Below are 139144 nucleotides of genomic sequence, written 5' to 3'. Positions count from 1 at the left end.
TAGCATTATGAAGTTCTATTTGGTGGTAACCAGCTAAACCTTATAATGAGATTTACAAAATGTAAATGGAATCTCATGATTGACTGTGGACATTTACAGTAATAGGAACCGACTGATCTTTTAGTGTAATGTAAAAATGATACATGAAATGATACATTGTCTTAAATTGTTTCCGCATATCGTGTAATTCTCACTCAACTCATCAATAAGCTTCTGTCAGTCTGAAAAATGTCTGAGTGAAGATACAATTCATTTTTGGATGAGATGCCTGTACTTGCAACATTACACATAATTACAATATAATAGAGGAATATACTGAAATGTTGTTCTTATTTATATATTCAAATGCTGTTCTTGTTCATATATAATATGAATTATTATTTGATGTGATTATTTATTTGATCTAATATACCTAATCAGAAGTTTTCATTTGTAATGAAATGTTTTATTTTTCCAAATCTGCTACTTTGGGGACTGAGACTTTATATTATTATAGTAGGTGCTGGTAAATTAATGACATTTATTAAAAGAAAGCAAATTTCAAGCAGTGGTTTTTTTTTTTTTTCGCTGAGAAGAATATCTGACGCCATCTTGTGAACACATGACGACATTACAGATATAAAATATGTACTAAATTTTTCTAGCGATGTCTGGATTTCCTTTCTTATTGTCTGAGGACAGGCTTAAGGGCAACTTCGGCGTTCTGGTTGTGTGTTGCATGTTATGAAAGTTCTGCATGTTATATTGCACATGAAGTGGCTTGTTGGTGACAATGTGTAAGTTCTGTGCATATTGATGAAATGGAATCTATGTTAGTAAGCAAAGAACCTGAACTTGGTCACTTGCATCAGTTCCGCTGATTCAACGTAGTAGATTAATCATGTGAGAGGCAGGATGTTATGACTCACGCAGAATTTTTTTTTTTTTTAAATAACACTGACCTTTCTGTTGCAGTCAGGAAGCACTTCCGCTCCCCGAAGAGGAGGAGCTTCTTCCAACAGGCCATTCAGGCTCTCAACCAGGACAACACATAGTACTAGATGCTTAGATTTCTTTGCACTTTACCCGCTATCTCAGCCTGATGTTGCACAGCATATATTGCGCAAACAACTGCAAATATCTGATCCTTATTCAAAATACAGTCATACTGTTTCTGTCATCTTTTATACAGGTAATAAAGGAAACATCTGATGTAACAAAGTAAATTCTGGTTTATTTAAATCCTATTTTTATGTCGTGGACAGTCAAAAACAGCATTTCACTGCACTATCATACTGTCTATGGTTGTGTATGTGAACCATCACATTTGAATTTGAATTTCACTGCATAGCTTAAAGAGAACACTTGGCAGTGTGAAAAGAAGTAATTGTATTCAATTTGGACAATTTTTTCCATATATGGAGAGTCTAACATACATCAACGAAAACTTCAACAAAACTGCATACAGAGAAACATTTTATATGGCTACAAGTAGGATATCGATTATACTGTGGTTATCTTACAGCCCCAAAATCACATTTTCAGACAGGACAAAATCAAATGACATATGCCTGTCACATATTGAGTTGGCGGCGGTGGATGCAAGTGCAGATTTATTCAAGTAATGTGTGAAACAAACAACAAATCATTGAAAACAAGAATCAAGAACATAAACTAGAAATACTAGGCAAAACACGCAGAGAAAGAACAAGGCTATGGCATAAATGACAAAACACGAGCACAACAACAACAACAACATAACGATAAGCCAGTAAACAGTAAACACAGATGAGAGCATGATAGGACAAGTAATGGGATCATGTGACGTGCAGTGATGTGCATATTTTACCTTAGAAGTTCATATTTACACCCCATCCAGAGTGTCATATGCCTTGTGCCCCGAGTCCCCTGGGATAGGCTCCAGGCTCCCCGCGACCCTGTGTAGGATAAGTGGTACAGAAGATGGACGGACGGACGGATGTCTGGAAGTTCATATTTATATGTTGACAGTATAAATTATGGTAGTATGAAGGATATTTATAAGCATGACATGGACATTATGTAAGGTGATTTCCTTACTGTTAATATTTTTTTACATTATTGGTAACAAACTACCCAGCCTTACAGGATATCTTCCATACACAATGTCTGAGGAAGGCTCCCAAAATCAACACAGTCTGCAATCACTCAGCACACAGACTGTTTACCAGAGCACCCTCTACAGTTTCTACCTGCAGGCTATCAGGATCCTGAATAAACTATAATCCAGTCATTACTCCTGCTTCCATTTTCATACCTCCACTCATGGCTCCACTAATTCCCATACATCTGTCAACTCACTGACAGCCCAAAGACACTCATGGACAATCTCTTCACATGTTTCTGTCACTTTGGGGCATGTTGCAATATTTCTAAGGGCACTATTAACACTTTACTACCACTATGGACTAAGTCCTTAAAAGGATAATATTTATTACACACTACACATACTACTACATCTAATTTAATTGTATTTTTTTTTTGTACTGATGCATCATCTGCTTTATATACTGTATGTCCATAGATATCATATAACAGCTATAATCATGGACTCCCATAATACACCTCAGCCTACAAACATGGCTGCCAAGGACTACAACTCCCAACCAAGCACACAGGCACATTCACATACAGCTCCAGAATGCTAATCACACACACCGGTTGCCAATTACACACCCACACACCACCCTATATATGAGACTGTTCAGCCACAAAGACTTTGCCAAGTGAACACTCAGTAGCTTTTGTCTTTCTTTATAACGAGATGTATGAATCATAGGTTTATGATTGATTCTCTGGGTCTTGATTCTGTTTCGCTCTCGACTCTGATGTACTGTCACTCCTGATCTAGTCTGTTTTGTCTGATTGCCTGACCCTTGCTTGACTACTGTGTATGATTTTGCTCGATGATTGGTTCGTTGTTATTTCATTAAAGCTGCCTTACCAGCATTTGCTTCTGTCTGATCCCCCATTAAAGGACTGCTCAGACACTACAACTGCACACAGCTACTTTTTATTTTACTACCTTTTGCACACTTGCGCTTGTTATATACGTACATATATTTGTATATATCCCCCCCTCTTTCCTCTCTTCTCCCCCTTTATCTTCTGATGTGTATAGTTTTTGTATTGCACTGCTGTAGAGTACCTGAGCCTCTCAACAAGCACTTTGTGGACATGACGAATAAACTTGAAACTACGGAAACTTATACCACTTTATACCACAACATTATGGCGTCTTGAAAATCATCTTGTCTATTTTTTGACACAACTACAACTTCTATAAATCTCCTTAATCAAAGTTTACTCCATGTATTCATGGAATAAATTACATACCAAAATACTGGCACTTTATTAGAAATATAATGGTACAATTTTTTCAAGACACAATGATACATCGAACCTTTTGGGCAAGATATGTTTAATAATTTGACATGGTATTTTTCGTTTTTTTTTTTTTTTTTAAAGTTTTGTGAAAAAGGCTGAAAAACTGTCAGTTGTTAAGGTTTAGTCTACACCTCAGAATTACTGCATGATAAGATTGTACACAATAGAATACATTTTTAGATTTTCTAAGAATTATGTATCAGAATGGGTAGAAGTAGAATTATTAGAATGGCATGCCCTGTACCTGGAAACGTCTTCTGTCATCAGCCCTGCGTGCATTTCCTGTCTGCACTGCGAATGACCACATATCACTGTCATCTTGCAGCCCCTACACAACTACAACCGCAACCAACAACAGGAAACCAGTACTTACACAGACACAAAGTTGCTCTGCATCAGAATGCTTAAAAATGTACACAGATTAACCATAATTGCAATGCAATGCAAGATGCAATATTTTATATATATATATATATATATATATTCAATTTCGTTTTCAATATATATTCAATATTATATATATATTTCAATTCAATTCCGTTTTATTCGTCTAGAACTTTTAACAATGGACATGGTCACAAAGCAGCTTTACAGAAATATATCAATTCCGGATATACATTTTAAATGTGTAAATTTATCCATAATGAGCAAGCCAGAGGTGACAGTGGCAAGGAAAAACTCCCAAATGTGGAAAAAAAAAACCTTGAGAGGAAATCGATTCAAAAGCGAACCCGTCCTCATCTGGGTGACACCAGATAGAGTGCAATTATAAATAATTCCCTTTTTATAACTGTGCTATACAGTCAAAAATGGCAAACTATTTATGCCTTAGTTGTTCGTGTTCAGGCTGAAAGTTTTCGGAAGGTGATTACATATGTATAGTAATTACGATATACGATAAATTTGAGCTTGTGGCCTTGATGATGTTTAGTATGATGACCCTTTATACATCTGAGTACCGCTGGGTACTTTCCACTTTGAAACACACCTTGTGAACAGCAGATATAGTTTCAGAGAAATTGGCAAGTGCAAACACACACACACACACACACACACACACACACACACAGGTGGGCTGGTAAAACAAATGGGGTTGCCTGTGGTAGGAAGCTTTGACGCATTTGAGCATTTTTCCTGTCCTGAGCATGTATAAATTAATACTTGGTGGCCGTAACAAGTTTCACTGATCAGTCTAGTACACGTGAAGAAATGAGAACCGCACTGTTGTGTCTGTTTGCTGTGCTGCTCACAGCCACCACTTGCAAATGTGAGAAGATTTACAATGTGTAATTTTCGTTCTGTCCTTTTTTTTCTTTCGTCCTTTCTTCTACTGTGCTGAAACTAAGTGATCCCGTGTTCTTGTCCAAACAGCAAGTAAAAATCCATGTGTCTAAATCAATACATCAAATGTAACTCTTCCTGCCTCGAGAATAAAAAAAATACTATATGCAGAATTCAGGCCTCTGCCACATTACAGGGGTTGTGTAAGTATGCTTACTGCTATGTTTAATAATTAGCACATTATGTAGAGTGAATCATTTTTTTTTATTATTTACAGTTTCTTTTTATTATTTGCGACTAATGACTTGTTTAATGTCTTTAATGTAGTTACTAATAGGCCTCACTAATAGTTAATAGCATCTGTGGGTCCAGACTTATAAACCTCACTCATAACTGCATATCTTTCCAATCAGTTTCAATGTAGTTACTGAATAACTTATAGTATTTACTAATTATTACGCTTTCAGATTAATAAGTACAAATGAGTCATGAGTTCAAAGGGTCAATCTTTACCTTCACATAAAAGAATCTCCTGTTTATATACTATTACTTCCGTGCATTTAAAGATTCAAGGCTGTGAAAGGACATACGGTCTGCGCAGACCCAAAGAAGCCATGGGTTAGGAAAGCCATGAACTTAGTGAATGCCAAAAGGAGGAATGATTCCACACCAGCAAGTCTACTTGTCTGCATGCCTACTGCTTCTGATTGCACAGTGATTACAACAGGTGCTTAATACAACACAAGCTAAACTGTTCAACAGAATCAGAAGATCTGTTATCTGTTATGTGTGATCATTGCCCAGAATGTATTGAGTGTTTAATGACTGTGGTAGCTTAGGCTGAGAGAAGTAGAGTACACTTCTGTATTCAGCAGTTGTATGTATGTAGAAAATGAATATCTTGAGCATTTTACACACAATTAAAATGTGCAGTTGTGGAGAATTCATGCTTTGCGCTGTTGAATGTTCCCCTGTGTGTGTGTGTGTGTGTGTGTGTGTGTGTGTGCGTAGATTTGGGGGAGAGAAGGGTGGCATGTGAGAGAACTATTTCACACATGGAAGGTTTAGCATAGGTGGAGGTTCTGCACTGAGTAGTACACTGGGGAGTTCCCCAGCATACACACAATACTCTCATCCTTCTAATCAAGCTCGGTCTCACCTAATGCATGTGCATAACAAAAAACAAACAATCAGATGTATGTGGTAGCAGCTTACATAAATGTGGAGTAGTTTAAAGGTTATAGGCTTTACATAAGGGTAACAGTGGCCTTTTGTTTTGAATTTGACTTTAGCTCAAAACCTTTTTGTTACAAGGCACTTGTATAGTATGCATCTGTGACAGTAGCTCAACAAAGTTTCATTTGGAGTGTGCGAATTGAGGATAAGCCAACTGGCACTACGTTAGACAAGATTGTGAAATCAAGTCGGCAGGGTAATACGTTCCTTATTTGAGGGTTACATATCAGGGCAGTACCCACACCCTTAGGAAGGTGCTCGAATGGATGAAGAATTTAAAATCGGGACTATAACATAACCTGCTGAACAATGGCTACAGAAATTGGAACCTAACAAATCACATCATATGATTTGATTGCAATTTATCAAATTATATAATCAAATTGTAATGTCTTGAGTAATGAAGGAGCCACATAAATAATTAAATAATAAAATAAGCAATAAGAGAGAGCGTGTAGATCTCCTACTCGCTTGAGAGATGTCAGGGCCAGCTGAAGAGCTACCTTTAGAGTCAGAAGCTTCTCAGAGGCTGACTCTAAGGGCTCAAATGGGGCCCCTGACAGACCTTCCAGGACCACAGAAAGGTCCCAGGAAGGTATGCATGGCCTGCAGATGGGCCTCAGCCGCCTGACACCTTGCATAAACCTCGAAGTTAGAGGATGTTCCCCACAGAGGCTCCATCAACTGGGTCGAGCTGGCATTCCTCACACAACACGACAAAAAGCCGCCACTTGAGCACATACAATTTCCTTGTGGATAGTGCTCTAGCGTTCAACATGGTCTCTACAACCTCAGTTGTGAGACCACTGTCTATGAGCTGGTGCCCCTCAGGGGCCAGACCCACAGTTTCCATAGTTCCGGCCAAGGATGATAAATCAGCCCTCCGGCTTGAGACAGTAGATACCTGCGGATGGGAATCTCCGAAGGAGTGTCATCTAGCAGAGATATTATCTCTGAGAACCATATTCGAGCTGGCCAATAAGGTGCTACTAGCAGCAGACCTAGACTGTCTTGGCGAACTCTCGCTAGAACTTGTCAGAGCAGAGCAATCAGGGGAAAAGTGTACAGATGTAACCTTGGCCACATGTGCACCATGGCGTCCAGCCCTAATCGTGTGGGAGGAGTGAGGGCGAACCACAGCGGGCAGTTTGTTGTCTCCTTGGAGGCGAACACATCCACTCCTACAAACCGGGGATACTTCAAATTCTCAGAGTACTTAGGCGTCGCCACGTGACACTGATTACTCTCAGAGGTTTCATCCTTGGACGAAACCCCCAACTTCTCAACCACCACTGAAACGGTCTCCTGTGCAATAGGCCCAATGGTATGACGTTGGCTGCTGCCGCCTTAAGCTCCAATAGTCTCCCATAGAGACTGGAGTGGATGCCAAGATCCAGCTTTATCTTATTCAATGTTGATAGGATTGACCCTACACATGCTGGTGATTGAAACGCCCTCATCATAGTAGAATACTTATGACCCCTAGAAAAATTGTCCACTGCACTGGAGAAAGCATACTTTTCTGAGGTTCAACCTGAGTCCCAAGCTCTTCATGTGGGTGAAAACAAGATCTCGATGTTGAATTACCAGTTCCCTGGATCGTGCTAGAGTTAATCAGTCATCCAGGTAGTTTAGTACATGGATGCGCTGGAGTCACAATGGAGCCAGAATAACCTCGATGCACTTTGTGAAGGTGCGAGCGGATAAAGCTAGACCTAAGGGAAGAACCCGATCTTGGTATGCGTCGCCTCCAACGTAAACCCCAGGAACTTCCTGTGCCTGGGTGAAATTTCTATGTGGAAATATGCACCTTTTAGATCTATCATCACAAACCAGTCCTCGAACTGAATCTGTGGAACGATAAGTTTGGCGTCAGCATTTTGAATCTGTATGTCCGAAGAGTAGAGTTCAGATGACGCAGATCTAAAATTGGCTGCATACTCCTCTATTTTTTGTGGACCGGGAAATCATGGCTGTAAAAAGTTGTTAATTCTATGCAAGAAGGACACAATGTGTGCTGCATAAACAGAGAATAAATAAAAGAGAGAAATGAAAGTTGCTGTGAACTTTAGTGGAGACAAGGGCATGGATAAATTAAACATGTCAATTTGCACAAATTCAGTTGTGTACTAAGGTCAGAGGAAGGTGAGCGGAAGGAATTTCTCAATGTTTGGGTGAGAAAATGTGGGTTGCTGTGTGAGTAGTTACTGTATAAAGTGAGTAGGTGGCCAGAGCGGTTATTTTCCATAGTCATATTTGAAAACCACAGCTTCACAGAAGAAGGATTGAGTGAGGCAATGGTTTCAGTGGTCAGTCCTCTTTGAAGAACTGCAGTTGTATAGTGCAACATTTGATTGCTTAGGTTTGTAAATTTTTAGCAGCAGCTGATTTCCTGGCACAGACTAAATTTGGAATAAATCTAAATTAGTCTACTCAGCAAAAATACTTTCTCTGGAGCTCCTCCTAAATGGGTATCGTTTTTTTTCTTTGTGGCTTTAATGTCCTTGATCTAGTTTAATAATAAGGACTAGCATATGTAATTCAATTAAAATGAACAAAAAGATTCAACAGCAACAGGAAATATTCCCTGAGACAGCATGAGGAAGAAACATTGAGAGGAATCATACTCAACAGGGAACCCATCATCTGTGTCACACTGGATAATGCAAATATGAATCATTACTCTTTCACAACTCTAAGATATAAAGTTACTGAGTATGTTGAAAGGAATTTCACTGTGTACATCCGGGTCTTTAAAAAAAATATATTAGAGTTTTTAGCTCTAATCTATAGAATTCAGTTCAAGTTATCCACTGAAGAATGGAGGAGACTTGGGCATAAACTGTTTTCGATCTTTAGGCTATCCGACTGAAACTATCGACGGTAATCTCACAGCAATCTTCAGGCTATCCATGTGGGACCATTCTAAGCAACAGACCACTCCTTCTATGGAGGGCAGAAGGAGTAATAGCATATATCATATAATTATACCACTTTTATATGGTTAAATATAGAGATGTGGGCAATATTGTTTTTTAATCCTACTCCACCGGAATCAGTTTTCACCTGTTGCTAAATGCATGCAATATTTTCTAATTCACATAATATTTCAAAAACATAAACAGATAAGTAATTTAAACCTCAACCACCCTGACCATGATAAAGCTATTGCTGAAGATGAATTAATTAATGGATGAATGGATGAATGAATGACTTTTCATTTACCTTTTTCATATCGACCTGACTGCCCTATAGTCATTAGTAAAAGCTCCCCGCTCCCATAAACTTTTTGAAGCCTGGGGGCTTCCAATACTGTTGCACTCAAGATTCTCATTAAGTGTTCCATATTTAATTGTATTTAAGTGTAATGGTTTTAAAATAGCATAACATGATACACAGAATTATTATTTTGCACTTTGTTGCATTGATTTTTTTTTCTTCTTTCATTTTCTTCTTTAACAGTGTAGCCTATTGTTGGAACGGTCAATTGGAGTCTGTCTATGGCTGTTGATTGTTGAAGTGGTATATTCTTTGCTTTTTATCAACATTTGACTGCACTAATAAAACAGCCTAAAAAGCAATGTCTTGAATCATACTTTGGCTTTAACTTTGCCATAGTTGATACAGGACATCACAATGTTTTAGGCTATGACTAGTTGACTACTTTGATTAATTAGTAAAAAAATAATAGTCAGTCATGCAACCCCTACTACACAAATGTTCCTTAATGAGTTTATATAAAGCCATTCATTGTGTGAATGTCTTCGACAGAGTCATGAGAATTCTTATACCTCACACAGCTGACATTACATATCGATCTACTATTCAGTCGGGCTTAGAGTTCCAACACGATAACCACATTAATAGGACTACTAGATAAGGAAGACTGCATGAATAAGGTAAGCTTAATGCTAATTTGCACTGCCCTGACATTGCTTGGCCTAGCAGGAGTCTGAATCTTCTGTCTGGCAATCCTCTTTGTCATATTTTTACAACACAATGACTCACTTAATTAAACTTGCACTACCATCTGATGTACACAGGTGGCAGGGTGGTGCAGTGGTTAGTGTTGCTATTTCAAAGCTCCAGGGTTCCTGGTTTGATCCTGAGCTTGATTTGAGTTTATTTCTATGCAGGCTTCCACATGTTCTCCCTGTGTCGGCATACTTCCGATTGCTCCCACTTCCTAAAATCAAAGTGAATTGTTTTAAATTGGTTACTCTAAAATTCCTCAATAAACTTATTGCATCGGAATAGCGCTCGTGATCATTTCCACACCTGTAACACCAGCTTTGCCCTCAAAACTATTCCAATGATCAATAAAACCCACATTGTTTTCAGAGCACCACTTACACATCTGGATAACTTTACTTGCCATATGTTTTGGGGTCCCAGAGCATGCATATATATATATTAAAGAGCAATGACAGTTTTTTTCTTCTTCACATTTTCACCACTTACAGTAAATTAAAACCCACAAGCAGCACAACATAAAGACATCAACAGCAACTTATTGAATTTCAAGGTTTTTGAACTCATATGACCAATTTGTGTTCTTTTAACCCTGGTAATTTTGCCGTTAGATATGAACTGAACTCATAACCCTATCTTTTGCTACAGAAAGGTGCATGCATTTCAGAAAAGCCAGAACATTCATACAGTTGTGCTCATAAATTTACATACCCCTTGCAGAATCTGCAAAATGTTAATAATGAAAAAAAAAAATAAGAGAGATAATAAAAATAGAATTTTGAATTCACATAACAGATGTTTACATATAGTCCAAAAGACACAATGATAACTGAATTTCCACAAATGAACCAGTTCAAAAGTTTACATACGCTTAATTCTTAATACTGTGTGTTGTTACCTGGATGATCAATGACTGTTTTTATGTTTTGTGATAGTTGTTCATGAGTCCTTCTTGAACATCAGTGAATGTTTGCACCTTTTGTAATACAGTAGTTGTATATGAGTCCCTCAATTGTCCTAAGCATGAAAGGATGGATCTCAACATTATATAACCACTGTTGGATAGGGGTCAAATATGCAAAAATAAATAAATAAATAAATAAATAAATAAATAAATAAATGCTGGAAAACCAAAGAATGTGCAGGACCTGGAGTCACTTGTTTGTCCTGTTCTTGTTTGTCAGTGTTCTTCAGAAAAATCCTCCAGGTCCAGCACATCAGAAAATTTTCATTGATAACAGTTGTATGATAATTACTTTTTGAACATAAGATTGAATGTGATTGGATCATACAATTGGGTACGTGGCTGAAAACAGCCACGTACCCAATTATAAAAGAGGCCGCAGACTTATGCAACCAGGTTATTGTGACTTCTTTATTTTTCATATTTTTCCACTTAATTTTTATACGTTGTAATTTCAGATGGTGAAATTACAGGGGATTTTTACATCACAAAAACCTGCAATTTTAACAGGCATGTGTAGACTTTTAAATCGATTATTGAATAGAACTAGAAACAGCACTGAGTTGATAAAGCCTGGATAAGTGTGAGCTTTAAAGACGGATCTGTTCTGAATATAAGGGCTAAATTAAATATAATAGTTCTGTAGTAATTCCTGTAGTTTTTCCTCAGATGTACAATTTTCTACATATTAGATTATTCTAGAATGGTTCTGGACCTTTTCAGTAGTCATATTCTACAGGTCTCAGTACTATGTGTATTATGATTGGTCAGTAAATATTTGCCCCCATACTAATAGCTACTGTGATAAACTGTGATGAATTACTATTATGATTAATTACAATAGTTACAATACTATTGTGATTAATTACGGCCCACATACTAATAGCTGCTGTGATTAACTGCAAATATAAATGAAAGTTTTATTGTGACACCCAGCAGCGCTGTGTGTGGTGTTTTCCATTAACAGTACATGTTTCAGATCTACTGTTTCCGTTTCTTTCTCTCTTCTGCTCTTACGCAATACACATATACACGCCCCTGTGCTTTCTCCGACCGAATTGTGGGTTGGGGGCCGAGTGTGAAGGGGGAAATGGAAATGAAAGTGCACTATAAGGTGTGAAATGTGTAGTGTTAACCATAATTTCTCCAGTTAGCACTGCTCGTGTGTAACAATGAACTTTTTCTATGCACTCCTCTTCTGTATGGTGTCCTGCCTCTGTGGAAGTGAAGGTGAGTCAGGACTGCGGTATGAATCTCACTTGAATAGCCACTCTTTTTTTAGCCACTCTTTTTATAGCCACTGTGTCATTCGAAGAGTCACACACAAAAGACTGAGTATGAGAGTCATTTAATTTGCTGTAAAAGCTTCTGTTTCTAAAGTAATATTTCAAATGTCTGTTTTCTGTAGCAGCGATCTGGTCCAGATCTTGTTGCTTGAAAAAATATACAGCAAAATATCCACCTGTGAAAAATATTGTGGATTGTAAAGTCCAGAATGCAGGGGTTTGCCCCTTTGATGCAATCATGTGAGTATTTAAGCGCATTTAATTAGATTTCCTTTTCACCATTTACCATTTACTCAATTTCCACTTGTAACTGCCTGTACTAGAAACAAACTGTCAGTCAAGAACTTGTCATAAATGAGTTTTATACACAAGGCCTGCACACATGACTGTTTTTGCTGTATTTAAGGAGTCATACAGATTGGCCATTTGTTTATATTTTTTATTATTTAATTCTTCAGTATCAGGACGCGCAAAGGCCGGAAACTCTGTTATGATCCAAAGGAGGAATGGGTTGTTAAAAATGTGATGAACGGAACCAACGCTTGTGATGTGAACATAACAAAGAAGAACTCCAGAAAGGGCAAAAAGGCAGGCAGGGGAAGGAAAAGGGGAAAGAAAGTTTAAACTAGATTATTGTTAAAATATAATTAACTGTAATGCAAAATGTTTTGATGAGTGCTGGCACTCAGTTATTTAAATACATATATTGTACGTAATAGGTTGTTCGGCTTCAATAAAACCTCACAATAAAAAAACAAGGAACAAAATTAGTTATAAATATACTTTTTGTAATCTTTTATTAGTCTGTAAATCTGTGAAATGCTATGTTTTTTTAAAAAATTGTCTATATTACAAACAGAACATACTCAGTATGTGCAATATATATATATATATATATATATATATATATATATATATATATATATATATATATATAATGTAATGAAGCCAGTTGAATTTACCTATGTCTAATAAATGCTCTTAGATCCTTAATGAAAGTTGTCTTTTTCCTTGATTAAATACATCTTCATATTGAGCACACGCTGGGCTTGGTCTACGCTGTAGGGGATTTCTACCATTTGCATTATTTACAGTTTGCATTTATCAATTTTTTTTTTTTAGGATTACATTTGAGATATATTAAAATATATGTATTTGTCTTGATACAGAACAGCCTCAGCAAGAAAAAAAAACCCAAAAAAACAACAACATTGGTAACACTTTCTATGAAGCCCATGCTTATAGTGAATTATAACCCCATTTATAAGCATGTATTACTGTGCTATAAACACATTTATAATGACACATAAAGACCTATACTTATATAGGTATATACATTATAATAACAGTTATAGCTACATTTATATCATTGTTATCATTACTTATAAGGGATACGCTTGCTTTTTCAGTGCCCATGCTCATAATGCATTATACACCAATTTATAAGTATTAATCAGTCAGTCTTATACATTCATGTATTCATAAAAAGGCGGCCTGCAGTATTATAATGTTGTTATATTATAGTTATAATGACTTATTGGTAATGCAGATTTATTTCTAGGTCCAATAAGTGAATTATTTTATATTGTTGTTGATAGTCATGTTGTGCTGCCTTATAAATACTTATTGTGTTATAATACAATTGCTAACCTTTATAAATGCATAATGGACGACGTTAAGTAAAGTGAAAGAAGAAGATGCGCTTATTACACAAATAGAACATGTCCACATGGCACAAACCACCAACAAAATACACACACACACACACACACAAAAATATATATCCAAATAGCACAAATTGGAAAAGCATGAAAGTCTTAGCTACAAAGTGTGAAATTTCACAAATAAAAAGTTTGAAACTTACTCATCTCATTTAGCCTTTACTGAAATCAGCACCATAGCCCTGTTAGCACTGTCACATATCTAATATAGGCATGCAGAAGGTGCTGTTTCCACCTCCTATGACGTATGATTTTAGGAGACAAAGTGCAAAATGAGTATATGCATAACATGAACTAAAGTGCAAAAAACACGAATAGAAAATTAAGCGTCAGAGTCTAGTGTGCATCACTGAGCTTGGCTGTCCTTGACATTATCCCAACTCAGTGAAACAAAGATGGTCCACTATAGTACACAGGAACACATCACAAGACCTGCATTTGTAAATAGTCTTGCTGTACATCTTCGTTTGAAGGAAGTACACGGTGTTTTTTCCCAGCTGAGGCTTATGGCTTCATAACTCCCAAATTCCACAATTCTAGACCTTGTGGCTACCATTCTTTCAACAATGGCCGGGTTCTAGTGAGGCTGGTAGTATACCCTGCATGTCAATAAGAGCTGTTTCCTGATGGGCTTCACATAAAAGAGCCAATCATAGCAAGTGGTGCCTTTTAGCCGGTCATTCTGCTCATCATCTTTGACTTTGCTCTTGTACAGGATCCAGAATATTGCCTCAACTCTGTAGAATGCCAGGACAGAGGTTGGGAATGCAAAATTATGTAGCGTATTCTTTCTCTACAAATCTCAAACTCTTGATGGCTTTATTAGGCCACAGTAAATGACTAGGCCCAGGAATTTGCATACCTTCATTACTGCCATGCTACATGTTGAAAAATTACTTCTATGCTGCATGTGGAAAAATATAGTTTCATTCTATCTGCAAAAAAAAAAAAAAAAGACATTTCCACACTACAAGCAAAAATTTTAAATAGAAAACAACATAATTTATGTACTTTTCAAGGACCGAGTCCACTCCATGCTGGAATGCTCCTCGGCTCAATCCACGCTGTCTCGAATCTTATAACAGACCTGCGGTGATAAAATAATTCATTTGTTTATACTGATTGAAAATGTCCAATAAGTTGATTTCGCCAGTGTACTGGTAAATTGTTTATTGATAAATGTTACTACTGAACAATAATGAATTTTAATAAAATAATGAAAAAACATTAATGCAAAAGATCATATTAATGAACTGAAATGAGCTACTCCTGAGGTCATTGACACCATGAATGAGTATGGGGAGAAGCTCTCCTCATTTACTGCTGCAATCTGCAATGCCATCAAAGAGACAATCTCCCAGATAAAAACTGATGGAGAACTTTTGCCATTAGCAGCACCATCTAAGACACAGAGTGTCAGCCACTTGTTCTTAATGCACTTGTTCATCTCAGGCCTTTCCTGATGTCAGGAATGTTTGTCAATATTTATTTGACTAGACAGTTTGACTTGTTAAAAGCTCTAGCTCCTTAGCCAGATGTATGGAAATGTATATTCCAATTTGACATTATACTTCAAAAAGTAATGTTACAATGATTCGATGATATGTAACATTTAAAAAAAACCAAACTTTGTAACTGTTTGCATTAATATGATTTCTGTTTTTTCATTAAATAAACAGAATTTTTTGTTGTGAGCACACACTATGTTTTTCATAGCGTTATTTTTTCAATAGATAGATAGATAGATAGATAATTAAAATAGAAATAAAAAAGTTTTAGAATTGAGAAAATTCTATTACAAATAAAAAGGAAATGTGCAACATCCTGAAGATTCAATATTCAAGATGTTGCACAATTGCACAATTTGTAGGACACTATTTAAATTTAAGCTATGTTAACTCCATTCACCGTGAATCTCATTCCTTAGATTAAAGCAAATGTTCAGATTACATGCCAGTGGATTTGATCTAATAACGATCATGTGGAGTCGGCGTCAGCTCGAGTGCACACTATTATTAAAGCAAAAAATTGGACATACCAACTACTAAGAAATTCTGAGATTCAGGTGATTCAAACCTGCTTAGGGAGTGCAGGTGGAACCTGTCTTATTTAAACCTTTCACATCTAGTGTCTGGTGTTCCCGTTGCTATTGAGATGTGTGGTGTCATCATGCCAAGATATAAGAGTTCCGTAAGGCCTTCAGAAAAAAAAAGGTTGTAGATGATTATGAGCTTGGCAATGGATTTAAAAAGATCCCCAATTATTTCAAAAGATGTCAGTCCACTTTAAGGAAAATAATCTACAACTGGCGCAGACTTCAAATGACTGCCAATTTGGCCAGGACTGGCTATCTCAGCTGAATCAGCACAAGAGCAGACCATCTGATGCAAAAAGTCTCCAAGAACCCCAAAATTTCACAAATTTGACCTGAATGCGAGGCATTACAGCAAAAAGCCTTTGCAAGATTATAGTAAGTATAGATCACTATCTATGGCGGAGAGAATATCACGTACTTTAGAGAAGTTACGAAGGTGATGATACTCTGTTTTACAAACAGTGCTAATATGGTTTTTTTTGTTTTTTTGTTTTTTTAAACTGAGATCACAGTCAAACATGATCGCTAAGTTCTTGATGCAATCATTAGCCTTGAGAGACAAGGAGTCTAGATATAGTTAACTTTCTCTGTGCGTCATTTCCGATAAGAAGTATCTCTCTTATCTTTATTTAGCTGCAGAAAGTTCTGTGACATTCACAAGTTTATGCTGTCTATGCAATTCACAATGGTGCTAATCAACTTGGGGGCATTGGGTGCAAATGAGAGATATCATCTGTTTCATGTCTGATGGAAGGAGATGTTATACTGATTAACTGTTCCAGCTAATGCATTTGTGTAATGCTCACAAAAGACTCTTAATTTCCTCTCTATCTTTTTTTTTTAAAAAAAGAAAAATCTCTTTTCTGTTCTGTCCCTTCCTGAGAATTCAGAAAGTGTGTTATGCCTTGCTCCCGTTTCATCACGGGGAGGATGGACACACTTTCTGTGTTAAGTGTCTAGGGCCGGAGCACGCCAGGGCAGCGCTTGAGAGGCCTGACTGTGCACATTGTGAACGCCTTACGATTAGGCAGCTCTGCTTGTGACTCTTGGATTTCAGAGCCTCGTGGATCTGGGCTGGCCGCTGCCAAGGCAGCCAGCTGGCTCAAGTCCTGTGGATCTCGTCTGGATCTGAAAGAGCGCCGGAGAAGAGTGCTGCTCTATCTATTGCTCTGTCTTCTGGATCCGGCTCTACACTGGATTTTGGAGCTCGCATCGCAACTCCTCCTTCCGCTATGGAAAAGCCAAGAAAAACCCAAAAACACACACACACACACACACAAATTCCTCTCCGACTACGAGGAGCTAGAAGGGTGTGCTAAAAACTGAGAGCAGCATATAAAGAGCTGTTTGAAGTGAATACTAAGGCTGGATGAGCTTTTTTCTCCCCAGTGAAAGTAAATCCCTCACACTGCAGAAACTCCCCTGTCTTCCAGAAGTGCATGACAAAATATCAGGCTTCTGTGGGAAAACCATGTGTTACGAAACAGAGGGAGAGACAGGAAGGGACGCTGGGCGCCGCCCCCGGTGGCTCTGGAACGCTGGGCGCCAGCTCTGGAATGCTGGGCGCCGCCCCCGGCAGCACTGGAACCCTGGGCGCCGCCCCCGGCGGGACTGGAGAGCTGGGCGGCATCTTTGGCCGGGCAGGGCGGGCTGGGCGGCGTCCCCGGCGGGACTGGAGGGCTGGGCGGCGTCCCCAGGGGGACTGGAGGGCTGGGCGGCCTCTTCGGCCGGGCAGGGCAGCGGGACGGCCTCCTCGGCCGGGCAGGGCAGCGGGACGGCCTCCTCCGCGTGCATGAGCTCCACAGTCGAGACCTCCCCGTAGGCCTCAAGCTGTAGCTCTGAGGTCGCCATGTTGACCTCAGGCAGGAGCCCCACAGCTGAGGCCTCCCAGTAGGCCTCATGCTGTCGCTCTGCTGTCACCCTTGCCCCCCCCAAAAAAAGTTCTGGGCTAGCCTTCCGCTCCAGACTAGGCAGCGTGACTGGAGCTCCCTCAGGGCAGCAAGGTGGAGTGTTGTTCCGCTCCAAGAGACGGGGGCGAAGCGCTTCCTCCACGCCACGGAGCAACCGGTCTACTTCTTCCATCCGCTGCTTAAACCGCAGCTCCTCCTGCTGCCTCCATAGCGCAGCTTGGTGTGCCTCCTGCTGCTTGCGCTGCCAGGCGTAGTACTCCTCCCTTGTCGGGAAGTTCCAAAAATAAAGAAATTTTCGGACTCCGGGCTCTCCTGCTACTTCCATTGTGGGTGCGATATTCTGTTACGAAACAGAGGGAGAGACAGGAAGTAAGTGCAGGAGCACTGTCTTTATTAATAAATCAATGACACATACAAACAAACACGGGAACGCGGTCTATCCAGAGTTAATGAGAAAACATGGGACTAGAGTCGAGGCAGAAAACAGGACATGAAAACAAAGACCGCTTAGCATGCTAAACATAGATGCTACACCGTTCAGACTGATCCTTCTCACACAGGTATTCTAACTACAAATAATATCGCGCAATGTGCGCATAGACCTGAGGGGTTTAAATACCCAACATAATCTAAACCAAATACACCTGGGTTAAATCAAGCACAACCTCAAAACAGAAACTAGAACTCAGGCAGAAAGCGAATGAAAAGAAAACAGTCATGTGACCAGTCCGGAGCCGTGCCACAGCGCCCTCTGCTGGCTGTGGTGTAACACCATGCATAAGCCGTATTTATAACCCAGCGAAGTTGGATTATTCAGCCATCATGGGGAATGAACAGCATGGCTATTTAGCTATGCTGAAGGTGGAGGAGGCGCTTGCGAGCTACGTCTCTCCATCAACGGCAGGTAATTTAGGGGGGCCGGCTTTGCCATCCAAGCCATGTATGGCCACTGTGGCGTTGGTGGGCAAGGCCTATGCAGTAGTGGGTCTTGCCTGTGGGTCCCTATAGACAATGACAGTGTTGTAGGCCTACCAAGCAGACCTGCTGAGTGAGCGCGACATACAGCGGCATTCAGCCAGTTCTTCCCCTGTTGTGTCGAGTTCACTGGGCCAGCGCAAGTGCGAGAGAGGCACAGACGGCAAGTACAGCAGCCTACCACCCCCCGCAGACAGCCAGGTGAACCGGGCAGCCACAGCCTGATCTGAGAATGGTCATAAAGGCCAAGCAGACAAAGAAGGAGTGGTCCTGAGGGACCGTGGAGGGATGTATCAGGGGACATGAGGTTGTTAGGGCAGGTTGCCCCCAGTATTACTGTAGGACCTCACCTACCCAAGGCTGTCCCAAGTTTTCAGTGTTCTCTGGTCAGCGAGCTGTCACAGGGCAACGAAAATCTGATGCTTTCCCTCCAAGAGAATGTGGAAAAGTTTACATCACTAAAAGACCATCTGACAGCATGGAAACTACTGCCAAATGTGTCTCCATGGGTTCTGTTTACCATAGAAAAGGGTTACCGGGTCCAGTTCAGAGCTCGACCACCCCCAGTTCATAAATGTGCTCACCACAGTAATCAGCACAGATTAGAGCCCAATGTTAGTGAAGGAAGTAAGATCTCTGTTGGACAAAGGGGCCATAGATCATGTACCCTGTTCCCTGAAGGTGGGAGGTTTTTACAGCTGTTATTTCCTGGTCTGCAAAAAAGAGGAGTATGCGGTCAGTTTTAGATCTGCGTCATCTGAACTGTACTCTTCGGACATACAGGTTCAAGATGCTGACGCCCAAACTTTTCGTTCCACAGATTCAGTTTGAGAACTGGTTTTTGATGATAGATCAAAAAGGTGCATATTTCCTCATAGAAATATTGGCCAGTCACAGGAAGTTCTTGAGGTCGAGTGTCTTGCTCGGATATTTTTGATCAGGCCATACCATCAGTATGACTGAGTGGGTATTCTCGTTCCCACAGCGTTCAGCTAACACAACGTGGAGTTCCCTTTGAAAGGGAATGTCTGGGTTATGCATGTAACCCTGTTCCATGAGAAGGGAATGAGATGTTGCGTAGCTTTGTCATACTGGGACATGCCTGTGAATTGCGTCTTCATTTCAGATAATAGAGGCTGACGGTGCGGTTCACAGAAGTCGTTTATATATCACGCGATGTGCTTAGTTGCCATGTCACCTGATCACGGCAGCCTATAAATAAGCATGATGTTACACAAGCTTCAGATACCGGTCACGAGCGAGGGTGCTTCCCACAGCGTTCAGTTAACGCAACGTCTCGTTCCCTTCTCAGGGAACAGGGTTACATGTGTAACCCAGACGATTTTGTAACAGATCTCATTTCGTTATTAAGTTGTTTTTATAGATAGCTTGGCGAACCATAAGCTCTGTGTGCTTCCATTGCCCTTCTGCTCTTCTGCAGTCTCTTTTTAGCTTCACAATGGAGGTATTCTCCAAGGGGCAGCTTTAATTATCCCAGAGACAGTTTTCCTTTTTAAGGGGGCAGCAGAGTTAATACATTTGGTCAGCGTGACACTAAAGCTCTCCACTAGAATGTTTAAGGAAAGGAGTAAAAGAGGGGGAGTTTGCAAGTTCCCTAGGTCCTGTGGGTGCAAAATGAGCCCAAATCACCTTGGAGTATAGTTTTCATGGCGCCTTTATAGTACAGCTTCATAACACACATCATAACAATAAACACAAGTGATGAATTATTATAAAATATTATTAAGGTATGAGTATATAAGACTATAAACAAAACAAACAAAAATACTAACACTATTTATACATTATATTTACATACAAAATGTGGGATGCAGAAGCTGGAGGAACACTGCTGGGTTGATGTGAGCATCGCAGAATGGTGTGAAGTGCTGCTGGGCTGGGGAGTGGTGGTGGCTGAGGGTCAGGGATTACAAACACGCTGAATGTGGGATCAGGTTGTGGAGCAAGCATGATGAAAGTGCTGGGCCCAATGGGATTAACATGGGCTGGCTCCATGATGCCTGGAGGTCAAGGAAGCAGCTGTTTCTGGGGTACCCGCTTTAGTCTGGCCCTCTCAGATAGGTCTGGGGGAACGTGGATGTGATGCACCTCTTAAATCTTGCTTGACATTGACAGGTGCTTGCTTCAAGTTATTGTTGTTAAAGGTGGTTCTACATGTTACTGAATTATAGGGTGTACTTATTTTTCCCCAGCTGAATTTTGGTTTACTTTTTGGGGAAAATGACTACATATTGAAATCTGTTGTTTTTTGTACTTGTTGTCACCTTAGGTTATTTGTTTGTTTATAAAAGCTGGTGAGGACCATGTAATTGTTATTTAGGCCCTGATAAATAAAAATATAGAATTGAAGGCGGGTGTACTTACTTCCCAAGACTGTATACATAGTGTAGTTCATTCTGAGAATGAATTAGGAAACTCAGAAGTAAAACCTTGTTGTTTCTTTGCTTGTTAATTAGGAGTTGTTAAAGAAGGTTTAGTCTGGGTATTAGAATTTATATACTTTATTATAGTCTAGATATAAAATATATACACACCTGCAGGAAACAATATACCCGCAATAATGTTTCTGGAACTTTCCAGCGATCATATTCTACAGTCCACAGAACTGTGGGTATGATTGGTCAGTAAATATTTCCCCCATTACTAATGGCTATTGTGGTCAATAATGGTAAATGACACTTAAGTCATATTTTCCTTTCAGCTGCATGTAAGAGTGTCACAATGTGTCAGACTTCTTGTGTTGTTACACGACAGTTGTATACACGCCCCTGTGCTTTCTCCGACCAAATTGTGGCTTGGGGGCTGAGTGTGTAGGGGGAGATGGAAATGAAAGTGAGTTATAAGGTGTGTAATCTTTAGTGTTAGCCAGAACCTCTCCAGTCAGCATTCAACTTCACAATGAACCTGCTCTATCCACTCTTCTTCTGCATGGTGTTCTGCCTCTGTGCCAGAGAAAGTAAGTCAGCACTGTTGCTGTATCTCACTTCATCTCAGCAGATACTATCTTAATATTTTACTGTATGTGAAATATATTAATTCAGAGACCTGCTACACCATTGCTGTTTTGCTAACAGAAAAGATTCCGTTTGTGAAGTAACATTTAAAATATGTGTTTCCTGTAGCAGTGAGTTGGCCCAGCTTTTGCTGCTTGAAAAAAACTCAACATAAAGGACTGCCTGTGAAAAATGTTGCCGATTGTAAAGTCCAGCGTTCAGGACTTTGCCCCTTTGATGCAATCATGTGAGTATTCAAATACACTATATGAGAGTTTCTTTACACTATTCATGTACATGTACATGTACACACTTTACAATCTTTACGGCCTTTACTCTGAAAAAAACTGTCCGTCGGGATTTGATCAATTTTTGATCGTTGGGTTGTATACACCAGGGCTGCACATTTTTCTTAAATTTTACATGTTAAAGGAATCATTTAAATTGATCATTTGTTTGTGTTTTTCTTGTTGAATTCTTGTGTTACAGGATCAAGACCCATAAAGGACGGAAACTCTGTTATGATCTAAAGGCAGAGTGGGTTATTAAAAATGTTGTGATGAACGGAAAAGACTCTTGTGAGGTGACCATTCCACAGAACAACCCCTATACCACTCATAAGGCTTATACTAATGGTTCTTCAGTTAAGACTACTATAACATTGGACTAAACTAGTAGGTCTGGTTGGCCTAGACTTAGTTGGATAATATAGACTGTTTGTAATCTAGTACAACTTATTTCTTTATGTGTTATTATGTCTTTTTTGTGTATACTGTAAATAATATGTAGTCCTCAGAATTTGCAAAGTATGTCATGTACCAATGTCACTTAAACGAACCTATGTCTAATACATGACCTTTAAAAAAATACCACAACATCTGTAATGAAGGTTGTAATATTTTTATGATGAAATACAAATTATTTTGAATACATTTAGCAATTTTGTTAGGAACACATAACTAACACTTGAATGTGACTCCATATAGATAGTATACACAGTATATCCATTAATGTAATACTATCTATAGATTGCAAATGCTATATATAGTACATTAGTCACAATTTTACTCTGTAATTATTATTTAGAAGTACTGAATTCAATAATAATAATTTAAATATTTAATATCAGTATGTAGAATCTCAGTTAAGAGACTTGTTACTATTTCAAGACTTACTTGTTACTTTCTACTTCATATATTGCACACACTTTTGATTGTGTAATCATGATGACTTTTTAACTGTTCTGCACATCATACTTTACATTCTGCTATTCGGGAACAACGGAGTTTAATTTTGAGGATTAATAAAATGTATCTTATTATTTAATTATTTTGTGTATATTAAAAATAATTCAATATTCATTATAATAATGCATTGCCACTCGTTATTCTGCACTCCACACAGTTGTGTAAACCAGTCACCTTCTACGCAACCCCCCCCCTCAATTAAAAAGCCAGCGCTCAACTACACCCCACGTCCATATACATGTTTTAACTATACTATACTAAAGGTTAGAAAAAGTCCTTCATCAGCTATGCAAAAGGGATGTAATCAATTACGAATACATTATTTGTATTGAAAATATAATGTGTCCTAATACACTATAAATACAGATATACACTCACTGAGCACTTTATTAGGATTACTACATTTTCACTGATCAGTCCGGTATAGGTGAAGAGATGAGAAGCGCACTGTGGTGTCTGTTTGCTGTGCTGCTCATAGCCAACAGATGGTATCAGATAAACTCAGAGTACCTGGTTTATTTTGCTCATTGTTTCCTTATACATGTGACTCACTCTCTCACCCTCTCTCTCTCTCTCTCTCTCTCTGTGTGTGCTCTGTGTGAGTGTGTGAGACCTATTGCCTTAGTGTGCAGGTTTGAAACTTCATGGTACAGTGGCGGAGTTCCCAAGTCTACCCACAATACACTTGTTTTGCTAATCAAATTATGTCTCACCTGATACACATTAATAACAAAACAATCCCTAATCAGATCTGCTTCAAATGAACAAGAGTAGTTTAAAGGTTAAGAACCTTTAGGGTTTCCTTATGAATACAATCTTGGACATACTACATCCACCATGTTCGCATTGACATGTGACCTTCAATGTCATCATAAACACAAAAATCTTAAAGGGATCACCAGAATAAAGCAACCATACTAATGGCAACATGCATATCAGGAAAGTTAACTGAATTAGCAATTTAATGTGGGCAGTGTTAACAGGCTGAGGTAAATTCGTTGCCATTAGCTTGGCCAGCTAAGGCATGATAAAGAACACAAAAAGGTTTTAAATGCTGTGACAACTGTTTTCTTGTTTAAACCTTCAAGAAGTAAAAAAAAAAAAATTCTGGTCTTGTCAAACAAGTCCTGTTTAACCAAGGTTTGATTCTTAAAAAGAGCCGACGCACTGTTTTCCCCAATTCCTCCAAAATCTCACCGGAAGCAGTACACCATCAGGGTATTTATCGCCTACTCTTTCTCGCCTGCTGACAATTCAGACATACTACCCCTCTGGCATACTGCTTCTCGCCTACTGTATAGTAGGGCAGTACGCGATTTCAGACGCAGCCTTTGACTAAACTACAACCTTAATTTGGTTTCTTTTGAGCCATTCAGAGATGGACTTGAGCCATTCAGAGGTGCATTGGATTGTTAACCCAACTGTACTTGAGCGTCAGATGATGGACTGATGACAAACATTATTTTCAGGATTTTCTGGTAGAGAGTAGAATTGAGAGGATCTGTCAATTATGGGATTTTGCCATGCCCTGAATTAGAAAATTCAGAAGTAAAACCTTGTTATTTCTTTGCTTGTTAATTAGGAGTTGTTAAATATATAGATTTATACACACACACACACATACACACACACACACACACACATGCAGGAGACAATATACCCACAATAATGTTTCTGGAACTTTCCAGCGATCATATTCTACAGTCCACAGAACTGTGGGTATGATTGGTCAGTAAATATTTCCCCCATTACTAATGGCTATTGTGGTCAATAATGGTAAATGACACCTAAGTCATATTTTCCTTTCAGCTGCATGTAAGAGTGTCACAATGTGTCAGATTTCTTGTGCTCTTTACACGACAGTTGTATACACGCCCCTGTGCTTTCTCCGACCAAATTGTGGCTTGGGGGCTGAGCGTGTAGGGGAAGATGAAAGTGAGCTATAAGGTGTGTAATCTTTAGTGTTAGCCAGAACCTCTCCAGTCAGCATTCAACTTCACAATGAACCTGCTCTATCCTCTCTTCTTCTGCATGGTGTTCTGCCTCTGTGCCAGAGAAAGTAAGTCAGAACTGTTGTTGTATCTCACTTCATCTCAGCAGATACTATCTTAATATTTTACTGTATGTGAAATATATAAAGGCCAAGTATGAGACCCGCTACACCGTTGCTGTTTTGCTAACAGAAAAGATTCCATTTGTGAAGTAACATTTAAAATATGTGTTTCCTGTAGCAGTGAGTTGGCCCGGCTTTTGCTGCTTGAAAAAAACTCAACATAAAGGACTGCCTGTGAAAAATGTTGCCGATTGTAAAGTCCAGCGTTCAGGACTTTGCCTCTTTGATGCAATCATGTGAGTATTCAAATACACTATATGAGAGTTTCTTTACACTATTCATGTACATGTACACACTTTACAATCTTTACGGCCTTTACTGTGAAAAAAACTGTCCGTCGGGATTTTATCAATTTTTGATCGTTGGGTTGTATACACCAGGGCTGCACATTTTTAGACTGTTGCTGCTTCTTAAATTTTGCATGTTAAAGGAATCATTTAAATTGATCATTTGTTAGTGTTTTTCTTGTTGATTTCTTGTGTTACAGTATCCAGACCCATAAAGGCCGGAAACTCTGTTATGATCTAAAGGCAGAGTGGGTTATTAAAAATGTTGTGATGAAGGGAAAAGACTCTTGTGAGGTGACCATTCCACAGAACAACCCCTATACCACTCATAAGGCTTATACTAATGGTTGTTCAGCTAAAGACTACTATAACATTGGACTAAACTAGTAGGTCTGGTTGGCCTAGACTTAGTTGGATAAAATAGACTGTTTGTAATCTAGTACAACTTATTTCTTTATGTGTTATTATGTCTTTTTTTGTGTATACTGTAAATAATATGTAGTCCTCAGAATTTGCAAAGTATGTCATGTTCCAATGTCACTTAAACGAACCTATGTCTAATACATGACCTTTAAAAAAATACCACAACATCTGTAATGAAGGTTGTAATATTTTTATGATGAAATACAAATTGTTTTGTTTACATTTAGCAATTTTGTTAGGAACACATAACTAACACTTGAATGTGACTCCATATAGATAGTATACACAGTATATCCATTAATGTAATACTATCTATAGATTGCAAATGCTATATATGGCTCATTAGTCACAATTTTACTCTGTAATTATTATTTAGAAGTACTGAATTCAATAATAATAATTTAAATATTTAATATCAGTATATAGTATCTCAATTAAGAGACTTGCTTGTTACTTTCTACTTCATACACTGCACACACTTTTGATTGTGTAATCATGAGGACTTTTTAACTGTTCTGCACATCATACTTTACATTCTGCTATTCGGGAACAACGGAGTTTAATTTTGAGGATTAATAAAATGTATCTTATTATTTAATTATTTTGTGTATATTAAAAATAATTTAATATTCATTATAATAATGCATTGCCACTCGTTATTCTGCACTCCGCACAGGTGTGTAAACCACTCACCTTCTACGCAACCCCCCCCCCCCCTCAATTAAAAAGCCAACGCTCAACTACACCCCACGTCCATATACATGTTTTAACTATACTATACTAAAGGTTAGAAAAAGTCCTTCATCCCTTCATCAGCTATGCAAAAGGGATGTAATCAATTATGAATACATTATTTGTATTGAAAATATAATGTGTCCTAATACACTATAAATACAGATATACACTCACTGAGCACTTTATTAGGATTACTACATTTTCACTGATCAGTCCGGTATAGGTGAAGAGATGAGAAGCGCACTGTGGTGTCTGTTTGCTGTGCTGCTCATAGCCAACAGATGGTATCAGATAAACTCAGAGTACCTGGTTTATTTTGCTCATTGTTTCCTTATACATGTCACTCACTCACTCACTCACACACACTCACTCACTCACACACACTCACTCTCTCTCTCTCTCTCTGTCTCTCTCTCTCTCAGTATGTGTCTGTGTGTGCTCTGTGTGAGTGTGTGAGACCTATTGCCTTAGTGTGCATAGTGTGCAGGTTTGAAACTTCATGGTACAGTGGCGGAGTTCCCCAGTCTGCCCACAATGCAGTTGTTTTGCTAATCAAATTATGTCTCATCTGATACATATTAATAACAAAACAATCCCTAATCAAATCTGCTTCAAATGAACAAGAGTAGTTTAAAGGTTAAGAACCTTTAGGGTTTCCTTAAGGGTTAATTATGACGTGTGGAATATTCCTGTTTTAGCCGCATTATCAACATGTATTACAGACATGTAAACACCTTAATCACACTATTAACGTCGTGCGGGAGTGTTAATAGTGCATTTTGCGACAGGACACGATCACACATGGCAGTTCTCAACCGTTTTACAACAAACAAGAGAGTACGGCTGTGTCCCAAACCGAGTACTTACCTACTATATGGTAGGTTAAATACATGCATCTCAGCTACTATATAGACTGTAAGTACGTGGTTTGGGACGCAGCCCACGGCTTCAAGCAGTCGTCTGTTTGCACGTACAGCACGACAAATAATTAACTGCACTTGAAGCGTTCGTAAAAATGAAAAATAAAAACACCCAAAACTGTATACGGTACCATAACGAAGACGAACTGTATGTCGATACGTGAAATTCTGGAGGGAACGTCGGACGGCGTGGTGTGGGGACGTAATGACGTGTGCCGTTAATCACTCTATGTTCTATAACATGTAAAACGGGAACATGAAAGGAATATTCTAAAAGCGACTCATGTAAACACCTTAATCAGAATATTGTCTTACTCAGAATAAGGTCAATAATTAGACCACTGCTGTCCATGTAAACGTAGTCAGTGACTTTGTTTTTAACTTGATTTTACCTTGAAAGTCACCCATGCACTGAAAACAGGGACGATTTCTATACTGTGATCAGAAGATGTTATATTTTCTGTACCCAAATTTAAATAAGCCAAATGCCACTGTGTTAGCCTTTCACAAGACCATGAATCAAGCTGGCAGGCTAATACAGTAAGTATTACTTACTGAACACCACAGCTTGGTTGGCCTTGGTTGTCCTCTTTCTAATGGTAGAATCATGAACGCTGACTTTTTCTGAGGTGAGCAAAGCCTGCAGTTCCTTAGATGTACATCATGGGCTCTTTTGTGACTTCCTGGATAAATTGTCAATGGTAGGCTGGCCAGTTCTGGGAACATTCACCACTGTTCCAATATTTGTCCAATTGGAGATAATGGCTCTCACTGTGGTTCACGGAGAGCTACTGAGCCTTAGAAATACACTATATGGCCAAAAGTATATGGACACTTGATCATCATACCCATATGTAGGTCTTCCCAAAATGCTGTCACAAAGTAGGATGCACATAATTGTCTAGAACGTATGGTCTAGCATTAAAGCACAAGGCGAGGTCCATAAAGACATGGTTTGCAAAGTTTGTGTGGAAGAACTCGATTGGCCTGACCTCAACCCCACTGAAAACCATAGGGATGGACCGTAAAAGACTTAAGTGATAAAATACATTCTCTACATTATTTTTTCTGTTTTCACACATGAAAAATCCAATTCCTAAATCCTTCATTCTCTACCCTCCTTTTTAATATTAAGCGTTTATAACCAATGTTCTTAGGCAAACAAGAATTCACATCGTATAGTTCAGTTAGTGTTTTGATTATTAACACAATAAATTGAACAAAGAATAAAATATTTATTTCAAAATGAACAAAAACATTCAACCGACGGTGGTGACAAATAACTGACGGAGTTGACAAAGAATCAACTGAGGTTATAACACATTAAATACTAAAAATATTTTTTTTTTCAATAACTGATTGACAAGACAACCATTTAAGAGAACTAAGTAATTTCATTATAATTGGGTTCCAGAATCCTTCCAGTGTTTTTCTCTCTGTAGCAGTGCATCTCATTCTGGGTCTCTGGTGGCTCACTGGACAAACAGAAGAAGGTTGAGTTGGGTTCAGTGTAATAGTAAGCATTACTATGTGACATCTTGTAGTAGCAACAGAAATCTTCTCAATTATATAGGAATCCAAGGAATCTGTAGACTTTTGTTGACTTTTTGAAAATGACCTCTGCAAGTACTGCACAGAAATACAGGTAGTACACTTCAGAGCATCACATCAGCAGGAAACACTGCACACGGTTTGTGCTTTATGTGCATGCAACCCCTCACCCGATGTCCTTCTGCACAGTCTCACCTTCAAGAAAAAAAGGACCCACCGGCAATCTGGCAGGTCTTGCCACCAGTGCACATCCGGTCTCCACTATCCATTTTTACAGCGATGGCCCTTGCACTCAGTACGAACAACAAGGTAATTTTTTCTTGTTTTGAACTGCTCAGGCGAGGATTCACTGTCGTGAAACTTTTTGATTCGAGCCACGGGAAGGGTGCCCAGTATGGTGCGGGAGGGGCCCTGGAGAGGAGGGCCGACAGTCTAGTCAGCCAAAGAAGAGACATTCCTGATGCTGAAGAGTTGTTTGCTGTGTTGCAAGAGACAGGCACAAAAATCAAGTTGTTTTTTGTCAGCGAGGAAGCAGTTAATAAAGCAGTTTCAGAGGTGCCCAATGATGTGCCACCAGTTCCGTCCATTATGAGGATCCATCAGGGAGTGTCCCTAGCCCATGGAGAACTGATACACAGGGACGTCAGCTGCTTGTGCACAACACAAAATCTGAACTGTGGGTGCTTTAATGCAAAGCATTTCAAGTTCAGCAATCGACAGACAGCTCCCATGGCTCCCACGATGAGAAAAGTTCAGTGGCAAAGTCTTGAAGTTGTTGGAAAATGGTGTGTGCTGAAGTACGATGGTGATCTGTACCCTGGTGTCATCACAGATACAAGTGAAACATGAGGTCCGTTGTATGCAAAAGATTGGGATCAACAGGTTTTTCTGGCCAGCCCACAAAGATATACTTTGGTACTTGTTTGAGGACATTGTGTGCATCATCCCACCCCAAAGGCCAATCGCAGGTCGTCACATGGAAATTGAGAGAGAAGTCTAGGCCAAACTAGAGAAGGCTTTTTAGAAAGGGTCAGGCAAGTTCGTTTTCATGTATTGAGTGCAATTCTAGCTAAAACACTGTTGGATGTAGTTTCTGCAACTGAACATTTTTTTGTTTTGTAGATGGAGATGGCGAGAACCCAGGAGCCAGAAGCACCCACCATGACATGCTGACGGGGAAGGAGATACAACCGCCGCACTCTCTATTTCTGTTCTCTCGGCCTTCTCCTTCTTTCTCTATTCATCTTCTTCACTGTGATGAACTACACAGCACATTCCTTCAGAAAGCTCTCTCTCACACACACAAGCTACGCACACTCACGGACACACACTCACGGACACACACACTCCGGATACACATTCCTGTTACTCAGTGTTCATTCCTGTTATTAAATTGTTTTTCTCTAAAAAATAAAGTTAAATCCCTTGCTTTTCTCAATTGTGTTATGTCCATCATTTATCCAATAGCTTAATTAATTACCTGATATAAAAAATGATAAAGTTGAGGTTTGGGTCTCCTTTAAAATGAAAAAATGGCTTTGCATTTAAAAACAGAATACACGTTGTGGGTATATATAGTGATTTTGTAGTAACAAATATCAATTAGATAAACATACAATCAACCATTTCTTTAAAATAAACACTTTTGTGAGAAGAAAACAAATAAATAAATTAGTTGACATTTTATTAGGTCCAGTGTTGAAAAAATATAAAAAATTAAGTTACATTTTTAAGAGTTACACCAGGCAAATGTCACTGGTTCGGTGGAATGGCTCTTAAACCAAATGAACACCCATGCGGAAAATACACTGTATGTATAGTCAGATTTTGTGTGTGTGTGTGTGTGTGCGTGTGTGTGTGTGTGTGTCACATGGAGAGCTCAATAGTGACTATCAATACCCCAGTCAGATAATCAGTACTGTACATGCGATAAACCTTTCCTTAAATGTGTCTGCAAAAATGGCCACTAGGAGATGCTAGTTGGCCATAAAAAGCAGCAACCCCCATCCTTCTGTGATACCAGTTTATGTATATTTAGAAATGTGGCAAATTAGTCATGAAGCAATCAATTAAACTACGAATGGTCAAATTGTACAAGTTGAAGAAGGCTAACTTGCCACAGAGTAATCTACAACAGCAGCATTAGTACCATAATACCACCATAAGCAACACCTCCCATTTTATCACTTTGATGGGTAAAAGCACTACAAAATAAAATATAGATAAATATTTTGCACACACAATATATTTTAGCTGTTTATAGTTACACTTAATGCTGCAGAACATCTGTGAGGTTATAATTTATGCGGTGGAACGTCTCTTATAACAGCTAATGTTGTTCCCTCATCAGCCCTTCTTTTATCTCTCTCACGAATTTAAGAAGGCAAAAACCACAATATACCATGTGGTTGAGAAACCAGAAAGAACAAAGTCCTCTGTTATGAAGACTATCCTGTGGTGGAAAACATCTGGGTTATGTGTGTAACCCTGTTCACTGAGAAGGGAAAGAGACGTTGCGTGAGCTTCACGCTGTGGGAAGTGCCCTCGTGTGTGACCAGTATCTGAAGACACTTGTATCCCCCTCACCATAAAAAGCAATGTATTAAGGTAAGGCAACATATTAGAATATGGCCTTATGTCCCACAAGCGATGAAGAGGATAAGTAAGTAACATATTAGAGTAATTACAGCTGGAACCCGACTGACATACATCATAACTTTTGGATTATCAGCACTGATTGTGTCCTTATGTTCTCCATCACTGTCCCCAGTCCCTGTCTTAAGCATTGGTCCAGCTGTGTGTCGGAGATTTGTGCAGAGTTAGCTTAGAGGATTTTAGTGTTTAAAAGTGAAGGGGTTAACTGGGATCACTGAGGCCATGTGTAATAAAAGAGCAGAGGGTCTATCTGTGTGTCTGAGATTAGGCTGCAGTCTATAGGATTGGGATTTGATTTTTGATTGCATTTGGAAACAAGAGGTGTCAATAATGTCTGCTATAGCTAAAGCACTTTCTCTCTTCTCCCATGAGGTGTAGAGAGAGTGGAAAGGGTCAGAACAAATTGTGTTAAAGAATAGTGTTAATCCTCGTGCGTGTGGCCAAACAGACACTGGTGAACCCCTGGAGAGACCGTTACAATGTCCACATTATAAACGGCAAGGATGTCAATAAAACAAGCCTCAGTCTTCACTGTGTGTTTTCTTATATTGAGGGTGCCCTAGAGTCCTAGAGTAACACAATATCATATTTACAAGGATTCTGCATATTTACTCAGTTAAGTAAATGCTTCACAGGGAATTGCTTTATTGCCAAAACAGTATCCCACTGTGTTTGTTTGCCAATACCCAGAGCACATGCATGATATCTGATCACTAGATATTGATTCAATTAGTCAGTACAGCTGCTTGATAATGAGTTTTCAAATATTTCGAAAGAATAGGAACAGAAATGCCACAGAGTGATCTGCTTTGTTCCATTTCCACACTTCAGGGCAGAGAAATCAGTGACGTTTTTCTTTTTTATTATTATTCCTGTGGTAGCACCATAAACATAGACACTGTCCCTGGGATTCTGTGTCCCGATGAACATGTCTGTCTGATTTTTTGAGATATGTATGATGTGGAGAACAGGATTTAAAAAAAAAATTTTTTTTTACAGTTGTTCATGCATCCTTCATGTTGGATGTGAAGCTAACTTTACATGTCTGAGCACATAAATGAGAGGAGGTTGATTTAAAATATGTAAAATTGTGAAAAAAAAGGGTTATTTTTTTGTGTTTGCCCTGTTTCACAGCTTAATATCATACATCAATATCATGTTAATATCATATTTAATATTATTTAATGTTTTTTTTTCTATCCAATGGCTGTTCAGTATTTCAGAAAATTACTGATATGAAACCATTCCACTTCTACTTCTCTGAGGAAGAATCACATATTAAGGGAGAAATGAAATTCAAAAGTGGATAATTATTATTCAGAATAATGGTTTACGTAGCCTATATAAACAATAAGAATACAAATAAATCTCTGTGGAAAATGATTTTAAAAAATTATTTTTTTTCCCACTAGTTTAACCCCCCCCCCCCCCCCCACGCCCCATATATGACATATTCTTATTTTTGCATAGAAATGACCTTGAGGAGAAAATGAGCCCCTTTAATAAATGTATGTCTACGCTGAACTTGGACTGAACTTGGCTAACCTTCTAACCAACCATGTCTAGCACCAAGCGTCTTTGGGCAGATCAGAATGGGGCCATCTGTGTGGGGTTACATGTAGGCTGTGCCATTCTCCAGAGCCATGGTGCTGCAGGACCTCACTACTGACCCTTGGGATCAGTGAGGAAAAGGAGAGCTTGGCCTATCTGCCACAGAGCTGAGGCCTCAGGCCCCTCCCCTCCAGCCCTCCAGGAGCCCGGCATTGTGTGCCAAGCTCTTCCCACACTCCTGTTCACCTCTGGTGGGTAGGGCTTGGGATCCTGTCAATCCAGCAAAAGTGTGGCCTCTGACAGCTTGCGTTCTGCCACAAAGCACTTTGTTGTGGTTTTGTGCTGCTCCTTAAAGGCGTCTAACAGAAAATCTAACAGAAAATAGGAAGGGGGGGGGGGGGCGGACTGTTCTTACATGTCTGCTTACTTTGTGAATCTAAGTCATAAGGACACTGTGAACATGCACTAAGCTTCTGTTCTAGCTTGGTTATTAGCAAGGACATGGGGTTTGTTGCCATGCCTTTATAAATAAATACACTGAAGTATGTACAATATGTATGCTTGGTAGTGGGTGAACACAGTAACTCGCAAAGACTTTTTAAATGAAAGTTTAATGCAATTTAAATTAAAAGGTTGGCAGGAAGGATATAGGACGTATGTTTGCCTCTTTTCCAAAACAAATGGTACACCTCACTCCCCCAGGTCACTGCACAGTATGAGCAACAATACAGAGCAACAGCATGAAGATTTCATGTGTAGGGCATGTAATTTTTGTATCTTTCAGCTGTGATTTTTCATATAATTAATGCTAGAATTTTAATTCTTCACATGTAGAGCTTGTGAATTCATTCATCACAAGTGCTTTTTTAAAATTTAATTTCCACATATTAATTTGCTTTCTTACATAATTTTTTTTTCCACATGTGAGGCATGTTGTTTCGTTTTTCAAAATGAAAGAGCATGAGGTTGACTTGTTTAGACCCACACAATTTACAGTGGGGGAAATAAGTGTTGAAAGCATCAATATTTGTTTCAGTAAATATATTTCCTGATATTAGGAGGCTATTCACATAAAATTTTAGCATTGACTCATTAACTTTGGCATTAACTCAAGAAATCCACACATTTAAAGAAAGGCAAACATTAAAGTCCATAAATGAAGTTGTGTGTAGTAAAGAGGAATGACACGGGAAAAAAGTATCGAACACACTAACTGAAATTTATTTAATACTTCGTGGAGAAGCCTTTGTTTGTCATGAAAGCTTCAAGATGCTTCCTGTATGAAGAAATTAGTCGGTCACAGTAATCAAGTGTGATTTTGACCCATTCTTCTAAACATATTGGCTTTAAATCTTGTTCAATTGGATTAAAGTCAGGTGATTGACTGGGCCGTTCTAACAGCTTGATTTTTTTTCTCTGAAGCCAATTGAGAGTTTCCTTTGCTGCATGCTTTGGATCGTTGTCCTGCTGGAAGGTCCACCCACGTCTCATCATCATCATCATCCTGGTGGATGGCAGCAGATTCTTCTCAAGAATCTCCCAGTAAAGGGCTCCATTCATCGTTCCTTCAGTTATATAAAGTCTGCAAGTACCATGTGATGATAAACAGCCCCACACCATGATGCTTCACCTCCAAACTTCACTGTTGGTGTAGTGTTTTTAGGGTGATGTGCAGTGCCTTTTCTTCTCCAAACATGGCGTGTAGTATGACAGACAAAAAGTTCAATTTTGCTCTCGTCTGACCAGACTACACTCTCCCAGTATTTCATAGGCTTGTCCAAATGAGTTGTAGCAAACTTTAAACAAGCTTCGACATGCCTTTTCTTTAGTAATGGAGTCTTGCGGGATGAGCGTGCATAGAGGCCATGGCAGTGCAATGCATTGCCTATTGTTTTCTCTGTGACGATGGCACCTGTTGCCTCCAAGTGTTTCTGGAGCTCTTTCTAAGTGGTCCTTGGCTCTTGGGGTACTATTATGACTATTCTTCTGACTCCCTGGTCAGAAACCTTGCGAGGAGCTCCTGTGCGTGTGGCCGGTTGATGGAGTGATGTTGCTTCCACTTGTGGATAACGGCCCCAGTGGTGCTTACTGAAAGATTCAGACATTTTGAAATACGTCTGTATCCGATTCTATCAATATGTTTTGCAACAATAAGGTTGTGAAGGTCTTGGGAGAGCTCTTTGCTTTTACCCATCATGAGATGTTTCTTGTGTGACACCTTGGAAATAAAAAGCCTTTTTGTAGACCATCAATTTACTAACCCAGCTGATATTAATTTGCACAGGTAGGAGGTATAACTACTTACGGATTTCAGCTGGTTCCTTGCCTTACCTTGCCTTGGAGAACTGCTTTTTCTTGCGTGTTCTTCCTGTGTCATTCCACTTTATTGCACATAACTTTAATGTTGTGAATTCTTTATATTTGCGGATTTCTTGAGTTAATAATCATGTCTGAAAATTTCATGTGAATAGCCTCATTGGAAATATACTTACTGAAAAAAAATGTCGATGCGTTCAATACTTATTTCCCCAACTGTATTTCAAAAAACACAATGTTGTTGAAAAATCATCGTTCTAAAACAGATGCAGCCAAAGAAACAGAATCAAAATTTCCTATACTTTATCACAAAAACTGGTTTAAAATAATCGCATTATGGGAACCTATTCAGCTGTATTTCATAGATTTAATGGAGGCCTTGGAGAGTGCTTTCTCCCTTCTTTCACCATGGCTACAGATCTGTGATGGGCAGATATGATCATCAGAGCAGGACCTAGCCCTAGGAACTTGTCCACTTGTCTTATTATGCTCAAACAATGAGCACTCAGCAGCAGGGAGGGTTTTGGTCAAAAGTTGCCATGTATTTGTCAGCCTTGTTGAAACTGTCAAAGCCTAGCTGTAGGGGCAATGGAACAACCTGTTTTTTTTTTTTTATCAGGGCAAAATATAGATGCTTTGTTGTCACGGTGCTAATTAATAAAGTGAGATAATGGCAGCGATAGGTTCCCAAAGAATGTATTAGACAGGTGATGTGTGTTAAGCATACGGTAATGATGCTCAGTGGCGCATACATTTGAATATGGGTTAAAGAGGTCATTTAATATGTGGAAGGTGGTTGAGACATGAGGGCAGAAAAAAGAGGAGGACATTGCCTCTAATGTAGATTTAATGAGACCATAACACACACATACACACACACACACACACACACACACACACAGAAGAAAGCAATGCCTGTTTCTTTGTTTAAGCCAAGAGCATGCTCCTTACTGTCGTCACACATATACTCTCTCCTTCTGTCCTGTCTGTCATTTAGAGAGAAAGACAGAGATCCTGAGAGAGGGCAATTCACCGAGGAAGTAAACAAGGGAAAGGGAGAAAGACTGCATAGTGTGCAGGGTGTCCTGAGCTATCATAAATACAATGCTCAAATACCATATACCCCTGGGCAATGTATTTCACCAGGGCATCATGCAAACAAAATCATATATCTGCTTACAGCCTTTATGAGTAGCTCACTGAGCAGGCAGATTCAGGAAAAGGATCCTCATCTTGTGCCTTTGTATATCTCTTGTCAACTTCTTCTAAAGAACGTTTCTAATTTTGTCGATTTTATTATAGCAATAAAACAAATATATAAAACAGTTGCAGTGGGAGCTACTGAATCCTGTTACATATTGCATTATACTGATCAAAATTAAACTTACTTAATCCTCAATTTCATAACTGGGTTCATTTGCTGTTAATTTTGTGGCATTTACTGAACAATTCATAGTAGCTACTGAAGAAGGAATTCTGAATAATGAGCTGAGACTTTAAGGGGTTAATCCTGTCAAATATATGTATTAATTTAGGTAATATAGCAAAATAACTAATGAGTCAACTAAGCTACACCTTTTACATTACAACGTGATATTCAAATAGAAAACATTTTATTAGTTGATTGCTCTTCCCCTCGGGATTTACCATTTCTTACACTCTAAAAAAACAAAAAAAAACAACACTGCATTTGGGCTTCAACTGAGAAATTGCATTACAGAATCCCAAACTGAGTAATTTCGGAAATGTGACCTCCACTCTCTTAATGAATGAAATGACATTGTAGCCTCACCAGGAAAATCTAGCCAACTTGCGAATATATGCCTTTAGCAGCTCACCACCATTTATTATTTTTTAAAAATTTTTTTTTTTTGCACAACCTAATTAAGTCAACTCACATTACAGAGATAGTGGAAAGCACTGCAACCTACTGTAAGTCCTGTAAAATATATATATATATATATATATATATATATATATATATATATATATATACATACACACACACACATCTATATATAATATACACACACAGTACTCTGCAGTAGTCTTAGGCAAACTTTATTATAGATTTTTATTTTATGACACCCAGAAAGACTGCTCAACTGACTGGTGTTTCGATAGGAATGGTGAACTGTGGCTCAGTACCTTACTAAAATACTCTTGTTTTTTTCCCTTTTAATGTCATCCATCTGTATCTTGCACGGTCACTCCAGGGTTTACTATCGCTCCATTAATCTTTATTAATAAATTATAATGAAAGTGAATTAATAAATGAATAATTAATACATGTTAAGTATAAATGTGACCACAGATCAGTGTGATTTTTTTTTTGTGTAAGTGGAAAGCACAAGCTGTAAATGGTTGGCTCCTCTTGGATAGCTTATTCTAATTATATATTGGTGCTTGGTTCAAAATTTAAAATAGACTCTGCATCTGAAATGCCACTCTTCCCTATATTTCCTAAAAATGACAAAGTGCATTATGGGTTGTCTTAATCTTTAAATTGTTTGCAGGAAACATTTACTTGATGTGAGCTTATGGTGTCCATGTTTATGCATCATTCCAAGATTAAAGTAAAGTGTAATGTTATTAATCATCTCCATGCCTGGGGGTGACATGATGGCAAAATGGGTTGCCAGATCACAGGTTTCGTCTGGGTTCACCGGTTTCCTCCCTTTTCACAAAAACACAGCGCTAGGTGGATTGGCTATGTTAAATTACCCCTAGGTATGAATGGGTGTGTGAATGGTGCCATGTGATGGACTGGAGTCTCATTCAGGGTGTATGCCTGCCTCACACCCAGCGTTTCTGGAATCTACCAAGAACTTGACCAGGAACATTTTCAATCTCCATGTTTAGGTTCCTCTGGAGTCAATGGTCTTCAACTGATTTCTCTGTCATGCATTTTAAAATCCTGTGAGTTAAGTGTTTGGTGGCCATGAAATAGATTTCAAGATGTGAGCTTAATATATTAGCTAGTGGCCCCGAGAAGCTTAATGGCTTAAATATATTATCTTGTGGCCTGAATATACAGTCCTCTCCTAAAATATTGGGATGGCAAGACCTGGGTTTCACTTGTGACGACTGCATTTGTTGTTAAAAAGGATAAACCAACATGAAGACAAGAGAACTGATCATGGGAGAAAAAAGAAGCCATTCTGAAGCTGAGATAAGAGGGAAAAATCACAAGCCATTGCACAAGCACTGGGCATAGCCAGTTCAACAATTTGGAATTTCATGGAATGTCATGAAAAGGAAACAAAACATTGTGGTACTAACAACCAGACACTGAACAGGTTGGCCATGAAAAAGAACAGCAGTTGATGACAGAAACATTGTGAGAGCTGTAAAGAAATCCCCAAAACAGTCAGCGATATCAACAACCTCTACATGGCAGGGATGAACGTATCACAATCCACAAATATCCTCATTCAGCAATGAACAACAACAACAAAAAAAAACACTACCGACACAACAAAGGACTTCAACAGGGGAAAAATGTGGTTTTAGACTGGCCAAGTCAATCACCAGACCTTAACCCATTCGAGCATGCATTTCACCTCCTGAACAGAAGACTGAATGGAGAAATCCCCCGAAACAAATAACAACTGAAAGAAGCTGTAGTACAAGCTTGAAAAAGCATCCCAAAAGAAGAATGTAACAGTTTGGTGGCCAGTGGTTCACTGGATTGATGCAGTTATTGCAAACTAGGGATTATGCAACCAAATATTTAATGTAATTTACTTTGACTATCTGTTTCAATACTTTTGCTCACATAAGAATTGAGTGGTCTGCCACCAAAGGTGCAATATTTAAGCAATTTCACAAATCTACATGTAAATATCAGGAAATTAAAGCCGAATGACTTCAGTGCACCCCAAAGACAATATAACTGGGCTTGCCGTCCCAATACTTTTGGAAGGCATTGTATGGGGACTCTCTTATGAGAAGAAACAGTACAGGGAGGCAACAAAGAACAACTTTAGGCAGCCAGGTGCGATTTTATACGTTATGTGTGTGTGATTATCCAAGTCGATGATGAACGTATAATAATGAATTCTCCTTTTCAGCGTTTAACACAAGACCCGCCCACTTCGATCTGATTGACAGGGTACGCTCCTGACGGATCCTCCTTCCAGCACGCGCTCTCTCGCTGCTTCATACGGACCAAGTTTGCGCACCGGGGATGCGCGAGCAGCCTGAACATGGCTCTCCACCGGATTTACTCATCTCTTTTTCTTTTTCTTTTTCACACTTTACTAGACTGTCAAGCACTGAGGAACTATCCGGATAATGAAGGCAAGCTTTACAACAGTTCTATTATATTCCCACGTTTTTTATTACGTTTGTGTGCACGCGAGTTTGGTGGCTGATAATGGGTATTGCAGTTCACTTTGAAAGGCTTTCTACCTTAGAAACCTAGTGAAGGAATAAACCTGTACTAATGCTAGTCATCTCTGCCATAGCGGTTACAGAAGAATGAATAATATTATTTTACTGGTTTAAAGTGACAATTATATGTCCTCTACAGTATTATGAGATTCTGTGGCTGAATACATTCCTTAGACTACTTGTTTCCCAGCTGGGTTTATATCCATATGAACAGACTAATCTATATATAAAAAGTCATGGAATAAAAGAATTAGGACCTCGTGAAATTGAGCTTGTGTGTGAGACTTAAATGTATGATTGTAGCCTCTACAATTAAGAAACACACTTCTGAGATGTGACTGCTGAAGTGCTCCTTCAGATTATTTAAGTTTCCATTTGGCTTTACATACACACACACACACACACACACACACACACACACACGTATACACACACACACACACACACACACACACACACACACACACACACACACACATATATATATATATATATATATATATATATATATATATATATATATATATATATATATATATATATATATATATGCATTTTGCATATATATTGCCTGCTTTAACTGATAGATTATGGTTTATAGGTTTATAGATAGTTAAATAGAGATTAAATAGGACTTTGTTTTCCTTTATAACCACAGCGCAGTGAGGCATGGGCAGCCGTCATTTTTCCCAATCAGGACAGGACTCTATGGTATGACAACTATACAACTTAATATCACGGGTTTCGGTACATCACAGTATCTGCGTGCAAAGACAGTATAGAAAAGGTCGATGACATGTAGGCTAATACTACAGTGCAAGTATTATTTGTTTAGGGAGAGTAAGCAAATGTTAGCCTTTAGTTGCTTATCAGTGTATTTTTTATTTTTTTTTAATAATAATAAATTGATTAACATGTAATAGTAGATATTGTTTTCTGTAAGGACAGAAATTATTTATTTAGCAGCTAATGAAGGAATCTTGCAAGTCGGTACTTTGTATCATTTCAATAAATTTTCCATCAGAGTCTTCAGGACAGAGGATTTTCTGCCTTCGGGTTTCTGTGTGTACCCTGTACGTTGCAAGCTGCATTTATGAACTTCAAAAGAAAGAGAAAAGATGAGATTGGTGAGAGAATGACTGTAAAACACTGTTATAATTTAAGTGATTACAGGACCTAACCTGTCTTGTGGACATTCTGCAACATTTGTAATCTTTGGCAAATTGCTGTAGTACGAGAAGAATAAAACACTTTTAAGACAAGCTGTTAGTGGAAAATAGTCATCTTTTAATGTTTTGTGTCTTTTACATCTGGTATATCTGGTATATTACCACACACTTATTTGTAAAGTATAATAATAATAATAATAATAATAATAAATATCTAAATAGCCCTATATGAACGTTTAAGAATTAAGGATGTAAAGGGAGCTTTAACATGAGATTTCTTTCACTATACTGTAAATGTTTAATAAGCTCTTTAGCTCTGTTTTATCCGTATATTTATGTCAGTGCATAGTGTTGATTCAGTTGGATTCATTAGAAAATCAGCCTGGAGTTGTGCAGCTTGCAGTCCTTGTAATAAACAGCAGGTGGTACCCCGGACGCCTGGTGTTTGTCTTTGCGTGTGCATGTGAGCCATACACCTTGGCTTCTGGGGTACTTTTCTGTGTTAATGTTGTTTTGTCTGATTGATTACTGTTGTAAATTTAGACAGATGTTTCATTTTAGCTTCCTTAAGGTGCAGCATCAAGCGCTGATGAATCTTGAACATGTAAACATGTAAATGTAAATGTAAATATTATATATATAATTCTGGGTGTTTATGTGCTGTATAATAATGTCAGAACTTTTCACATCACCTACTGACTAATGGGTGGATTTGAATGCATTGAACTAGCCCCTGTATAGTATTAATATAATTGTATAGCATTAACCTTTTGAACCAGCTCCAGCATGTTCAATATAGCATCCATAATCTAATTCATAATCTAAACTAATTTATATTGCATATTTTAATGTTGGATCCAGAATCTAACAGTCTTCTGAAATATATATTTTAAAGCGATATATTTGGGCACTGTTTGTTTATAAAATGTTATGTAACATTATAATAAATGCGATTCAGCACATATATCACAGCAAGCATGGTCAGCAAGCAGTAGCCCAATTTCATCATATACCGGTCAAACATCTACAAAGAAATTTGGTGAAACTGGACAAGTACAGGCAGTACATGCAGTGGAAGATCTCAAAAACTGTCTGCATCTTAAAGGTCATTTCCTCATGGGACAGAAATAGAGCCAGTCAAGGCTTGCTTAACGTCTGGCAGAGTCATCCAGCACCAAATTCAGTGCTTCAGGAACAAGAAGAGGAAATTTGACAAGAAATGAAAATATAGAGCACAATGCAGGTAGGGAACTATTATGTTTGTATGAAGACAGCAAAATATATTGTAATACACTAAAGACCATACAACAGTGTGCAACAGCCAAAGACTTATGGAAGGATGAGGCCAAATCTGGGCTGGTGAGAATACCATTAGAAAATCACAGGAGGTTTTTCTATTAATGTACATTTTAGGCAAATAAACAGTTGCTATAAAGATATATTGCTTTAGCATCATTTCCAAAGCCCCAAATCTTCTTTACAGTACTGTATATATCTGTATGAGAAGAAGATCTGGACAACAACAAAAGATTTATTTTTAATTGGCTTTTATCTTGGTGGAATGCCAGTGCATCCTTTACCTATGCTACATTATACATTGAAGGGAATCAGATATAGGTAGGCTGTTTAAATGACTCAATTTGTGCATGGAGACATTGCCCCTGCATCTTCATGAGGCCTTTAGGTTCCTCATCTTTGGCTGCTCACTCTCATTAGCTCTCTTTTTGTAAGCGTTCCTACTGTGTTTGGAGAGGCCTTCTTCGCTTCATTGTTCTCACTACTTGGCATTGTGGCAGAGAAATTAGCATGAGAAAAAGTCTCCTTTTATGCTCTTTTTAGAGACCATGGTGAAGGAAGGCCCTGGTCTCATTCTTTCTCTCTTGCTCTCGCTCTGCTATTATTTTCTGATCTGAGATCTTGAGAAGCGTGAACCAGTTGCTTTTGTTCAACGGTGGTAATGAAGTCACTTAATTGGCTCAATCTGTGGTCTTAGTTCTACCACTTGGTCTTTCATAGACAATCATCTTCTCAGCTAAGTAGAATGGGAAAATAAGGTTTGGTCATGGACTTACATGTATTTATTTTGATGAAACTTCTTAGGGTGTAACTGTAAACAAAATTAAAATTCAATACGGTACTGCTGAATATGAACTTCCTATTCTCTGCTGTGATTTCTTTAGCATGGATTGAATCAACATGGAAAGGCTTCTGGAATGTAGTTTGCTATGCATGCGCATGCAATCGTGTGTGTGTGTGTGTGTGTGTCTAGTTTTAGAGATGATGTTGGACATGTTTGGGGTATTCAAGCTAAACACTACACACATATTCGGTTGATACGTCGGGTTGTAATACTTCAGGCCACAACTCATTCCCTGGTGAGCATAGTAACATACCACAGTCCCTCCAGGATTTTGGGATCGCAGAGATGAATGCAATTCATCAAGCAAACTCCACAGTATTTGGAGGAGCTTGCAGTTTTTTCAAAATTACCACAGATATTGGTGAAGACGCATCATGTGACATCACCATGACGCATCGCACATGAGTACAGCTAAGAAAGGTCTCATTTACCAACAAACATCAGTGTGAAAGACAGTGCAAAACAATTTTGTATAATTGCAGTTTTGCCAATTCAGGTAGTTTTCTGCAAAACGAAAAACTCCACGAAATCCTGTACGGACTGATACCAGGAAGCCAAAGATTTGGGGAAGTTTTCCAGTTTCATCTTGCAGCTGATTGAAGCCATTATCTCAGGCTAACACGCTAGTATGTTAGCATATTAGCACATGAAAAACAGCCTGCTCTTCTCCTTATGACATCTATTAACTGGGGTGGGTGAAGGCTAAACACATGCTTCCCCCGAGACATGTAAAGCCAGCCAACTGCACCAAGAGCCTTATGTCGAATGATATGATACACAGTATTGCTACACCGCTAAAATCTCCCCTCCATAAGAAACAGGTGCCTTAAGCAGTTTATACTGTATCTGTACTCTTGAAACAGGCTCAAGTTTGCTTACTTAATATAATATGTGGAGAGGGCTTGTATTGATTCAGATGCAAGCGCTTCAGCTCTCCAAGCTGATTTTATCAAACGAAACCATCCTCCACAGAAGAATGAGTTCTCATGGCCTCTGCTTCCTCTTACCGCTCTAAAATCCAAACTTTAATCCTTATCTCTGTCAGACCTATCCGAATTATTTAATTAACAAATAAATAACCCTTTTCAGCAAAACAAGTTTATGCAATAGAAAAAAACGATAGTTGATTACACCACATTAAAGACACATTCTTCTCCTTCCTTTTCCTAGTGATGGACTGAATATCATTCATTCTTATGGATAGTCAAACATTAAACATATGAACGGAATCAGAGCTTTCTCTCTGGTTCACTCTGGTTGATCAGAGTCCACTGTCTACTTGTGCATTTTGTGGCCTAATGTTGCCTCGTTCTGCTTGCTGTCATCAGGTGTTTCTGTGATATTGATTTGGATTTGGTTATGGCAAATCATAAAACTTCCCTTCGGTGAAGCCTTTGGCTGACTGGCTAAACACGTTGAACTTTTGCCACATTGCCACCATCATACACTGTATGAGTTTGACCAAGCATTCCACTGAAATTAAAATAATGCAGTGCACCGAAGTGGACACGTACCGTAAAGAATTGGATTAGCTGGAACAAACTGAATTGAAGGTATTCAGTTATGAGTGAGCTTTTATCTACTCAGGGTTGGGGAACCTGGGTAGGCTTTAGTCACAGGGCTCAGATCTCTTGGAGGATTCATGTTTGGTTTGTTGATTTTTCACTGGAACAGGGAAGGAAATGGAATTCCTGTGTCTGTTAGTTTACACAATAATCCTAACGCTCTGAAAACTGTAAAGCACACTCCACTAATCTCTCCATGTGTCTCCACCCTGCCATGTCCTTCACCCATTACGATATATTTGAACTCTTCTGATATACACTTAGTTGTCAGTTATTTAGCTACACTCATTTTATCAGTCCCATCAATGATTCAAGTAGTGCTTAGCAATTTTCATAATTAATTCAGTTCATCTGAATAAATGTTTTAACGTGATTTTCAAACCATTCTAATCAAGATTGCACATTTACTACATTCGTTTTTTTTTCATTTACAGACTAAAAAAAAAGAAGGAAAAACACCACAGTCTTTATAACTTGATAAACACATCCTGTAGCCTGTGATCCTCCCAAATACGCTGTGCATGTAGACAAAAATAAACAGGCAGCACTATTTTACCATTTTTTCCACCATTGCAGAAATTAAACAGTCAAAATGGGCTTTTTACGATTTTGTCTTGCTTTTCAAAGAAAAAATCAATTACAAAAACTACAATTTCAAAATATTTATTTAACACTGAACATTTTTTTTTTAAAATTCCAGCAGGCATAGGCTACGATAGGCTACAACAAGGCACAATGTAACTTTAAATAAATAAATGAGTAAAATAAAAATATTTTGATGTGCTCATCTTTGATCCCCCCTTGAATAGCCGATGTTAGGCCTATAACTGATTGCTGAAAGAATGGAACACTCTGTAGCCTACAACAAAAAAGTGCATTAAAAAGTGCATTGACAAGAGTGCAGAAAATGGTTCTATTGGGTTCTATAGGGCTGATTATACTGGGGATATATACCACTCGCGTCCCTGTACACCTCGCCGAGTATTAGAGTGGATATAGAATAGTTAGATACGTTGTTAATGTTATGTTCCTTGATAGATTTAGTTAGTTTAAACTATAGATTAGTTCATTTAGTCCCCACTGGTTTCTCCGCTCCCAATCCATAGTACTAGTTCATGTTTCTTGTTTTGTGTTGTGACCCTGTTTTCTGTGACCGCGACTTTGACTCCTGCTTTGCCCCGTTTATGCCCGTTTGCCGCTCGCCCGACCCTTTGCCTGTCTTGACTAAGTTTTTCGGATTACGATTCGGATTTGTCCGCCTGCCCTTAAATAAATACGTCTTTACCTGCTTCCGTACTCTACTCCCTTACGTCTCGCGACGTCACAGAATACTCCGGAACAGAAACAAAACAAACGCACGTGTCCACAGTAAACAATGTCACGGTTGTCAACATCCGAAGAGCGTGCGCCCGCTGTGCACGTAGCTCGTGCACGCGCGCGCCCCCTCATCTCTCCGAGCGCGCTGCCGGAAGTGGAGGTCGTGAAATTCGCGCGTCTCACTCTGGTTGCTAGGCTATTTGGTCGCGTCATCAAACACGTCATTGTTCGATCGAATTTATTCGGCCTTTTCTCTCATTATAATTATTATACTAATAATTTCGGTTGCCTAACATTCGGTGCATCCCTAGTTTGTAGTAAAGAAATAAAGGTGGAATTATCACTACGAAGATATGAACAACTATAATGCTGCATTCAAGTTATTACGTAAGAGGGAATTCAGTGGTTAGAATTATGTCATTTGCAACCTCGGTATGTCTGACGGATGACGTGAGAAAAAAATAAAATGGATGTCTCCATGTTCATCTTCAATTCACAAGAAATTAGCCAGCTAACTGTGATAAGTGATGAATATTTTCCTCCTTAAACAGCAAACTGTATAGTCAATGTTTTAGATTTAACAAGTGAATATATCTGTATGGTGATTGGTCTAAAGCTAATACTTTTATATCCAGTATAACTGAAAGTGCTACTTTGTTTGCTTCTGGTGCTGTGAGCAGCCGTGTTGATTTGACGCCACTCTGTATCTGTAAACAGGAAGGAACTCGGAGTTGAGAAGACTACCCCAAATTGACGAGTAGGAATTTCAAGTTGAGGTGGTGTGGTTTTTTTTTTTTTTGTCTTTTACTGGTTGGAGTTTGGTAATTACAAAAGTTGCAACCCTGAGTCAAACTCAGCATTACCTGAAACAATTTCTAGTGCTGTTCCTTTAACAAGAAGAAGGAAATTGTTGATGCGGTGGCATTTCATATCACAAAGACATGGTGCCCATCTATAGCAAATACTGCAAACAATTTAAAACAATTTACTTAATTATCTTTTATTTAAAATAACAGTTGTTTGCACTTGTTGCTATAGATGGTGCTGTTACTATTTTTGCACATTTAATCTACATTTTCCAAAGTCCAAAAAGTGTTTTAAATAAATTGTTATTTTCCATATATTTAAAAAAAACAAACAAAAACAAGCATGCTATTTTGTTTTATTTTATTCTTTTCTTTTCTTTTTTTTGCAATATAGCCCAGCGCTAGATACAGGTGCACTTTTTAAGTATACAATTACTGAATGTACTGGCGGTGTCTTTGTAGTGAGACGTTACAGGCTGTTGCCCCAGTATGTATTTATCCACAGTGTCTTTGGGGTTTTAAGCACTGTGTAATCTGGACACTCAAAGTACCTTGTTAGTCCACCTAATTAGACGTGATTAAAATGGATCTAGGGGTACGAGACCTTTCAGTTTCTAGTAGGTTTATCCACTTCATCCACTCCAATCTTCTAGCTTTATTAGAATGTGCATTGTCTGGTTACTGGCTGCCTTGCTAATGCTAATAAGGACAGCAGAGCTGACTGTAGAATGTTTATGAACTGAAGTATGTCTGTTATTGTCTGTACTCGTGATCTTTTGAACTTTTTTGTGCTGTGAAATTTATTTAAGCAGTTGAATTTTAAAGATGTCAACATGTAAATGATCCTGTCAAGCTTTGAAAACTGTTGGTTTCCTATCTCGCATCACCCCAAGAAATAACGTTCTTAGTTTGGTTTACTGTGTGCAAGATTATGATGTTCTCTGCACTTCCCTAATATCTTTTGCATAGCCGCAAAGTTTAGAATGAAGCCGGAAGACGATGATGTCACTCTGCCGGCGTGTGGCCTCATTTTCGGTTGTGTGACTGTGCATTGTGCTGCTTTGCAACATTTACTTGTCTGAGATTTCTCCTGGGACTCTAGATCTATTCAGCTTTCTAGGGCAGGAATAAACCTTAGTGAGTCACACACATACAGGGGCAGGTGTGGGGCAAGATGTGTGTTCTTCTAATGAGACATCCCAAGAGTGTGCTGTCTCCTCCTGTGTGTGACTACAGGTCACCATTACACGGTACATCTAACAGCTTGATCATTACAAGCTGCTTTCTGGAGTCTGTCAGTGTTCTGTGACACACATTATACACACTATTAATTTGTGAAGCGATCCTCGACTCACTTGTTTAAGTGCTTCCTGTTTAACGGTATTTTGGGCATTGAAGGAGTAACAGATAACTTGTTCTTCCTGTGTGGCCCTGAGTTTACATTATGTTAAGTTGGTTCTTGTTCGTAGCAGGCATGTTCCTTCTATCTAATTTTAGTATTTCAATACCCATAAGCATTATTAAGTGAATATTTGTTTAACCACTAGTAGTGGGAAAAACAGCGTCAGCGAAGTGTTATTAAGTTGTATATTTTCAAGGCAATTAAACTTCTGTTGGCGTCAGTGCATTTGTTTGTGTCACAGACATATGGAAAAATAATAATTCCATCTCAAGTGGGCCAGTACAGGTTGCTCAACCATTTTTAATTTTCATATTTTTTTTTAGTCATTACCTCTGTGTACTAGCATTGCAAAACCATCAGTTTTATTTGTATTTATTTATTTTTTTTTAAAATTAATTTTACTTGGATTAAGTACGACGTCCATCTTTGTGTCAATGCACACAACACATTTTGGTTTTCCAGCATCCAAACTTACCTGACTGTAATCTTCTAGTAGTTTTGAATACCATGGTTAGCTTGTTCAGGTGTATTTGATTAGGGTTTGAGTTTAACTCTTCGGGACAGTGGACCTCAAGGACCATGTTTGAAGAACCCTGATCGGTCATCTTGGTACAGGTGTACAGCTGGTATGTGTGAATAGATTTTATCCAAATATGGAATTACAGTGTTCAATTAGGTGTTTTACAAATGTCATAAAAAACGCTGTGGTGTTGTTTCTCCTGTGATAAAAGTAGTAAGTGACTTCTGGGCTGTAGTCATTGTATCGTAGTCACACCGCTTGTATCACAGGAGAAACAACACCATTGCTCTGTTCATTTGTAAAACATCCAACTGAACACTGGGAATGTATTGTCGGTAACACTTTACATTAATGTGTCCTAAACTGATCTTTGTTTAATTGAGGTTTGTTTAACTGCACTGACTAATGTTTTCTCAATTCATGAAAAAAAATAAATCCATACAAATTAGCACAAATTAATGTACATAATGTTTTTTGAACTTGGAACTTGCTATTCAGCCTCAGTTCTGAATTTTGCCAATTAACAATCGTCAAAATGCTAATTAAGGTATGGGTTCATGTTGGTCATTGTGGGCTTAATTTTACTCACTGATTTCACACAGTTACCCAGTGTGAACATTAGTTTATGGGGGTATCGATTGTCCCAATGCACACTTCTAATCTACTTTCATATTTTCTTGTGAACTTCATGTGGACGTAGGGCATAATGAATGCCCGGATTTTGATTTTATTATTTGAATGCTGTTGCCTCAAATGGTTAACCGAGTATTTGCATGGCCCTAGTTTGTAGGACTTGCACATTTTAAATGAAGCTTGTCATCCGTCACGTTATGTAGGATAATAAGTACTTCCTGTGTTTGGAGCATTCATTTTGCACTATGTTGGATTTGAAAAGTACATGATCTGAGTGAACATCTGCTTACTGTTTATCTCCTACCATGGGGACCTTGGTGGTCTTTCTTAAAGATAAAGTACTGGTGACTACCATATCAGCATATGTCCATACGTCCATATCTTTGGAGCAGGAGCTCTCAGCATCTACAGCTTAACTCTGTAATCTCTATTGTGATAGACCACTGCAGGTAATGACTTCCTGTCAGCAAACAATGTGGCTTATTAGTTCTCAGCCTTCTGCACCTTTCCAGAAGATAAACAAAACCACAAAATACTGCGGTACTCACATTTAAATTTGACAGTGTGAGTGACCTGCATTTGCCAAAGCTAAAATAAGCATAATTTAGGAATGGTAACTTTTTTTTTTAGATCAAACATTTTTTTTTGTTTTTTTTTTATCTTTCCTTAGTTCACTGAAACATGGAACGTTTAATTTCTCGTCTGAGTCTCTTTTCTTTTCTTTTCTCTTCTTTTACTTCATGCTAGGCCTATTTTAAAAGACGACAAGCTCAGTTGACAGGTTCCTGTTGGAGGCTTTCTTTAGTCCCACAGTGAGCTATCATCTCCCTGTGGACTGCACCATTCACACCTGACAGCTCACATCCTCTTACTCCAGTTTATATCAGATTCCTGCCTGGGCATATCCTGTTGTCATATACACGTACATATACATATGTGTAATGAGTCACACTCAAAATTAGACTATTCCTTAGACTTAAAATACGAATATATGTATATATAGTATATATACTGTGCCCTCCACTAATATTAGCACCCTTGGTAAATTTGAGCAAAAAAAAGAGCAATTTTTTTGTGAAAATCAAGGTCCTGCCATGGCCATCCCAGTCCAAAATTTTCACTTTGATATCAGATAGGCCTACACATTATACACATTAATTTGGGAAGTGGTCCTGCTCCTTTCTCTTCCGCTCCTCACTTGATTAAGTGCTTCCTGTTTAAAGGTAGTCTGGGCATTGAAGGAGACAAGTAGCAGATAACTTGTTCCTCCTATGGCCCTGTGTTTACATTATGATATATACACAATGTTAAATTTGTTCTGGTTTGTAGTAGTGATGTGCCTGCTGCCTAATTTTAGTATTTCAATATCCATAAGCTTTATTAAACGAATATCTGTTTAACTACTAGTAGAGGGGAAAACAGCTTCAGTGGAACGTTAAGTTGTATTTTCCCACTGCAATGAAACTTCTGTTTGCGTCAGTGTCAGGGCATTTGTTTATGTTACAGGCATATGGAAATATAATGATCAGAAATAGGCTATAGGCACAGTAAAAAGCTTTACTGAATGCCAGTTCAATCCCTGGCAACCAACGACTCAGGTGTTGGTTAAAACTGCTGGTGAAAGTTCAAACTGCTATAAAGCATAGAATTTAAATACACCGGAGCAATGAATTAAAGACAGAAATAAATGCTCCATGTAAAAGCAATGCTCAGTGTGAAATGACCAGTATCACACAGCAGCTGCACACGCAGCATCAAATTTGGTGTGTAATATTGCCATTCTTAATACCTAAACGACACTGGTGAAAAATAAATAAATCAGAATTGGAACCCCATACAAAAAAAAACACTGTTACACCTAGCTGAATGTATTCATTGTATGTAATATCAAATTAGCATGCGCAGTTTAAGCCGAAATGTGATGTCAGATTAGTGTTGGTCTGTTTAATTGAAGCGTCAAATGAGACGGAATGAAACCTTTTATCATTCTGTAGTATTGAAAAAGTATTGAAATTTTAATACCTTGTGTAACTCTATCCTATAGCTGTAAAAACAATTCTTGGAGAGCTTGGAGATCCACTCCCACTCCTTTCTCTCTGCCTCCGTTTGTCGGTCTCTCTTTCTGTCTGTCTGCCTGTCTCTCTCTTTCTCGCCCCCTCTTGTATGTGTGTCCCTCCCAGTTTTCATCTCTATGCTGTTTTGCAGTAATCAGAGAATTTGCTTTCAGTACAGTTTCAAGCATTCTTCTCTTGACCCATGTAGAGCTCCTTATTATTTGTGAGCATTATATTTCATATCTCTGGAGAAAGTATTCTTTTGCTTTTATGAGACTATAATTTTATTATATTGCAGGCAGAGTAATGGCACATCACCACAAGTTAAACATCCTGCCACTATATTATTATTATTTAAAAAAAAAAAATGTTTCATTACAATAAAGATACCTTGAAGTGAAATTGCTTATACTTTTAATAAGCTCTATTAGCCTGTCTGATAATACTGTGTGTTTAATCGTGTCCTCTCGGTAATACACTGGTAGCCCTTGCATGCTTTTTTTCTTCTCGCTGAATCTGCCTCTTTACTCAGCATGAAACCCATAATTATACATAACCTGATATAAATGCATAAAGCGTTGTATAAATAATTTTAATTATGTGTGTCATCCAAGCTTACGCACACACTTTTAATTTTAAGCTAAAATTAAAATTAAGCTAACTTTTTTTAATTTAACACCGTAAGGTATGCAACAGGAGAACGAGAAGCTGAAGCTAACGCGCAGCATGAAAGAGGAGGAACGTTTGACGTTTGAATGTGATTAAAAATGAATGGATCTGCAGGCCCGGGCTGTAATTGGTTTGGAATATAGCTCAAAATGGGAAGTTCAGGGCTTAGGCTACAGAGGTCTTTTTTACTTGAGGTCTTTTTTCACCTACTTAATTAAACATTAAGGTCTCATATATATATATATATATATATATATATATATATATATATATATATATATATATATATATATATATACACACACACACACACACACACACACATCAAATCTGAAGTATTGAAAAAAAGCTATATTACAATCTCTCTCTCTCTCTCTCTCTCTCTCTCTCTCTCTCTCTCTCTCTCTATCTCTCTCTCCCCCCAATATAGTTACCCTTCTGGACTCCATGTCAGCTCCAGGGGATCTGGGCTGGGAGGCCTACCCATCAGAAGGGGTAAGTAAATTTCAAGGTTTCCATACTTATGTGGCTTTACTCAAAAGGTTTATGCTTTGTATTTGTGTAGTTTGGTATATAATGAATTGAAGTATACTGTCTGGAAGCCATACTTTATTTGCTTTTGGTTTACTGATCCTCTGCCAGAGAAAGGCAATGTGGAACATTCACAGGGAGTCTCCTTCATCTCAAAATCATTCATTTTTGCACAAACATTATTATTATTATTTTTTTTTTCAGAAGAATCACTTACCCCAGACAAAAGCTTAGTTGTCAGTTCAGTTTGTGTTCTTTAGTAACCCTTTGACCTCACAACCAGGTGGCTCTGCTATTATTCTGCTGGGTTTGAGGACAGAATTTCACTCATCTGTGACCCTGGCCTCTTGGGCAGATAGTTTTAGTTATTACAGAAATGAAATTTCACACAGAGCTCCTTAATAAATAAAGGTAATCCTTCCCTGACTCACATCTGTCACTGTTCTAAATCAATAAGAAGAAGTCAGGTTGCAAATGTTGAGTGAGTGGTGGCTCCCTCTTGATGAGAAGAGAAAAAGCTTCCTACTGTTCATGCACGTTGTTCTTGTTGATTACAGACTTTTAATATGGAATGCAGTAGCATTTAATGAAGTCTCTCGTTTAATGCACTCATCATTCATCTGTCAAAAGTCTCTTCACTCAGCACAAAACTCAAACTGCCAAAAAATCTCAGAGGGCACTAGAAGTACACCCAACTAAAGACAAGCTTTTATTAAAAACCTCTCAGCAGAGGTACAGAATTTCACTTGGTATGAAAGATGTTTCCTCCAGCATTAGCAGAACAAGGACACACATCTCGTTGAGGTGAAACACGACATACGCCCTAACCAAATGGTGCACATTTCACTTAGCCGTCTTTGTTTGTGCGAGATCCGCGATAATCACTGAACTGCCTCTATTTAGTTTCCCGATTATGAATTTCCGGGTTACACAGTTACACTTTTTGACCATGTAGTACACAGTTGTAGAAGTAAATTATTTATAATTGCACTATATCTGGTGTTACCCAGACGAGGATAGGTTCCCTTTTGAGTCTGGTTTCTTTCAAGGTTCCTTATATCATCTCAGGGAGTTTTTCTTCGCCAACATTGTGTCTGGTTTGCTCATTGTGGATAAATGTATACATTTAGCACTTATATCCTGAATTGATATCTTTCTGTAAAGCTGCTTTGTGACAATGTCCATTGTTAAAAGTGCCATACAAATAAAACTGAATTGAATTGAATTGAATTGAATGTGGTCTCTGACCATACATGTGAGTAGGAAGGCTTAATGACAAAGGTATTTACCAACTACAGCCTCATCTTGTTTATTTGTTGCGTGCTTCCTAACTAAATGAGTGCACGACAGTTTTAATATAGTTTTCTTTAATAATGCAATCCAAATGTTACGTTTCTTTTAACACCACCACACAATGGCTGAATATGCACTACTATTCCCAGCAGTTTGCAGTACAATTCTCAACCCCACGTTATGACATACTGTATATTTTAACAACTGCCATATATTTATTATGAACACACTACATCATAGAATCATTTAGAGATTTGGATTGAGATGGGGATCCTGCAAGGCTGAACAAAACATTTGGGTTTTACTTTCATGTTGGCATGAGTGGGGGTCTGATACGAAGCTTGCGGGACATAGCAAGGCACACTGCATAGCATATGCAAGCCCATTGGAAATGGTAAATTGGTCACGTGAATGTTTACCATGTTCGGCTGCAGCCTTTTGGTCTTGTAGTTAAGATGAGAGTGAAAGCTACGGCTTGTGGACTTTTTAGGCTGCTAATTGTAAGTGAGTGAGTGAGTTACAAGTTAGGTCTATGTTTTGCTTTGAGATTTTTAAAAAAAAATTCTCTATTTCTCATGTTGTCTGTGTATTTCCATATGCAGTGGGAGGAGATCAGCGTGATGGATGAGCGTAACATCCCCATGCGCACGTACCAGGTGTGCAACGTGATGGAGGCCAACCAGAACAACTGGCTGCGCACAGCACTGATCCCACGTGCTGGTGCCCGCCGTGTTTATGTTGAACTCAAATTCACACTGCGTGACTGCAACAGCCTTCCTGGTGTGCCCGGAACCTGCAAGGAGACATTCAATGTCTACTACCATGAATCGGATGGTGCTGTACCACCCCCACCACTACGGCACGCTCGTGAGAGCCAGTATGTCAAAATTGATACGATCGCAGCAGATGAGAGCTTCACCCAGAGCGATGTTGGGGAGCGTGTCATGAAGCTCAACACAGAGGTGCGCCACATTGGCGGACTCAGCAAGCGAGGCCTCTACTTAGCATTCCAGGACCTGGGTGCCTGTATCGCCCTCGTATCGGTTCGTGTGTTCTATAAGCGATGCCCGCTGGCCGTGACGAACTTGGCACTTTTCTCTGACACGGTGACGGGTGGAGACCAGGCACTGGTGGAGGTGCGAGGGTCCTGCGTGAAGGACGCTGAGGAGCTGGAGGCACCACGCATGTTCTGCAGCGCAGACGGAGGCTGGCTTGTGCCTATCGGACGCTGTGTGTGCAGGCCTGGGCTTGAGGAGACCGATGGGCAATGTCAACGTGAGTGTTAACAAGCTTAGGTTTTACAGCAACGATCAGAGGGATTATAATGGGAGCTCAGTCATACTATGTGTTATAGGATTGAGAGCTTTGAGAAGGCAGTGAGTGTGATGTGAAGTGAGTTATATTTTGTGGTTTACTGTGTGTTGAAGTAAACACAATCAAGAAACCTTCTGTATGTAAGGGAGCTACCCAGCTGAATACATGGAGCTCATAGGTGCGGGTCATGCTCCATGCATTTCTAGCATGCTTTGAAATAAACACACTCTAGAATGCATTCTTTCCGTCTTATTATAGAGCAAATGCTGCTGAGAAAGTTAATTAAGTTTTGGATTCTCTCGTTTGGGTCTTACAGAAGAAATGAGTGCTTGATTTTAGGGGTGTAGAAATAAATAAGCATGTTTTTCTAGGTTTCTCATTTCTAATGCAGACTGTCCAACCGCACTGAGAAACAGGTTTTGTATTTGCTCACCGGGGTTTGTCAGTGGAAATGAAGTGTATGCGCTAGGAAAACTGAACAGGCTTTGTATTATTTCACTGATCATATTGTTTCAGTACATAAAGAATACAGGCCTGCAACAACAACTGTCAACATCTGATTACATTCGCCTCTGTGTCTCAGGGCACGAGGGCGCTTCCATAGCGTTACGCTAAACGCAACATCTCATTCCCTTCTCATGAATAAATTCAAAATTCAGATTTTGAAAGTGCTTTATCATTCAGTATAAAGGTTTCTCCAGGTTTCCTTTAACATCACTCTTCTCTTGCCCAGTGGCCCATAGTTATGTTCTACCTCTCAAAGCTAATCTCCTTCCCCAATCCTACAACCCCAACGCGGTGTAAAATGTAAATAAAAACAGAACGCAATGATTTGCAAATCTCATAAACCCATACGTTATTAACGACTGAACATAGAAAACATATCAAATGTTTAAACCGAGGAAATGGACCATTTTAATGAAAAAAGAAGGTAATTTTGAATTTGATGGCCACAACATGTCACAAATAAGTTGGGACGGGGGCAACAAAAGGCTGGAAAAGTAAGTGTTACTAACAAGAAACAGCTGGAGGTTAATCCCGTGATTTGTAGCTTATGAATTGAGCTTTAGTGAGGTTCTTTATATGTAAATTTGAAAACTCAGGAGCAGCTACTAGGATACAAACATTTGTAACAGAATTTTCATAAATACAACATATCAGGAGTTTCATGGATATCACATTTTCTGTGCAAATACTCATGAGAACAATATGGAGATAAATTTGTTTATATTCAGGTTGATAATTGAGGCCCACTGTGTGTGGTGGGATGGAATGATGACGTTCGTGAATGACGTTTTGCTGAGCTTGAGATAGAGATGCGTTAGGGTATGACAAACTTGCTCACCTTTTATCTGTATAATTCTACTTCTTGCAGAACGCCTGCTGAGTTGTCGTAGTAGAAGAGAGGGGGTGTTTTTCTTGCGAAGCTATCTTGTTAAACATTATGAATTAATAATTAGATATTTCTGGCTGTTGGGTGCTTTGTTTAATTTGTCTGATGAATAGTTTTGGGTGGAAAAAGCAACGTTTATACACAGTGACTAATGAGATGTATATCACTGGCATTACAGTGTAACTGTTGGTGTTGGTGAGTACTATATTACATTTTAGTGTTCATCATCCAAAGGACTAGAATCTGACCTGATTCTGCTGTCGTGAAGAACCACAACAATCTTCAATTAATAGTTCTAAAAGATAAATTATTATCGTTCAGCTCCGTTATCCTCTGAATGCATATGCGCATGCACTCCAGCTCCCTTTAATCAAAAATCAGCTACCTAATAACTTCATCTCGGCAAAGAGTAACGTGTAATCTTTGTTTGACGTCGCAGTTCCCATCATGAAAGACAAAGATGAGCTTTCAGACAAAAACAAAAAAGTCAGAAAAAATATGACACACATGGCTGTGCACGGGTGGTAGCCTTTAGGGAAAGGTAGACAGCTCATGCAGCATCTTCTGCCTTGTCATGTGTATGGTAATGGATTTAAGCACAGCTCTTTGTGCTCCTCTGTCTCTTTCATCCAGTGAGGCACTAATGGATTCATTAAAGGGAAATGCTTGCCTGACACCAAAGCTGTTCTGTAATTACACTCTTATTGTTGCATTTCCTGCCCATGCCTGTCTGATTTTTCACCTCATGTTTGCCGCTTGGTGTCCCCACGTGAGATAGAATGTGCTGTGTGCCTGTCACTTTCAGACCTCTGTTCTGAGAAGCCTGGCACTTTTTAAATATTCATAGCCCTTTCTTGGACTGCTGAATCAAGGGCGGATGTATAGGTGGGTGGAAGGAAAATAGAGAAGGATGATAGAGATTTTAGCAACAAAGAGAGTGTTAGAAATGGATCCTGAACGTGTATATATATATATATAAACCTGAGGGAAAGAGAGAAGGTGTTGTAATTCATTATCACCTAATTTGTTAGCATGTCAAAGGTCTTTGTTTCATTTATGTGAGAGCTCCTGCTGGATTTGTTATTGGCTGTTAAAGATAACAACAGGACAGGTCTGATAAGACTAACTAAAGAGCTGCCTGTCTTTGTATAAAATGCTTTACCATCTGTCTCCCGGCGCAAATAATGTAAAAACGGAGACAGGCCCAGGGGGAACCAGCCCAAAAAAAGCCGACAGAACTTGTGGTCTAGTCTAGTTTTTCCAACAAATTGAGAGATAGATGGAACTGTCACAGCGATAACAGTTGCATTTCTGCATCATTGTTATCGCACACAAGAGCACTGTTGTTAAAGCCCAGCATGGAGGAAGTGCTTGGATTAAATGCTGCTTTGTCTGATCGACCGTTTGAAAAAAAGCTTACGTTGTCTGTTATGAAACGTTACTGCTGAAAGAGCTAAAAAGGATTTCAACTGATTGTAGATGGAAATCCGAGAAAATGAAGATAGACAGTAAAAACCTCGATTAGAAAATGAATGCATGCCTTTTGTTATGGTGTATTTTTGTTACGAATGCTTTCTTTTTACTGGTACAGTGTTGGAGAAAATATACATCGGTGTGTGATGAGAGATGAAACAGCACAAGCAGATTTTGATGGAACAAGCATAACACCATCGATCAGGAATGGTAGATCTGTTGTTTTTACTTGTTTTGTTTTTTTACTGCATGCTTTTATTAGGCATTTGTCTGTGTGTATAATGGAAGTAACTGAACATAAATACATGAATTGATTTCAATATAATATATATTTAATGACTTCTACACAGATAAAAAAAAATACAGATTAGAATATGAGGTGCACTATTATTATTATTTATTTATTTATTTATTTATTTATTTATTTTTTTAAAGAAAGCTTACCAGAAAGGATCACAGTCTAATCTTCACTAGGTTCTCAGGGGACGCAACAAATGAATCAGATGAGCAGGATTTTTATTATTTATTTATTTATTTATTTTTAATGCAGGCATGAGTAAGTGGTCAGAACAAACTGAAACCGCAATTGTTAACATGCATTTACATTTATCCTTTGTTTCTGTTTTGGGGGAAAAAGGACCAACATTTCGATCCATTATGTGTATGTATTATTATTTGTGTTATTATTAGTGTTTTGCATATGAGTAGCATGAAGTCAACCAAAAAAGAAAGGTAAATGATTAATTGCGATTATGAGTATGGCGATGAATTAGCATAAACACGTTGTTCAGAGTAAAAAGGTTGTGGAAAGGTTGCATCTGTTGATCCTAATGGAGAAAAAGCACTGTTAAAGCCACACATCCATGCATCTAAACAATGAGGTTTACACCACAAGCTCTCACACAGCCTCACACTGGAAGAGTTACTCATTCTGTAAGAGATACTAATCCGCAAGAGTGTGTTTGGCCTGACCAGCTGAAGAAACAATTGCTTGTGCCACCATCAGTGCAGGAAGGGGAGTGTTGCTATGACAAACGAGACCGAAATACATGATGCCATGGCTCTTGTGCTCATTTTCCTCTGTGCTTTCACTGTGGGTTGTGGAAATTTTAGGTACTGCTGGTTTTCGCCTTCGTTGTACTCGGAACTCCTATGTAGTCACCCAAGAATAACATTCTTAGGAGCATCAGTGGAATTGTGTAAGCAGTTGAATTCAGGCCACGCGTAGCCCCGATGTTCTTGCTGTAACTTTTACAGTAATGTACTGACAATTGCACAGAATAAATGCACTGGGATATGTTTAATTTTATACTGTGTAACATATTACAGTTCTTTACTGTAAATTTGACATATTTAACATTTTCATATTTAACAGTAACTCTTCTGAAGTCTAAAGAAAAATTGACATAGTACTCTGTTTAAGATATGATTTTCCATTTGAGAAACCATTTGAGAAACCACGGAGCCGTGGTCATGTTGTAAAATATACAGAACCAAAAATATGTAAGGGTTAAATACCCATCTGCCTCCTGTATCTTGTCGTTCTATTTGCCACTCTCTTCTTTCCTGCCTTTTGTTGTTCTGAGGCTCAAATTTTTTTTTTTTTAAATAATATTCTTCCTCTCTCTATATCTGTCCCTGTTTGTCTCCTTGTCTCTGCTATGTCTGAGTGAAGTTGTACCATTCTGCAGGGATGCACTGTTTCATACACCTGACTGTTTGGTGCTACATTGCTCAGGTAGAACAGTAAAATAAAACCATACTTTTACCTCATACCATTCTCTCTCTCTCTCTCTCTCTCTCTCTCTCTCCAAAAAAGCCCATATAATGCAAAACATGGGTTCTTAAAGTCCCAATGAAATGGCTTGAGAGTTGTGATTTGACTCCATATGTTGATGTAGGAAATCAGAGAGTCAGACTGTTGACTTGTTGAAGAGCTTGGCAGATTTACACAACAGCAAATCATTTTCGAGATCACCTAGGCTGACACTAAACAGACTTCGCAGAAGCTTTGCAAGCTATCTGTGAGCTAGGTATGTAAAATTTTTGACCACTGCCTTCACCCACACCTACTGATAGGGTGATATCTCAGATGATGAGAAGTGTGTTTTCGAAGCGTGCCTTCAAAATAATGAAATTGAAATGTTTCTGGCCTTGGAGAACTGCTTTTTCTTAGCGTGTGAAATACTTTTTTTCCCAGTGGCCTTCCACTTTATTGCACATAACTTAATTTATGGACTTTAATGTTGTGAATTCTTTATATTTGCGGATTTCTTGACTTAATACTGATGTCTGGTGAAAATTTATATATACACACAAACAGATGCATCTTAAAAAAAATAATATTGTGGAAAAGTTGGTTTACTTCTGTAATTTAATTAAAAAAAACAGACCTTTTATATATTCTACATTCGTTACACATAAAGTGAAATATTTCAAGCCTTTTTTAAATTTTAATCTCGATGATTACGGCTTACAGCTCATGGAGATCAAAACTCCAGTATCTCAAAATATTAGAATAAAGAATTTATAATACAGGAATGTCGACCTGAGAAGAGCTCCAATCAGCTAATTAACTCAAAACACCTGCCAAGGTTTCCTGAGCCTATAATCTCTCAGTCTGGTTCAGTACACACAACCACAATCACGGGGACGATGAAAGTAAATTTTGCATTTCGTTTGGAGATCAAGGTCCCAGAGTCTGCAGGGGGCACTTGACTGACGATACAGAGAAAATGTGAATAAAATGGTAATGCAAATGGATTTGTCCTATAATTGTGGGAGTTTGAATTTCTCCATTGCTGGTGCTCTTGTTGAAATGTGCTTAAAATTTGTGAAACGCTTGGATGGAAACATCCTCATAACAGCTCACTCACACAACTTACTCAGCTGAAGCTTAACGCAGAGCTGCAGCAGCTGAACTGAGCTCTAATGTGACTAATTCTCTCAGTGAGGAGGTCCCGGATGGGTTTCTTTCACTGAAAATGGGTCATGCTATTATCAACACTGCGGCACTGGACTAAACTCTTTTACACACTTTTGCACCGTGAACTCTAAACAAAATGCTAGGCTTGGAGTTGCACTCTTTAGGGTACAGCAAGATATTAGACTTGTTAGCAACATGGGCATTAAGAAAGGTAGAAAGAAAAAGGTTTATTTATGGGAGTATGTAACGCTTGTTTCTCTCCTAGTTTGTTTTTTTTTTACTTTCAAAAATTGTGCGACTGTATATGACATAATGGAAAAGAGAGAGAGAACGAATGAGAGGAAGAGGTGTTTGTGTGCCAGTATGTGTGGTCAGTGTGTGTTTGCTCATATGTCTCCACTCTTATACGATCGGATGTATGGGTCACTGGGGGTTAACCCATCTGGTATGCATCAGCGTTGCACACACTAGGGCTGTTGTATTGGGTAGTGAGGCTTCAGTAATCACCTTTAGACCAATCGAATTTTGGTTGCACGTGTGCAATCTTCAGCATGCAGTGGTACCATGCTGGGCCTAGCATGACTCCACAGAGGCTGCTGAGAAAAACACCACAGGCTCGAAACTACTAGTTGATCTTATTTATATACAACCCCAATTCCAAAAAGACTCTGCCTCTCTAAGACACTCTTTTTATACCAATCATGTTACTAATTAGGTTGCCAGTTAAACTAATTAGTTGTAAAATGTTCCTCCAGCTGTTTCTTTTTAGTAACACTTACTTTTCCATCCTTTTGTTGCCCCTGTCCCAACTTTTTTGAGATGTGTTACGACCATCAAATTCAAAATTACCTTATTTTTTTTCTTAAAATGGTACATTTCCTCAGTCTAAACATTTGATATGCTTATTGTAAATAACATATGGGTTTAGGAGATTTGCAAATCATTGCATTCTGTTTTTTTTTTCCCCACATTTTGCTCAGCATCCCAACCTTTTTGGAATTGGGTTTGTATGTGGTCATTAGGATTATGTCTTTCTTTTTGGAATTTAAGACATATTAAATTAAATTACAGTTGTGAAAGTAGCTGCTCAGAATATTTTTCACTGATCAGTTAATTTATTCTAATTTTAACATAAAACAAACAAACAAACAAACAAAAAACTATAGAACATAGGACACATTGGAAGTAAGGAATAAAATATGATGGATTGTGCTATTATAAGAAAATAATCAGTGTGTTATTTGACGTGATGCAGCCCAACTTGTGTTTTAGTGGTTTATTCCTCTCACACCACAGAAATTTGTCACCGATTACAAATTTTAATTGATGGTTATAGTTGCATTTACTGCTTCAATCATGAGACAAGTCAATCAAAGTTCATTTCTATTATCACTTACATTATAGCAGCAATAATTTCATTCGATTATTTTATATAGCATTATAACAGTTGTGACAATGTTATAAAGGTTGACATTGTCACAAAGCAGCTTTACTGAAAGCTGGGTGTAGATTTAATCCCTAAGAACCAAGCCAGAAGTAACAGCAAGGAAAATCTCTCTGAAATGACATGAGAAAGAAACCTTGAGAGGAACCAGACTCAAAAGAAAATCCATCCTGTTCTGGGCGAAACCGGACAGTCCGATTATAAGTCATTACTCCTCCACAGCTGTACACTACAAATTTTAACAGTACTGTGTTGAAAGGATCCTCAGTATGAGCATCAGGGTCGTTTATCATTACAGAAGTTTTTCCTTTCAAAGCTTCAGTACCCTATTAAAGTTATTCACCGAAGAATGTTCCCTCACCAGTCTTTCTTTTCTCTCTCTCTCTCTTGAAGTTAATAAGGAATGAAAATATGGAAAAATCACGGCTTGTCATGTTACTGAGAAACAATCCATCCATCCATTTTTTATACCGCTTATCCTTCAAGGTCATGGAGAACTTGGAGCCTATCCCAGGAGGCATGGGGCACCAGGCGGGGTGCACCCTGGACAGGCTGCCAATCCATCACAATCACATACACACCCATTCATACACTACAGACATGCCTAGCATGCATGTCTTTAGACTGACTGGGGAGGAAACCGGAGTACTCAGAGGAAATCCCTGCAGCACAGGGAGAACATGCAAACTCCACACACACAGGGCAGCAGCGGGAATCTAACCCCCGACCCTGGTGGTGTGAGGTGAACACACTAACCACTAAGCCAGTCTCTACTGGAGAAAGCTTACTGACCATTACAAAGTTACACATTTAACACCTTTTAAAGTAACACATTTTAAATATGTAATTATTAGCCTTAGATACATATTCTGAATTAGCTGTTAACTATCAAAATGCATCGTATTAGAGAAAGAACACGAATATAAAACTATGACTTGAATTACAGCTAACACTAATATAGTGCTGAAGTTTAAACTTTAGTGATGAAGCCTTCATTTGAATGCTCTTACACTAAGCTCACAACCCAGTGCATGATGTTGATCTGACAGATGCATTATGAGTGTGTGAATGTGCATCCTCAGCAGCATCACACCACTTTCTAAAAACTGCCCTCACGCTGCCAGTCTAATGCCTAAATTCATCCTCTGATATCCGGTGCACTGAGAATTCATCTTTTGAAATGTCATATATACGAAGAGAATAATATCATCCACATCGATTTTCCAGTGAATATGAGTGATTCCTTGCCGATACCTGTTGAAAATTTTCATAGTCTTCAAAGTGTTTGTTGAGCTCTCGGTAAACGGCTCGAGGTTTTACTGTAATGTGTTATGGATCTCCTCAGTCTTTTAACATTGAGCTGCTCTCCGTGCCAATTTGTACGCTGCTGTGAAGACTGTGAAGGCTGCTTTCAGTTACGCAGCTTTTTGATTGGTTACAGCAAGGGATTCAAAAGCCTAAGACATCTGCAGTGTGCATTTATGTCTTTGTGTTTCATTTACCCTTGACAGTTGTCATTTTCGGAATGGGTTTTACAGATGGAAATAAATAAATAAATAATAAAATAAATGTACGTGTTGTTTCTATCATGCTAGAGTAAGAGGCAGATGGAAGCTATTTAAATGTATGCCCTGTTCATGCATTTTTTGCGTGTATTTTTGGCAGCTTGTTTTGGTTTGTTTAATGCAATCATGAAGTTAATTCTCAGGCTAACCATTTACCACATGTTGTCAGTCCATTGGTGGTGGGTTAATTGTTGTTGGGATCAATAACGATTCAGTTTTCCACACTAATAATAAGCAGCATGTAATTACATGCCAGCAGATGGCAAAAGGCCAGTTTACACTTTAAACATATTGTTCATTTAAGAGACCATTCATGTTTTTAGTTTTCACATTTCATTTTCTCTTTTGCACTGAACGGGATTAAACAGTAATGAATACTGAGGAGAATAGAGCAAATGTTTGGAACCTCCGTTGTTTTGGACACCTCTTAATATGTTTTATTATTTGGAATGAAGAGATTGTTTTCTAAACAAATACAAATACACTCAACGGGGGAATTCATTACGCTTACTTAATTTAATTGAAGAAAGATTTTACGCACAATTTAATTTAGGTCATTCAAAATAAATCAGTTTAGTTGGGTTAGGTCAAATTAATTTACTCTAGTATGTTTAATTAACTTTATTACATTTGTCAAACTAAATTTTCTTATTTTGGTCAAACTCATTTTTTTTTTTTTTTATTAATTTACTAAGGTAACATAATTAGGTGCAATATTTTTGATGTCAGGAGCCATAATATAGTTTAGCATAATGCTCAGACTCTGTGCTATAGCTGTCTGTCCTAGTAAACTAGGAAACAGAAACATTTTAAATTCTGCACTCTGTTTGGCTTATTGTGCAGCCCATCTGTGATAAAAAACAACAACAACAACAACAAAACAGCTATTTTTCTTAGCTCTTAATACGCATTTGCTCAAGGGAGTATGCATATGTCTGTGAAAAAGATGACACGTGCTGCCTTTGCCACGTGAGCTATCATGCTGTCCTTTTTGCTTTTTTATTTTCAGGTCTCACTCAATAATTTATTCTCTAGGCTTCTGGATGAGCACAAGCCTTGGGGCTGCTCACTTAAAGGAACGAATATTAGCTCAGTTCAGAGAGCAACATAGTAAAGCCAGATTTCTTAACAAATTTCTTCTGTGAGATTTTCGTAATCTATTTGTATTTCATACAAAGAAATTACAAAAAAAATGACCACCAATCTCACCAGATTCTCTAGCATTAATCATGACTTTTCGAATCAGCTGGTTTGTGTGGGGGGCGCACGGTGGCTTAGTGGTTAGCACGTTCGCCTCACACCGCCAGAGTTGTGGGTTCGGTTCCCACGGCTCTGTGTGTGCGGAGTTTGCATGTTCTCAGACGTGCTGTGGAGGTTTCCTCCCCAAAGACATGCATGGTAGGCTGATTGGCATGTCCAAAGTGTCTGTAGTGTATGAATGGGTGTGTGAGTGTGTATGTGATTTTGCCCTGCAATGGACTGGCACCCTGTCCAGGGTGTACCCCGCCTTGTGCCCGATGCTCCCTGGGATAGGCTCCAGGTTCCCCATGACCCTGAAAAGGAGTAAGCGGTAGAAGATGGATGGTTTGTGTGGATTTGTGGGAATTTGTATTTGTGAGACTATGTTGGAATGAGTTTATGAATGTGTGTGTATGTGTATGGTGCTTGCAATGGACTGGCATCCCATGTAGGGTGTATTGATGCCTCTCATCCAGCCTCCACCATGACCCTGACCAGGATAAAGTGCTAACTGTAGATGAATGAATGAGACCGTGTTGAAGCAGTAGACGGTGGGTGGGTAGGGTGACGGCATGAGCTCTGTAGGCTTTTTGTACACTGGACTTTAGAAAGACCATACTTGGAAATTTTATTTAAATGGATAAGGAGATTTTCAGAATGAGAGCTGGGTTCCTACTGTAAGTGATGCAACAGAAAAGCATTTATCCTATTATCTGGAGATCATGAGTTCGAAACCTGACAATGCCTCAGCTGTCTGCGGCCTGATGTCAAGGGAACAAAATCATTGTGTTCTGTCAGTGTGAGGGATCTTTCTCTCTCTCTCTCTCTCTCTCTCTCTCTCCTTGCCAATAACAGTGACACTAGCCAAGTATGGCTGTGATAGTTATATAGATAGTATAGATAGTTATTTCCTCTCGATGTTGTATGCTGCCTTGTGATGCAGCCGTTCAAAAAGATGTGTTTGGCTGGCTTCACATGTCTTGGAGGAAGCATGTGTTAGCCTTCACCTTCCCTGGTTGGTAGCTGTTTTATGATAGGGAGGAGCTGACTGCTGGGTGGGAATTGGCAGGTGAAGAAAAACAAAAGGAAAAAAAAAAAAAAGATTCACATATACGTCTGTAGAATTATAAAATATAAACGTATGTATATTTCTCACTGTCAAAAAAGTCACATAGCTGCTCAGACAGAGTTGTATGAGTAGAGTTCAAGCTTTTGCTACTTTTCATATACTCTGATAAAATCTACTTAATAAACCCTTGCATGTGCCACCACTGCAGATCTGAGACCAGTGACTCCAACACATCTCTCAGTCAGTAGCAATAACATTTCAAGTCTCGATTATAGACCCTATTTGAAGGAACCAAATAACCAAAACGGGCTGCCTGTTAGGCTTGTATAATATTGATTTTTCCCTCTTAGTGATTTGCCATTAACAAAAATCAAATTTACCAATTTAACCATCTAGAACTGATAGCATAAAAAGACAGTGTTTCCACCATTTCAGGTTTAAAGAGAGTACAAGAGGGTGTAATAATATTATCAGCAGTGTAAGTCAGGAACGGTTTGCTGGAAGAGCAATTGCTAAAACTCAGTTAGGTGGTTTTTAAGTGATTCTGCAGTAATACACAGTCGTCTAATGTCCACAAGGCCAACATTTTCACAGTTGACCTACTGCTGAATGTGTTTGGACATGTTTGAGTACTGACCAGCAGAGGAGGAAAAAAACAAACAAGCAAAAAAACATATTTAAGCACTTTCTAGTTATTATCATCATCATCAACATTATTTGTAAAGTGTTTAATGTTGTAAGCCTGTTTAATCATTTTAGGTAAAAAAAAAAAAAAAAAAAAAAAGGTATGTATTGTCCTTTTTTGTGGGAATGGGCAGGGCTTCCAGGGGTTGTCAGTTAATGTGGGAGAATTTAAATCACCTACGAGGCTGAAAGTCATTCCAGATTAATTTGCCAGTTGTCTTATCTCCCATTTTATTGGGTAGAAAAAGCACTTTGGGCATATTTGGGAGGTAGCATTTACAGTCAGGTAATATAATATAATCAGAGTAAACGTCATTGGACATCATGGCAGTGTAAGATAGTGTTCAGGTGATTATATGTTTATAGTGTAGAAGCCTACTCCCTGTACCCCATCATCCAGTCTTCAATGGTATGTTACACATTAAAGTATGGTATTTAGATGCTATTATTATAACGTATTGCAATTGGTTAGACATGCAGGCCTAAGATGAGTGCTTATTCGTTTTATTCCCGAGTTTAACTTATTATTTACTTGGTTTTTTTTCAGGAGCCTTAGCTTAGTTAAAGCTATTAAAAGAGCAGAAGTGACCTCCATATACAGTATGACAAAGCAGCCAAATGCCATTGTTAATTTTATGTGGACAGGAGACTTTTCAGTTGACCTTTATCAATGCAGCCTTTTGTGTGAGTGTCTGTGTATGTATGTGGGGAGGAACTCAAGTGTTTTGTGCATGTTCTGTGATCGTGAGATGCTGTTGTTGACCTTTGGCGAATTGGTAGACGTTGTATTTATGCTGCTTCCTGCTCCAAGCATATTTTGGCTAAGGTCAAAGTACACAACTGTAACAGCAATGGAATATTGCATCACATGAAGCCGTTCCTAAATTGTGAAAGCTTGGATGAAGTGTCAGGAAAAAAAAAAAAAACCCAGAAGATTAGAAATAGATGATTCACAACAGAAGGGACAGAGGTGTCTAGGCTGTCTCGTTCAGCATGTGGTGGTGTTTTAGGTGGACATCTTGTCACAAGAAGCAAAGCTGGGGAGATTGGCGCTGTCAGTGAAGGTATGATGGATGGTGAGAGGGAAATGGACTTTGGAAGGAAAGATCACTCTAGGGAGCCATGGAGCAGATTGAGGCTCAGCAGAGAAATCCCACCAAGAGTAGAGGTTTAAACTCTCCAGCTCTGTAGTTGTCTTTAGGTGGCCTCTGTAATTGGACAGACTTTCTCAAAGTGCTCTGTGTGTGTGTGTGTTTGTGTGTTTATGTGTAGATCCACAGTGGGAGAGAATTAGGTTTCAAAATCCATGGGGTATAGGGTGGATTTGACCAAGAGTTTACCAAAATTTGGGGTCCCTACAAACTGCTTTGTAGTTAACAGGTAGGATAGTGACCTTGGTAGGAGTGGGATTAGAGGAGGTAGTGAGTATGTTTCATTGGTAAAAGAAAATAAAAAAAAAACCCTAATCTGTCAGTAGACAGAAGTAATTGTATCCTTGAGCAGAAATCTCCTCAGAGGTTTGTACGTTCATGTGTGTTTAGGTTTGTGTGTATTGTGAATGACCTTCTAGCATTGCTCACTATGGGCTTTCTGGGGAAAAGAAAAGAAAAACCTGGCCCTGTTGCCTCGCAGCCAGGTCCCTCCATGTACACTGTTTATGTTTATTCTCAAAATTGAATACCCGGTTGCTTAATGGTGAGAGAAAAAATTACTACAAAATGTAATTCCTCCTCTATTTGAACTGTTATGAGGCTGTTGCTGTTTTACTAGGAATTCCCTAAAGAGTGTGTCACTATCTTTGCGTTTCATGTGATGTCACACTGTATAATTGTGTTATTGTGTCTGTGATCCATTGAGAATGTTTATTTTCTTTTACTGTACTGATACACGACACAAAATACAATACATCTTTGGCAAGCAGCAGTGCAGTGGATTCTCCTTTCCATGCTGTCATGTTTACATTTATCTAAAAAAAAAAAAAAAAACCCTTACAATTGTGACAGGATACAGCTAAGCAGTTTAGAGTTAAGGATCTTCATCAGGCACCCAACAATGGTAGCTTAGTGCTGCTGGGACCTTATGACCTTCTGATCAGTAGCCCAATGAGCCCTTAACCACTGAGGTACCACTGTTAGCCCAGTAGATGCATTATGGGTACTACTGGGACGTTTATCTTATCAGCAAATATTACTAACATTGGAAATATTGACATACCCTACCTCTGATGACAAAGTTTTTTTCTCCTCCTTATAAATCTCTCTGGGATCCTTTACCCACCCGAATGTGATGAGCTGGCTTCTGTGCCCTTAAATGCTTTTCAGTACTCTCCCGATTAGGGAGAGGGCTTATGTGTGAGATAAATATATAGCAGAAAAATACAATTTTGGTAAGTTTAATTCTGTCAGTTTAATTGGAATTAGCAATTCAGGGAAAATCACAGTTTATTCGATCAGCTTAGTTGAAATACCATTTATTATCTTAACGCAAGTCATTCTAGTAACATTTGCATTGTGCAGTGAAGTCAAAAATGTGCTCCCAGATATGGCGACTGCAAGAGAAAAACCCTAGGATTTATATCAGGAAGAGGGTGCATTTTGGAATTATGTTGTCATGGTGACACATTCTTTCAGGAATAAGAGAAGAGCCTGTGTCCCATAAACACATCCCTTTCCACCTTGACCCTTCTCTCCATTTTGAATTAGCCTGTGATGTAAAAAATCAAGCATGTGAATGACTAAAAGCATCACTGCCACCCACGCCCTCTCATATCACCAAAGTTTAGAGGGAAAAATATATATTTCTCACCTAAGAAGAATGCTGCTTTTTCATCAGTGCAATAAAAGAGCACAACAGAACATTATATCAAAGATCTAGAGACCCTCTTAATCCTCTCTTAAATTCTGCAGAAGTAGTTTTTTCCCCCCATTGTAACAAATAATGTCTACAAGCAGATGTGCTGTGAAAGCTTAGATTGTTTTCTAGTGTGCGTGTTTCTCTGCCTATGACGGAAGGATCCTCTGCTGGCTAGCTGTCAAGATGGCAGGTTGATGTCTACTGAACAGCTTCATTTATTATGGACGAGAGGCTGAAGATTGAATGACAATTAAAGTAGCCTTTCACACCAGCCTTTCAGTCTTTCCAATGGAACAGACATTACCCACCCCTGCCCCTCCGCTGTCTATCTTCGTTCCCCACAGTCATAAACTGTCTCTTAGTCTTTCCATCCCCAAGTCAATCTTGCACTTTTCCTAGGCCCTAGAATTTATAGTCAGAATATATTGATTACCTTGTCCGAAGACACAGAATTCACATGCATCTAAATATTTAATAAGTAGTTCAGCTTGAACCAGCTGAAATTGGTTACTTTAATTGGTCTCATTGATTTGATAGAAGCTCTTGGAGGATATGATTGGTATCATTGTGTTGACTAAAGCTACACACTGTGAGCCCATACTTTAAGTGAGGAGAGGACAGGAATTTAAAGAGGACTGCAGTTGGCAAGGCAGGTGCCCATCATTGATTGTGCCAGGGTTGCACAAGTAGTCATATTTGAACTTATTTGCATTTTAGATTGAGATGGCATTTCTGTATTGATTGAGGTTCGAGGTCAGTATATTTTAGTAGAGCTAATACAGTGCCCTCCGCTGTATTAGCACCCTTGGTAAATATGGAAATACAAAAATACTCATGGTTATCAAACAATTGCAAACACACCACAGGTTTATATGTTTAAAAATATATCTTTGTTAAATATAGGTGTGCAACAATTGTTGGCAAAAAAATATATTTGAAGTATATTCCCATTGAAATGTAATTTTTTTTTTAGTACACCTGGGTGGCTAGAAACAGGAAATTGTTCAACCAGGACTCCCTGTTTCACAGGGGTATAAAGATGAGGTAACACAGGCCAAATTCTCTTAGTCATTTGGAATTTGAGGATGGTTCAAGTGGATAAAAAATCTCCAAGGATCACAGCTGGTATAATATGAGGAATAACCATGTGTGTGTGTGTGTGTGTGTGTGTTGAATGAGGGAAGAAGTGAGTAGCACCAGCTTTTAAAATAAACGAAAAGATTTAGTAGGTGACTCAGTAGTTGGTGATATACATTACTTTGAATGGTGGAAAAACTCAGTCGGTGAGTATTGGCTTGGAGAATTATGAGCTGTGTAATTTCACACACCAAGTTGTGGTGGTGTGTTGACATTATAAAAGCACAGTGTAGCAGGAGCAACAAGATTTCCAGACCCTGTGATGATTTTTATGCCAAATTAGCTCAGTTTTGGACGGCTGGAGGTGGAAAAAGCAAGTCCATAGGTGACGTATTTTGGGCTAGTTTAGAAATGGTCAGCGGATGCCAAGACGTTGTTTTAAAACAAATAGTCAGAATTAAATGTACACAAACATAGCCTATGGCAAACAAAGGGAAAGTGCAGAGAATGTATGTATGCCGTAACATTTCTGTTGTGGTGAGAACTATACAGATATTACAGTGATTCAGGTCAGAATGCTGTTTTGTGTCGATAGGTTAGCTAATTCGTCACACAAAAAAATATATATGCACCGTTAAAATGAAAAAGTATTGTAGAACTTTCAATCAATCGTTTCGGTCACCATAACAAAATTAAAATCATTACAACATTTAATATTTTCGTCATTAGAGTTATTTTATCATGTATAATTTTCACGGCTAAAAACAGCGGGGTTAGCTGGACTGTTAATCATCCGGGGCTGAGCCCGGATTCTTCTCCATGCATTTTTTCCAGCTCTGCTAGTAGTCTAAGTTTTGTTTTATGGATGCTGAGGTAACTTAGCTGCCAATGTATGACATGATAAGAAAAAATTGGATTTATCATAAAACTTGCCTCGGGTCTTGTCAGTGTTTATAGGACTACCAGACTGATAAAATATAAAGCATTTCTAACTAGGCTAGTTTGGTGTCACTAGCCATGGGGAGGCACAAATAGGCTATGGATTTAGCTGCTACAGTGCCATGCGAAGTACATTATCTTCCCTTTTCCTCTGCTCATATCATGTTTACGTAAACTAGAGCTCATATGAACATTTACACACATTGTTTTCCTGCTTGGCAGAAGAGGATGTTACTGTGTCAGTATTTACCTGTAAACCCTGTCTGATTGGTCCCGCCCCCGTCCACTGAAGATATAAATTTACAACGCCGCTGTCTTCTTTTACTGACGTTCAGATGCGTAGTGACAAACCGGTCCAAGTGGAGAATTATTCGGATCTAAAGAAAAAAATCTTCAGGGCTGCCACCCCTAATGCCCAGGCAAGGTTACGCCCCTGCCTAAAAATAATATTATCAAGTAATATTATGATAGGCAAACGTCTGGTAAATTCAGCATATTCAGGATGACTCACGGCTCATATTCAGGATCCGGATCAATCGATACGTTACTCTCAATAGGCTACTATCATGTTCATAATAATCAAAATCAATATTTTGTTTGCTGACAGCTTCATCATCGGATCCACCTTCAAACAGCACTAATATTTTATTAGAAACTCGTTCTGCATTAAAAACGCTGAGCCGTGTCAAGTTTTGTAATGTTCCTTTTATGTCTGGGGTATTTATGATTGACACATTACATCATCATCGTTCACCAAAACATTCCCACCTTGAAGAATAAAAGTGAATTGCAATTATTAAGCCATGAGAGATTCAATATCGTTACGCAGGAAAATGTACACTATTATATACCTCGGGTCCGTAGTGACCCTATAACCTTTATACAATAAATTAATTACAAAACAGATATTATTCAACAGTTTTATATTTTATTCTTGTTATAATGTTGATAATAAATAGATCGAGGAACGCTAAGAAGATGGAGGACTGATGTGAGAAAATAAACGAGGGGGAGGGTACTGGATGACGTCCAGGGTCGATTTTTCCTTTAAGCAGAGGATAAGGTGATGAATTGGCAGGCTGCATCTATACATGAATTGTTCGCGTATCTTTCGACTTGACCGATCCCTGATAAAGCCCCAACTACCTGACCCGACAATACAATTATTTCATGAAATAACTGCCCTAAATAATTACTGTTTATTATCTTCTTTCTTTTTTTTTTTTGTAAGAGTGAAACAACTTATTGTACTCGTTAATTTCAGCCGTTATTTATGCAGGTATAAGAAAAATGAGAATAAAGACAGATTGGGATTTTTTTATAACCTCAAATAATGCATGCGGTCTTATCAGAGCTCTAGCAGCCCCCTTTCCATTTCCTAGCTCATGCAGGATGTGTAGTGGCCTTCACCACAACTGTCTTATCCCCTGAGAGTCATCTCTTTTCACACAAGAAGATTTATAGGCAATCTTTTCAAACACACAGGAAGATGTCAGGACATCTGCATAAATTTGGACGCTTCACAGTTCCCACACATGCATGTGGAGTGATAAGTTGCTGATGTCGCGTAGGGGGTTGTGATACACATGCACATGCAGTGATAAGTTGCTGATCTGTTGTTGGGGTATTGTGGTAGTTACAATGTTGGGGTATTGGTTGGTAGAATATTGAAAATGCACTTGAGTGAGTAGTGCACACTTGGCATAACATATTTCAGTCTTTTTACATGGTACTGATTTTTAGCAATGCCAGTAATATGTAGTGTAATAACCAGTGTGTAGGAACAAATAAACCTAAAAATAACTCTTTTGCGTTTGTTTAATAAGCTTTGCCAGTGAGGATGAGAATCTCGGAGTTGAATCAGCAATATCATTACAACTAATTGGCATGTCATTATACCGAATTTGGTGCTGATGCTATTATTGCTAGCGCAGATGTGAGGACTGATGTGCATTTCAAGAAGTTAATCAAGTCCTGTTGATTTGAGAATTCATGTGAGAAGTGGCGTCCTGTGGAGACATGACCCGAGTGAGCTCGGTTGTACAAGTATGCCTCTCCTTCACTGTCCGGAGAATCTGTCAGAGGCATTGCGCTGTGTCTGATGAGGTGTGACATGTTTGCAAAAATAAAGAGATTGCTTTTAGTGCTCTGGCAATGTGGGAGTCTGGTATACTGTCCCTGAGGGGCACTCTAATGTGCGCACACACACACACACACACACACACACACACACAATCTTACTAAACACTCTGAAACACATAAGGGCTGACCGGTGAGGACACACTTAACCCAAGAAGCTTTTACATAAACACGGGTGCTCACTTGGTACAAGCTGAATGTTGGCTGTGCCTCGCTGCAAAAGGAGATGTACCGTTTCTGTACTGATATGCGATTTAAGATTGGATAGCTTTTTGTTCTGTCCACTGGACGCAGATCTGTTTGCAACACTTTGTTATGAATTGTGCTTTGGATTGTGTACGCACCAAACATTTCTCCTGGATCACCCCTTCTGCTCTTCCTTCTGACTCGCAGCCTGTAGGCCTGGCTTTTACAAAGCCTCAGCCCTGGATGCCTACTGCATGAAGTGTCCACCACATAGCTACTCTCATCAGGACAAGGCTTCAGAGTGTGTTTGTGAAAGGGGCTACTATAGAGCCGAAACTGACCCTCGCTCCATGGCCTGCACAAGTAAGCTCATTTAAATACGTATTATTTTAGGCGCCATGAATTTCCTAAAAGAACCATTTCTTTAGAGTCCTTTAAACGTCAAAGATCAATAATGTGTCATCGTTATCTTATTTATTAACGTATTGTTGACACAAAATCTCCACGGTAATGTAATGGTCCAGTCATTTTAAGGTACTTTTATTTTACATATGAAGACCAAAATGACAGCGCTGTGTTTGTAATACGAAAATGATGTCTAAAAATATTTTTGAATTCATTGTATCAGTGTTTATCAACTTTTAGCAGTCAGGAATTGTTTCAGAAAAAAAGCATACCGTGTTAAAATCTAGAGTATATTTTGACAGGACTTTTGTTACATTTTATTAAATGGTGAATAATATGTGATGTAGTATAATAATAATAATAAATAAATAATAATAATAATAATAAGAAGAAGAAGAAGAAGAAGAAGAAGAAGAAATAATAATAATAATAATAATAATAGTAGTAGTAGTAATAATAATAATAATAATAATAATAATAATAATAATAATAATAAGGAGAAGAAGAAGAAGAAGAAGAAATAATAATAATAGTAATAATCATAATAATAACAACAACAACAACAATAATAATAATAATAACAACAATAATAATAATACATCTCAAACTCATTGGGGTTAGAAACATTTTAACATTTAACATTTTATAATTTTTAGCATTGTTATAGTGTATGTGTGTGTGTGTGTGTGTGTGTGTGTGTGTGTGGGGGGGGGTGTGTTTTACAGGGCCCCCGTCAGCACCAGGCAATCCCATCTCCACTGTGAACGAGACAGCGGTGACTTTGGAGTGGAGCCCGCCACGGGACACTGGAGGCAGAGGGGATATAACCTACAGTGTCCATTGCAGGAAGTGCTCAGGCTCTGTGGGGGAGATGGTTGAGAAGTGCATGCCCTGCAGTGCTCACTTCAGCCCACGCCAGTTTGGCTTGGCTCACCCCAGAGTTCAGGTCAGCGAGCTCCAGCCTCGAACCAACTACACGTTTAGCATCGAGGCAGTGAATGGAGTCTCAGATCTCAGCCCAAGCCCTCGACACCTAGTGAATGTCAACATCACCACCAGCCAGACAGGTCAGCTACACACACACACACACACACACACATACTGTATGTGTGTATATACATTTTGCTGACATGGTTTGGGCTTGTTCTCTTAGAGAGAAGTGACACAGCAAATCAATGCAAAGTTACTCTGATTGCTCACTTTGATCATATAATGAAACATCTCTATATTGATGGGAGTGGTCTCTTTCACCATGACTCCACCCCATAGCCTTTGCAGTCAGCAGAACTCAACCTGAAAATCTAGGAAAGATTTTAGACCAGTGTGTTAGACAGTGCTGTCCACCACCATCATCATCAAGATCAGAATGTTTTTGTGTTATTATATTAGACACATCATATTTCTTAATACCCTTGACTTAGATGAAGATCAGATCACATTTTATGACAAATTTATGAAAAAAAAAACATGAAATTCCAAAAGGTTCACATACTTTTTCTTGCCACTGTATTGATGGAATATCTTTTAGAAAAATGGTGCTTGTAACCTCCAGTAAAGTTCAAGGAAAAGTGCATCATGCTAAAAAAAAAAAAAAAAAAAAAAAAAAAGGCGCATTAATGCTATTCTGGTAGCATTTTACACTGACCTAAGACACTGTATATTGAGGTTTCCTTTAATTAATTCCTTGATATTATATATATATATATTATACAACATGCAGGTCGTACACACATTTCAAATAGTTTTATATACATAGTTACATTGTAGCAATTACATTCAAGCTTAGTGGTAAGTCCAATTGCCTCACACTTCCAGGGTTCGATTCCCACCGGTGCCCTACGTGTCGGAGTTTGCATGTTCTCCCCGTGCTTCAGAGATTTCCTCCGAGTACTCTGGTTTTCTCCACCAGTCTATGACATGTGTTGTAGGCTAATTGGCGTCTCTAAATTGTCTGTGATGTGTGATTGTGCCCTGCGATGGGTTGGCACCCTACTACTACTTAGTTGTTTGGTTTTTTTTACTAAGTGTTACTAAGTAGTGAACAGAATATGAGGATTAATGGAAGAAATATTTCTCTGCTGTGTCATGGAGATGAGTAAAAAAAGTGTGTGTGTGTGTGTTTTAGTGTGGGAGAGTAAGTATATTGCAGTTATTTCTAGTGATGTGAGACAGGCTTTTTCACACCCTGTGGATGAACATAAAAAGTTCATGCAGCCTGTGGATTAGCTAGTTCATGGCTAATCCTCCTATTCTGCCCTCTCTTCAGAGCTCATTGCTGCTCTGTTTGAAAGGGCCAGTTTACTGTGTATAGCTCTCACATGACCTTAGACACCATGCCCACAGGCATGTTGGGATGTGTTATTTGGCCCCTTTGGCGTCATAGAAAAACACACAGAGTGAAAGATTGAGGGTGAGTGGGAGAGAAAGAAAATGTCAAAAATAGAGTGAGATCAAGAGGGGAAAATTAATAGAGAGATATGAAGGGATGGATGCGATAAGAGCGACCATGAGGGAGGGTGAAAAAAAAAAAGAGGATAAAATGGAAAGTCAAAGAGAGAGAACAGAGAATGAGCCGTGATGAGGGCTCTGAGAGCACACCCAACCTGGACACTCAAATCAAGCATCTCACGCTAATAAGAGCCGACAATGGTGTTACCATAGCAATGAGGCGGGGATGCAGGGAGGAATAAGTGATGGCAGGCAGCATGGCCACTATGTACCGTTAAAATATTTACATGACAGCGCCACGAGAAGAGAGTGTGTATGCGCTGAGCAGTGAACTGTATTTGTTTTCAGTATGTGTCATTTTACAGTAATCAAAATAAGTGGGAAATGAAAATACCTGAAAAAGGCACAAAAAAGTTCAAGGGAATACGGGTATATATGGGGATATTAAAGAGATTCTGCAAAAGCGTAAGGTCTAATAAGCCACCGAGATTTAGAAAGTTAGCACATTATCTCCTAAATTGATTTAGCATGTACTGTATGTGGTATTCTCTCACAGTCTACTGTAAATGTGAACTCTGGTCATATTATTGGAACTGTTATTTTCAGTTGAGAAATTGTTTATCTGGTATTGATGGTATTAATGTCAGTAATGTATTCGTTCTGAAATGGACCTTTTGTGTGTGACAGTGTGTGTAATTTCATGTCTTGTGTCAGTGTACACGTCACTGTGATGTACAGACTGAAATAGACCACATGTGTTATGAAGAAAGTAGGGAGGAATACGTGTGAAATCTCAGACCTCCTGAGGGGGTTTAAGCATTTACAATCAAATATAATCCTGATATGAAATGACATGTGAAAAGGGGCTCCAAGTCCTGAAATAGTCATGGGACATGATGTCCTGCAGCGATTGGACATTATGATTTTGAAGAGGTTCATCTTCATCTGGTCATCTCCATTAAGAGGGCTAAAGCATTGTCAAGGTCTATTCTTTCTTCCTTCCCCCTTCCTGTTTCTTCCTCTCTCTGTTTCTTCTGTTGTTCATTGTCTTGGTCCAAAACAGACAGTCTTTGTTTGTTCCAGTCCTCACATTCTGACACTTTCATTAGCACTTCCCCCTTGTCTTGCGGTCTGTCTTGCGGTCTGTCTTTCCTCCTCACTTCCTGGATCTCTCTTTCTCTTACTTATTCTTTTCTCTCACTCTGCCTTCTCCCACTGCTTTTTCTTTAAACTCTCACTGTCTATCTCACGGTTCTTGCGTTCTGCTTCTTTCGTCCTCTCTTTCTGCTTGTCTCCGTGGGCACATAAATTGTTACGATATCCTGAGGGCCGTCGACATGCCCTGGTGTTGTACATTCTGTTTGGAGCATGAATGTTCTCGCAACATTACTTACTACACACACTGCATAATTTATTACCTTTCAAACCTCGCTCTATCCTGCCCTCTCTCCCTCCCACAGCCCTTCATATTCTTAAATTAGAAGCACATTTAATCCTCTTCCTTTATGATGTAGAGCAATCTGGATCTATCTTACTTCGCCTTCCTCTCAATGTTATGTTCCCCTCTGTGTCTCTGTCAGTGAGTGTGATTGTTAAGGAGAGGAGGAGCAGGGACAGCATCACCCTGGCCTGGCAGGGTCCAGAAAATTCCGATGGTGCCATAGTGGAGTACGAAGTCACCTATTATGAGAAGGTTAGTCACTACTCTAAACTCGGCTAACTGCCCAAATGTTCACACTTACCTTTCTGGCTGTGTCTAAATCAACTCTGATTGGACATATGGTAACTGTTGAGCCATTGCATTTCATCAAACCCTGGGGAGCCACTGGGATGTCAGCACTCGTAGAGTCACTGTCTCTAATTAACATTCCTGAACGCTGAATGCACGGTGTGTGACCCTGAACACTTCTTGTCACATATTTGGTGACACTGTTGCATTCGGTGATTTGCAAATGTGGAAATGAAGGATGTTAATGATTCTGGTCGGATGGAAGCTGGTACTTAAATTAGTTTGGTTTATTATATGACAATATTGCATTTAAAATACTACATGTTTGCCTCATATCTGTTGAGTGGTATTTGAATCAAAACTGAACAGGTAACTCTAGGAAATGTCTTAATATAAGGATAACTATTAAAAAACAGTTTTACAAACATGCTTTCTGATTGGAAAGAACATGAGCTCAGAGACTGTGATATAATATAATATTTATAAAATAATTATAATATAATATAATACAGTATGTACTTATCGCTGTTAAATGTGGGATCTGAAAGATCAGTCATTCTTAATGTTCCCCAGTTGCTGTTAGTGGCAGTATTTTTGATAAGGTGCATGCTGAATACTGCTGTGTATCATAAAACATGCCATCACATGTGCTTCATTCTTCCTGGAATTCTGCACAAGTGGCTGAAGAAGACAAGAAGGTATCCCTTCACTCTAAGTAGGTGCTAGGGAGATGTACGCTGATTATTATGATTTATGCAGATGAACATGGGCTATATGGCTTTGAGAAAAAGATCACAGATGAGCAGGTTTGGCAGCGGTGTGTGCCAGCTTTGTTTGATGTTGGGCACATGGTCCACCTGGCTTGAGCCAAGGCTTATGAAACTCACCCATTTATCACTGTTTTGGCTTGATAGCCTCAGAGAGTTACCGCAGAGAGTCTTGTGTCTGAAAAAGATGCCACATGCCTCTGGTCAGAGCTCATGAAAGAAGATGAATGAATGTCAGTCCATAAAATATTAATGCAGACATGGGCTGCAGTTAAACCTCAGGCAAAGAAAGCAGGGCAATTAAACAGCTGTCCAGATGCCTTTCATGGGATCAATTGTGTCTAATTATTTGTTTCAATGAGTGCTAGCTATGGCAAACATAAAAAGTTCATTGCTTTGTGTGTTTTTTTTTTCTTGCATCAATTCAATTAAATTTTATTTGTATTAACACTTTTAACAATGGAAATTGTCACAAAGTAGTTTTACAGAATTGTAAATTCTGGATGTTTTATATATATATATATATATATATATATATATATATATATATATATAAATATATAAATTTATCCCTAATGAGCAAGCCAGAGGTGACCGTGGCAAGGAAAAAACTCCCTGAGATTTCTAGTGCAGAGAAACGCACTATTACCATCCTTCAGTGTGCTTGATAGAATAGATAGAATAGACTAATTTCAGCTGGAGCTGTCTGGTAATTGTTAGTTATTTGAATCCAGTTTAAACATCTGTACTTTATCCAATGGATGTATGGTAACCTGGGGAAAACCCTTTACATGTTCAAGCATTACTGTGATATTTTAAAGGATCCGTAAATTCCCATTAAAAATGGGAAGTGAGTTATAACTTTGATTATCAGCATCTTCTACGTCAATCTCTGTCTCATCAGCCGAGACACGAACCTCATTTTTGTGATATACGCTATATGGCCGAATGTATGTGGACACCTGACCGTAATACCCATATGAGAGTCTTTCCCAAACTGTTGCCACAAAGTTGTCAACTATTATCTAGAATGTCTTTGTATGCTTTAACGTTTCGTTTTATTGGAACGAAGATGCCTTTTCCAAGCCTGTTTCAGCATGAGAATTCCGCTGTGAACAAAGAGACTTCCATAAAGATGTGGTTTAACAAGGTTTGTGTGGAAGACCTCGAGTGGCCTGCACAGAACTGTGTATTGAGTTCCCCTATGAGAAAACATTATTTAGTGGTACTTTGACAAAACGTTTGTATGAGAACTTGATGGGTTGAAAATGAACATGGTCTGAAATCAGTTCAAAACACAACTCAAGTCATGACGCATGGGCAGTATACAATGTTTGGATTGTATTTGAGATGTATATGAATTTATCTTGTGTGTCAAGTCATTATGTCACCATCCTGCTTTTGGGTCACATCTAAGCTGTCCCAAAAAAGAATCAATTCACTGATTCCACACAGTGAAAATTAAGAGTCCGCCTCAAAGATTTGTAGTTGATAATATGGTTCGCCTTAATATGATTTTACCTTTATTTTGAAATGGTCTCATCTGTATTGAACAATTCAGGGCTTGAAATGCAGGTGAAATAATGTGTGGAACCAGTAAAAAAAAATGTACCGAATACCATCACCGTATTTTAGTGTAGGTGTCTCATTTGGTTGATTATGTGTACTTACGTACACTTACTGCATGTATAATGTTCTTATGTTGCGACAGATTATCTGATAAATGTCGATAATGGATAGGCCTTCAGATTTTGTGATTGAATGTTTTAAATGAAGAAAAAACTATTGAATGTATAATGAATGACTAGTTATCTTTCTGTTTGACCCATTTAGAATCAGCGAGACCAGAACTACACAGTGCTAAAGACCAAATCCAACATAATGACAGTGGAGGGCCTGAAGCTAGGTACAACTTATGTGTTTAGGGTCCGTGCTCACACTGACAGAGGCTACGGCAACTATGGAGGAGAGATTGAGCTGGAGACAAGGCATGAAGGTGGGTGTTAGCCTTAAAATCTACACAAGGTTTTATTTATCTATTCCTTTTTAATTTGGTATGTTACCATTTCATATTGTCTCTCATTTCAGTAGATGTTAAGAAATTCAATGTCTTCCTTGTTGTCTGTGTTTTCACTCCATCTTCTCAGTCTGGTACTTCTGTTTTTTTGAAGTTCTTCTGCTGTGTTATGTCTCACAGCATGCAGAGCTGGGGCAAAGACATCATTAAAAACCACTGAGAGAGCTAACAATGATTGATAGACCACAGCATTTCGCATCATTTCTCAAAAGATTTCCAGTCACCCCAGCTCCTTGTGGAACAAGGCATAGTTCACTCTTGACCTGTTTTTCTTTTTTTTTTTTTTTCCCTTCAGTAAAAACGACACAATGCTTGACACAGTTAATCTCAGACAATTGTAAAATATTTATGAACTGATGATATCTTGTCACCAAACTCTCTAGAGGAACACGCACGCTGCAGTTTTTTTTTTTTCTTTCATTTTTCTGAAGTGTTTGAAGTTTTCTTGTGTATTTTTTTTTTCATCCACCTTGACATGCGTGATAAAGGTTCTGAGTAGGCAGGTCCCGTGCTGTAACTGAACACTAGCAACAATAGCTGCTTTTTAACCCACATACACCATATGTTGTTTTCTGTCATACCCATTATACCCATTATGGGAAGACAATTACATGTTAAGACAAATAGTCATAATCTTGTTACACCTTGTTTGAAAGAGGTTTACTTTCATAAATGCTAACTACATTATTTACTTTGTCACTGGCTGACATGTATTTATTTATTTATTTATTTTTTTAATCCAAGGCAATATATAGTTCAGACCAGATACAATCTAAGCACAGAGCTGAAGAGTTGATGATTAAGGCTTTATGTAAGTGGTTTTCTGTGAAATCTGTAGCTCATAACCTTAACCACATACCACTACTTTATACAAATATGGAGTAATCGAGGAGATTACATTCTAAAACCATGCTCAATGAGTTGCACTTTGGCAGATATGAGACGCTGAATAGGTAATGCAAATTTGTATAATGACAATTGGTTAGGACAGAATTTTGTGCTCATTCTATTGTTTCGATTACTTAAAATAATAATAATAATAAAAAAAAACCCTTTTAATTTAGCATGCCCCGCCACACTTTCTTTCTCCCAAGAGCAAGCTAATTGTGTTAGACCTCCATAATTCCTGAAGGATTTCCTTTTCCTTCTCTGTCAACCTGTTTTGGAGGACGTGTTATGCCTTGTGAAGTGCACCGAGCTATTTCCCGTGTTGCCTCATGGAGCACGTCATGCTGATTGAACTGGAGAACTCTTTTTACATTTAATATATGCGTATGTAATCTGAGGATCACAGTTGAGGCACAGTTGAAGTACTGCATGGTGATTATGCCGTAGAACCATCCCTGCAGAAAATCAAAACCTCTTACATGGATGTTTCAAAGCCTAATAAAAAGTATAGTGTATATAACTATGAGTCATTAATTAAAAAAACAGGTTTATGCGTTGGGTGATGACAGTCACTGAGAGCACTACGTTAGGGCCTTGTATCTTTTAAGTTGTTTATGATTTCAAAACCATTCCTATGCAAACTGACTGACAGACCATAGTAAGTATAGTAACCGTTTTAGTGTACCAAAGTGCTTGTGTTTAAAGCTGGTGGTCTAGGTGTTATTAAAAAAAAACAACAACAACAACACAACTGACACATCTATCTAAGTAGGTAATTTCCACAATCTTAATTAAAGAGCCTGAAAAATTGGCTTAATCAGCTGCCCGGCTGAACTCTGAATATGAATAACGTTCCCAGCGTAAATGTTTAGGATTTAAGTCACCAATATATGGCTCATAAAATGTTAAAGGGTTCAGTGTTATATATTCAATATTATATTATAAAAGTCACAGAATGAAAATCAGCCCTGAAACGTAAGCATGGGTGTAACGTGATGGTATGATCGCCACTATTTAACATATTGGGTGTGTTTTTAACTGGCGGTTATTTTTTTCTGACAGACATGTTGGCAGTGGGAGATCCAAACCAGAAGACTATCTTGGCTGTGTCCATTGCTGCTGGTGTAGTACTCCTCATCCTTCTTGTGGCCTGCTTTGTGGTCAGTGGCAGGTAAGAGACTCTGGACGTTCAGTTGTGTTTGTGTGAAGATTCTTGTTATATTAAGTGAGATAGGTCTGGTCTTTCGATTTGGAGTTACGTATATGTAGATTCAAAAATTCCACAATGGGGGGGGGGGGGGGAAGCTTATGAAGCTTAGCTTTTCTCGCAGAGTTTACAAAAGAGACGAAAGCCTTTTTGTTTAGTTTGTTTAGTGCCTACTGTCTTAGAAAAATATATTTTAATGCTACCAAAACGAGTAGACGGCAGAAATACCAAGTGTGGAGAAGTTACAGCAAGCAAGGATTTTACAGAATATAACAGGTCTGAGAGAAAAAGAAAGTGCTCTACTGAAAATCGGAAAGGTCCATGATTGCAGATAGCAACCCATGGGTAGGAAAGCAGGCACTTGAGAAGCCAAATGAAAGAACAAGAGAGTGTTTCTACATAGCGGTGGTCATTAAATGAAAATAAATGTAAATAATCAAAAGAGAGGAAACAAGGGGAAGCAGACAGAGCGAAAGAAATGGACACGAAGAAGGGAAACACACAGGAAGATACGCTTTCGATATATCTTCAACTGATCAAAGAGCAGGACCTCATACCTTTATTCTTTCCCTATCAAAGGATGTCTTACCAGATTCAAATCTGTGAGTTTCTGTTTTGATTTCATGATCTGGCTTTCTAACACGCTCTTGAAGTACAGTCGCCATCTTTATCTCATCACGTGTATGCAAAAAAGGGCCCTATAGGATCACTTAATACTATGTGTCGTAATTGAGAAACTGTGTGTACGTGTGCGCAGATGTTTGTGGAAAGGCCCGTATGGAAGCAATAAACAAAGGGTTTGATTTCTGTTCTCTTGGAGCAGAAAGTTGCACTTTTGAATGGTGATATTAATGCTGCGTGACAGGCTTTAGAGTAAAGCACAGGCCACTGTACTGGAATTGAAGGCAAAGCCAAACACTTTAACTGCATTCGTTGCTTTGACACCGAATTATACGGTAAGGTCTGGATTTAGCTGGATACTTGATATAGGTCTTTTAGCTTTTTTCCAAATTCTTTCGGAGAGGCGAGCAGCCATCATTTACAGAGATTCAGCGCTGTCACTTTCAGGTCATCATTTCCAAAATTATTGATGATTACAGGGAAGGCTTTGATTTTAGAGAGCATTCTGTAAACAGTATATCAGGTTTCAGAATAATTCATTCCACACACCCCTCTATATGCTTTCCTTGCATACATTTTTATAGGGTGGATTTACAAGTAGTAGTTAGTCACCCATCTGTTGTAGATCAAGGTTTAATGACTTGTGAAATTCACATAACGCATATACACCCATGAAATCGTATTAAATTATAACTTAAATAAATAATTTAAGCACATTTAAGACTTTCATGATCCGTTTCCGTTATGTAAGGAATGAAACGCAACGTGCCATTCTGTCGTAGGAAAATAATCAGTGACGTGGTGAAGAGAAGTGGAATTACGTTCAACAACACGTCTCATTCTGTTTACAATTTCTGACTTATTAATGAACAACCTCATACTTTTAACTATTTATAATCACGTTTAATGTTTTAGAATGTCCACAAGAAACAGTATTTTCTGTTTTGCCTTATTATATATCCGTTAATAAAATACAGCGTGTCATGTTACCAAGGAAGAAGAAAAATCTTTTGTGGTGGAAAACATACTGATTGTTACGTACTGTAATGCTGACAATGGAGACTCCTTCCATAAAAGTTAAATAAACACACGCTTAGAGTAAACTTCACCATATCAACAATTATATGTCCTTCGTTGTTAAATAACGTCTCGCTTACATTTGTTTTTGAGACTTAAATAATACGGATGATCGTCCACCATACAAACCCCTGTGAACGAGCTATTACTGTAGAAATTATAGCATATTATAATGAGCACATATACACTACCAGTCAAAAGTTTGAACACACTAGAATAAAATATATATTTTTCACAGACTTAAAGAGTTTTTGATAAAGTCTGGTTGAAATTGTTATGTAAATAGTGAAGCTAACGCCCATAATTTTTTTTCCCCCCAAAGAAGTGTACTTCATTTCGAATAGCCAACAAGATTGAGAACTTATTCTAAAATAGCAGAAAATAATAAAAAAATAAATAAAAACAACCCTTATTTGATCAAGTATGTCCAAACTGCCTGGTGGTGTAGTGTGGGACAGAAACTCATGCCTTTTTGAGGCTTTTTACACTGGACAGTTGTCTACAATAATGCACTAGTGTGAGACAAGTGATGTACAAACATTGCTGTACAGTTTCAACGGGCTTTTCTCTGTTGTGTTTTGCTTCCTTTTGGGAAAGCAGTTAGAAAATGGTAGTCATGCGCCCCTGATTGGAGATGTATTTGATTATCCCACTGAGAATGTACATGTTGTTGAGAAAACATCTGTACAAATCAACGTTCAAGTCAATTTGGTCAGCTTTCCAAAACGGTGAAGTGCAGTGTAGTCAGTCAGCAGTGCATAGTCTGGATGCAGCTCCAGCAATGCAGGCAGGACCAAGTACTTCACAAATTTTCTTTGAACACCCCTGATATACGCAATACTGTGTAATCGGGCTTTGTTGAGTTGTTCAGATGTGTTGTGTTAGAGTATGATCCAACTGCACATGCTTTATTGGAAGCAAGCACGCGATGTAATATCATAAATGCTGAGCCAGAAGATGCAATAACAGTAAATGACATCAGTGAGTTCTAGGAATTGAGGGACAGTCTGACTCCTGTGGGCAGGTCTTGTACACTATGCAGTCACATCATATGCACATCATACACACAAAATGACATAAAGGCCTGTGAAATACTCAGAGGAAATAAACATAATGAAAAACAGACTGATATAATAGCTATTGCAGCTTATATTTCGTTGGTGAAACTTCATCCAGCTTTCCTTTAAATTTCATTCTCAGGTTCTTTCTCTCATTTTCTCTCTCTCTCTCTCTCACACGCAAAAAAATAAAAATGAACAGTTCTGGCATGACTAGAATCGAGTGGAATTCCACTCGTCATTTCACGATTTCCCGTAGATCAGTCCATGCCCCCACACACCTCAGCGCCCACATTTCTTAAGTAGTCTACTTATTTTAATTTCCACAGCCTGAAAATTCACTGTAGTGTTTTTGTACACATCTTTGCTGGATTCACGATTTGTGTGTAAAGGTTTTGAGCCAAAGACAACTTTCGTTCCGAGCAAAAAGCTGACAGAAATCAATTCCCTGTTGCTCAGACGTGATAAAAATACTTAAAACACAGTTTCTCCCAGGTGTCTGCATGGATATTGCTTTTGAAATGTTTTATTTAATATTTAGACCACAGTGTCGTTGAATTCTCAAGTCTGATTGGTTACTGTATAATAACTCACACAGGCTGCAAGGCAAATGACTGGTTTATATTATTATGCTTGTTCAGTGTTATTGTCGCAATATTAGTATCTTACACCGTGACTTGTGTGGCAGATGCTAAACTAAGTCTAATAAAAGTGTTTTTATAAATTTGTTTAACAAAGAAAAAAAATTCAGTCTTTGATATGGGGAAGTTTTCTTTTCTCTAACGTTTATGGAAGGAGTCTCCGTTTTCAGTGCTTCATAACAATCTATAAGTTTTCTGCCACTGGAGAATGTTCAGTGTTCTTTCTGTTTCCTTGATACGATGACAAGTTATGTTTATTATGGTCCCTGATTTTTTTTGTTTTTAAGCGATTGAACGAATTAGGTGATTACGGACACTAACTCACATTTCATAGCATTAAATGTAATGATAGATGGTTAGAAGTATGACATGTCATTTAATAATAAAATAAATATTGTAGTTGTTGGCAAACTGCTGTGGTATAAAATTGATTTTATTATTTTTTTTTTACACAAGCACCAAGTCAAAGGCAGTGAGGGGGTGTTTCGTGCATTTTTATAGTGGCGTGCCGCTTGTGTTAAAAATGGCGAGAAGCATGAACCCGTGCTTATTGCACCCATAACTGGTTTTAAAATTGAAATGTATGTTACCGTGTTTATGATTCTGCGACGAAACAAAACAATAAAGAGCAACATATCTTCAATCTCAGCCTCCATGTCTGCTGTGTTGCTATAACCATGGTCACAGTTCTTGCAATGCATTTAATAGGAAGTTATTCGACCATGCTGTCAGTTTTATTACAGTGTCGTTCTTGATAATGATGATTCCATAACTCTTTTTACACAGTGCTGTGAAAAAGTATCTGCGTTCTTCTGTTTTTGTGTATAGCTTGTACTAAATTGTTTCAGAAATTAAAGCAAAATCTAAAATAAAACAAAGGCAACCTGAGTAAACACAAAATACAGTTTTTAAATGGTAATGTCATTTATTGAAGCAAAAAAAGAGTGATCCAGTGACCGGGCCTGTGTGAAAATGTATTTGCCCCCGTAGTTACTAATTTTCCAAATCTGTGAAACTACGTTCATAATGGGGTTCAGCTGGACTAGACGCAACCAGGCCTGATTACTGCAAACCCTGTTCAATCACATCAACACTGAAATAGAACTTTTTCAACAGCACGACGTTGGTTAAAAGGTCTTACGGAGTAACACACTATGCCAAAATGTAAAGAAATTCCAGAAATGATGAGGAAGAAGGTGATTGAAATACATCAGTCTGGGGTTACAGAGTTATTTCAAAGGCTCTGGGACTCCAAAGGACCACAGAGAGACCCGTTATTTCCAAATGGAAAAACTAAGCACAGTAGTGAACCTTCCCAGAAGTGGTCAACCTTCCAAAATTCCTCAAAGAGCACAACAACTACTCATCCAGCATCAAAGGACCTACAGGCCTCTTGTGCATCAATAAAAGTCACTGTTCATGACTCCACTATCAGAGAGACACTGGGCGAAAATGGCATCCATGGAAGAGTGGCAAGGTGAAAACCACTATTAACCCAGAAGAACATTAAGGCTCATCTGAATTTTGACGAAACACACTTTGATGATCCTCAAACCTTTTGGGAGAATGCTCTGTGAATTGATGAGTCAAAAGTCAAACTGTTTGGAAGATAGCGGTCCTGTTACATCTGGCATAAACCAAACAAAGAATTCTACAAAAAGAACATCAGAACTACGTTCAAGCATGGTGGTGGAGGTGTGATGGTGTGGGGATGCTTTGCTGCTTTAGGGCCTGGGTAACTTGCAATAATTGAGGGAAACATCAGGTCTGCTCTCTACCAGAAAATCCTAAAGGAGAATGTCCGGTCTTCGGTCCGTGAATTGAAACTGAAGCGCAACTGGATTATGCAGCAAGACAATGATCCAAAGCATAGGTGTAAGTTTTAGTCCTAGAAATAAGTGAAAGACTGATCTCCAGTCATCAGAAGAATTTGTTTGCAGTTATTGCTACTAAAGGTGGCACAAACAGATTTTTAAGTTTAAGGTAGCAATTATTTTTTCACATCGGTGATAGGTGTTTTATTATTATTATTATTATTATTATTATTATTATTTAAATAAATAAAAACTGTATTGTGTGTTTACTCAGGTTGCCTTTGTCTTATGTTGATCTAAAACTATTTAGTCATTTAGAAATCAGGATGGGGGAAATACTTTGTCCACGGCACTTTGTAACTCATTTGAGCTATAATTGATTTATAATCGGCTTATGACTTTCAATAACCCGTGTCATTGATCAGAAAACAAAACGGTTCAGATAAAACCAGTATGACCTATACAATAATCATTGTTGTTATAAATTTGCCATTTTATGCAGCTAAATTTATTGTTGACAATGATGCATATTCTGTATTTTAACACTGTCCTTCATAAAAATCAGGAAAAGTCCACAGGCAAGAATGGCTGGATTTAGACATACAGAGAGAACCGGGTTTATGCTGGACACAGAGAAAGCTAGATTGGTGCTGGACACATGCCTAGGGATCAGCATGGGTTTGTGTCCTAAACCCACAGTCCTTTCTGCCTCATTAGCTCTGTGAAATACATCCCACATACAGTGTTCATCACCTCTGAATTCCCTCTACTTAATTCTCATTCTCTGAGTCTGCTGGTGATTGTCTACCACATTCCAAACTGTGCCATTAATTTGCTAAAGCGATTTTTATCCAACACGAATGAACGTCAGCTCGTACGTTTCAGACATCAGTTCGATTTCTGTCCATTGTCTTTGTTGATACTTCTTGCTGTTGATTCACTGTGTTTTAATTCGACCCTCCTGGTGATATTTTGGGAATTGTATTAGGTCTTCTCATAGTCTGTTCCTGCACCATTTAGACTCTGTTATTTAGACTCTGGCTTTTGTTCACGCTCAAGCCCTTCCCAATCAAGTGAAAAAGTATAGGCTTGAATTCCTGCTCCCCCCTTTCCGAGTACGTTTCTCACTCTCCCATTCTTTGTTAGTACTACACTCACTCATGACACACAGGAAGAATAACTTTGTCAGCACATCCACACCTCTGCATCTGCGCCAACTGTCACCTGCAGATAAAGGCTTTCATGCAGACAGAGACACACACAGGCAGAGACAAAACAAATTCGAACAAGAGAAAGAAACTGGGTCAAAAACCATTGAGCAAACCTTTTTGGTGTGATGCCTTTAGAGAAAAGGGGACGTGTTAATTGCACTCAGACATCCATTGTCTATTTTTCCTCGAAAATATGTCATAAATGGATGGCTGTTATTCAAATTGCCACCTTCCTCCCCCATTAGTGTGATCTGTGAGAAGAAGCCATGCATATTTACAACTCTGAGCAGAACCTTCCACAGTGATGGGGGAAGTGTTTAATCAGTGTGCGAGATTGGGGTATAGCAGCTGCAGGGGAGGTTTTCCTGTGGCACCTCAGGGGTGTGAAGGAAAGATGGAAGTGCTTTGGGTTGGTAGGAGGGTCGATTTATGCTCCCTGATTACCACATGCTTCAATCAAACACCGCCCCCAACCCCCTCCATGCACTTATATCCACACGTGCCACTGACCGTACCCTCAAAGCCAAAAGCCATGTAAAAGCATGTTCATCCATTAGCTGTGTACATGACGTGTGCGCGTGTGTGTGTGTGTGTGTGATGAGCACAGATGCACGGTAGGACACAGCCACGGATGGTTCGGGTTGCTTGCTGGACAGGTGGGGTCTCTCTGGGGACCCCCTCCCTTCATTAAAAGCAATGAAGGGGAACCTAAACATACATGTATCCCTAAACCCCCATTTGTGCTGAAACGGGCCCCAAAGCCCCAGCTGTGCAGCAAGATCCAACAGGGCAGATTAGAGGGAGTGATGGATGGAAGATCTTTCCATCCCAGCAGTCTCTTATTATGTAATTGACCCCAGAGCTCTACCGCCCTGCCTGGGGCTCTTATGTGAAACTTGGACTGTTGCACAGATGCTTACTGATCAGCTGTCATCAATGTTTTGTTTTTTTACTGCTTAGCAGTGGATGTGGTACAGAATCAATCATTTTTTTGTTTTAGAGGAGTGAAAGATATTATAAAATGTCAAATATACTTTGCAATATGGCAAGCAATATAAATTGATCACCCATAAAGTGAGGTGACAAGAAAATGCTCTGACATGAAAACAGAGGAGAAAAAAAAACATCTACACGGTACCCAGGTGATCACGGACACCAAGCATGTTACACATGGAAACTGCTACATTAAAATGATTTTTGGTGTTTCGGCCAAAGTGTTGGAAGTGTTGCACTGCGTTAAAAGAAGAAATATAAAAGTGTAGTAATCCATGACAATTATATGATTTGACGTCAGTCAAGTCGAGGTTTATATTGACGAGTCTTTTTCCATCAGTGTTAGTGAACAATAAAGTTAAACACTAAGCACACATAACCTATATTATTATAGGTTGTAGGTTAATTATTCACACTAATGTTTTTTTTTCTTTACTAATTTACCCATTATACTAATTTTATAACCTCACAAACATACAAAGTTGCTGCCCTCAGATTACTAAAAGCAGATTACCGCATAATAAACGAACATCCTATCTGCTACATGTTCTTATACAGTTTTAACTAGACGTTCTGACATCAGTAACATCACTGGCTGTTTAAACAGTTGGCCAATGCTGTGCATATGAGTCAAAATTTTGGGGGAAAAAAAAACAAAAAACAATATAACGAAATGTAATTTGTAGCAACAAGACGTTTAGTGTGTTAGATTTAACGTATGTTCCTTTATTATCACGTTTAACAAAATAGGCAATTGGTGTATGGTAAGAAAAAAGGACCATCCCCCACACACACACTCTCAAGCAATGCATATCCCTTTCTGAATGTGATAACCGTTCTCTAATATTTTGCCCATTCTTTACTTAACTAGAAATACTGATCATTTTGGTGCCATTGTGACAAAGGTTAGCATGGTAACTATATCAGCTCATTACCTTAAGCCAGATTTTAACTTAAACTAACCTATAAGCGATTATTATTTATTACTATAAATAGCATATTATATTCATAACGCATATTTTATTCATTAACTACTGTGAATCAGTCAGTAACTACAGTGAAACTAATGAGAATAATTTAATGGGATCCTGGTGGTTTGAGGAGATAAAACTGGCCATAAAATATTCCTTTCATTGTCTTTTCACAGTTTTACCAGATGTTACAGATCATAATTGAAGTGTAAGCCTGGGGGCAAGATCTTTAACTGCAGTGTGTAAAGAAAACACAAAATCTGTATCTATTCAAAACAACTTCTCTGTGTCCTGTGAAGGAAAACTGAAAACCAGCAGCCACAATCTGCCTTGCTAAAGTCTTCTCATTTTGTGATCAGCTGCGTACGGTTCAGTGGTGCGCCCTCTCAATGCATAAATATTTAGCAGTAAATTTCCAGACTACGTTATGCTAGTATTGAGCTGCGCTCCTGTGGGAGTAGCTTTAGAGCGCTTCCTTTCTCCAGCTGGTTCCTAACAGAAGGCCGAAGCTCAGTGCTGAAGTTCATCTGCTGTTGCCCAGATGGGCCTCCTTTCCTCAAGATGACCAGTCACTGACCGTCTCCATTTTACTATGTAATTATTATGCTCTGTCAGGCTCTATAATCCAGCTTCAGGGCTGAGCTCTATTAAATATATGCCATGAAAAGAAAGAAAGCAAGCGAGAGTCCTGAAAAGGATTAAAGGAATAATTAACAAGTTATCAGTTTTAAGCCCTACACGCTTCAGCCTCTGTGATTTTCACATATTCATCAAGGAGGGTATTATTTAATTCATGACCTTTTGTTCGCCTCTGATGAATGATAATGTCTGGCATGTCCAGCTTTCAGTGTATTTTTAGTTGTAATAAGAATTAGGATCAGACATCTATTAAGTTGCCAGACTCTTTAAACAGCAGATCTGTGGCTGACTGATCCTTATTGAAGCTCACATCATTTTATAACATTGCATTATGTATACCTCTCTACTGTCTAATAGGTTGTCCTAGGCATAGAAATATTTTATCGTTGTTTTTATGGATGAGTGTAATATGTTTTGTTTTGCTAGGCACTGTGGCTACATCAAAGCGAAGCAAGACCCCGAGGAAGAGAAAATGCAGTTCCAGCACAGCCGCGGTGAGAAACAGTTTGATCCCGGTAATACAGGATCCAAAACAATGTCTCTGCTGTAGGCAAGAAGCTAAAATGCTTTTAATCAGCAGTGATTACGTTTATATCTTTTAACTTTTTACAGTCCCTTACAGCATAAGATTCAAAATCCCAGAGAGCACTTATCTGAGTTGCCTGTTGCTAGTTAAAACAGACACTCTTTGGCTCTGCTGTTTAGCAAGTCATGCATTTGTCAGTAAGTGAAGGCTCTGTGTACTGAGGCTCCCTCTGTTGTGTCTGCTGATAAATTATTCCACTGATCACTCCAGTCGCCTAATGTGTGTTTTCCCTAATGACACTTTTCCTGCCTGCCAAAGACAATGCTTAATGAGGTTGCAAATGTGGCATGTCGTCCTTTTAGAGAAATGGATGGTTTACTAATGACTGAAGTAAAATGACTACAAAAACATGGTCATTAGCCTGACGTTGTGCCTTTCCTCATGATTTTCAGTCCCACTACCCGGAAGCAGAACGTACATTCATCCTCACACGTATGAGGACCCGAATCAGGCAATACGGGATTTCGCCAAGGAGATTGACGTCTCCAACATTCGCATAGAACGAGTGATCGGAGCTGGTAAAGTTAAGCCATTGAATGTACACAGCTACAAAGGCTAAGAAGAAAGTATGCAAAATCAAGCCATATGCCCATGTGTTCTAATCCAGGTGAGTTTGGAGAGGTGTGCAGTGGACGTTTGCGTCTGCCCAGTAAAAGGGAGATCCACGTGGCCATCAAGAGTCTGAAAGCAGGCTACACGGAGCAACAGAGGCGGGATTTCCTCAGTGAGGCAAGCATCATGGGCCAGTTTGACCACCCCAACATCATCAGACTGGAAGGGGTTGTTACCCGATGTGAGTTGCAGTCCCACGTTCCACATAAACAAATACACATACACAGTAGGGATGTAAATGTATCTGAATATGAATACATTATTTGAAATGAGAAAAAAATAATATGCTCTTAACATGTACAAATTACATGCACACATGTTTTTGGATAGCTTGCCAGAAAGGTTCACAGGGCATCTGGTTAAAACTAGAGTTGTACATCTGGATTGGGATCCTTGGGTACACAAGTAAAAAGCACAAGCAGGAGGTTTTTACTTTCATGTGGGAGCAAGTGAATGGTCAGGTATGACGCTCGCATGGCAAAAAAGATGCATGCAGTGGATTCACAACATTACCATACTAAGTAGTCAGGGTCGCAATGGTTTAAATTAGGCTACTAGTTTGTTTAGATTTTGGGAAATATATTTGGGAACCAACTAAATTCATTAGAAAAATGTTGTGGGCAGGTACAAATGTTAAAAAAAAATAAAAAATTATGCAAACAGGATTAAAAAAAACCTCCCTTGTTGAGTATATGGACATCTCTAGTTAAGGAACAGTCAAAGAATGCTCAGAGAATTCATAGCATTTCACTGAGATTTCACATTCCTGGCATTTCTGCAGCTGGCTTTTCCCAGTGTTTCCAATGATAAGGTTCATAACATAATTAAAAAGATCTGCTGGACCCAAATTTGGATACAGATATTTGGAGCCTAAACAGATATTGATAAAGTCAACCCATATACAGCATATCATGTTTTCATATATAATGTTTTCATGCGGGCGCACGGTGGTTTATTCGCACGTTCGCCTCACACCGCCAGGGTCGGGGGTTCGATTCCCGCCGCTGCCCTGTGTGTGCAGAGTTTCCATGTTCTCCCCGTGCTGCGGGGGTTTCCTCCGGGTGCTCCGGTTTCCTCCCCCAGTCCAAAGACATGCATGGTAGGTCGATTGGCGTGTCTAAAGTGTCCGTAGTGTATGAATAGGTATGTGAATGTGTATGTGAGTGTGCCCTGTGTGCCTTGAGCCTATCCCTGGGATGGACTCCAGGTTCCCCATGACCCTGAAGGGTGAGCGATATAGAAGATGGATGGATGGATGGACCAGACTGGTTGAATATTCATTTTCTGGTGATCCAATCAGTGTTTTTCCTCTCTCTAACAAAAATGCCAAGGGATGCCATGCTTTCCTCCTCTATTATGCAGTGCTATATTTACTCCTCCCACAAATATGTGGGGTGTGGGTTAGAAAGAAGAAGTAGAATGGGAAAAAAAAGTACTTATAGTATATGAATCAGAAACATTTCATTGGGCAAGGACACAATATGTACAGGGAATTTGATCCTGCTCCATGTGTGTGTTGATGGGGTGAGATAGGATAGATAGGATCTTGTGCTGAGTGTCACAGTAATTTCACAGGTCTGATGGTGCCTAGCAGAGGCAGATGACAGAACAAGACCCAAGTACACTGTGTTGCAGAGCCAGCTGCCAATCTAGCGCCTCTCTTTGCTAGAAGAGCGTAATCACTTGTATGACAGAGATAATTTGGGATGCATTAAAGTAGAAAGAGAAGTTGGAAAGAAGACAACTTGAGTTTGTTCATACTTGCTGACAGAAGGAGAAAGCACAAGCATAATTATGTTGGAATATGAAATGTGGCTGTCACATTACACAGAGCTTAAAGAGCTGGTGTATCATTATCGCATGCGACAGAAAAATAGACCATGATTGAGCTCATTGTAATGCAAATAGAGCAGCCGTTAAAGAATGGGACTAGACTACACCGCCGTCCTCCAGCCTGTCTTAACAAAAACACTGAGCAGTCATGGTCTCCATGATAAACCCATTGTGCATTTCACTGCAAGATTAGTAGGTTATTTTCAATCTGATAACGTGCATAGGCTGTCTACTTCTGCTGAGTTTGGAGCTAAAACAATTTCTTGTTGGGTTCTGGGTTAGCGATTGGTCAGTGGAAAAGGGAAAGAGAGAGGAGCATCATAATGGGATTATTTTTGACCTGGAGCTTTACTTTTGACTGTTTTTATATTCCAATAAGAGAGGGTAGGGATTCCCTTTTGAAAATCCATTGTAGTCTGGCATAAGGGCTAGTCTATGCCCAGAAAAGTGGCCCAAATGCATGTTTCGTTGAAAAACTATATAACATAATACTATAATAATAAAAAATATATAATGCTATGTAAACTTTGTGACAAGAATTATGATGGAAACACTGATTTAATTTTTTTTTTAATTGAATGATTACGAGTTCCATCTCTCTCTGATAATGTGGTTTGGGGTGAAAATCTCAAGGCACATCATGACTGAATCTGATTTTGATTCAGCGTGTCAAGGTGTGATTATAAAATGATTTTATGCATCCTAGTCCATCTTAGCATTTTAATTCTTCAACATTGATTATGTTTTTCATTCGCAGTATGACCAATTTCTCTTTTTCAGCAAGCTAAATGGATTATTTTTAAATTAAGACAGTGGCAATGTGCCATCTGACAACTACCAGATTACAATGTCGTCATCATCACTACAAATAATACCATATAATAAACTATATACATATAATAAAGGTCCCCCTTGAGCTGCCAGAACAGCTCTGACCCATCAAGGCCTAGACTTCAGAAGATCTCTGAAGGTGTGCTGTGGTATCTGTAACCAAGATGTTAACAGCAGATCCTTTAAGTCCTGTAAATTGCGAGGTGGGGCCTCCATGGATTGCACTTGTTTATCCAGCACATCCTACAGATTCTTAATGAGATTGAGATCTGGGAATTTGTAGGCCAAGTTGAACTCTTTTGTCATGTTCCTGATGGCCTCTTCAAGCTGGATAACGCGCACTGCCACACTGCAAAAATTGCCATTAGGGAATACCATTGCCGTGAACGGGTGTACTTGGTCTGCAACAATGTTTAGGTAGGTGGTACGTGTCAAAATAACATCCACATGAACGCCAGGACCCAAGTTTTCCGAGGAGATCATTGCCCAGAGCATCACACCGCCTCTGTCGGATTGCTTTTTTTTTAATACGAGCACTATTGTTGTGATTTGGCAGAAAGCAGGGGTGCCACATCAGTGGCTATATGAATTAAAGGCAAGCAGCAGGTAATGATACCTGCAGCTATCACCGGTGGCAGCACACTTAAACAGCTACATTTAAACAGTGACTGTGGTGGTGTCTAGAGGCAAAATTCCGAAAATTGTGTCACTGTCCAAATACTTATGGACCTGACGGTACATACATGCATACATACAAACTTATCTTTGGTTTATTATAAGAGCTATGATGTTCATGCTGACATTTCTAAGTATAATATCTGTAATATGACACGATTTATCTAGACTTTCTAGATCTATTAAAATCCAGGCACATGCACTATCCACTTCACTTCTTTTCTAAATGCTCTGATTGAAAATAATAGTCTGTTTCAGGTTCTGTGTATTTAGACAGATCTACGATGATGCGTAGTCACCGGTTATTGCACTGTTTTAATCACACTCCTTTTAGCATTGGGCGAGACAGTATAATTATACATCATAGCTAAGAGCACGGAGTGCTTCATTGTCCAATATCAATATACACCGTTACCCACGGCCATGGATGAGTAGCTCATAACTAATTGTGCCATAATGAACTGATCACAGGGCCTCCCGCCACTTCTTAAGAAACTGTAAAATAGAAAAATGCTATTAGCTTCTTCTAAACATGTGTTAGTGTGGATGCTGCGATGGTTGTCATTCCCAGGCAAGGTTGTGACCAGTGCTATGTAAGTACTGTATGTAGATGATGTGGGCTTATGAATATTGGCCTTGCTTACTGTTGAGCGATTTGTTAGGCCCAATTTGTTTTGAGGACTCCTTGACTCTGCCATGTTTGTCACGTAATTTACTTTTTGATAAGCGTGACAATCCCAGCTGTGCTTTACTAACAGTAACAGCTTGGAGATGCAAGCCAAACCCATTCGGATGATAGCCACACACACACACACACACACACACACACACATACAGACAAAAGCAACAGGACTGGAGAATACAATTGAATAGATAGATAGAATGGAGTTGTGTCATCTTACAGTAAAGGGGGACAGTAAGCAATTCAGTTAAGGCTGCTTCACCTTTGACCTCAGAATTCAGCCTACAGAACTGTGCTTCATTTTCACAATAATTGCTATTTGAGTCACCTTTGAGGACGACTTTGCAATTTTCTTTCAACCTTCTCAGAGTTGGAATTTCTGAGATCTGTGAATGAGGTGAGTCAGAATGCAATAATGGGTACCATCAGGATGTGTTATGATGGCAAGGAGGCGTGTCTGAGGGTGTGGAGGGCACGTGCAGGGAGAGTTTTCCCCTCATTCTCATCAGCCCTTGTTGATAATCAGGGCAGATTTGCCCTTTGGTCGGTCCTGTTCGAGCCCTACAGAACAGGTGGGGGCTCGGTCTGGAGCTGTTTTGATTTGCACTGTTATTGCACTTGAATCAAGGGAGGATTTTTAATCATTTTGTGACACACAGGTGTGAACGTCTCTTTCCCTCCCGGCCTCATTTAGCCCCATATGTGCTGGCAACTGCCCGTGCAGAGCGAAGTGCACACTTTCCCATTAGCAAATTTTTGCACCCCTTCTCGCTTCCCTTGGCCAATTCATCACCACATCCCCCAAAGAGCCTCCCTCCTTCTCTCCCCCCATTCCCCCACTACCCCATCTTGCATCCCTCCATAGGAACTCATTACCGTTCATGGTATTTCTGGACAAAAATATTCTCAGAGGACGGCTCACTCTAATTATCTGCCTGACTGTTATTGAGAGCTTTGATTAGGGGCTGTCACTATGAGTAACAGGCAGCAGGTAGAAGGGAGAAGAAGAGAGGCTGTAGTCCATGGGGGTGTGCTACCAGAATTCATTCGTTTCTGTCAGTAATTAATTCAATATGGAACATAAAGCCTTTTTGGCCACTTAGCAATGTCTTTTTGAGTCCGAGTCTTTTTTCTGTGTAGAAATAAATATAAAATACTCTCTCTCTTTCTCACACATATTCACACACACACACTCTCTCATCACTGCCTGCCTCTTCTTCTTCCAAATCTACAGGTAAACCTGTGATGATAATAACAGAGTACATGGAAAATGGATCATTGGACTCATTTCTGAAGGTGAGTATTTCTTGTTCACGTTTGCAATGGAAACAGCCGATAAGGAAATTCAGCTAATGAGGTAATAACACAAAAACAGCTCATCATCCACAGACAATTGTGCTTAGCGACTAATCTTATGTATTCTGTATAGCCCCCAGTCTCTCTGCTTGTGACAGTTTACAATTCAGTCGTGATGTGAGTAATGTGAAATGCTGAGGGAAATTTAGTCGTCACTGAAGTAAAAATTTCTTTTAAATGTCAGAAGCATTTCTGAGTAAAAGCTATACTCGGAACATATTAAATATTTCTCATTCATTTCATAATACATAGAATCGGTCAGTTACAGCGCCCTCCACTAATACTGGCACCCTTGGTAAATATGAGCAAAGAAGGCTGTGAAAAACTGTCTTTATTGTTTAACCTTTTGATCTTTTGTTCAAAAAATTCACACAAACACTCTGCTCTCATGGATATCAAACAATTGCAAACATAACACAGGTTTAACAAAAAAAAAAAATATCTTTGTTAAATATAGGTGTGCAACAATTATTGGCACCGCTATGAGTTCATATTTACCAAGGGTGCCAATATTAGTGGAGGGCACTGTACAGTAACTAATACAGTATATATGGTGCAGTATTCTGAAAACACACATAAGGGTCATGTGGGATCCCAGTTCCAATTCATGCCTTTGAGCTAGTGTGTCATCGCCATTTCCAATTTGAATTTATTTCCACAAACACTGCACCAAAGACATTTTACAGAAATTGAAATTTATAGCAAGAAAAAAACTCAGATGGCACAGTGAAGAACCAGACACAAAAGGAATGCAACCTATTTTGGGTGACTCTGGAGGGTGAGATTTTGATAATTACAGTTTAACAGTCCGACTGTTAGCTGTAGGAATACCGATAATGAGAGGTTTGATGTGAGGCAAAAATGGGTTTGGTGCACGGCAACATTGTAGAATAATTACAACAGGTTTTGAGAAGCGGAAATCTGTATGGTATCCAGATGTTTACTGCATCCGCATGGTGATTCATAAGTATAAATATCTCCAATGAGAGTATACGATACGTAAAAGGGTGTATACTGAGATCACAGTAGAAGCAGGTATTCTGACAGGCCCAGCTATGACAACAAAACTAAAAGACAGCGGCAGTAGGTATCATCTCTGGGTTATACTCATGTTTACAGGAAATATATTCATATAACCGAGTCATATGTAGACATTTATACCACTTATGAAGACGTATAAACATTTGTAATTATCTATAAAGGATTTATATGGTTTATAATGTGTTGTAAAGTTTATACATAAGCCATACATAAGCTATTGCTATGCTTTTTTTTTTTTCTGTATTGTGGTGTGTATAGAAACATGATGGCCAGTTTGCAGTGATTCAGCTTTTGGGCATGATGCGTGGCATTGCTGCGGGGATGCAGTATCTCTCTGAAATGAACTATGTGCACCGAGACCTTGCAGCAAGAAACATTTTGGTAAATAGAAATCTGGTGTGTAAAGTGTCTGACTTTGGACTGTCCCGCGTGCTGGAGGACGACCCAGATGCAGTGTATACTACCAGGGTGAGGAACAAGTTGAATTACAATTCTGCTCTCTCTTTTTATCTAATATAGGGTTTTTTTTTTCTGTCTTTCACCTGTCCTTGTCATAATCATGATCCAGGAACATCACAGCAACGGGCTTATTTTAGAATTCTAATTATCCTTTAATGCTGCTCTCCCCTCCCCAGCATAAATGAAATGAAACAAAGATGAAACAAAATTGAAAGGCGTACTTGATCTAGTTGTATAATGAAAAGTAGGTCAGTAGTGTGTGTTTGATGAAAAACCTTAGGCAGTGGAGGTGGTGGATAGCTAAGCATTCACTCAGAAGGACAGAAGAACACAGTATACTCTGTAGATTCACTACAGTCTCACACACAGAGAGAGAGAGAGAGAGAGAGAGAGAGAGAGAGAGAGAATAGTCTTTTTGACTTGACGTGATGTTTTATTAAGTTGCATCACTAATCTGTCCATCAAATCAACATTCATCCTTAAAGGCTTTTGGCAACAGCCACTACTGACCTATTTCTCCTCCACAACTGCATCTAGTTAGCTTTTCACAGGTGTTTTATATTGGTTTATTTTAACCCAAGATATTATTTTGGTGCAGGGCGAAATAATAATTAATAATTATAATTCAGAAATACTGCATATATATTTTTGGTAGTAATGTAACTGTGTATAATTTTCCCAATGTGCACATCCAGAGTAATCACCATACTAACCAAAGTGCACGTGACAGTTTGCCACTGGAATACGCATTCAGATGTTCATTAGTAGTAATGAGCAATCATAGAATATATTTTTACCCATGCCTCATGAGGAGCAATAGATTTGGGCTCTCTTAGACTCCATCATCAATCAGCCTGGTTGGATCAACAAACTAAGCCTGAGTGAGAACGAAAGGGGGTGAAAGAATTCTCAAGAATTGAGAAAGTGATGAAAGAGACTACAGGTGCATCTCCAAAAATTTGAATATTGTGGAAGAGTTCTTTTTTTCTGTAATTTAATAAAAAATAAAAAAAAATAAAAAAAAAAAAATAGTGGAACTTTCATATATTCTAGATTCATTACACATTAAGGGAAATATTTCAAGCGTTTTTTTTTTTAATCTTGATGATTATGGCTCACAGCTCATGGAAATCAAAAATCCAGTATCTCAAAATATTTGAATAAAGCATTTATAATTAGAGAATTGCATGAATGAGCAGGTGTCCAGGTGTTCATGATAAAGTTGTAGGTGAATATATTGTTTAAGGTGACTATTGAGACACACCATGAGTTAGTATATATTCTAAGGAAACCTTAGTTTCTGATATTTCTTTCAACTTTTTATGGTTTTGGTTGGCTCATTGTTGATTTTTTTTTTTTTTGTCACAGGGGGGAAAGATTCCTATCCGGTGGACTGCTCCAGAGGCCATAGCCTACAGGAAGTTCACTTCAGCTAGTGATGTGTGGAGTTACGGTATCACCATGTGGGAAGTCATATCCTATGGGGAGCGGCCATACTGGGAGATGTCTAATCAGGATGTGAGTATAATCAGAATACACATACATACAGTGCAGTTCAAGTGACATGTAGAATAGAAACAATGAGGTCTGTAGCATGAACATTTACTGTAGCAGAACATTCTAAGAGATCCTACACCCTGTCAGACAATATGAGCTGCTACCCCCACCTTTTCTCGGTCTCTTTCTCAAGGTTTATTACTCTCACTTACAGTAACATACTGTATACACTCAGTCTAGTTACTGCATAGCCAGCTCTCTCCCAGTGATCTTTCTGTGTCCTGTCATATAAACATCAAGAGGCTCTGCCGTCAGCCTGCAGAATTTCTCTGCCGAAGCACTTTAATTCCCCTGACAACAGTTCTTCTAAAGACTAAGAACTGACTCTTGCAAACTAAACCAATTAAATGCATCTGGTCTAAGAACATTTCCAGGTTTCTGTTTATAGGCTGCTTTATAGCAGAAATGAAATCCATCGTGCCTAACTCGTGGCAGAGTTTTTACATAATAAACCTTTTTATTTCCTTATTTCCACCTTGAAAAGCTCTAACAAGAAGTTGGGACCGACCAAGATTAGGAAATTATACAGCACAACTAACTTGCAACTTTATAGTCAGGACTTGAGACTGCCTCCACGCCTGTTAAAAGCGACACTTTCAGAAGAATTTTGGAAATCTTGTTCACAGCATGATATGAAACCCATCTGTTCCTTTCCTTTCCCATGGAAACGGTATCCATGCTGTATATCTGTGTATCTGAATCACTGCGATCTGTATGCAGTGTTGAGCTAATTGCTAGCTTTGCACATAACTGGTTTATTTTTTGTCTAATTGTTGTGACATTATACACAAAAGTTAAATGTCAGCATGATTTTTATTTTTTTTGTAATTATGCTCAAACCAGTCTCAGAGACAAAATTCCAGAAAAAGAAAGAAAAAGAAAAACTGACTACGATATTTATTTACAGTAGTTCATATGTTTAAAGACATTTCTTTGACCTTAGATGTTTCTGTTGCTCCTCTTCAGGTGATAAAGGCCATAGATGAGGGCTACAGGCTGCCAGCACCGATGGACTGCCCTGTGGTGTTGCACCAGCTCATGCTTGGCTGCTGGGAGAAGAACCGCAGCGATAGGCCTAAGTTTGGACAGATTGTCATCAATCTGGACCAGTTGATCCGCAACCCCAGCAGCCTGAAACAGCTGGCCAACAGCACGGTCTGGTGAGAAACTGCTAATAAGCATAATTCTAGATCAGGTTTTGTGCAGAGTAATATTTTGAAACCCTTATATTTAGTAGTGAATTCCCCAATGGCCCAGACCTTCTCATTAAATTGTATCATTTAATTGTGTGTTAAAACGTTTAAACTTTTGAAAATGTGGGATGTTTGAATGTTTGCTCAAAGTTGTGTCTATTTACATACAGTGATGACCATGGGTTTGCAAAGAACCCAGATCTAAAATAAAGACTCAAGTAAAATGTGTTGGTTTAAACTGTTGGTTCAAACTGTAGTCATGGATCTGGATGGCTAATAATCATAATTATCTATTAAATTTACCTGTAAAGGTTATGTAGATAAGAAGCCAGTTTAACAAACATGGCTGTAAAAGTAGTATGCCTAAACATGGTTAATCTGACTAAAAAGAACTATTTAAGTGTGCTTTCCTTATGTAGTGGCTGTTATGCTTTCATAAGTTGGGTTTGTTGACGCCAACAAATGTGCATTACTGTGCATTTGAGACATCTGAAACAATTTAGGACTTTTATGATGCAAAGTTGATAAATGAGGGTCCAGTTTCCTTTTCCCTTCCATCCATCAAGCTTATGTTTAAAGTATATAGAGAATGGATGTTAGCATAGAACAGCATTTTTTTTTCTTTCTGTTAAAAACATTAAAATGCAGAGGATGTGCAGATATGATGTTATGCTTGTGTAGATAGGAACCAGGTGGATGACCGATCAAAATTTTCTTAGAGACTCGAGAATGGAATCAGATGAAGGCCGGGTTTGTTTAGTTGGGCACTAACCAGCATCAAAGCGAAACATGACTGCTTTTACTCACACAGGCACAAGGCACAGGCCACTCTTCATATTTGGACAGAGCAGAGTCTGAAATCCTCTTGATGTGATTGTGTGCATGTGTGTGGGTGTGTGTTACAGGGATTACATTGTAATCATGCATCCTAGCAGATCTGGAAAGGCACATGTTAACTGTCCAAGTTCTGGCTACTGATTAGCACTGACAAGGCCCTTCCAAGGCTTCTGTGAGAGCTACCTATGACACATACACACAGAGACACACACACACACACACACACTCTCTGCAGGGAGCTTTCTCCAGACACCCTTTTTTCTCCAGTTCACGTCTTTGTTGCTTTCTGCTTTGAAACTGGACACGTGACTACATCACTTGCATAGGCTCACTGGTCCAATGCTGGAAGCAGCATCTCAATAATAATTGAATATGGAAAAGTAAATTAATCCTTTTTTTTTATTTAACCCAATAAAAATGTGACACTAAGTCAACACTAAGTTTAATTATTGTACTTGTTTCAGATTAATTAACTTTATTGACTCTTTTACATGCACTGTTGCAAAAGCAATTAATAAGTCATTTCAACTTAAGTAACTTAGGCAACTATTAAAAAAAAATAAATAAAAAAAACACATGGATTTCCAAGATAAAAAAAAAAGAAGACTTTTTGCATTTCTATTTAGACAAAGAATTAATGCTATACATCAATAGAATAGGCTCCCACAAAGTTTATTTGCATTTTAGTTATATTTCAGTTTAAAGCAGCCAATCAAATTCATTGATGTAGAAAACTATAAAGAATTTGCTGAATTATGCTGATTCGTCATCTGATGTGACCTACTTTTTGGAGTGATACATCGTCACATGCTTACTAGGGCAAATAATCAGTGACGCATTATCTGTACTACACTTACATATAATTTCTCAGTACTTTTTCCAAAACCCTGCAACCAAGGTTTTTATCATGGACATGCAAATGTCAGTACTCACCATCCAGAAACAATCAATTTACAAATAACATAAATTGAACAAACAGTAAAACAGGATAATGCAAAAACAATAGATACACAGTAACCACTATATACAGCTTTGGGTGGTTATTGTTAAGTTATGGCTACACCTGCCAGTTGTCTGCCCTAAACGCTATCCTGTGATGAAATCTTATTTTGCCCTTACTCCAAGTATTTACAGAGCAGTTTCCAAAAACAAACAAACAAACAAACAAAAAATACCCTTATATATACTGTGCCTTATCATTTTGAGATCGCGTGAGAAATAAATTACTTTATTCCCCCCCATGTCCTCAGGGAGGACCCAGTAACTCCAGAGCTTGGATTTAGTATAGTGGCTGACTGGCTGGACTCCATTAAGATGAGTCAATACAACGAGCATTTCTCCAATGCTGGCTACATCACTCTTGAATCAGACCTCTATGTCAGTGTCAGGTTAGTGTCACAGTTATGATACTGCAAAACAGGAAAAGCCTGGACAGCTTTCCCAAAACTACACTGTGAAACATTTCAGGTGGTTAAACTTAGAAACAAAAGTTCACCTACTGCCTTAAAAATGTGAGTAAACTCACCTTGAAGATAACCTCTGGGTTATGCTTGTAACCCTGTTCCCTGAGAAGGAAACAGATTTACTGAAAGAAATGTTGACATGTCCAATACTTATTTCCCCCACTATGTGTGTATATATATATATATATATATATATATATATATATATATATATATATATATATATATATATATATATACACATATATACACACACACACACAGACTGCTTTTCAACTGCTTATATTCCCAGCAAACTTCTTAAAATGTGTAAATATTTGTATTAACATAGAACCATTCAACAACTGAGACATAAACTAAACAAGTTTCACAGACATTTGATGAACAGAAATGGAATAATGAGTCCCTGAACAAAGGGGGATGGGGGTCAGTATCTGGTGAGGCCACCAGCTGCTTTAAATACCACAGTGCATCTCATCCTCATGGACTGCACCAGATTTGTCAGTTCTAGCTGTGAGATGTTCCTCCACTCTTCCACCAAGGCATGTGCAAGTTCTCGATCACGTCTGGGGCGGGCACATGGCTACATGTAATTTTCCACTGCGAGGACGATCAGCTGTCCTTCCTGTCTCGCTGTAGCACTGTCTTAGGCGTCTTACATTACGGACATTGCAGTTTATTGCTCTGGCCACGTCTGCAGTCCTCATGCAGCAGGTCTTTGGCATGTTCACGCAGGTGAGCAGGAACCCTAGACATCTTTCTTCTGGTGTTTTTCAGAGTCAGTAGAAAGGTCTCTTTAGTGTCCTAAGTTATTGTAACTGTGACCTTAATTGCCTACCCCCTGTAAACTGTTGGAGTCTTAAGGCCTGTTCCACAGGTGCATGTGCAATAATTGTTTATGGTTCATTGAACGAGCATGAAAAACATTGCTTAAACCCTTTCCAATAAAGATCTGTAAAGCTTATTTGCATTGGTTTCTTATATCGGTATCAGCCGATAAAGGCTATTTTCCCATCATCAAAAGAGGGCAGGAAAACACATCAATTTCGTGCTGTTTGTAAAGATGTCGCTTGTGTGGAATGATAACAAAACTGCCGTTTGTAAGCTCTGTACCCCTAAAATTTTACACCATTAGTAAATTTTACGACGCAGATGTTTCAGCGTCGAGTCGATCCCCGCACCCGCCCCACTCCCACCCCCTCGCACGCACACCCTTGCGCTGGATTAAAGCGCCAGTACACCATTGAAAAGATTTAAATGAAGATGGATTGTCAAAAAAGTATATATGTTGCGCAGAAAAATATATTTGTAGAGTAGTGTGTTTCATATCCAGTTAATGTTAATATGTTAAAAAAAAGTTGATATTATATATGTCCAGTTTGATGTTCAATGATGAAGTAGAAATGCTTTTGTTTGTGCTGAGTGAATGTGAGACTAACAGGAGGGTTTTTTTTTAGAATTCAGTCAATGTTAATATGAATTAATAACATTCAATAAGTTAAGAAATCTTACTTCTTTAATCTTCAGAATTGAGTTCATGTGTTAATGTTAATGTGAGTGATGTGTTCTCTGCTGATGAGACCAGTTACGGTGAAACAACTTGCTGAAATGGAGAGAATAACGTTTTTAATTGCATTTCTTTCAGACTTCTTTTAAATGAATCATTATTAATTTATAATAAGGCGTAGAAGGCAGAACCATCGGTACTGGTTATCGGTATCGGCCGATATCACTTTGGATGCACATTCACTGTTGCTGACACTGTAGAGATGTAAGACAAAATTTATGTTCGACAAAGTTGATGCTAAACCAACAATTTTGCCAACACAACAAAACTCACGGAATTAATCAGTGATTATTTCAGCACTGACTAAGAATAAATAGTGATCAGCTGTGTCAAGAGAAACGGTTACTCAAATGCCTTTATTGACATTTATGTCAGGTGATAAGACAGGAGACACAGATGCGAATGATGCTTACGATCAAGTTGATTACCTGTTTTCAAACTGCTTCTTTGTAATTTCACTCTTCCTGTGCATTATTAGTGAACTTGGGAAGATTGGAGTTGTGTTGGCTGGCCATCAGAAGAAAATCCTCTCAAGCATTCAGTGCCTGCATGTACAACAGCATCAACATCAGCAGCAGGGAACCCACGTGCAGGTATAAAATCTAGACTCCGGTTAAGCCGAACCTCCTCACTCCTAGCTCCATCCTCAGACCGGTGTGTCTTCCTGTCCATCATTCCAGCCAGCCAATCCCCGATCAGCACTGAGATCAACAACGCACATCTGCCTGCCTTTTCTGATTTGTGGCTAGGGTCAGGGGCACACATCCAGGCATCTGGGCAGTGTTAAAGACAGAGCCTCATCACAGTCTGGAAGTGAGAAAATTGCTCTGTGATTTAAAGGAAGCACTGGGGAACCTCATTTTATACCTTTACTCTGAACAAGAGCTTCAGTATGAAGAAGAGAGGACCACATGTTGTAAAAAAACAACAACAACAACAACAACAACAACAACAACAACTTGTTTTGTAATAATATGGAGGTCTGTTGACTTGATGCTTTTAGTGTTGATGTAGGTGGTGTATGTGTACAACAGGTGGATGGATTTCTGCTATATGGCCACAGGTGAACTTATTTATGGTAGGGTAATAGTATTTTCCAGCAGGTGACAGATACCTTGAAGCACTCACCACACACACACAGACTGGGAATGGATGCATTGTCACACCATATGCCATCCAGACTGTTGTCATGAGAGTGGAGTGCAGAGTGCTCCTATTCAATTAACCTGTCAGAGGCAAAGGACAATGGAGAGATAAGAACCAACTGGATACTTCAAAACCATAAGGATTTGACCAGGAAATGTGTCACCTGTCTTCAATTATTTTCTTTTTTTTTTCTTGATGAACTGATATTAAGAGACATTTCTTTCACTGACACTGAGTTGGATGTGTCTTGCTGTTTCATGTGATATGAACATCGTAGTGCTGTATGTTCCCCTACTCACTCTTAGGAGTATCATCATGCAGTACTTTAGCCGCTGAAGCACAGAAATATTTGTTGAAAAAAAAAAAAATTTTCAGTCCCTGTGTCATGTTTCTCAAAATGCCATGTACATAATACCTTATACTTATTAATGATAGACTTCAGAATAGACCTGTTCCAAAAAAGGGGTCTGGTATCACATTTAAATTACAGTTCTGTTAAGGTGAAAGAATGGGAAAAGGTTACGATGTACAGTTGTTTGATGTGCGTTTGTACAGCCATGATGTTGTGTCTCACGGATTTTGTCGGTTGTACACTCAGACAAGGAGATGCCTCGTTTCAATGATTTGATGCTAGCTTTGGACAGAACAGGATTGTACAGTGAATGTAATGGATGTGTTAGCTTTATTGCAGGTCTGAAAAGCTAAACAGTTTCTCAGGTTTTTGTTTTCTCTCATGTACATTTTTTCAAGAAGATAGTGGAGCTGAATAACTGGAAGAAAACCTGAAACATCATCTTCACACCCTCCAGAATTATTGCCATTCTTCAAAATGATTGGAACCCATCAAAAAATGATTATATAAACATTACACACGTTAATTCAAATTTTCCATCACCATGGGGGGTTAAAAAAAAAAACAAAGAACCTTTCAGCACAAAAGAGACAGCATTGTTTACCTATACAAATTAGGTTTTAAAAAAAAAATACATAAGCAATTAAATATGATTAAGCATAATTAGGTCCATAACAAAAAGATAACAAACGGTGTGGAAACATTGCAAGAAGCCTTTCCTGAGAGCATCTCACAAAAAGAAGCACAAAGCATCATTAAACCACAACTGACATTATATATTGTGATTTGATGAGACCACAATCAAACTGTTGGTCATACACCACCAGAATTTTTGGCGACATATGAAAAGCACCTGATACCCATTGGGTTATTGATGCTGTTTGCGACCGGTGGTACAGGGGGTCATGAAGATCAACGTCATTTGGATTCTGTTAAATGCCAGAATATTTTAGAACAAAACATGTTTGCCTCTGGCAGGATGTTCAGACTTCGCTATAGATAGAGTTTACACCAAGATGATCAAATCAAAAGAGAAATGATTCAAGAGACATGAAATCAGTCTTTATCAACAACCATCTCGGTTTCTGAATTTGTCCCCTACAAATAATCTGCAGCCTGAATCAAAGAAGGACGTCCATAAACACAAAGTTTAGAATCTAAAGGAGCTTGAAAAGTTCATGTAGGAGTCTCCAACCTTGTTAGACTACTGGAAGAGACTTGTTGTTATTCTCCCCTGATCAGGCATCATAAGGTATTACTTGTAAGGATTTTTTGTTTTTTACTTATTTTCATGAAGGGTACCAATAGTTCTGGAAGGCACTGTACATTTGAATTTTTCTTTTTGCATTCCTTCTTAATGGTCCTTTTACATCATCATAAATGAATCTATGGTTCATTTTTTGCTTTGAGTAATATGAAGAATAAAACTGTATTGTAACTGCAGTTACATGTACCACAAAGATTTGGCAGTACATTAAAACATTTGTTTGAGAAGAACTGGCTGCAAATTAAAGTCCTGGTTACCTGGTTCCTCTATGATACTTTGGAAAAGTATTTGTTTAGCGCAAGAATAATGAGAACTAAAAGGCAGAAATTTCTGTTTATTTATTTATTTCCTTAAGAAAGGCCAACAGAATTCCTGTTTGTTTATTGTGTTTGCATATACGGAATAAAGAGTTTCCATCCAAGTACCTGGCACGTCTGTGCCATCACATGTTAATATAATGTGAGCTTTCTTTAATTGCCAAATTACTGGCGCTTATACCACAGAGCTGTTGGGTTCTTGATTCTGATTGGCTCACAGACGTTCTGAGGTGTGAAATTATTTTTCAGTAAATGCACAAGTAAAGTAGTTCCAGTGAGGTCTCGACCACGTTACAGTCCCATATCACTTTGCCAAGTTAACTGAAATAATGGAAAAGATAGCCTACTGCCTACTACAGCACACACACGTAACAACAAACAAAATGACAGGAAATTCAGATTTTTCAGAAATAAGTCATGAGTAATTGGCGACGGGTCATTTCATTATTAGAAAAACAGTGCGCACCTGAGGTGGTAATGTGGACACAAGGCAAAGCAGAGTCTTGAGCCATTGATACGCAGTTATTAGAGAGAGAGAGAGAGAGAGAGAGAGAGAGAGATAATTAGATGGAGAGAGAGAGAAGAAAGACAGAGTGTGCGAGAGTACGTGTGACTGCAATAATGAGACAGAAAAGCCGGCGAACGAGTATCAATATTTGTTTATTTATTTGTTGTATTTTCTGCAGTAATAAATATTGACAGGCCTGCTTGTTTACAGGGTTTTTCAATTTTTTCATTTTTTTATTTGTTTGTTCTATTTTTATATTATCAGCATGAAACAAAAATCTCTCTCTCTCTCTCTCTCTCTCTGTCAATGGCTCAATGGCTATCAATGGTTCAAGCCTCCGTTACTAGCTCTAAAATGACGTTTTGGAATTAGCAACAGAGGATTGAGATGGAATGCATAATAAATTAGTTTTAAGGACAAAAACCTGACAAATGTCTTGAAATAAAACATCTGAACAATGTCTTGAGGTGTGGTAACTGTGGTATAAGCAGAATAATTGACTCCGGTACATTGAATCATTAGAAAGTAATGCACACCCGAGGTATAACGGTATTGCCACCTTTAGGGTGTGCATTATTTTCTAATAATTCAATGGCTCATCAGCAATTATTCCTTACATAAGTGCCTATTCAGATTCAAACAAACAAAAAAAAAGAATAATTCAATTGGGAGCTGCAAAAAAGTATTTCAAATCAATAATCCTCTGTCTTTGCAAAACACTGCAGGTTAAATTGTGCAGACTGCTGCAAACCCCAATGATCGAAACAGCTCCTTCAGTAATCTAATGTGAGAGCAGGGAGCTATTGCCAAAATGCAAGCACACACACCTGACATGAAATTCCAACAGTGAATAAAATTAAATCATAATGTTACTCTTTTAATATTTTTTTTGTTTTCCTAACACATAATTAGCTGCTCTTTTATTCATTTTCAGTTCTAAGTTGGAAATATTGTGCACAGTACAGTGTTCTCACAGCTAATTACTGGCTTCTCCCTATTGTGCCTGTGTATTTCTCTAATTTAGTACATTTGTTTGTAGAACTTGAGTCTGATGAGAGAAAATTGTTTACCTACAAGAAGAGCAAACATCCTTTTTTGAGCTGCCACATTTTGCTGCCAACTGCCAATTCCCCCACAGATCATTTATTAATTTTTACTCAGTCCACGTAATTGCAGTGTACATTTAGCTGTTACAGTCTTGTTGTTGAATGTTGTTCAACATACCACCAGTTCAGTCTTCTATGTTTTCAGGATTGTAAAATGGATTTTTGTGTTTATTTCTCGCACTACATCACTGATCGTTGAATTAATAGTTTATACCAGCTTGGAATATTTTATTTCTGGGTTCCATTTCATTGATTTTTGTACACTACAGTTGTACACTACCATTGCAAATCAGGTTTACTGTCAAAATGTACAGACTTTCAGCTGTTTGCAGTGAACAAATCAAACAAAAGCAATCGAAATAGTTTTACACAAAGAATGTGTCAAGTGGTTTCCCCAAATTCAACTGAAAATGCAACTTGACTTCTCCAGTTTCAAAATTATTCAAACCCTTCATGGCAAGCATCTTTAGTAGTTAGTAGAGCAACCCTTTTTCTGATATGACCTGCTGCAGACGGGATGCATAGCCAGACACCAGCTTCCCCAATGTTGAGGAAATACCAATCTGTCCCCCCCAATATACAGTACAAAATATTTTCTATATGTCCCCCTTTAATGAACCCTGCCAACGGATCTGTCTTCCATCCATCCATCCGTCTTCAACCGCTTACTCCTTTTCAGGGTCGCAGGGAGCCTGGAGCCTGTCCCAGGGAGCATCGGGCACAAGGTGGGGTACACCCTGGACAGGGTGCCAGTGCATCACAGGGCACACAATCACACCCATTCATACACTACGGACACTTTAGACACGCCAATCAGCCTACCATGCATGTCTTTGGACTGGGGGAGGAACATGCAGCACGGGGAGAACATGCAAACTCCGCACACACAGGGCCACAGTGGGAATCGAACCCCCGACCCTGGCAGTGTGAGGCGAACGTGCTCACCACTAAGCCACCGTGCACCCCATGGATCTGACTTTTCTATTCTATTCTATCTATTCTATTTATTTATGTCTATTCCTTTTTAATATATTTCTGTTTGTTAAGGAAAATAGGTGTGTTCCCCCCGTCCAATTGTACACTTGGTTGCGCCCATACTCAACGCGAGTTCGTTGATATATTTCAGCAGCTCAGTCTGTAAGAAATGGAGACAGCAGCCAAGTGTAGAAAAGTGCAGCAGAACATACAAGCAGAACATTTTTCAGACAGTAAGTAATTAGATACCTAAATAGTAGGTTACCTTAGCTTAGTATAGAAGCATCATACCATGGCTTGGTTTGTTCTGAAGAACGTCAGTTAACTGTTGATATTTGCACACCCACGAAGTAGGCTAGGCTAACGTCAGGTCCAGTTTTTCACCATTAACGTTACATTCACTTGCGTATCCGTTGTGAACCCTCACGTTGTGACAGACTGTTATAAATGCGAGTGAAAGTGAGGAAAGTTGCACAGCATTTCGTTCCTTTACACTATATTTGGGCTCAGGACAACTAAGTGATTTTACAAATATGAGGATCAGCACAATGCTGAGGTGTGCTAGCTTGGCAACGAGAGATATGGAACTAACGTCTGAGTTGTGGCCATTTTGTAGTTCTCCATTCAGAACCAGTTATGGCAGTTTGTCTTTAGAATTAAGAAAAGAAAACTCCAGTACCCTTTACATAGCTAACGTTTCAGGTTAGCACTATATATTGTTGTACACTCTGTACACCTATTACATAGCAAGCTAAACAGCATGATGACATTAACATCATAAATGACACCAGTTACACAAACAGAATATTCAGTTTATCAAATTATAATGATCATCTGAGTCAGTCATTGCTCTTCTGGGAAAATAACGGTACCTGGTCACGATGCAGGCAGCACAGCATTGCTTGGAAGCCTCCGTGGGGAAATTGTATTTACAACATGTATAGTGTTTAATTTAGCTTCATAGGTAGCCGTCCTTTGAGTTTGTTTAAAAGTCGTGATTGCGTGTTTCAATGTTAGCGTGTGTGGTTTGCCTGCACACACATTAGCTCGCGTCTACTTGGTGTGGTGGGTTTCATGGTGTGTTATGGAGCAGAGAATACATCCGCCCACAGGATGTCCACAGCACCCCACAATTTCCCCATGCTGTGGGAGCTTCTATCACTCAGAAATGATGTGAATTCAAACGGTAACTATAATCCTAAAACTACGTTCTAAGGGGTGGGACCCCCCCAATGTCCATACCAGGGTGGGACCCCCCAATGTCCATACCATGGTTATGCCCTTGCTTAAAAGGAACAGTTCCATTAATGTTGCTAACAGTGGACTATGTTTACTATGCAAATGATATGCTGATTCATGCTTAATAGCTTTTCTTCCTTGATGTTAGCATGTTTGGTTGAGCTGTTTCTTTATTCTCCTGTTGAATTGTTGAACATCATGTCCAATTAATATGTTGATAGTTTTAATTTGGTATTCATGTTTAAGAGTCAGCCATTTTATTGAAGTTCTGTTTCTTAAACAGATAGCAGTGCACATTTGAAGACATTTCACATTTTTAAGTTGAAAAAAAAAAAGAAGATCGCTTGATAGAATTGAGACTTTGGCGGTGACACATGTGCACCTGCTTATATAGAGACACACATCCAAACAGACAGTGCTATTCCCTCCATTCTCTTGTTCCTCTTCCAGGAGTTGCTTGTGAGACCCATATGAAATGTCATGCAAACCCTGCCAAGGTCTTTACTATTCTTATCATGCTCTGGTGAGATGAAGGGCCACCATCTGGAGTTAGGGCAAAAAGGCCCAGAGTAAAGCTCCAAGCAGCTGTTCATCAGTCAGCATGAAAGTAGACCTCCATCACCATTAGCCATTTTAACCACAGAGATGGGCATTTCTGTTAATTAAACCGTGACTGTTTTTGTGAGTTGTGCATTTTCAGGCATTTTTTTCAGTGGTCCAGGTTACAGGTCTGTGCAGGACTGTTTTTAGAATCCCACTCTTGCACACTTCTGCCCTGCTGCTATCTGACCAATAGCATGGGCATAGTGGTGGTCATCATAACAGTTGTCTTAAGTGAAAGCCACTTTATATCTGTATCTTCTATGGGTTCATATACAATCATGTGCAATATGTGCATACAATATCTGCATATTTCCATAGCAGTGACTGCACTTCTGAAGTCAGTATGACCAGTTGGCTGGGATTCTGCATCTCTGGGGGCAAACTCCTTTGTCTAATGGTAGTCAGCAGCAAAACTAAATTATAACCTGCTTTAGTTGACTTGCACTTTGGAGGTTTGGTCAGTCCTTGCCCTAACTTGAACATGCCTTTCGGTACACTGCCATATGGCACATGTTGTATCCTCCATACCTCTTTTAAGTTTCTGTTGCTGTGACAAAAACTAACTTCATCAAAAATAGCATTACTATCATCAATGATGTGCTCTCCCATATGCTTAGTTTTCCATCCAGAACCTGTGCAACAAAGATCTGATCAGGTCTGTCTGCATGTTCATCAAAAAAAAAGAGAGAGAAGCCTACAATGGGTATTACCCCATTGCAAATCAGGGTGTCAGCTCTTTTAAGTTTGGGTTGTGCAAAGTACCGATTTGCCCATAGTGCATTGCAATGCCCTGACTGCAATGCCACTAGCAAGGCCACCAGTCGAACTACTCGTGGCATCACTTTCAGATTGATGTTTTCCACATATGTCATTGCAGTCATTACGAATGCTCTTATGTCAGGTCAAAGATTCCCTGCACTTTCAAATGTGAATAAAAGCCCTGTCAAATATCTAATCAACTCGTTGAGATGATATGCTACAAAATCGGGCCGGCATTCCATTGACATACTATATACACTCTCTTTCAACTTGGGCCATTCTTAGAGAATGAAACGCAGCCGGATATATGAAAGTATATCAGCATCTGTCCCTATAGGAAAGGCAGCTCTACTGAGCTACACCAAGCTTTGCACTTCACTGCACCGCACTGTTGCACTGCCTCCAGCAGCTTTTGCATTTCACTCATGCCAGCTTCCAGCTCCTCTCCTCTAAATGCACTTGTTCTCTCAACTCCACAAGGCTCAGCATCCAAACTGTCTGTCAGCTGCTCTTTATCTTTGATTGTGCTACAGATAAGCTTGTTTCAACCACAGAGCTAGCACCACCACATAAATAATTCACAAGTTAAAATTATGAACAAGTCAAAAGTTAGTTTGCCCTAATCCAAGGTGCACATCAACAAACTCACTGACGGTGCAAACTTTATTTTATACAATCTTTTATGAGAATTTTTCGAGCACTTCTTAGCACTTTTAATTTACTTCTTCCCCTCTTAGTTAAGACAAGAATGGGGCAGTAGAACGATTAGATTATAGGCTACCCACCTGAAGTCACGTTCACAAGGTGATGACGTTTACTACTAAGTATAAATACTAGTAGGAAATGAGCACAGGGGGAAATTCCACTAGTTTCCTCTCTGTCCAGAATTTAGGGAAGAAGAAATCATATTTTCAACGAAAGATCAACAGAATATAGTATTTACATGATCTACATAAAAAAAAACCGTACCCAAACTAGGAAGATAGGTGAAAATGTTGATAAAGTCTAAATGTTTTCATTGTTTTTAAAATAAAGATCTCTTCTGTGTCTCAATCTTTATCTGAAGGGGACGATGCACCCCCAAACCCAAGCAAAGTAAAGAAAAGCTGCACATTGCAAAACAATTTTAAAAATATATACATTATAGTTATAAAATAAAATAAAATAAAATAAAATCACTATCATGTGGTTTCTGTTCCTCTTTGCAAAGATTTAGCAATGCTTTTTGTTCCATTGAGTCCAAGCCTTGTTTGTTGAGGAAAATATTTTCTGGTTGTTGCTCATGTCTTGATTAGGCATTGTACTAATACTCCTGTATAACCTCTTTGACTCCCACTTCCACGTGTTAGATGACCTTTCCAACAATTGTACTTTCTCTGGATTTTCATGAATGTGTCAGAGCAGGCGCTTTCTTTTTGATATTGACAAGCAAATGGTAATAAATGGCTTATATCCATCAAATTACCAGTAGCATTATACAGATACAGATGCTGTGATGGACCTGGCACCCCAGGGGTGTATTTCCACATTACATACATAGGCTCCCAAGATAGGCTCCAGATACACCACAGTGCTGACCAGGATAAGATGATGAGTGAAAGTGAATGAGAATGGATGAATGAAACAATGAACCTGCATGAAAATCGAGTGCCTAAATCTATAGCCAGGCAATTCCGCATTCATTCATACCTCGGGACATTCAGTGGCACGTGACCCAGCGAGGTTTCAAGATCATAGTGCTGTGAATCACACGCAGTGTTTAAATAACAGGGAAGCCCTAATGAAGTCACGTGATTGAGTAACAAAACTTCTTGCAGAATTCCAGTTACAGTAACCTACATGTGCTAAACGTGCTTCAGTTTAAGCTTCAGTTATGCCATCGATTGAAGCTTGTATGACAGTCTGCATTATAGAGGAGAGAGAGAGAGAGAGAGAGAGAGAGAGAGAGAGAGAGAGAGAGAGAGAGAGTGTGTGTGTGTGTGTGTGTGTGTAAAAGAATTCAAGCATGATGCAAGTTAATCACATGATTTATGAGTTTAGAGGAAAGACTGTCTGTCAAAACTCAAAGACAAATCGGATGGAGAAAAGCGATTAATAACGTGTCTTGTTCTATCTAGAGAATGCAGAGAGTGTGTTATTTTTCCTCATGGCTGACCCATAAAAAACGTTCTCCTGCTGATTATTATCTAATTATCCAAACATCTGGCTCCTGCTGACTTTCAATTGAACTAAAATAAATGTGTTTTTTTTGTTGTTTTTTTCTTTTTCATGAGATGCCAAACAATTATGGCATCTACAAATAGTGATGAAATATCGCTGTTCAGTTTATCCACCTGTATCTTGTTGTTTTAAATAAAATAGCATGACTAATGAAACCAAACGCACACCAGCAGGAGATTTTAAATGTGGAGCATTGTGAAAATAGGCTGAGAATGTTCATTAGCTGGTGCACTCATCTCCCTCTGAATGCAGCATAATTGTTTAAACCTTCCTCTGTCAGCAGCCATCAATTCCCAGAGTCCAACACAAACCGTGTCTGTTTTGTTCCAGCTCTGAGGCCAAGCCAGGTCTCGGAAACCAATGATTGCTGCAATTTGGTGATTAAGATTTAATTGGAAATATAGTTGACACATCTGTTTGGGAGAACACCTTCCTGGAAACATATATGGTGAACATTTACAAATGCTTAAGGACTGTATTTGGAGAGATTTGAGACGTCGCTGTAATGAGTCGTTGTAATTCTCCACATATCAGTAAGAAAAGTATTGAGAGAGCAACACTGAGGGTCTGAGTTATTTTCACACAAAGCATACACATTCTTCTATCTGCATACCCTTGGCTATTGCCTTTAGTCTAGTGTTTGGTAGATTAAAGCCCTATTCACACTGGGTGCCTAGTGTCGCATGTAGTATCACCTCAGACGTCACAACAATACCTGATTTAGTTCCATTTAAATAAATACTTTCAGTTCACTCTGGACATGTTTGCATCACATCACTGGTCTAATTTCAGCTCAACACAGAAACACACGATACTTCGCCCCAAGCAAAGACACACGAGTGGTTTAAATACTAAATGTATTCAAGGGTGAAACAAACAGCTGAGACGTACTAGAAGACAACCAATTACATAACAGGGGTGGAGACAGGACAGAACCAAAATAAAACACACATCTTTTTTTCTCCCCAGTGAAAATAAATCTCCCTCACACTGCAGAAAACTCCCCTTTTTCCAGAAGTGCATGACAAAATAACACGCTTCTGGGGAAAAACATATATAAGCTGTATTTATAACCCCATGATGTTAGATTATTTGACCATGAACGGCTAGGTTATCATCAAACCCATGTAAGGCCACCGCGGCATTGGTGGGCAATATCCTCTAGATTCGAGGTTTATGCATGGTGTCAGGTGGCTGAGGCTCATCTGCAGGCCAGGTAGTATGTCCAGATTGTATTCATGCTTACCACTTATACTGATCAGTACGTACTGTATCAATTGACGAACAGTAGGTACTTCATCGAATGCCGTAAACACTGTCACAGTATGTGATTTTGAACACAGCCCTGCTTTGTGTTTCCCTAATTAATCACCCAATTTAAGTTCTGTGTTTCTCTGTAGTTCTCCTTGGTTGTGAAACATTTTTTTTTATTGTACATATTGTAGGTTGTATTGTTGCTGTTGTGTTGTATTTGCACTGTGAGTAATCTCTGTTTTCATATTGGGTTTTCTTTGCTCTGCTTTGCCTTGCCTTATTCTAGTCCTTTGTTATTCCAGTTCTTGGATCTTTTCCTGGATTTTATTTGGTTTTTTTTTTAGTTGTTTATCATTAAATAAACAATATCAGTGTACACACAGATAAAATATATAATAAAATATGTCAATCATGGTTTTTTTTCATATGGATATGGCTTTATATGGATTGGACCTCTGACAAATCACCACTACTACAAATGGTTTAAAACGAATGATCTAAGTGACAAAATGAAGTGCCCTCACTCAATTAACCTCAGAGAAACTGAGAGAGAAGAAAATTATGTCTTACTCACTGTTAATGATATTTTATCCACACAATTCAACTTACTTAACCCGTGACCTTGAGCTGAATTAGATACAGCTAAGAAGTGAAATTTATTGATCGCAATTTATTGATCTGACAGACAGCAGAGCTGCTCGTAGGGTGTATGCAGAGAGCCAGTATGGGGGAAAAAAAATGGGAAATATGAAATGTAATCCTGAATCATTGCTTGAATATTTTACATTAGCCTCTTTAAGTGATTTCATGAAAGCTGAAATCTCAGAAGGAGATTAAAGTTCCCCTAATGTGTGAAGAGACCAGTGGATGGTGGAAAATGGATTTGACTTTGAGTGCAGATTCCTCATGGGTGGTTGTAAAAGGCTGTGGAGGATGAAGACCCTCTTGCCTCTGAAGCTGAATGTTCTTGTATTCATGCTTTGACAAAATCAATTTTGAGCCAGGGAGAAATTTTCATCAACAGGAAGGATTGAAATTAGAGCAGGTGTGCTTCTTAAGAACCAGGCCCGACACACTGAAACCACCGATCCATCTTCCTTTAGTGTGTATCTACCATGCTTGTATGAGGGAGGAAGCAGCAACTATTAAGAATCAATCTCCATTCCATCTACTGTCACTCTGTCTCAACCTGCCCTAACCCCCACCCAAGAAGCTTTGCTCCAGCACATTGATCGACTGCTGGTAAATACAACAATAATTCACTGTCAAAGGCTAAGATTAACATTTGTGCCTTGTTCATTGGAGAATATATTATTCTGCCTAAGTAAAAAAAGAAGAGGCAGCAACAAATGTCCACTTGTGATGCGTGGCATATGTAGAAGTTCAGCCTTTTCTTTCTCTCTTTTACAGCTATTTAAAATTTTCTGTCTCCAAATTTTAATCCTTTTTTGTCCTTGCGTTTTTGTTTTTTTTGTTGTTGTTGTTGTTGGTTTGTTTTTGTTTTTTTAAATAAAGACAACCATAAAGAATATTCCTGCCACTGATCTAAGCATCATGTCTGATTAACTGGGCAATAAAACATAGCAAAATAAAAATATAGTTACTTCCTGGGGAGTAAGTGTGCTCATTCTAGCTTTGATTTAAATCATAAAAGCTCATTTCCACATCCTCTTGACGTTCTGCATTTCTACGCACAAAGCCTCACTGAACTCAGCCAAACAATGATAAACCTCCCGTCATCTTGCTGAAAATATTTGTATAATATCGGTGATTGAGGAGACAAGGAAGTCTGGGAAGGAATAAAATGCATGGGGCTAGTGTTTTTATGCCTCTACATGACAGATTAATGAAATACAGCAGGGTCAATACCACTCAGGAGCTGCTTTCACATTATGGAGAAATTAACAGATCAAGTCAGCACTTACGGGTTGCAGTTCAAATCCCATACTCTTAGACTTTGGTGCTTTGTTTTCTTCATTATTTCACCCCATGTGGCCCTACCCTGGGGATTTCTGGCATGGCATTGAGTTTCATTAACCTTATTAAATTCAACAGGCTAATGAAAATAATGTCAAAGGCTTACCACACTAGATGAATGCCTGGGATGCCATGTTCTTCATGTTTGATAAGGAATATGGTGGGGGAAGCTTAGGGTTGTCCTGAGGGCTGGGATATATAAAAAGGGATAGATGATGATGGTGCAGGTGGCATGTTGCTATAGCAGGTAACATTGCTACCTTCAAGCTATAGGGCATGCATTTCTGTCTGTGTGGAGTTTCACATGTTCTCCCTGTGTCTGCATGGGTTTCATCCAGGTTTCCCCAAATTCCTCCCAAAACATACCAGTAGTGCTGAGGACCATGGATGGGAGGCCAAGCAGAAGGCGGATGTGTTTGCCTCCGCGGAGACAACACACTGCCCACTGTGGTTCACCCTCACTCCTTCCAGACCACTGGGGCTGGACGCCATAGGACATACACATATTTCTGAGTTTTGAGTCTGTACAGTGTAAGATATGCAGAAATCAGAATTTTGAAAATAAAAATAAATGCGAAAAAAAAAAAAGTTGCTAAAAATCAGAAATGTGAAAATGGTAAATATCACAAATATTCTTGGCTGGGGTGTCAATGCTACATCTAACTATAGACCAAAACATAAATATGGCTGCAAAGTATGCTCATGTGCTGTTTGGTGAGAAACAAAAAAAATTCTTGATTTAAGTAATGAAAATACCATGGCCTGGATAAAGTGGTAACTGAAGATCGATGAATGAATGAATGAATGAATGAATGAATATTAAACATCAAACATCAGTGGCATCTATTCTTTCAGTTCTCAGGTCAAAACAGCTATGCGCTTTTCGTATTGTCTTCTTCCTAATTATTTTATATCACCTTCAGGATTTTTGCAGAGGCATATTTCATTATTATCAATATAACCATTATTTCATATTGCATTATCTTCTGCCAACTTTTTGAGAATTAGTTTAAAACTGCAAAATATTTGAAAGGAAACCCAGCTCATGACTCCTATGAGACTCCACATGCTCCCACTCCGTTCTGCTCTAAATTGCATCTGTTTCCAGCTACTCTGCCATAAAGCAGTGGGAACCTTATCTTTAAAAATAGAAAGCCTATTCACAAGCTCCACAAGGGCACAGACCTGCGCCGCCCCACAACACCACACGCAGTCAATCACTAGCAGCCTGCTGAAGGCCCTCTTTATTATGTGCATATCTTTCATATCCCAGGGAGCTTGTTATAGGCCAGGCCCAAGCCCATGTAATGGCATGCGTGACAGGCACCTCGACAGCTTAAAGAGCCTCTATGAAGCTTCCCCGTTTTTATGCAGTCCTCCTCGCGCCACTGAGAAGACTGACAGTTGACCTTATCAGCACTCTGCAGAGGAAATTTACAGCGCCGACCTTCTGAAGTGTGCATTTAAACACCCCGTTTTACTCTGCTGAGGTGGGTACGAGTTTGGACTCTCTGCTTTGGAGATACTGCAGAATGGAGCATGGCATCCATCGCACTGGGGTGTTGATCGTATGCTATCTTTATGAAATATGACACCAGAGCAAAGAGTAAATATCAAACCTGTTCATATCTCATCTTGCCAAGCATCCTGCAAGATGTAAGACACATGCACAGTGGAAGATTACATACAGCGGGGGAAATAAGTATTGAACGTGTCAACATTTTTTTCAGTAAATATATTTCCAATGAGGTGATTCACACTTTTCAGTATTCATTTTCAGTATTGACTTAAAACCGCAAATATAAAGAATTAACAAGATTAAAGTCCACAAATGAAGTTAAGTGTAAGAAAGAAGAATGACACAGAAAAAACTAACTGAAATTTATTTAATAGTTAGTGGAGAGACCTTTGTTTGTAATGCAGCTTCAAGACACTTCCTGTATGAAGAAATAAATCGGCCGCAGTATTCAGGTGTGATTTTGGCCCGTTCTTCTAAATATATCGTCTTTAAATCCTGTTCAATTAGATTCTCTGAAACCAATTGAGAGTTTCCTTTGCTGCATGCTTTGGATCGTTGTCCTGCTGGAAGTCCACCCACATCTCATCTTCATCATCCTGGTGGATGGCAGCAGATTCTTCTCAAGAATCTCCCGGTAAAGGGCTCCATTCATCATTCCTTCAGTTATATGAAGTCTGCCAGTACCATGTGATGAAAAACAGCCCCACACCATGATACTTCACCTCCAAACTTCACTGTTGGTGTAGTGTTTTTAGGGTGATGTGCAGTGCCATTTCTTCTCCAAACACGGTGTGTAGTATGACAGACAAAAAGTTCAATTTTTCTCTCGTCTGACCAGACTACACTCTCCCAGTATTTCATAGGCTTGTCCAAATGAGTTGCAGCAAACTTTAAACGAGCTTCGACATGCCTTTTCTTTAGTAATGGAGTCTTGCGGGATGAGCGTGCATAGAGGCCATAGCAGTGCAATGCATTGCCTGTAGTTATCTCTGTGACTATTGTACCTGCTGCCTCCAAGTGTTTCTGGAGCTCTTTCCGAGTGGTCCTTGGCTCTTGGGCTACTCTTCTGACTATTCTTCTGAATCCCTGGTCAGAAATCTTGCAAGGAGCTGATGACGGAGTGATGTTGCTTCCACCTGCAGATAATGGCCCCAGTGGTGCTTACTGGAGGATTCAGAAGTTTTGAAATACGTCTGTATCCGATTCCATCAATATGTTTCGCAACAATAAGGTTGTGAAGGTCTTGGGAGAGCTCTTTGCTTTTACCCATCATGAGATGTTTCTCATGTGACACCTTGGTAACGAAAAACCTTTTTATAGACCATCAATTTACTGACCCAGCTGATATTAAATGCACAGGTAGGAGGTATAATTACTTTGTAACTACTTACGGATTTCACCTGGTTCCTTGCCTTACCTTGCCTTGCCTTGGAGAACTGTTTTTTCTTAGCATGTTCAATACTTTTTTCCTGTGTCATTCCACTTTATTGTTGTGAATTCTTAATATTTGCAGATTTCTTGAGTTAATACAGATGTCAGGGAAATCAAGGAAATCGGTAGTTTGGATGACTTGAGTCATTGCTGTGTCGTGACACTGAGGAGACAAGCACAAATATGTATCTGATATATCAGATATCTAAGTACTTTACGCATATTTTGCATCATAAATGTTTTACTTATATATATATATTTTTAAGTTATTCTTCATTACAGGCCTAGTGTATAAAAAATCAGTATTTATTCACAATGAATGAATTAAATATATTTCTGTTGAACTTTTGAGGAATAGCAAAGCAATTTTTTTTTAGTTGGAGCCAAAGTCCTGTATACATTTAAACATATCACGGATCAAGCTTTCTATGTGTTAAACTATATAACAATTCGATACTGATCTAAGTATTTAAACTACTTTTTTTTCCTCTGACATCCCCTTTATAAATTTGCAATAAGTAATTACAGTGACGTAGTAATTCTGAAATCTATACAGCAGTGATTATTAGCACACATTGTTGAAAAACTCAAAGTGTTGGCTAGTTGGCTTGATAGGCTTTAATAAAGTCCCATTAAGTCTTAAATGTACTCTCAGGAAAGTGCGCCAAGTTGTGAGAGAGTGTGTAGCTATCCTTGCTGCCTCAGATTTAATGAGAGGATGGAGCTTCAGTAGGGGTCAGCTCATTAACTCCTTTTCTAGCCCATTAAGCCTGATTGGGAAAAAAAAAAAAAAAAAAAAAATGACAGCAATTAGAGGGTTGAGTGAGGAGAATGGCTAGCACTGAAATAAGAATTCACCCTGTGATTCCATCTTCACTTGGCTTTAATGTGCCATAATCAACAGCAATGTAGAGCATGACAGCTGAAATGACAATATATCCACAACAATCTGCTAACAGAAAGCAGAAAGAAGATGGGAGTTGGCCTTGCTTTTTTTTTTTAGGAATGAATGGCAGTGCAACCCACAACACATAACCGTTGAAGCACAAGTTTGCAACCCAAATGTAGAGCTTCTGGCTGTTAGACTACTGTCAGATTACATGCAGATTACATGCAACACACTCATTCATACCTAGAGGCAATTTATAATAGCCATATACTGTATAGTAACCTACAGATCTGTTTTTAAGTGTGATGAAACCAGAGAACCAAGAGGAAAATCATGTGGAACATGCAGAGAAGTCCACACAAACAGTAAACCAAGCTCAGTTTAAAACCCAGGATCCTGGAGCTGTGAGACAATGGTACCTGCTGTGCCATAATGAAACCCTTCAGAGAAATTATAAAAATGCAGAATGGTTGCAGAATACACTGATGTCAGGTAAGAAGACCTTGGGCATAGTCACCATTCTAGTTCATCCCAAAGGTGTTCAGTGCAGTTAAAGAAAAAATTCTAAGAAATGAAAGAATTTGTATTTACTTTATGCCACTTTAGGCCTGCACACATGTCATAGAGGTCTTTCAACAGAATCAAGAAAACTATGTGCAGTTTATTGCTATTATTTATTTATTTTTATTTTTTTGGTTGTTGGCAACTGAAACTGAAGGCGCTTTTTCATTTACCCTCTTATGCACGATTCATGTTACATGAAGCCAGCTAAAATGTACCAATATGCTTGATTTGCCATAATAGGAACTAATATATAATTTGGGCACAGTTCAGAATTACAGCTCCTCCATCACTACACTCTGATTGGACATATTGTCTCTTTTCATCCTTGAGAGAAGGCTGGTGGAATTGGCCACCACTGACTGTGATGCTGTGTAGCTGCCATGTGTAATTATACCAACTTAAGTACATTTCCATTTGTTTGTTTATGCTGCTTTTGAGTTTAAAGGTAAGAGGATGTCCTCCTCCCTTATTGCAATCAGAGCATTTCAACAGCTTATGAGAAAAGCGGTTTTTCTTCTTCTCTATCCTTTCTACACACATATACACATAACACATATGCACACAAACACATGCATTACTGAATTCAGAATACATGAAATCAATATATGAATATGGGAATTTCTGCACAATAACCTGCAAATGAACACTGATAGTCAGAGGAAATGCACATGGAGGAGAAAAAAAAGAGGCACAAAAAAAAAACAAAAGAGACAGAAACATTACAGTCTCTGTTAAAGCACATGAAAATATTACACATAAAATTCAGACTATTAATTTAAAACCAGACTGTCTTATAACTAACCCCGTATATAATAACATAGCAATATCAGATCAATGATAAGAATGTTTTACTCCCCTAAGAGAGAGCAAACTAATTTAATAAATTTCTAAATTAATGAAATTTCTTTCATGAATTGATTTCTTTCAAAATCATCAACGTGTATACGAGATCCTTTACCTTCTCTTCAAACAGATTATTCCGGAAGTAATTAAACCTGCTAAAATTACTAAAATTAATCAATACTTCTCTTGGCTGTATACTTAAAACATTTAAACTAGCAGTTATTAAACCCCTGATTAAAAAAAACTGACCTCGACCACTGACAATTGATTATAAAATACTACTATTGACCTATAAAGCACTGAATGGTCTCGCGCCACAGTACCTGAGCGAACTTCTGGTCTTTCATGATCCACCATGCTTACTTCAATTAAAAAGTGCAGGCTATTTGTTGGTGCCTCGAATAGTGAAGGCTACAGCAGGAGGACGAGCTTCCTCTTATAAAGCCCCACAGTTATGAAACGGCCTTCTGATTAGTGTTTTAGACTCAGACACAGTCTCAGTGTTTAAAACATATTTGTTTAGTCAAGCTTTCCATGAATACTTTTTATGCAAAGTACACTGACTTATCCATTATGGGTCAATAAGCATACTTAACAGTCTCTCCCTCTCTCCTTCTGTCGAGCTACACATGATACTCCCGAGATGCCGGTAATCCTGACCCTTCCAACCTGTTTTGCATATCTGTGCTGTTGTGAGGGATTCTATTCAGGAGGTAGAATAATTTTGAAATTGGAGAAATCATTATAAGTTGCATTTTGAGTTGAATTTGGGGAAACCACTTGAAGCATTCGCTGTGTTGAACTATGTCAATTGCTTTTGTTTGATTTGTTCATTGCAAACAGCTGAAAGTCTGTACATTTTGACAATAAACCTGATTTGCAATGGGGGTTGAATAATTTTGATTGCAACTGTAATGTCACATTCCAGGCACATGCACGTCAGGTGGCCAAGTCTCATCTTCCAATAGTAAACGTTTTTTTTGATGCATTGGGTTCAAGCCAGATGAGGTAGGGCTATATCCACTTTTGGAAAAACATTGTGCCGATAGTGACACTGCATGGTTCTTTGTATCCAACAGTACTAACTGTATCAGTTCTTGCCAAGGCACACATTCCTGCTTTCTCACGCTAGGCCAGTTGTCAATCATGCAGCTGGCATGAATGCCAGCCGACCAGGGGAACCCCTCTGAGCTCGGGCCCTAGACTTCAGCCCCACCTAGTCCTAATTATAGGGCCTGCTAATATCAGATGTTACGTATTGCTTTGGTGAGTGAGCAAATTCAAAGCAGATCAATACACATTCAATATGATCAGCGTGTTTATTTCCTGGAAATTGACTGGTTAACGCCAACCATCTGGGATGCCTATTAGTAGCAAAAAAATATCCAGAAAATACACTGAAAGAGATATATGTGCATATTCAGTCTTCAAGGAATTATGGGTGCCAACAGACGCTTAGCTGTAGGCTAGATATTTAGGAATGGCAACTCAGTCTAAACGGATGCATTTATATATACAGAAATATTCCGATGCCATATAAACATCATATTCGGAATATGGCTGGAACCCGAATATAGAACTTAAATAGAATTTGATGTGTATGTAAATGTAGTCACTGACAGCAGCACTGAGAAGGTCTCAAATTAAATCAAACTAATTTAGCCCCACTATGGATCGTATTAAACCACAAAGATCATGTTCCTGCACTTCCTCTGAGAAAGCGCAGATGACATGAAAAAGAATCGGAATACCCCTCGTTGTGCCTAGTGAGCTAAATCACATTAATTACAACCAATTGGCAGGCAGAGTGACAGCAGGTGCTTCCAGGGTTGTGGGTAATTGCATGACTGCACCAAGAAAGTGTTGGCACCTGGGAAGTCTTGAGTACAGAGACAGCCATGGATGGGTATTTTCATACTCCTCCGCTCTTCCCACCAGATGTTCCACCCAGTAATGGGTCCATAGTGAGCAATCATAGGTGAGAATCACAGTGCTGTTGTAATTGCTGTCAGTTTGAAATCTAATGTTTCCTGAATTTCACTCGAGTTGTCTCCCCTGGTGCAATTTCAGAACATTTTCAGTAATCCTTTTCTAGCTTGATCTACAAAGGATGCATACCTCTCCATCATGAAAGCCCATTTATGTACAGTAATTGAGCTAAAATTGTCTCATGAATTTTAACAACACGTGAATGTGAATTAACATTCAGGTGCTGTGAAGTTGTGCTGTTGTTTAACAGCATAACATTTATTCGTTAATTTTCTTTATTTTACCGTCCCTCTGTTAGTGCTCAAGATCCTACCATACATGGATTAAAGAATATGTAACTGAATATGAATAGGCCTATATGTCTATCAACAGTGATTTGCTCAAGTAGCCCAACCTAAGCACTACCTTACTGATCTGTAAAATAGAATCATATGCCTGCCACATTTCTATTATAGACCTGCCACTCAATATAGCCTATGCACTATGGGCAGAATATCTCTGTTTCTGCTTCTCTTCAGCATTATTATGAAATATTGCTGAAAGGACTTCATTTTGACTAGCAGCAGAACTGCGTCCTAGCTTCATAGTCAATTCTGATAGCATTTACAGACAATTTTTCTGATGTTTCTGGAATGTAGTGTGGGCTAAAATTCTGACCGCTACACAGTTACTATTATAAGTTATTTACAAAATCAAGTATACTTACAACCAATTGCCCAGGTGCAGAGTAAAGTACCACACGGAACCAGAGAGTGAGGAAAAGCAAGATCCAAGTTTTATTGTTCCACCACACGAGATCCACACAGTTTGAGACGTCCCAAAAAGCGATCTGACACCCGGAGCTGAAACTCCCTTATTTATACAGTTTTCTAAACCCAAACATCAATATGTTTAGACATAGCTTTCCCAGAACACCATTACGTACGCGAATCAACAATTTTGAGAGACCTTGTTCCCACGGAGTGTGCTGATCTCATAGACAGTTATCTTGAGGCCTTCGCCGTTCCAGGGACAGTTATCTAGTAGGTGTAGCCCAGCTCCAATACCCATATTATATAATGGGCCTGTCACATTTCGTCCTTAAAAAATAACCTGTGTCAGTGTCAGTCCTGACTGGTCTACCGTGAGCAGAGGATTCGCCACACCTTCACATACAATATGAGTAAGTTTCTTTCATATTTGTTCTACATTCCTATTTTCTACTGTGGTTTCTTTCATATTTTGTTCTACATTTCTGGTTTATAATGCTTGCAAATAGTTTACCCCCTTTACTTTACTCTACACCTTATAATATCCTTATAATCCTTTTATTATCCTTATAATATCCTTATTATCCTCATAATATTCTGCATTCCTTCCGTGTGTGTGTGTGGCTGCATAGGCCTGTGTGTGTGTGTGTGTGTGTGTGTGTGTGTGTGTGTGTCTCTGCACGTGCCTCTCTGTCTGTACTCCCCAGTTCCTAGGTTTCATTGTGAATAATAAATCTTACTGTTAATCTTAAAGTTAATCTTAATCTTAAAGTATGAGTCCAACTCATCAATATCACCGCCTAATACAGTTCATTCTCTTCTATGTGTCCTAGGTGCCCGTCACTTTCGTATCTCCTTTACTGGAGGGGCTGGATTTGGATCTGAACACTCGCTATCAGCTTGCGCATCTCACTGCTGACTTCACTATGCTACTCGAAGTTCTTCGCACCCCCTCTGGAGATGCGGGGTTCTCCCCACCTCTCAGATATAGAATCCAGTGAATTCCCAATAAAGTCACTTACTACTGATCCTTGGTCTCCCTCGTGTTTATTTCTTGTATTTTTCATATACAACAGTATATGAACCCAATAACAAGTAAACCTGAAAAAATATTATTAATTCCCTGATTTGAGGGATTTGAACACGACATAGATCTGAATGCAAAAATACTTATTTTCCCAGTATACTTTTTTTTCCCCTAGAGTTAATGGGAGGATTCAAATGTAGGACTGAAATAATAATAATAATAATAATAATAATAATAATAATAATACAATAAACATTCCAATCTAGATGACCTGGTCATTTGTTGTGCACTGGGTAATAATCCATATTGTGCTCCCTATTGACTGCACTGCTATTTATCTTACACAGACTCTGTTTCACATTTTGTAGTCATGTATTGTATTATAATTTCCACCATGGTCCTGAAGGCATAAGACCTCATCATTGTCTCACAGTAAAAACTGATCTGGTCTGTGAGAGAGTGTTGGAGTAAAAGAGAGAATGTCTGGTGTCTTAGATCCAGATGCAATAGAAAAATCTAATCTGTGAACCACTTTACTTCAGAAAGGTTACAGTCAAAAGGTTATCCTTGTTTGGCATGAAACATGAAATTAATGTTTTGGTTTTGTATGCACAATTTGTACTGTAGTTTTTGGATCATGACCTGACCGCATGCTGTACAGGCCTGCATCGGGATCCTCAGGTTGCCATGACAATGACTTTTGTGTGTGCCAAACATGCAGGGAAACATATGGTTAGCTAGCGATTATGTGCGAGTACATGTGTAGTGTGATTTTGAGGTGAGGTAACTTAAGAGGTCAGCAGAAAAATGTAGTTCACCAAACAAAAATGGTGTTGCATTAGCATATCATAGAACAAAGACAATATAATACTGCAATATGATGCAAAAGTATGAAACCAGGTTAGCCACAGAAAGCAAAGCACGGCACTTTCATTTGAAAATGCCAAGTGGTTCTGAATTTGACCATTCTTCTTAAATAAATTATTCAATATAGAGATGTGGTGGTGGTCAAAATATTCACAGAGGACCCAAAGTGAAAGGTGGGTCAAAACTTTGTGAAAGATACCCTGCCTGATCCACTCGACCGAAAACTTCCTTATTTTATTGTTTTATTGTTTTCATGTGTCAAAAGATAAGTCATTTTAATGTCTACGTAAGTGATAGATAGGCTACTGCACATTGTGATTACTGTATGGACCACACGCACAGGAGTGACTGTATCACGGTTATGGATCATGTCTGGATCATGATCATATAAGGTATGTCATGGAGGATTCATTTTGTAATTTTTTTTTTTCATATAAGAAAACATAAACCACACTGAGGTCAGTGGTTTAGCCTGAGCACACATGTCAAATATTTTTAATGTCTGGAGAACAGGACATTCCCTGTCACTATGAATAAGTTATATAACTCATACAAAGACTGGTAACAGCCTCTATTCAGACCCCCGGGCAGAAGCTGCAGCCAGTGACAGTGAACTAACCCTGAACTCAGCATGAACCCTAACACCCATACACTTTCCAAAAGCTCGCCTTCTGATCTGTCAGCACCATTAGCAATAGTGCAAGGTGAACTTCAGGAAATTTTACCTTTCCTGTTCACTTTTATTTGTCATTCCTCCATTTTAGCACTGTATTTATTTAATTCATTTACACATTAAATGTCAGTCACTCTCTTACTCACGAACTTTACCAAATCACTTATCTTTTAAATTGACGTATGTGTTTCGGCATGGGAAAACCATTCACACGGTCACATTTGGACATTTTCTACTATATACAATAGTTCAATCAATATAATAAAAGTTATATACCTCTATATCCCTTTTTTTTTTCGTTGAAACCATTTTTTGATAGGAAACTAGTTGAGGTGCTGATGACATGAAATAAAAATAATTAGATTTCTCTTACCATGAGTGACAAAATGTTGCCTAGAGGTACTCTTTGAGGTTTGTTACAGCAGCTACCATTGGAGCCTCTTGTCTCCATGGCTAATGTTAGCATTTTAGCATTTAACTTTTCCCACTCTATCATTCAAGAGATTGAAAGCCAAGTTATAGCACTAAATAGTGTATTTTTATAAATAATTTCACTACTACTACTACTCTTACTACTACTACTACTAATAATAATAATAATACACAAGATCTCAATAAAGTCATTTTAACAAAATTGTTGGGTACAGAAACATACCCAATACACCGAGTTAAATAAAAACTCAGTGTTGGGAAGATGCTACATCAACCCTTATTTGGGTTGGTAGTTGGGCTGTTTTTAACCTAAGATTTTAAAGAGGCTATTGTGTGGTATCATAGCAGATTAATAGATATAATCAAATATTTAATCCAGGGGTGTCTGATCTTATCCACAAAGGGCCAGTGTGGGTGCTGGTGTTCATTCCAAACAAGCAGGAGGCACACCTGATTCCACCTGTTTAATCAGTTGATCTTGGCTTTCAGTAGACTCGGCTGTGGCATCTGCTTGGTTGGAATGAAAACCTGCACTCACACCGGCCCTTTCCAGGTAAGATTAGACACCTATGATTTATTCATTTCCAAATGAATCAAAATTCTATCACATCATAACAGATCCAGTAGTATTATCAAATATCAAATTATTGCCTTTAGAATCAAAATGGTATTGTATCATGTGCACACTTGAGGTGTACCCCCTTAGTACCACTAAAGTACAATTGCATTTGAAAGGAAAGTACTTAAGGAGGAACAGGCCAGTATTATCAAACCAATCAAGACTTGAGATTTCTAGAGTGTTGTCCGACGTTTAATATCATCCTTCTTGAAAATGAGAAACTGTAGGCAGATCCCGTGAGGTACTGAATCATGATATTGTGTTGTGCAGTTATCACACCTTGAATTGATATCTACTGTTTGATATCACAGCTCAGTAGATACTGCATCCTCATTACAGTTTTTATATGAAAAGAATAAATGTTTCAGCATTCACAGATGTACTGTGCCTCATTGTCATTGCCGTTAGCTTGACCGACCACATGTGATGACCGTATATGTAAGAGTGTAAGACAGACACACACAAACACACATACACAGACACACACAGTCTCCACTAACATGTATTCATAGCATATATTCATACCAGCAAAGTTTGCTGTGTATAATCCACAAGACGCATTTTACTTTTGAAAAATGACACTGGTGATCATATAAAGAAATGTTTTTCATTTTAAGCTGAAATGCGTCAATGGATTTTGGGAGATGGACATTTTCCATCAGGCAACATTTTGCTCTCACTCTCCTATGAGTGTCAGCAATTCATCCTTCAGTTGATCGTGACTCTGAATCTCGATAAACCTGCTTCCCCTTAATCAAATCAACACCTTCAACTTGGAAATCAATACCTCTGGAGTAAATATAATGAAATACGCTGAGCACGTCCTCTCACCTGATTGCTCGCAGCATGTAGTCGGTGCTGTAATGGGCACTTTTTGGTGCACGTTGCAGAGTGGGAGATATAGAGTGCAGAGTGGACGCCATGTTAAAGTATGACTTTCAAACAGTAAAGTAGTAGCACCGTAACAGTAGTCTTTTTTGAAAGTGACATTTGCTTTATTAACAGAACTGAAGCAATGGGCACACATCACGTTTTCGTATTCAAGCACTGGTTTAAATGTAAAGTGCATTGTTTTGTTGCAGATAGAAGATTAGACTTAAATTGAATAAAATGCCAAAGTCCCACTGGGTGGCATTCTGCACAGAATTTTTTCCGGAACGACATACCAGGCTGACAGGGCAGGTAATAGTGCATGTGGGGGCTGATGGGAAGTGTGTGTGTTTTGTAATTGTGTGACCAGAAGACAGAAAGGAGTGAGGGAGATTAGTGAGAGCTAGGCTGACAGGCACGTTCACCTCTGTCACTCATTTCTTCCACTCTCTAATGGATTAGGAGCAGAAAGGACTCCAGATGCTAGGCCTCCTGGGATGAGAGCAGGCAATAAATGTGAAAGAAATACAAATAGGAAAGGCAGACAGCTACAGAGATGGACAGGATGTAAAAAAAAAAAAAAAAAAAAAAAGGCAGTGGATGAGCAAGATGAAAGGTGAGGATAATAATGAGATGGTTTTTTTTTCCCCTTGTGGTACCTTTATAAGTGTGCGCACATGTATTTTAGGGTCCAAATGTTTGAGCTCAATGAACTGTTTTACAGTATGTTGACAGTTATTAAAAACTAATATAAACATCCTCAGAAATCCTTATCATCTTGATATCATGTTTGAGCGGCATTTATTCCATTCTTCAAGTCTGTGTGCAGCAATACATTAAAGATGATGAAAGCGATCTTTACAACAGAAGATGCCCACTGAAATAAGACTAGTGTGGGTTTTTATCAGTTCTGATAAAGGGCTTATGCAGGTTTTATGCAGTCCTATGAATATTGTCCTTAAGTAAAGCACTTCAGAATAACTATGTATATTATTTTTGTAGAAATATATATATATATATATATATTTTATTCATGATAGTAGCCGCAGACTGTTGGACCTTTTTGTGCCTCTTACAGAATGTCTCACAGGCTTCTGGAGCTGGTTCTCCCCTGAACCCCTCCCCTGATTTTGATCAAAATCCTTCCAGACCAACTAAACTAGGTAAATGACTCTTAATTAGGTGGGCCATTTCAAGCAAACAACACTGTCTAGTTTCAGTTTCATTTCCAAATATCTGTTGTTAAAAATCAAATGTCAAATATTCTGAGAAAAAGGCGAGGTCTGATGGGCAGTGCAGTGTAACCACAATGCACAGTGGAAAGCTATTCAAACCAACAGTATTACTGAACTTTTTACTACAGAGGACTGTTGCTAAAGCTTCTAATATGGCAAATTACACCTGCAGCAAATCTCTTACCCTCTCATTCAAAAATCATTCTCTGCCGTACAGTAAAGTAATGTGAAAATATCGAAACAGTTCCATGTTATTAACACATGCCACAAGCGTGTGGTGTACAAGAGAGACATTGAACATGACTTTTTCCTGTTTATGTTTCTCTAGCTACATGCGATCACTCATTCATTCGTCTTCTTTTTACTTTAATGGTTTCCCCGCATGAATAGAGGATAAGGTTAGAACCATATGACGTTTTGCTTTCCAAGGCCACATTAGCGGTTTTCTTGCTAAAGCTTTAGTCTTCTCTGTGGAGTGATTTGATTACTGAGACCACTTGAAAGTATGTCTGTCTTTCACATTAGGATGAAGGATCTCAGCAAATGGCACTAGGGAGTGGGGACTTTACTCATGCTGAAGACCAAGAACCACACTGATATGTGGGGAGGGTTTTAAAATCATTTACAGCACGCAGCCATTCCGCTCAACCACATACAGCCTGTACTTGTGTTAACATGAGCAGAATCGAGTTAGACAAGAGGCTAAAATAGTTTTGTGGCATTTATTAATTGGACACAGAAATATGAACAGATTATGCTTGGGCCATTTTCTTCTGGGACTGAAATATCATGACTGGTCTACAGGTCTAGATGAAACTGAAAAGAAAATAGTTTATTTATTTATTTGTTTATTTATTTACACTTTAATCTTTTATTTATACTCAGACACAGGCCCCATCACATGAAGGGGTTTTGTACATCTTGTAACATAAATATGCTTTATATGATTTTACATAGCTAACAATTAAGATAATAATAATAATAATAATAATAATAATAATAATAATAATAATAAAAAGGATTTACCAGGTGTTGTACAATTTACCATTGCATTTCTACCAAATTAAAAGAAGCCTTGGTCAGTAAAAATATTACCATTAATTGCTGGGAATACAAAGGGAATTCTGAATAATTTAATTTTCAAGAAATTATCTGGGAAAACAAACAAACAAAAAAACAGATCCTTTGTAACACCTGTGTAGTAACAAGACAAAAATGTGCAGACTGCCTTCACTCTAGGCTGCTACTTTAAAAAAGCTCCAGCAGGCAGACCTGGCTCATTAAAGCATGGAGACTGGCACCCTGTGTCATAACTCCAAGCTCTTACTGTAAATGGGATTGTAAGTAAGCAAGGCTGACAAATGCAAGAAGAGGGACACGCTGTCCTCATTTAAAAGTGTCTGGATGAGCACAATCAGGCGTGATTAAGCTCCCGAGACTCTGCTAGCTCTCCATTAGCTCATGCTGGAGCTATTTGCCTTAGTGGTGCCACACTGTTTTAGTAACATGAGAACACACACTTGCAATCTATCCATCAATCCTTCTCTGCCTCTCTTTCACACTGTGTCAGTGTCTCTCACTCTCCTGTAACCACTCCAGCACCACCGCTTAGCATCCTGCTGCTAATACATTTGTATGTACAGCACCATGTTCACACTCTGCAGGTGTAAGAGCAAGGTATGAGTCTTTTTGTCCAGGTTATTCTGCTGTAGTGTAATCATGAGGACCGGATTAAGATCATCTTTGAAATGAACGTCTTAACAATGTCTCAGAAGACGTAATATAATTAGGTTGAGAAAGCCTTTGGGCAAGTCTATACAAATCTTGTTCCAGGTGATAATGACATCTAATATTCATATCATACACTTTTGGTTTCAACATGGAATACAGTTAAAATTAGATTTGAGACTCAATTGCTTTTCCATGTCTGTTAATGAATTCTCTTTTGATATTTCTTAAAAGGTAAAGGAAAATACCTTTATTTATATAAAAAAAAATAGCTTACGAATAAAATAAAACACAGTAAAATAGCTTTAACTCCACATGCCGTAAAATGTACACACGGAAGCACGCTTTACCACAAAATAAAATCCTATTTCTTGTATGAACGTTCCTGTACTCTGGCTTTCATGCAGACTGAGCACGACTGAATGAACTTGTGTATGTCTATGATCATAGAATTCTACTAGCACCTGGCTTAGAACAGCTGATACATTTTGTATACCCATGGGTGGCTGGTTGATGGGAAAGAGTGTACCCAATTGATTAATTTACCATGGTGCTGAGGGGGTACATGGGTTTTGGCAGTAGGGCACCGTGAAGGGGCTGATTCTTAATTACATTTTGGGCTATTTCTGGATGTCCCAGCTTATGGCACAGACACGGCAGGACTCAGGATTCTGCAGTCTCCTCTGTGGCAGAAGTTAGATGGAGGCATAAGAGAGTATAGCCCACTTCATGCGCAAAGTTTGTGCTTTTCACAACATATGATTTGACATACCAAGCTCATGAAATAAGGCTGACTTCTCTTTTATACAAAAACACAACTGGCTTGCAAGTGGATATTCTCAAAATGGAAACATTCTGTAGTTTCTGTAGATGAAAGAATTTACAGCTTAAAGACTATCCTTGAGGGCACATTTAGCAGTGGTTCAGGTCCCCCATATGAGTGCTAGCAGTCAATTCCCAGACTCTGGAAGGTGACTAGAGATGTTCCAGAACAGTTGGATGTAGCCAACAAAAGTGTTTCTGTAGCTTTCTGTAGTCTCTGTAGCCAAACCATTGTGCACAGTGTTCATTTATATTAATATAAATGTAGAGCCAAATAACTTCATACGCCATCTGTGTACCCACAAAACATATCTGATATTTGAAGGCCTCCAGCTTCTAAGCTTCTAGAGGTTGTGTATAGGAAGGATAAAAGACAAAGGACTAGTCATTCATATGCTGTGTATTTGGATGCTCAGTGGAACAATTTAATAACAATAAAATCAAACGAACAAACAAACCAATAAAATAAATAAATGTTAGTGGCACATCACCGACAAATACTATTTTATTTCAAGTAGGAAATAATTATGCAGTACAGAAACCTTTCTCTTCATTGCATGAAACTTGATTGGGAGAACAGACCCAGTATGTAAGCTTCTGAAAAATTACACTTACAAATTGTCTACTAATAAACCTGGGAGTGAAAATCTGTTAAGTTTCTCAGAGCAACACCACAAAGGATCGGTATTTTTTAACCACCTCTCTTTTCCATAGTAAGAGCTTCTAGAAAGGCTCAAGACATGCAAAGCAATCACACCACTGTTGAAATATTATATTTATGAAACAACAACAACAACAACAACAACAATAATAATAATAACAACAATAACAATGGAGGTTAGATATGGGTTCAACGTGACTAGTCAAGGTACGAAAATGGTTTTCCAGGAGATGGTAGAGGTGATCAATGCCTTGTATCTGGTCTTAATGCAAACCATAGAAAAGTGTGAGAAAGGATCTCACCACTTATTGAAATGGCAGATGCAGATCACAGCATTTAAAAAAAAAAAATCACAAGAAGTCATGAACAAAAGAAACAGCATTCTCTTTCTATAATTCACTATGTTACAACCCATAAATAATGTTTACATCCATATTCCTGTTACCTGATGCTGCACTTCCAAAATGGTTGTGCTTCAATCAGCTGGAACTGCATTGTATTTGATTGCTAATTAAATGATAGTGAAGTATTATGTGATAATGAAGTGATTTGTGTGGTGTCCTAGGAAAACCCTTCACATCGTGCAATTTTGACATTCTTGAGAGTTCTGAGAACTACATGCTTTCCAAAAAAAAATATATATATATATATATATATATATATATATATATATATATATATATATATATATATATATATATATATATATATATATATATATATATGTTCCTCTTTTGTACTCATCCAAGCCAGAAGTACAGTTATAGAATCTGGTTACCACCAAAAAAAAAATACATTTAAAGGTTTAAAATT

General features: G+C 38.6%; 2 protein-coding genes and 1 long non-coding RNA gene across 3 annotated transcripts; all 3 read left to right on the top strand.

Moving 5' to 3' along the window:
• The first annotated feature begins 11917 nt into the window (after nt 1-11917).
• On the top strand, nt 11918-12986 carry LOC128599909 (uncharacterized). Its single transcript, XR_008384485.1, has 3 exons — nt 11918-12088; nt 12267-12384; nt 12603-12986. It is a non-coding gene; the product is annotated as an uncharacterized LOC128599909 (long non-coding RNA).
• An 8030-nt stretch (nt 12987-21016) lies between these two features.
• ccl32b.3 (chemokine (C-C motif) ligand 32b, duplicate 3) lies at nt 21017-23174 on the top strand. The gene is made up of 3 exons (XM_053611870.1): nt 21017-21822; nt 21989-22106; nt 22349-23174. The coding sequence occupies exons 1-3, from the start codon at nt 21765-21767 to the stop codon at nt 22527-22529; spliced, it is 357 nt and encodes a 118-aa protein (XP_053467845.1). The 5' UTR covers nt 21017-21764; the 3' UTR covers nt 22530-23174.
• A 16078-nt stretch (nt 23175-39252) lies between these two features.
• ek1 (eph-like kinase 1) lies at nt 39253-109615 on the top strand. The gene is made up of 17 exons (XM_053611408.1): nt 39253-39959; nt 52758-52822; nt 54754-55426; nt 74660-74815; nt 75583-75924; nt 78886-78998; nt 81635-81797; nt 83829-83937; nt 93425-93492; nt 93977-94102; nt 94192-94377; nt 99452-99513; nt 100873-101082; nt 102442-102591; nt 103597-103790; nt 105911-106048; nt 108169-109615. Exons 1-17 carry the CDS (start codon nt 39866-39868, stop codon nt 108287-108289), a joined length of 2970 nt encoding a protein of 989 aa, XP_053467383.1. The 5' UTR covers nt 39253-39865; the 3' UTR covers nt 108290-109615.
• Nucleotides 109616-139144: the final 29529 nt, after the last annotated feature.

Source organism: Ictalurus furcatus, chromosome 23 (genome assembly GCF_023375685.1).
Source record: "Ictalurus furcatus strain D&B chromosome 23, Billie_1.0, whole genome shotgun sequence".
NCBI lineage: Eukaryota > Metazoa > Chordata > Actinopteri > Siluriformes > Ictaluridae > Ictalurus > Ictalurus furcatus.
This window is presented reverse-complemented; position numbering and strand designations above follow the sequence as displayed.

Excerpts from the sequence above, each read along its gene's own strand:
- ek1 (XM_053611408.1), top strand. The coding sequence starts at position 39,866 with ATGGCTCTCCACCGGATTTACTCATCTCTTTTTCTTTTTCTTTTTCAC. Across the intron at positions 81,798-83,828 it reads GCTGGAGACAAGGCATGAAG|ACATGTTGGCAGTGGGAGAT; the intron begins GTGGGTGTTAGC and ends TTTTTCTGACAG. Across the intron at positions 101,083-102,441 it reads ATGCAGTGTATACTACCAGG|GGGGGAAAGATTCCTATCCG; the intron begins GTGAGGAACAAG and ends TTTTTGTCACAG.
- ccl32b.3 (XM_053611870.1), top strand. The coding sequence starts at position 21,765 with ATGAACCTGCTCTATCCACTCTTCTTCTGCATGGTGTTCTGCCTCTGT. Across the intron at positions 21,823-21,988 it reads CTGCCTCTGTGCCAGAGAAA|CAGTGAGTTGGCCCAGCTTT; the intron begins GTAAGTCAGCAC and ends TGTTTCCTGTAG. Across the intron at positions 22,107-22,348 it reads TGCCCCTTTGATGCAATCAT|GATCAAGACCCATAAAGGAC; the intron begins GTGAGTATTCAA and ends CTTGTGTTACAG.